This window comes from Oryctolagus cuniculus, chromosome 17 (assembly GCF_964237555.1).
Source record: "Oryctolagus cuniculus chromosome 17, mOryCun1.1, whole genome shotgun sequence".
NCBI classification, from domain to species: domain Eukaryota; kingdom Metazoa; phylum Chordata; class Mammalia; order Lagomorpha; family Leporidae; genus Oryctolagus; species Oryctolagus cuniculus.
The window spans coordinates 57,529,826-57,674,004 of NC_091448.1; the positions used below are offsets into that span (position 1 = coordinate 57,529,826).

The window sequence follows — 144,179 nt, forward strand, 5'->3', positions numbered from 1 at the left end:
ACTAGTCTCAATAGCGAAGTTCCATTGACATACCTGCTGTATACTTACAATAGATTATTACTCAGCCTTACAAAAGGAGGGAATTCTGGCACATACTACAATGTGGATGAGCTCTAACAGAACTATGCTGGGGCCAGCATTGTGGTACAGTGACTTAAGCCACCATTTGTGATGCTGGCAATATATAAGAGCACACTGGTTGCCGTCCTGGCCGCTCAGCTTCTGATCCAGCTCCCTGCTAATGAACCTGGGGGAAGCAGCAGAGGATAGCTCAAGCGCTTGGGTCCCTGCACCTGTGTGGGAGACCCAGAAGAAGCTCCTGGTTCCTGGTTTCAGCCTGGCCCAGCTCTGGCTATTGTGACTATTTGGGGGAGTGAACCAGCAAATGGAAGATCTCTTTCTCTGTCTCTCTGTCACTTTGTCTTTCAAATAAATAAAAATAAATCTTAAAAATGTTATGCTACGAGAAATAAGCCAATGACAGAAGGACAATTATCACATGATTCCTCTTCCATGAGATACCTGCAGTAGTCAAATTCATAGAAACAAAAGAGAATGGTGGTTTCCAAGGGCTGAGGGAGGGGGAGTGGGGAGTTAGTATTGAATAAGTACAGAGTTTCTGTTTGGCAGGATGAAAACATTCTGGAGTTGGATAGTGGTATTAGGTCTAAAACAACATTAAGAGTGCGTTGAATGCACTGAATTCTATATTTAAGGATTAAGATGGTAAGATCTAGTTTATAAATAGTTTAACAAAATTTTTTAAAAAGTCATTTTTTAAAAAGAATTCAAAAGACACAGCCTAAGTTAAGTAAATTTCTACAAATTAGTGTTAACTGGGTTTAATTGTAAGGACCATAGAATATTAGACACAAAGGGACAGATATTGCCTCTTCTGGTCATTCAATGGTAATATTTAAGCAACATATGACCCAGGAAAACCCTAGACTCAGAAGGCATCTGTATGCTTGATCAAGAGGCAGGACATGGGGCCAGCGCTGTGGCACAGTAGGTTAAACCTCTACCTGCAGTGACGGCATCCCATATGTGCTCCAGTATCGGCTGCTCCTTTTCTGATCCAGCTCTCCATTATGGTCTAGGAAAGCAGTAGAAGATGGTCCCAGTGCTTGGGCCCCTATACCCACATGGGAGACTCAATGAAGCTCCCAGATCCTGACTTCAGATTGGCACAGCTCTGGCCATTGTGGCCATCTGGGGAGTGAATTAATGGATGGAAGACATCTCTATGTCTTTCCCTCTCACTGTCTGTAACTCTACCTCTCAAATGAATAAATACAGATCTTAAAAAAAAAAAGAGGCAAGGCATATTGTCCTCATTTCCAAATGCCATAAATGGTGCATTCTCAGTAGAAGTGATTCAAAAATTAAGGTTCTTACTTCCTTCTTAGGCAAAAATAATGAATAGTACAGGAGGTGGGAAAAACCAGGACATAAAAATGCACAGAAAATAGCAAACATCAAAGGAATAACTCTGTTGGCTTTGACCAGATCAAAGTGATGATACACATAATGGTTAACACAAGAATGAATGAGTTTTCTCTGTAGCTATACTTTACTGTTCAAGGGGTAGCCTGTAAATTAAAGGGCCACAAATGAGTGCATTGAGATAGCCCAATTTAGAAACTGTTTTTAGGAACATTTTTTTAAAGCAAAACTGTTTTAATTGCCTGAAAAGATGTGGCATTAGAGTTCAGTAAGAAGAATCATGTCAGGACTTCAGAGAGAGCAGGGAGAAGCAAACACTTGAAGGGCACACGACTCTTCCAACATTGGCCAATGGGGATCCCGAAGTGGGTAGGGTGGGCAGCTAGCACTGGTTGTTATAAAAAAAAAAAACCACAAACCTTTTGGGGGCTGGCATTGTGGCACAGTGAGTCAAGCTGCACTTTGCGACACAGGCATTCTGAACTGAAGTGCTGATCTGAGTCCCAGCTGCTCTGGTTCTAATCCAGGGCCCTGTGAATGCACCTGGGAAAGCAGCAGAAGAGGGCCCCCATGCTTGGTCCTCTGCCACCCAGATGGGAGCCTTAGGTGGATTTACTGGCTCCTGGCTTTGGCCTGGCCCAGCCACAGCTGTTGTGGACACTTGAGAAGTAGACCAATGATGAAAGATCTCTGTGTCTCTCTCTTTCTCTCCCACTTCTTCCTCTCTGCCATGCTGCAGAGAAATAAATAAGTCTTTAAAAAATAAGTCTTTAAAAAAGTAAGGAAGCACACTTTGGTCACAATTTTTAGTTGCCTATTGGAAACATGTGAAGCAGTTGATTTCATGATAATCACTTTAAAGGACAGAAGGAAATAATTATAAGTGACAAGCCCACTTGTGAAATATTTCCAGATATGTCACCATTGGAATGAGTCTGACGACACAATGGATCTTCTTCATTTTCTTAATAAATGAGAAAATTAGGGTGCAGCGGTATTGAGTGGTTTGTGCAAGATTTTGCCATTCATGGCCAAATCGAAACTATTCCCAAAGCTATCCACAAAACATAGTTTCATCATTAGGTCACATGAACAGCAGGTGAATCTGCAGAGTACCATGGAAAAAAAGGGTGGAAACAAGGAAATTATGGGTTAGATCAGCCCTGATTTCCTCTTTCAAGGTATGTTCATGCATGAAGGGCCACGTAAGTAATAAATACGGGTTCTCATTATTCACCAGGAGGGCTGGATCCCCAGACTCAATCAGTAAGTGGAGAAAAGGAAGGAAGGCTGCTTACGTCAAAGACACAGTGTCAGGGACAGGCTGACCCAGCAGAGTTTTAGATATTTAGAAAACATCCTAGTGACAAGAGCATATGTAAGGGATGCAACAGTGAAGAATGATGGAGATCAGGTTGGAGAAGGTAGAACAAGAGCCGATGACATAATGAAAACATCCCAAGAATAAATGGAGACAACAAGCAGAGCCCAGATTAGTGGGAACCCTAGGAGCAGACCCTGAAGGAATGATGAGGGAAACAGACGGTGGACATCGTTACTGTGCAGGAGATTTGCAATGGGAGGAGGCTGGTCAAAACAGATCTGCTTCCAATTTTTTCTGTGTGTTCATTATATATGGCTCGGGGTAGTGGAATTTATCATCCCGTTGATACAGCACTTTTTATTAATGGCCTCATCAAATAGCAGGGGCCAAGGAGTCTGAAAAAGAGCTTATTATTTATGGCAAGATGGAAGACAAGCTGGCTACATCCAGTACGGAACCACTTTGCAGCTGAAATCAATGCTGTTTGATATTTTTGCATGGTAGTGGGGCAGAAAGGATACGAGAGCTACTTCCACCAGAATGTTTCAGACATATATGCTTGAGGGCTAGTGAAGAGGAGATTCTTCTCTAAAGAGATCTTTTCCTAAAATGGAAAGATGCACTCTAAGAGAAGATACAGAAAACCAAAGAGGATAGGAAAAAGGCCAAACATTTTAAAAACTAAGGAAGAATTTTGGGTTCACATGGTTACAAAAAAAGTGGAAAAAAACAATTAGGGGTACTATTGAAAAAAAACAGGAGAAATTTAAGATAACTTTTAACATGGTTTTTTTTTTTTTAAAAAAAAGATTTATTTTATTTATTTGAAAGAGAATTACAGAGAGAGGTAAAGACAGAGAGAAAGATCTTCCATCCGCTGGTTCACTCTTCAGATGGCCGCAACAGCCAGAGCTGTGCTGATCTGGAGCCAGGAGCTTCTTCCAGGTCTCCCAAGTGGGTGCAGGGGCCCAAGGACTTGGGTCATCTTCTACTGCTATCTCAGGCCATAGCAGAGAGCTGGATCAGAAGAGGAGCAGCTGGGACTAGAACCAGCGCCCATATGGGATGCCGGCGCTTCAGGCCAGGGCGTTAACCCACTGTGCCACAGTGCAGACCCCAACATGGGTATTTTAATACAGGAAAATACTGAAGGGTAAAAGTTCACTCAGAAGAGAAATGAAATGGACACATGAAGGTTGGAAAGCAAGATGCTGAAACAAACTTTTGAGGGGTGGTATGGGATTTATTGGAAGTGGGAAAGAGCTATAACAGACCCTGTATGCCTTTTTTAATGTTAAAAAAAAACAAATTCAAGTCATTTAAATCAAGGATAGGATGTAACTGTGTCTTTTGTTGTTATTAAAGATTTATCTATTTATTTGAGAGAGAAAGAAAGAGCGAGAGAAAGATCTTCTGTCCACTAGTTCACTCCCCAAATGGCCACAATGGCCAGTGCTGGGCCAGGCTGAAGGCATGAGCCAGCTTCTTCCGGGTCTCCCACATGGGTGCAGGGACCCAAGCACTTGAACCGTCTTCTGCTGCTTTCCTCAGGTTCATCAGCAGAGAGCTGGATCAGAAGTGGAGCAGCTGGGACTTGAACTGGCGCCCATAAGGGATGCTGATGTTGGAGACAGCGGCTTTACTCACTGCACCACAGTGTCGGCCCCTATAAACATGTTTTGAATCATTGAAGTGTAAAGTAAGCTTTACTATCCTGGACTATTTACTTGGACTTTTTATAACAAAGAATAATTGATCCCAGATTTCAGAGCAAGATCAAGTCGTCTTAAATAAGAATTAGGTTTGACTATAAGGTAGCAGTTGATGATACCTAATCAAGAATTCTTGTTCACTCTGAAAAATTAGAGGGAAACTACTCTAAAGTCTCCTTGCTTCCTCCTGTTCTCTGGATGACCAGCTGTTGCAGCCTGGAAATCAAGAAATCTGAGCTCAGATAAGGCTTTCTGGGAAAACAGGTGGAAGAAAAACACTGTTGCCCAGGCCAGAGAAAGACACCCTTTCTTACAGAAGTGGGTTACCAAGCTGCTGCTCCTGGTTCCTCAGGTCAGGGGTGATGGATGGGACATGGATGCCAGGTAAGAGCCCTTCCAACAACACCTCCCTCTCCAACAGAAATGTGCTTTGGGGCAGGTAGTTAGTCTGGCAGTTCAGATACCATTCCACATTGCAGTGCTTGGGTCTGATGCCTGGCCCTGGTTTCTCACTCCAGCTTCCCACCGATACAGACCCAGGGAGGCAGTAGGTGATGGCTCAAGTAATTGAATCCTTACCACTCATGTGGGAAACCTGGATCAAGTTCCAGGCTCCTGGCTTTGACCTTAGCATTTGAGGAGTTGAGTGATGGATGGAAGTTCTCTATATCTATTCTTTCTCTCCCTCCCTCTCTGTCTCCCCCACTCCGTGTGTGCGCACATTGTGCCTTTTCTCTCTGGTTCCAAAACTTATAAAGAGTAGCAACAACAAAAAGTATCCCCATACTTTTATATTCTGTTTCTTCCATCTTCCTTGCAGCCTTTTCCCCCCCAATATCAATACCTTGGGTAAAGCAAAACCTATTCAACCTTTATCCCTCTGTGTTTGTACATCAGGTTTCAGACTCCTTCTCCTAGAGCTGAAGCTAAGAGCTGTTGCCCTGGCCGGCGCCGCGGCTCACTAGGCTAATCCTCCACCTTGCGGCACCGGCACACCGGGTTCTAGTGTCGGTCAGGGCGCCGGATTCTGTCCCGGTTGCCCCTCTTCCAGGCCAGCTCTCTGCTGTGGCCCGGGAGTACAGTGGAGGATGGCCCAAGTGCTTGGGCCCTGCACCCCATGGGAGACCAGGAGAAGCACCTGGCTCCTGCCTTCGGATCAGTGCGGTGCGCCGGCAGCAGTGCACCGGCGGTGGCGGCCGTTGGAGGGTGAAACAATGGCAAAAAGGAAGACCTTTCTCTCTGTCTCTCTCACTGTCCACTCTGCCTGTCAAAAATAAAAAAAAAAAGAGCTGTTGCCCTTGGTGGACTGTGATGTCCTTCCTAGGAGTCTGAAGGAGGAAGTGGACACCGTGGATTTGGGTGCATTTGAAGAGAGGGAAGACTGGGATTGCAGCTTGTAGGCTGTGTGTGGTGGGATGAGGCATCAGAAAGTGGGGGAAGCGTGGGGGTTGGAGGAGGGAGGGGAAAGGACACGTTACTCCCATTGCTATGAAGGCAAGAGCCCAGGAAAGACAAATACTCTTGCTTTACTATAAGATGACTTAGGGAGAGACCTGGAGCACAGAGGCTCTGGTTTGCCAAAATGCAGACCTGACAATGCCCCAAATCCGCTTAGGCATAATCAAAGTTGGAGCAAGTTACAAATCCTGTCTTATCATGTGCCATCCAGACAGGGTGAATGGAGGATATTCTATCTAATTATAGCCAGTCTTTCAAATGCACTTGAAATATCGATACCTGGACATTGCGGGGGTGAAAAAGACTCATAAAAAAATGTGTGTTTCCCTTTTGTTGTTGCCTTTTATTTTGGCAGTGAAACTAGAGGAGAGAAATCTGTTGACCATTCAGCTGTTAAAAGGACACAACTGAAGTTGCAAACTGAACCAAAGAATTCAGGTGACAGCCTGAGACATTTTAATATTTCCTAATACCCCGCAAAGGATCAGTGTCTTGGAAGCAATTTCTACTTTCTGTTTTATTTCCTCCTGGCATAGCTAAAATCCATCAGTTTATTACTTTGTGTATACCACTGCGCTGTCTTCTAATTTTCCCAAACTCATCATTGCCCCAAGTTTTTAAGGGAAGTCCTGCCACTCTAACATTCTACTATGTAGCAAACAGGTTAGTGGTTTCCCCTTCCATGTTCCACTTCCATAACTGAGACCTTCAGTGCAAGTCTGCACGTTGATGAAGATTTGTCAAGGGCCACAAAATCTATAATAACACGGATGCTTCCTTAGCATGGCTGGAGGTTTGGGCTGTTATTTTTTTTTTTTTTTAACTTAAAAGGGAGGGAGGGAGAGAGAGAAAAACTCCCATCCACTCTAAATGCTCACAATTGCTTGGCTGGGCTGGGACTGAAGTCAGGAGCCAGGAACTCAACTCAGGTGTCCCAGATGGGTGACATGAACCAAATTATTTGTGCCATCACCATTGCCTCCCAGGGTATCTGTGTTAGCAAGAAGCTGGAGTCAGAAACTGGATTTTGGGATTTTGGGTGTTGAACCCAGGCATTCGACCCACGTTGTAATCGCTAGGCCTGAATGCCTGCCTGAGAGTTGAGATTTTTTAAAGCAAGAATTATACAATGCAATACAAGAATATTAGGGTCGTGTATGTCTACACAAAGGCTTCTGATGGACTGAATCTTGGTGATACTTCTCCTATGGTTAAGAACCATAAGCTTCCCTTTCTTCATTCTATGGACATTACACACACAGTCCCAGGGTTTCTGGGATAGATGGTGATAGGAATACACTTTTCTTTGCTATTACTCAGCCACTCAAAGGTGTTTGTAACAGCACATTCATCTGAATTCCGTTGTTTAACAGAAATGGAGACATTTACTTCTCTCTCTCGGCACTTTGGTCTTGTCAGGTTGCAAGAAATATCGTCATGGCATGGTGTGGAGGCAAATTGAAACTGCAAGACTTGAACTTTAAAGAGCCTTTAGAAATGTTTTATTGGACGGTTATTTTCCCACCTGAAGTTGACTGATGCCGCTGCACAGAAATGCAATTTTCCATTTGTTCCAAGCTGCTTCTGTATCCCCGCCGTAAAAACCCAGTCTTACTTCCCTTTAGGAGTCTTGTAGAGCACAGTATTAAACGCGGAGCTGCTGACTAGAATGGAGCTTGTTAAAGAGGGGAAGCAAGGCTTTCAGGAGAAGAGCTAGAGTGGTGAAAAAAGAATCGCAAGTCAGACAGCAGTTAGAACCTTGCTTCTAGATCTCATTCAGAAGCACTCTTGCTGTGACTGATCTGCTTAAGCCAAGAACCTAGACAGGACTAATATTTTCCTTGGATAATGCCTTGTGATGGGGGGGGGTGTCCCCTGCACATAGTAGGGTGTTTGTGACCTTGGCATCTACCCATGAGATGCCAGTAGCACCCTACATTCCTTAACCCTAAGACAACCAAAAACGTCTGCAAAGATTGGTGTGGGATGCAAAATCACCTTGTGTTGAGAACTGCCATCTTATGCCTTACTTTCCTTATCTGTAAAGTGGAACTAATGAGAACACAAACTGTCTATTGGCTTATTTCAGGATGATGCATCCAAATGGGTGAGTTGCTCCATAGGAACCATTATTTCCTAGACACATTTGTTCAGTCATGTGTTCAGGTTGAGCTGTCTTCATGGGTAGCAGGAGAGTCAACAGGTCTCTGCCCACAGAATGCATTGAGGGCAGGTAGGGAAAATGCATTCTGTTTTCAACAGCAAAATCAAGAGTTAAGACTTTATAGACACATCTGGAGCTGGCGTAGTAGCACAGCAGGTTAAGCCTCTGCCTGTGATGCCAACATCCCACGTGGGCACCAGTTTGAGTCCCAGCTGTTCTACTTCCGATCCAGCTCCCTGCTAATGCACCTGGAAAAGCACCAGAAGATGAACTAAGTTCTTGGGCCCCTGCCACCCATGTGGGAGACCAAGATGGAGTTTCAGGTTCCTCTCTTTGGTCTGGCTCAGCTCTGGCCGTCATTGTGGCCGTTTGGGGAGTGAATCAACTGAAGGAAGCTCTCACTCTTTCTCTATAACTCTGCCTTTCAAATACATAAAGAAAAAATTTATAGATACACATATAGATTATATATACACACACATATATATACATATAGATATTTATAGATAGATATTTTGAACTCTGTTTAAAGAAGGGATGCAACTGCTGAGTTGGGGGTTGATCCAAATTACCATTGAGGTTTATTAGCTTTGAACAAGACAATGAGAGTGGCTGTAATCCTTACAGACTAATGAGTATCCATTCTCTAGAAGCTTGTTAATGTCTAGGTTTCACAATAAAATTAATTTGCCTTACAAGTGACCAAGTCACTTGGGGTTTTTATACACTGCAGATGTGACCTCAAATGCAAAGAGCTCAGCAAGAGGCTGAGGATGGCTCTGGATGTTTTCCTGGGAAGACAAGAAGGGAAGGGGGCAGCAGGCATGGTCCTGGGAAGACAGTTTAAAGGAAGGATGCTGAGATGGTCCAAGATCAGAGCCCATTGTTTGGTGTGGAGAAATGGACAAAAGAAATAGGAGACCTAGTCCAGGCACAGCGGGAGTTAGTACCACTTAGGGACAGAAATGGAATATTCCTGTTCTGGCACAAACTGAGAGAATACTGCCCTTAGACCTCTAGGCATTTTGCTGGAATCTATAACTTATAACTTCAATCACTCTTACAAAATCTTAGAAGTCTGAAGGTTTTCCTGAAGTGCTCTATAGCAATTCATTTTTTTTCACATAATATGAACAAAAATATCTATGCATAAGAAGAGATGCTGTGCTCACAATTTTCTTGTTTTTATTATTTCTTACACACACACACACACAAAGTTGCTGAATGTAATTGTGAGATGCAACTGTTGTTTTGTGCAAAGGCCACTTTTGCATAATGACAAGCAAATACAAAAACAAAATCAGAAGTCCACACAAAATGAGTTAAACGATGGGGAGAGTTTAGAATGAGTATCTTGTTGCTGCGAGTGATGATTCAAGTGGAACAAAAACAGGCTGTAGCATTGGAAAATTGAGGGCACAGAAGCAAAGGAGATCAATTGGAAAAAGATGACCTGGATTTGGGGTTTTATGTAACTCCTTTGTAAACAGGATATAAACAAATACATTCAAACACCTGCAAGGATGATAAATTTCTAGAAACTTAAAAAAGACTTTTTCCTTTATTTGAATTGTTCAGCTTCTTAAGAAATATTTACACCACCTGCTACACCTATGGTAAAGGCACAATCATACCGGGGTCAGCACTGTGACACAGCAGGTTAAAGCCCCGGTCTGCAGCGCTGCCATCTCATATGGGCACTGGTTCGAGTTCCGCCTGTTCCAATTCTGATCCAGCTCCCTGCTAATGCACCTGGGAAAGCAGTGGAGGATGGCCCAAGTCCTTGGCCTCTGCACCTGCATGGGGAACCTGGAAGAAGCTCCTGGCTCCTGGCTTCAGATCAGCTCAGCTCCAGCCTTTGCGGCCATTTGGGGAGTGAACCAGTGGATGGAAGACCTCTCTCTCTGTCTCTACCTCTCTAACTCTTTCAAATAAATTAAAATAAATCTAAAAAGTGCACAATCGTACTGTACATTTTAAGACAACTTCCTTTTTTCTGATTGACAACATTGGAGAAGAAATGGAATATTATTTTAGAATACTAGAGTGTCTGTTTCTTTAAATTTTGGTAGATAAAGAAGCTTCTATAAAATAAGAGACATTTTCCTCTTGGGTTTAAACCTGTAATAAAATGTTGCTGACAGACTAATTATAAATGTTTTATATATTTCGTGCATATGTGCTCCTCTCTAAACCAATTTAATTCCCATTAATGCTAATCTTGTTAATACCCACTCAGAGAGGAAAGGAATACTCTTAATAAACTATTGATTTATTTGAGCGATTTAAATGGGGGATGAGCAGGAAGAAATAGAAGGGGAAAAAGCCACCATTTTAACCACATATGTGTTTCTCAGAACATTTTCCAAATATTAATGAACACTGCTATAATTGGGAAAAATAGGAAATGAGGAAAAAATAAAGTGACAAAGTGACAGTCCTCCATCCATGAAAAATATAAGCATTGTAAACCAATTAATTGATTTTTTTTAGTACTAACTCTGAGTTTAGAAGTGAGATATTGCCAAGAAAAGTCGACTTCCTTTCTTAGAAAAGAAAAATTATTTTCATACTTGTGCTTTTTAAGTGGAAGTGGGAGTTTCTTTTGTAACAAAAAAAGAGTCAAAATCAGCAGATGGGTCAGTTTTGGTCCTCCAATACCTTGTCTCATTCCCAGTTTGGCTGTCTGGCTGTCTTTCATACAAGAATCTCTCAGGGGCCAGCGCTGTGGTTAGTGGGTAAAGCTGCTGCCTGCAGTGTCAGCATCTTGTATGGACGCTGGTTTGAGTCCCGGCTGCTCCACTTCAAATCCAGCTCTCTGCTGTGGCCTGGGAAATCAGTGGAAGATGGCCCAAGTCCTTGGGCCCCTGCACTCTAATGGGAGACCCGGAGAAAGCTCCTGGCTCCTGGGTTCAGATCAGTGCAGCTCTGACTGTTGCAGCCAACTGGGGAGTGAACCAGCAGATGGAAGACCTCTCTCTCTCTCTCTCCTTCGCTCACTGTGTAACTCTTCCAAATAAATAAATAAATCTTAAAAAAAAAAAAATCCTCTCTCAAATGTAATGAAGTTTCCATCGGTCAAGATTTCCACACCTCAAGGAACTTGAATCAGCCAGAAGTCAAGAGTGGCTCATAAAAGCGGCTGGGTCCAGATGTTCGCAGTTTCAGGGACCACACTTGCAAATGAGACTGGGTGCCAGAAGGTGCCGAAAGGTTAAAACCCAAGAGAACCCTCTCTGCCTCCTCCTGGATCATCTAGAGACTGGTCACCTGTTCTAAAGCTGCAGATTTATTTTTCCTTTCTCCCTGGAACAAGTGCCGTGAGACAGGGCTAAAGTGGAAGAAGGGGTTTTATCCAGGATCTGCCTTCCAGCCTTAAGATAAGTCGTTTAACTTTCCTGACACTCAGTTTTCCTTCTCTGTGAATTGGGTTTATCTGTGGACTCCCTGTGCTCTTCATCCTCCACAGTAGTAAAAAGGCTCAAACACCATAACTAAAAGCATGAGAAAAGCTGTGAGCTGACGGGCAACAGGTATTACTCCCTGGGGAAGGATGTCAGAAAAAGCGGCACAGCCAGAGGCGAGAAAAACCTCAGACAGATAGCTTTTGTCTCAGGGGCTCATATTCTAAAAAAAAAACCCAAAAAACAAAAAACAAAAAGAGAGATGTTTACCCTAAGGCTTTGCTTAAAACGTTTAATGCCACTGATGCTTATAAGTTACGACTGAGTGTATGAACACAAAGTAAAAAACTGGACATCGGAGGATTTAGATCCGTGAGGGTTTTCTCGTCTCTCTCCAAACGTTGGGTGTTGGTTCCAGATTCAGATGGGGCAGGGGTGTGGGAACAAACTCTTTAACATTCATTTAAAAAAAAAAATAATAAGGACACAAGTATTTTCAGCGCAAATATTAAATTGCCTTAATCTACCAACTGATAAAAAAATATATTATATTTTGATTTTTTTTTAGCATTTCTGTTTAAATTACAGCCTCAATCCCAGCCGAAGTCGTGGCCGGTCATCTGGTAGAACTTGCGGTTGAAGGGCCGGTAGAAGTCACGCAGCCGGCGCAGCGCCTCGCTGTCGATGTCCGGGTGCGGCCGGCCCTTGGTCTTGCCCAGGCAGTGCGGCTTGGGGCTGCCCTCGGGCTTCTTGAGGCAGGGGAAGCCCTTGGTCTTGTTGAAGTAGAAGTGCTTGTCCGTGATGATGCGCTTGAGGCCCAGGAAGTCCTGCACGCGGCCCAGCTCGCCGGCCGGGTCGCGGATGAGCCGCTCGCCGCTCACGAAGAGCAGCTGGCGCAGCGGGAAGTGGCGCAGCCAGTGCTCCAGGTGCTTGGCGTAGATGCCGATCTGGATGGCGCTCCACGACGTGTCGATGAGGCCCGCGCTCCTGTTCTTGAACGTCAGGCTCTCGAAGCTGGGGATGTCGGGCCGCTTGGACAGCGTCTGCGTGTAGTCCGAGATGGCCCGGGTCACCGGGTCGCGCACCACCACGATGAGCTTGGTGTCCTTGGACATGGCCGAGATGCGCGCGGGCGCCTCGCGCGTCACGAAGTAGCTGGGCGTCTTCTCCATGGTGATCTGTCCGTCCAGGGTCCTCGGCATCAGGTCCCTGGGCAAAGCACGAGGAGGAGAAAAAAGGGACGTTAGCGCCTGCAGAATGAGCGACTTCCCCTTATTTCCCTGGAGAGCGGCGCCACTGCGGAGCCGGACTGAGCGAGTCACAGCCCCAGCTGTCTGACCCTGGAGGAGTCGCATAGTCCTCAGGCCCCTCGGGTGTTGATAACATCACCGATCTCACAGGAGTGATGATTACATGAGCTAACGGACCTCAACAGCTTAGATATAGGCCTGGACGGGAGCAAGTAACATGCTTGTTCTTTTAAAAATGCTTTATTGTCATTATTATTATTATCATATTATTATTATTATTATCAATTCACAATGCTGTAAGAAAACAGCCTTGGTCAAATCCTTTGGGTGAAGGAGAATATTGCCATAAACACACTTATACTGCTATAAGAGGGTTTTTTAAAAATTCTGAACTTTTCCTTCTTAAAGCAATGACACTTAGCATAATATTGCACATTACATCAAATACTTGCCTTCATAATTCCTGGGTGTTCTCATTACAGGTAAGATTTATTAAATAATCCCTTTTATATCTAATGGTTTGAAATGCCATCATTATCATATTCTAACTATCTTTCTTCCTCTCTACATTGGCTCAATTGTAAGTTATTGCCACCTTACAATATATTTTCACATATACCCAAGCAAATTTTGACAAAGTTGTTTTGTGTGTTCTTGATGTTGCTTGTTTGTTTATTTTTTCTAATCAATGGTAACATTTCCTTGTCATGTTAAAAAAGTCCCACTGAAGTTGTTTTTAAGATGCTTATTTCTGTTTATTTGAAAGGCAGAGTGACACACAGAGAGAAACAGAGAAATCCTCCATCTGCTGGTTCTTTTCCCAAATGCACACAACAGAAAAGGCTGGGCCAAGACAAAGTCAGAAACCTGGAATTCCATCCCGGTCTTCCATGTGGGCAGCAGGGATCCACTGAGCCACCACCGCTTGCTGCCTCCCAGGAAGCTGGATTGAAGGGGAGTAGCCAGGACTCTCCTAGGAGATGCTGGTTTTGTACGCGGGGTCACAAGGAACAGCTTAACCTGCTGTGTCAGTCTCGACCCCTCCCAGTGAAGGGTCCATAGAGCAGATTGTTACTGGATTCAAGTGTGCTTTCTCACTGAGAACTGAGGAACTTCCTGGCCAGCCACATACTGGGGTCAGGAGCCACACAGCCTATCTGCTCTTCTAACTTACGTGTACTGGCATTATACGCATATTTGAAAAATGTATACATATATATATATATATAATCTGATATTAAGGTGTTATCTTTCTAATTCCAAGTCTTTTAAGAAATAGATGCTTGCTCAAATCAATACTAGATTAAATGAATTTTTGGAACTTAATGTCATGACTACATTTTGTCCTTTGATGTAATGATAAGAAGAATCAAACTTATATGTTTCTATTGAACTCACCTTTATTCCTGGAATAAACTTCATTGAATGTTGGTGTATTATTCTTTTATTATATGCTAAGCTTGATTTGTTACTTGTCATTTTTTTTGAATTTTTCATCTATATTCATTTGTGAGATGTCCCTGAAGTTATTCTTCTAATAGCTTAATCAATAATTAGAATATGGGGGCTGGTGCTGTGGTGCAGAGGGTTAACACCCTGGCCTGAAGCGCCGGCATTCCATGTGGGTGCCAGTTCTAGTCCCGGCTGCTCTACTTCTGATCCAGCTCTCTGCTATGGCCTGAGAATGCAGTAGAAGATGGCTCAAGTCCTTGGGCCCCTGCACCCACGTTGGAAACCCGGAAGAAGCTCCTGGCTCCTGGCTTCTGATCAGCACAGCTCCGGCTGTTGTGGCCAACTGGGGAGTGCCAGCGGATGGAAGATCTTTGTCTCTACCTCTCTCTGTAACTCTTTCAAATAAATAAAATAAATTTTTAAAAATAATTAGAATATGAATTATTCCACAAATAAAGGGTTTCCTATTTTCTATATGCTTGAGAAGTTTAAGTAACACGATTTTCTGTTCTCGAAAATTTGTTGGGAGTTATCTACAAAGCCTATCTAATATTGGTACTTGTTGAGATGAGAGTAGGAAGCAAACACCTTTTCATTTTCTGGTCTGAGTATTGCCTTATTATAATATTCTGCCTTGTGTTGATTTTAAAAAGTAGTCAATACTTTTCTAAAACTCACCCATTGAGTAGCTACAGATATACTATGATTCTCAACAATAATTTTGTGTTTTCTGCCTTTCTTTCTGCCTTCTTGAGTAGATTCTCCTTTCTAATCCACTGATTTCCAATTCAGCTTTAAAAAAAGCTACTATATATATTATTTTAATATGTATTTCAGGGTCAAAGAGGGACAGGCAGGCATGCAGAGAGCTGCTATGAGCAGCTGGGCCTGGCCAAAGTTAGGAGAAGGCACAGTCCTATGCAGCTGGCAGGGACCCAGTGACCAGGGCCATCAACTGCAGCCTTCCAGGAGCTGAGCAGGAAATCAAACCCAAGCACTCCCACACTGGATATGGACGTTCCAACCAATGTCTTAGTCACTAGGACAAAGGCCAGCCCCCGCCCCTATGTTAGCTTCTCTAATATCTCCTTCCATTTATTCGTTTTCAAAGCTATGCTTTCATATTCTTCACATTTATTTAGCTAGATGCTTATTTCATCTATTTTCAATCTCTCCCTCCAGCAATAAAATCATTTTGAGGCTAGTTTTCCTCTGTGGTCCAATTTTCTATAAGCCTTGTAATGTTCTGCTGTCTTTATCATGACTTCACGCATATTTAATAATCATATTAGGCAGTTTTGATTTCCATTTTGATACAGTCATTAACTAGGACTGTATTGATTTTGAGGCCAAATGATTGACTTCTTTGTTTTGTTCCTGATTTTATACCTGTGATAAAAGGGTATACTTGGGTTGTGTTTGCCTTTGTTGACTGCAAAATTTTGTCCCAACCACACAGTTTGCTAATATATTGTGAAAAACTTTAAACATACACAAAAGGAGAGAAAGTATAAAATGAAATTCATATACCTTACATATAGCTTCAAAAGTGGAAATTGATGGCTAATTTCATTATAAATCTTCCCGCTTCTGCTCCCCTACCATAACTGGAATTTTTTTCTTTTTAAATTTATTTGAGAGTCAGATGGACATAGGGAGAAAGAAAAAGAGAGAGAGCGCCCATCTTCTGGTTCACTCCCCAGATACCTATAGTGGTCCAGCCTTACCAGGCCAAATCTATGAGTCAAAAACTCAAACCAGGTCTCCCACATGGGTAGCAGGAACCCAACCACATGACCCATCATTGTTGCTTCCCAGACATTTGGTTTCTATTGCTGGATTTAAAAAAAATTTTAAAGAAATTTGCAATTTCTTTTTCAAAGAAATTTTTAATGTACCTCATTACCCATCTATTAAGTTTACCTTGAGGCAAGGGTAAGAGTAAATAAAGACCAGATAGCTTGGCGTTCACCCAAAACAGACATATATCGTCCACACGCAATGCCAATTCCAATGCCTATGCAATGCCAATTCCACTGAGTGACATGAGCTCACATCATTCGTCTTTGTGGGGCCCCCTTCACAGGACTGAGATGTTGGCTAGCCAGCCCAATCTGCTCTGGAACTACAGGTGTCCCTAGTGTAAGACGAGTGAGGACATCTGTCCAGAGACTGTTGGAATGCCTCAGTGAAAGAAACTTGATCAAATGCATGAAAAGTCTAAGTCTGTAAAAGCAAACATCGGAGAAGAAGGAGTATTTGTTGATTATTTTTAAGTCAGCATTCCTGTCTCCTTTCCCTTGACTTCTTATTTCTTTACCTCTAACTTTGGCCACAATCTAAAACAGAGTGCCTGGTTGGCCTGTCTCTGGGGAGAGGAAAGCTCCAGAAGTCTTTTTCAGGGATTGGAGTCACAGATTGTATTACGTCACAGGAAACAACCACAAAGACCTCTGGGAAAAAAGCAAACAAAAACAAAAGCATTTTCAATAATCTCAACAGAGTAGGGGAAGGAGCTATCTCAAAGAGGGGGAGTTTAATGAGGAAAGAGGTAAAATAGAGTTTCAAAAGTAAACCACATTAAGTAGACAAATACTGTTATTTCCAGGGTGAGAAAAATTGACTGGTTATCATGGGCTTGGGTGAGGAGTAGGGCTTAGCTATTGGCTATCTGTAAGCTACTTTTTGCAAAGAAGAAGATGTCATTGCCCAAACAAATCCTCAATGACGATTTCATTGCAAAGAAGAACTTCTTGGTAACAGGACTCACAACAGGATTCTTTAAAAATTCTTTAATTTATTCATTTTTTCACAGCAATTTGGATTTTAATGTTTGAAAATGTGCTCACCCATCACATAAAATAAGTCGCCTGTGTAAACCAGAATGCTGCATTTCAACGTGCTTTGCAACACAGAAATGATGCTTAATGCTTTCTTACTTGAGTAAGGTACATGTGTTTACTCTACTTGAGTAATGAGGAGTCTTCAGTAAGTTTACGAAAATGTGCATTATGAAAATGCTATGTGTGGGTTAAAAAATTTTGGTGCCCAAATCAACATCTTTCAATTCCATTTTCCATGAACTTTTCAAAATCCCCACCATATTCCATAGTATGAAAGGTCTATAGAACTGCCAGACGGATTATGGGAGCCCAAAGGTGTGTGCAATGGGAAGACAGTGAGATTTGCCTGATGACGGAACAGGTGGGTGCAGGACTGACACAGTGGACTGTATTATGGGAGGGACAATGTCCAAGAAGGACTTGTGGACTGTTCCAACAGCTCTGCCCAATTGTGAGCAGGACTTGGAGACACTTAGAGTATCAATGGGATGGGGAAAGGTGGATACACCAAAATTATAAGGAAAAACTACAGAAACTTATTTGTTTCGAACTGAGAATAAGAGGATAAGAAGAAAGTCACAGGCAAAGTCTTTAAAGAGCTCAACAGGAATTCCCAACAGTCAATGGAGGCATCTACGGATGTATAAGTGAATGCAGAAACTGTTGCCAATCCACACAAAGGAATATTGCTCAGCCTGAAAAAAGGAAGGAAATTCTGACACATGCTACAAATGGATGAACCTTGAGGACATTCTGCTAAGTGAAACAAGCCAGTCACAGAAAGACAGATGCTGCATGATTCTACTTATACGGGGTAGTCAAGATCACAGAGACAGAAAAAGAATGGTGGTTGATGGGGACTATTCAGGGAGGGGATGTGGAGTTTTTTTTTTTATTTATTTATTTATTGTGTGCAGAGTTTTAGTTTTGTAAGATTAAAAGAGTTCTGCAGATTAATTGTACAACACTTAACACTATTGAACCTAAAATGGCCAAGATGGTAAATTTTATGTTGTGTTTATGTTAGCAAAACAAACAAAAGAGCTCAAGAAAACACAAGGAATTCAGTGGCATTGATAGAACTGCTAGACAGTCTTTGGCTTTACGGGTAATTAGACATTAGAGAAGATTCTGAAGGAGCTGTGGTTTTGCCTCCTCTTGCTAGACTGAAGGGAAATAGAATCATTTACAAGATTTTTGTGGAGCTCATCTGAAATCAGAAAATGAAGTCTGCAGCCTGTTCCTTCCAACTGCTGGCTGGGTGACCGCAAGCTACTAATTTAATGTCTCTAAGCTCCATTTACTTAGCTCACTGGAAAACTCAAGCCAAAGCTTCAGGAAGTCTCGACTATGGGGAATATACCTAAGCACTGTTCCTAAGAAAGTGATGCCCAGCATTCCTCATTCACCACTGCCTGGGGAACCCCCCCTCAGCTCAGGTAAAGGAGGGTGCAGAGGAGAGCTGAGAGCCCCTTCTGACTTTCAAAGCAGCTGTCTGGCTTGAAGACCATCAGCTGGCCACGTTCCCGGCCAATTCAGAAACTGGCTCACTATGGGGGTGAGAGATGAGCTCGTTTTTTGAGGGGGTTCTATTTCCATCCATGACATGGGGCAGTGGGGCCAAGAGAGGAAACTTCTTGGTAACACGTCCATGGGATCAGACCCTGCTGGGCTGGGGGATTCATTTTGGATCAGATCCGTCACACAGGCCTTACAGAGCCTGACCAGCTTCCTCTGTGATGTGAGAAATGATAGAGCCGAGCAGGAACCAAGCTCTCACCCAAGTCAGTGACTGACACTAGGAGCTGTGTCTCCATGGCTGTGTCTTGCTGACTTCTGAAAGGCAGGATTTAAAAAGTGGCCATTACTGTAGCACTGGTGGCACCATGACCGTTATCTGGGGCACCACCCAGAGGAGCCTGCCATGGCACTCATAACACATCATTGTGCATGCAATCTGTGTAAGAGGGCATAAGAAAGGAACTCACCTCCTCTGAGTCACCCTTCTTGTCAGCTGAAGTCAGCTTCCCTGAATGCATAGCACTCCTCACACTGTCTCCTTGCTCTCCCCGCTTCCCTCAGAAACTGTTCCTGGCTCCTTGGAAGCACTTCTTCCTTACAAAGAATGTCCTTTGCAATTGCAGTTTTAATAAATGGTATTTGGGGGTCAGTGCCATAGCTCACTTGGTTAATCTTCCGCCTGCGGTGCCGGCATCCCATATGGGTGCCGGGTTCTAGTCCCGGTTGCCCCTCTTCCAGTCCAGCTCTCTGCTGTGGCCCGGGAGTGCAGTGGAGGATGGCCCAGGTGCTTGGGCCCTGCACCCCATGGGAGACCAGGAGAAGCACCTGGCTCCTGGCTTTGGATCGGTGCAGTGCGCTGGCCGTGGCGGCCATTTGGGGCTGAACCAACGGAAGGAAGACCTTTCTCTCTGTCTCTCTCTCTCTCTCTCTCACTGTCTAACTCTGCCTGTCAAAATAAAAAAAAAAAATTAAAAAAATGGTATTTAGTCAACTGGTTATTCATATGGAGAAGTCAGTTTGGCTTCTGCCTGTTACTGTACGCCAAAGTCAATTCCAGATTTCTTGCAGATAAAATAATGAATTGTAAATCAATGAAACTTTTGGGAGGATATCCAGGAAAACATTTCAACCATTTTCAGGGAGGGAAATGATTTTTAAGTTCTTAAAGGAATAACCACCACTCCCCCCAAAATAATGGTTTGGATTATATTAAAAATAGGGACTACTGTTCATCAAATGATACCATTAGGTGAATAAAAAAGGCAAGTCAAAGAATGGGATAAAATATTTTAAAAACCTGTATCTGACAAAATAATAATATCCAAAGTACATTAAAGAAACTGTGTAAATCAACAAGCTGAAGAAAACTAGATAGTACAAAGGAAAAATGAGGGAAAAGACTTGAGTTGGTACTTCATACAAAGATATACCCATGTGTTCAAAACGTCATGGAGAAGTGAACTTTGTTAGCTGTCAGAGAAACGCAAATTAAAATTTCAGTACCAGACTGTGACACATCCACCTGAAGGGTAAGAATAAAAATGATGGAGAATTCTGAGTACAGATGAGGATGTGGAGAAACTGGCACTCTGTGGCTTGGAGAGCAAATTGCACGACGACTTGGAAAACTGTCACTATCATACATACACCACGGGTCAGCAATTTCCCTCCCAGGACTACGCTCAGTAGACATTGTATACACTTACACAGTAACACATGCTCACGCGTGTTCACAGACAATCCTATTAGTGCCAAATGCAGGCTACCCAAATGTCCATCAACAACAGGATAGATACCACAATGAGCTATTACACAGCAATCAGAATGAATGGCTTCTAATTTGTGCATGAGCCTCACAGACACTGTTAACAAACCTAGCCAGACACAAAAACGTATACACTGGGCCGGCGCCGCAGCTCACTAGGCTAATCCTCCGCCTTGCGGCGCCGGCACACCGGGTTCTAGTCCCGGTTGGGGCGCCGGATTCTGTCCCGGTTGCCCCTCTTCCAGGCCAGCTCTCTGCTGTGGCCAGGGAGTGCAGTGGAGGATGGCCCAAATGCTTGGGCCCTGCACCCCATGGGAGACCAGGAGAAGCACCCGGCTCCTGCCATCAGATCAGCGCGGTGCGCTGGCCGCAGCGGCCATTGGAGGGTGAACCAATGGCAAAAGGAAGACCTTTCTCTCTGTCTCTCTCTCTCACTGTCCACTCTGCCTGTCAAAAAAGAAAAAAAGAAAAGAAAAAAAAAGTATACACTGGATGATTCCTTGATAAAAATGCCTTAAAGAGGCAACACCTCACACATTCCAGTAGATGTCAAAACAGCAGTTACCCTTAGGAAACAGAAGGCAAGGGCCTCTGGACTGATGGAAATATCCCTGTTCATTATCCTGTGCTGGTTACACAAATGTATCCACCACAGGAGAGTGTTGAGCTCTATCCCAGGATTTGTATCCTTTTCTGTATTTGTTACATTTAAATGTAGTACAACTACAAACACCAAATGGACCAATTTCCTATAATGCTCCAAGAAAACACACAATGTTTTAAAAAGGGGGCACTGGCCAAAGCAAGGATGTCTTCAATGTGTGGAAATTCAGGGAAGAGGGAGGAGCTGCCCCCGCTAAGAATCGGGTCCTTCCATGACCACTAACTGCCCCTCACCCCAGGCAAATGATGACTGAACTTCAAAAAAAGACTCATGGAAAACGGAATTGAAAGATAACTTTATTTTTGCACAAAAACTTCTTGAAACATTTTTCAGCATGTGTATTTTCCATGAACTTTTTGAAGATCCCTCGTAGGCACGGATTTCAATCATTTTGGATCCAATGATTTGTCTTATTTGTCTTTTAGTTCTGTTTTTCATGTACTTTTTTGAAGTCTCCACATATTTTCAGTTTGTAGAAATTCAGATGACAAAGGAAAAAGAGTGGAGCTCCAGGACCTAGGAAGCATGGGGTCTTTCCATGACCAACGCCCCTCACCCCACGCATATTGTGGGAATAGTAGCTGTTTCACGTCACTCTGCACATCTGTCACTCATTCTCATGATGCTCTGAGCACAGCGTGTCATTGTGTCACAGAAGATGTGTCCTGTTTGCCAACCATGCCAGCAATGGTTCCTTCATGTCATCTGTACACAGGCCTAAGCGAGACAATTGTGAGCCCCAGTTTTTCTGATGAGAAAGCTGAACTTCAGACAGGCTAAGCAGCACACAAATGTTCTTGTGTTCAGAATATGAGCACTTGGGGAGTGAACTAAAGAATGGAAGATCGATCTCTCTCTCTCATCTCCCCCTGCCCCATCTGTGTAATTCTGCCTTTCAAATAGTAAATAAAATCTTTTTTTTTGTTTTGTTTTGTTTTGACAGGCAGAGTGGACAGTGAGAGAGAGAGACAGAGAGAAAGGTCTTCCTTTGCCGTTGGTTCACCCTCCAATGGCCACCGCGGCTGGCGCGCTGCGGCCAGCGCACCACGCTGATCCGATGGCAGGAGCCAGGTACTTATCCTGGTCTCCCATGGGGTGCAGGGCCCAAGCACTTGGGCCATCCTCCACTGCACTCCCTGGCCACAGCAGAGGGCTGGCCTGGAAGAGGGGCAACCGGGACAGAATCAGGCGCCCAACTGGGACTAGAACCCGGTGTGCCGGCGCCGCAAGGTGGAGGATTAGCCTAAATAAAATCTTTAACACACACAGATACCACACACACACACAAATATCTGGGCAGACAGGAATTCAAATTCAGGGGACTTAGGAAGAACACACTGACAACAGGAGCAAATACATACTCTTTTTCAACAGTTACCGCAGATCAAGAACTGATGCATGATTTCTTGAGTCTCACAACAAGGAAATGTCAGCATTATCATCCTAATTTCACAAGTGAGGACATCAGCTCAGGGAGATAATGTGACTTGAAAATCTAGGTCCGGGCAGCTTTAAAATGCACATCTTTTCCATTTTCTAGGACATCTAAATAACACCAGTGTGGCTCCTGCATTGTTACTGGCCATCTGCGAAACTGCCACACATTTGGACAGTAAATGCATTCTTTCCCTATTCATCTCAGAGTGCAAATTACCCCTCCCAGAATCACGCACATGGGTGACACACGTAAAGTGTTTTTCCAAGACTCTTTTCTGCAAGGCAAGACCACGCTGTAGGGGGGAGTCCCTGAGCTGTAATGCAAAAGCAATTTGCCTTCAGAAGTAAATTAATCCAGTTCCTATATACATGCTTTAAAAAAAAAAGTCTGTGCAACCAACAGAACCTTGTGTCTGTTTTTGGAAGCCTCCGGCAGCAGAAAATGCAAGAAAAACATGCAAACAAGCTCTTTTCATGGCCACGATGTGAAGGCAGTTCCTGTGGGTCCCCCATGGCGCGCGCCTGGGAGCAGAGGAAATGACTGGGAACTCTCCGTGCTGTCAGCCTGTGGGTCCCTTGGGCCTGGCCCCATTCACATCCATATTTCTTTTCCTGCCGTTGTGATGTGGGACCCCACTCCGAACGTGACTTGTAAGGCTGGGAGGAAAACTCCCTTTAGATGTTGTGTGAGTTGGCTTCTGTCGGGCAGGAAGATGTATGTCTCTGAACTGCCTCCCACCCTGGCCGAATCTGGCTGTGCAATTCTAAGAATCAAGCTGCCATCAAGATAAGCAAAATGTCAGACTCCGGGGCTGGGCTACTTGCAGTGCCACTGATAGCACATGCCTTTCAAACTCTGGATGACTAAGTAAAGAGAGAGAAAGAAACGGTTTTTGCTCTCATCTGGCTTGGTCATACCACATGCACCAAAGCTTGTTTTAAGAAACCAGTACAACGTCGCTGAGATTCCAGGGAAGAAGAGAAATGGCAAAGAGTCTTCATCACTAACTACGAAAAACCTGATGAAAGGACGAAGAAGAAAGACATCGGTGGCCAGGGCAGATGGAGGAGTTGTCCTGAAAAGCATAGAGTCCAGTAATAATGCATCCTGTTCCTGCTGGACCTGAGCATCCCCAGGCCATCATCCTACCTGCTGACCCTCCTGCTAGCCCAAGGTTAATCCATTAGGAAGCTCATGCATCCATAAGATTTAAAATATCATTTCTATACATTGTATATATTGTCCCAAACTGTATTTTCAGATATTTATTTATCTGAGAGAGAGAGAGAGAGAGAGAGAGAGAGAAAGAGAGAGAGAAACTCCCATTAGCTGATGTACACCCCAAATGCCTACAATGGGAAAGACTGGGCTGGGGCTGAAAGCAGGAGGTGGGAACTCAATTGAAGTTTCTCATGTGAGTGTTTGCAGCTCAGTGACTTGAGCCATTGTCCCAAGCCCTTAGAAGTAAGTTTGTGGGGTTGATTTTATACCGTAGCAGGTTAAGTTGCCACTTGCCTTGCTGGCATCCCAAGTCAGAGTCCTGGCTCAAGTCCCAGCTGCTCTGCTGCTGATCCAGCTCCATGCTAATGTGCCTGGGAAGGCAGGGGAGGATGGGCTAAGTACTTGGGCCCCTGCCACCCATTTGGGAGACCCGGATGGAGTTCTAGGCTCCTGGCTTTGTCCTGGCCCGGGCCTGGCTGTTGTGGCCATACAGAGAAGGAAGATAATTCTCTTTCTTCCCCTATCTGAGTCTTTGATGCTCTGCCTTTCAAATAAATATATAAAAGAGAAGGGAGTGAGTGTGTGTGTGTGTGGGGGGGCTTTAGATAGAGCAAGAGAGCAAAAGAAAGATGGGTGGGGAGGAGGAGGATTGATTGATTACAGGGAGACAGAGAAGATGAGGCCAAGAAGATAGGAGAAGAAGAGAAGAATCTGCCAGAGACAGGAACGTGTGAGGACTGTGTTGTTCAAAGCCGCACCAAGGAAAGCCAGAACTGTGAGAACCTTTGACATCTCCCCAGATAGCTCTGATAACTGGCTAGCCCCAGGTTCTGCAGCCCAGTGGACAGGAAATTGTCTTAGATTCTGGTCTAACGATCCTTTCTTTACTATTTTTTCTACGTGACATCTATTCTGCATGAATTCTGGAAATACAAGGTGCCCAAGATTTGTTGGCCACCTTGAAATTTTGAGTCCCTGGCAAATAACACCCAAAGGTGCAGTGGGAGCTTCCCCCACCCCCACCCCCACCACAGTGCTTCTGAATTAGGCCTGTCCTATTAAGCACAAGTCTCACTTAGAGGGAGAACTGACTTTGGGCCGGCCCACCAGGTTCATAACCAGGTTACGAAGTGCACAATCTAGAAGTGGAGAATGGAATTCTTAATCATGTGAGGAGACCCTGGGCCAAGAGCAAGTGCCTCTCCCAGCTCAGCCACAGCAAATCCCGTCTTGGCTCATCTTGGCGCCTGACAGGGCTTTTATAAATGATTGGTTTCAGAGTGGTGCTATCAGCTTTTGTGCAACGGAGGACAGCTGGGGCCATCCAGGGCTCCCTCCTCTGCCCGGAATTATCTGGCGTTTGCATATGTGTGCCTGGAGATAAGAGGGGAAAACACGTTTCTCTCCCTTGAAATCAATGATCTAAGTACAGAGGAACAGGACGTCGGCATGACGAGGACAAATCTGAGCAGCAGAAGGATCTTTGCTATGTTTTGCAGATGGAGGTTTTTTTTTTTTTTTTTTTTTTTTTTTGTTCATTCCCCTTTTTTCTGTTTCTTTTATTCTGTTTATTAGATTCTGGACACATAGTAGATGCTAAATTGATATGTGTTTTTGTTAGAAACAGGAAGAGTGGCCTGAAGCATTGATGCTGGCAGTGGCCTGGAGCACTGGGTATTTTTTTTTTTTTTAATTTGTTTGAACAGCAGGATTAGAGACAGAGAGAAAGAGGGAGACAGTGAGAGATCTTCTGCTTGCTGATTCACTTCCCAAATGGCAGCAATACCAAGGCTTGGCTAAGTGAGAGCCAGGAGCCAAGAGCTTCTTCTGGTTCTCCCATGTGGGTACAGGGGCCCAAGCACTTGGGCCATCCTCTGCTGCTTTCCCAGGCACTTTAGCAGGGCACTGGATCAGAAGTAGAGCAGCTGGGACTTGAACTGGCACCCAGATAGGATGCTGGTGTTGCAGTTAGTGGCTTAACTTCTTATGCCACAACACCAACAACAGGGTATTCTTAAACTTTGCCATCAGTACCCCGTGTGACTATCTCAGTTTCCTTGATTGTGAACAGTACAAAATGTGACATTTCACTTCACTGAGCTCAAAACAGGACTTCCAAAAGGATCTCACTCTTAAACCTGCACAATAATAGCATCCGCATGAAATGAGTCACGTGCACAAAGCAGACTTCAGGAAAGCAATCCAAGGGTGTACATTCTACAGGGTTCACCCGTGCAGCAGAACCATGCATCACTATGAAGGAGTGAAACCGATGACCCAACAGGGATTCAGACCAGAAGGGCTCAGGCTTTAAGTCCCATACAATTTAGGAAGTCCTCCCAAATGGCATACTCCACACACCCCCCCCCACACACACACACACTCATTATATAAACTGCCACTCAAGTTCTAGCACACCCACTCTCAGGCCTGACACTGCTCAGGTTCTTCTCAAAGCCTCTTGTCCTGGCATCTTCAAAACACAAGAACTAAATGCTGGGGACCTGCAGGGGTGGTGCTGCCACCAGCAGCACTGGAGACGGATCAGAGGGAGGCAAGCAGTATGGTAAGAGAAATAACAGACTACATAACTTACCAGGGCTATGTAAGTTACTCCATCACAGAGCATGACAGAGCTTCTTGATATGAAACCATCCTGTCTGGAGATGCCGAGTGTTCATTTCTTTGCATCTCCTCCCACTCCAGTTCATAGTCTTGGAACTCAGACATGATTGTGGTACTTATGGTAGTTGTATGTGGAGGCAGAGAAATGTTTCATTATCACAACCAAATGATGCTCCTTGGAAACTTACGGAACAGGTTAACCACGATGTGAATTCTTTTTATTGGCAGGTAGATGGATGCTGAAAGCAAGACAAGCCTGGGTGGACGTGGTGGTGCCATGGTGAAGTCACCACCTGCAATGCCCACCTCTCACATCAGAGGGCCTGTTACAAGTCTCAGCTACCTTGCTTCAGATCCAGCTTCCTGCTGATGCACAACTTAGAAAGCATCAGAGGGAGGCTTGAGAATGTGGGTCCCTGCCACCTGCACAGAGAATCGGCTTGAGTTCCAGGTTCCTGCCTTTGGCCTGGCCCCATCCTGGCTGTTGTGGGCATTTGGGGAGTGAATCGGCAGATGGGAGATCTCCATCTGTCTGTTTCTCTCTCTCTGTCTCTGTGACTTTTAAATGGAATAAAAGTAAATAAATTTTAAAAGGAAAGCTAGACTTGTGAACAGTTCTAATTCCATGGGCATGTTCACTAATATTTAACTATCATTTTAAAAATTAACAGTCATCTTAAATAATTGCATTTTGAGATTTTATATCCACTATAATTTGCATATTGTCTGGATTTTGGCACATACAATGGAATGCTTTAGGAGGAATAATTTTTAAAAATATAGAAAGGGACAGTTATTGTGACACGGCAGGTTAAGCCAAAACTGGAAATCAGCATCCCGTATCAAGGTGCTGGTTTCAACTCCAGCTACTCTGCTTCCAATCCAGCTTCCTGCTAATGGGCCTGGGAAGGCAGCAGAAGATGGCCCAGGTGCTTGGATCCCTGCCACCCATGTGGGAGACGATGGAGTTCCTGGCTCCTGGCTTTGGCCTGGCCCAGACCTGGCTGCTGCAGTCATTTGAGAAATGAACCATGGGATGAAAATGCTCTCTTTCTGTCTCTGTCTCTCCCTCTCTCTGTGTCATTTTGCCCTTCCAGTAAATAATAAATCGTTTTTAAAACTATGAAAATAGCTTCTTACATTTTACATTTGTGATTTACATTTTTAGTCAAAATATATGTAAATTTGTACATGTGCACTTCAAAAATATTTTATACCAGGGATCACCCAACTATGGCCATAGGCTAAATCCAACTTTTTACAAAAAATTGCACGATTCCATCTATACGATGCATTCAGAATAAGCAAACTGTAGCACCAGAAAGTAGATTATCCCTTGCCAAGGTCTGAAGGGGAGGGAGAATTAGAGTGACTGCTTGACAGGTATGGAGTTTCCTTTGGAGGCAAAGAAAGATTCTGGGAGTTGACAGTGACAGTTATCTATTTTTTTAATAAAGTTTTATTGAAACAGTACACCCATTTGCTTCCATATTGTCTATGGCAGCTTTTGAACTATAACAGCAAGATTGAATCGAACAGTAACAGAAGCCATATGGCCTGCAAAGTCTAAAACAGTTAATGTCTGGACCTTTTCAGAAAACATTCGTCAACTCCTGCTTTAGATCATTATTGTCAAGAGGACAGAATGAACACAAAATTTTTATTATAATTAGAATTTTGCTGAAATCAAAGAATGAGAAATGAACTGTACTCTATAAGTACATAATAGTTTATGATTTGTGTATGTGTTTATTTTATTTCTCATCCAAATATCGCTGGGCCATCAACAGAAGACCCAAATGAGCAATAATAATTAAATTGAGTCATCTTTGGTGTTTTGCCAACTCCAGGACATATAAAAACAATAGAGTTAAGCCCATTTTTCTGTTTCATTGTTAGGAAGGAATATATGTCAAAATAGAAGAATAGAATATATTTCATTTAACAGTGTATTAGCGTGATTTATAACTTTTTAAATGTTTGGACATGTGGTATGTGGGCTTTCATTTGTCATCTTGTCCGGGAGCCTGCGGAAAGTGCACCAGGACCCAGAGAAGTCGTTACACAGAAAAGCAAGGCCCCCAGCTCCTAAGATGCCGGGGGGCCACCGGGAACTGAGCCTTCCAAATGCGCCATTCAGATGCCCTCGGCAGTGGGCCCACAGTGGAGGTGTCACGTGCACCATCCGTCTCGGGGACCCAACAGGAAGTCCTCTCCTTCCCACACAGGAAAGGAAAACGTGCAAGATTCTGGAGTGGGACCAGGGAAAAAGCAGCTGCTTTCCAAATGAGCTTTGTCAAAATTAAACTGAAAAAAGCCTTTAAAATCACAGAAGTCAAAAGGGCTCATTACAGAAAGCCTCAGAGACAATCCAGAGAAGCACCAATACTCAAAAAACACAATCACCCACACTCTGAGGTTCCTTTTAAAAATCAAGTGTATGCACCCAGACCTCCCTCTCCGCAGATCTTCAGAACATATTCAGATGACTTCTGCACGAGAAACACGCTTCTGTCTATGAAGTACATATCCACTGCATTTTTAATGGCTGCACATCATTCCATTTTATGACTGCCATCGAGTGTTCAGTGAATCTCACACCATGAGACACTTAGGTTGCTTCCAAAGTGAAACATTTTCATTTACATATTTAATTATTTCTTTAAAGCAGAAAGGCAGGCAAGTGTATTTTTAATGGTTTTTGAATTGTTATTGCAAACTCACCTGCTACAAAGGTATTCATATTTTGCCTTTAAATGCTTATATATTATTTAAAATTTTTTAGTTCTATTTCACTACAGTACATATTTTCTCATGCACTCATTAATACCATGTATTATGTACAGCTGCTGCCAATAAAGAATCACCTTTTCAATATTTAATACTTAGAGTGAGTATTTTTCCAGGTATTTATTAGGAATATGACTTTTAGAAGACATACCTCTGTCACATATTTTTGTCTTTTATTTTCAGCTATGTTATTTTTATTGGATCTTAAATATTTTCTTTATGTTAAGGATGTGTATCTGTTGTCTTTTATATAGCAAATATACTAGTCTATAATTTCTCACTTCCTTTTTGTTTATGGTGCTTTAAGAATCATTTTATGTTGTAAAATTTATCACTTCTTTCCTTTATGACTTTCTTTTCCTTAATAACTTTCTAAGATCTTTCTTAAATAAATAAATCTTTGATTTTAATGTTATTCATCTCGAAATTCACTTTAAATCACCAAAGTCATCAAATTCTAAATACTTTTCTTTGTAAATAATGAAAAAGCCCATTTACTAAATTCCTATCTTTCTTTTTGTACATGAAGTCTTTATATCCTGTTCTGTTTATCTGTCCATTAGTAGAGCCATGTTAATTATTGTAATTTTATAGATCTGAAATCTAATATGAAATTTCCTCTCTGTTCTATTCTTGAATATGTTTTTGGCCTTATTTTATTCAAAATGGACCGAACATTATAAAATAGTTTATTAAGCCCTTTCCCCCCACCCCTTCCATGGCAATTTGTAGTGCACAACATATAAGGACTAATTTAGGAAGAACTGAATTATTACTATATTGAGGCAGTCAATTTTGGAAGGCGATACAGCTTTAAATAAATTTTCTTTTTGTTCCTCATGAAAACTTTTATTGTATTTAACATTAGAATGAGCATTTTTAAAATTGATGTGTTGGAGTACAACTTCTTGAAATCCTCTACGTGCACAGTTTTGTTTTAAAGATTTCCTAAACTTATTTGAAAGGTAGAGTGATAGACAAAGAGTGAGACAGAGAGAGACAGACATCTTCCATTTGCTGCTCTACTCCCTATATACCTACAACATTTAGTGCTGAATCAGGCTGAAGCTAGGAGTCAGGAGTTTCCTCTGGGTCTCCCACATGGGTGGCAAAGATCTAAGTACTAAGCCCACAGTCTGCTGCCTCCCAGATGCATACGCAGGATGCTGAATGAGAACTGGAGGTGGAAGTCAATCCCAGGCACTCGATATGGGACACTGGTGTCCCTTGCAGTGGCTTAATACACTGTGCCACAAAGCACACCTCTATGCACACAAATTTGTGAACTCAGCAATGAGAATATAAAGCAGTTTCATTATTTCAACACCATGTGGTCACTTCATCACATTAGTCTCTCCTTACTTCTCACCCCTGGCAAATACTGATCTGTGTCACTGTAGGCTTGTCTCCTTGAGTATGTCATGTAAATGGAATCATCTAATATACAGCCTTCTCGTTTGGCATAATTACATTGAGACGTGTTCAAACTATAGACGCACGAGCAACTTTAATGCATCTCAGTGTCATCTGTTGGAGATCACTTGGGTTCATTCCAGTTTTCAATAGTTATGGAAAGAACTGCTACAAACATTAGGTACAAGTCATGTGTGGGTGCACATTTTTCTCTAGACTAAATTAGAGGGAGTAGGATCACTGTGATAGGGGCTGGCGCTGTGGTGCAGTGGGTTAAAGTCTTGGCCTGAAGCACTGGCATCCCATAGGGGCACCAGTTCTAGTCCCACTGCTCCACTTTTTTTTTTTTTTTTTTTTTTTTTTTTTTTTTTTGACAGGCAGAGTGGACAGTGAGAGAGAGAGACAGAGAGCAAGGTCTTCCTTTGCCGTTGGTTCACCCTCCAGTGGCCGCCGCGGCCGGCGCACCGCGCTGATCCGATGGCAGGAGCCAGGTACTTATCCTGGTCTCCCATGGGGTGCAGGGCCCAAGCACCTGGGCCATCCTCCACTGCACTCCCTGGCCACAGCAGAGAGCTGGCCTGGAAGAGGGGCAACCAGGACAGAATCCGGCGCCCCGACTGGGACTAGAACCCGGTGTGCCGGCGCCACAAGGCGGAGGATTAGCCCAATGAGCCGCGGCGCCAGCCAGCTGCTCCACTTCTGATCCAGCTCTCTGCTGTGGCCTGGGAAAGCAGTAGAAGATGGCCCAAGTCCTTGGGCCCCTGCATCCGCCTGGGAGACCCGGAAGAAGCTCCTGGCTCCTGACTTCAGATCAGCGCAGCTCCGGCTGTTGCAGCCATTTGGGGAGGGAATGAGTGGATGAAAGACCTCTCTCTCTCTCTGTCTCTACCTCGCTCTATAACTCTTTCAAATAAATAAAAATAAAATCTTTAAAAAAAGGACCATTGTGATAAATGTATGTCTAACTTGATAAGAAACTGCCAAACTGATTTAAGGAATGGTTGTATCATTTGTCAGTTTATTTATTAAGTCATTCTAGTAGATATGTAGAGGTATCACAGAGTACTTTTAATTTATTGATTCCTAATGACAAACAATGTTCAACACCTTTTTATGTGCTTGGTTCTGCTGAAATAATTAAAATTTTAAAAAACTTTTAAATTAAAATTTAAAGTTTTAAAAATTTAATTTTTTTAAAAAAGAATTTTTTTAACTGTTGAGTTCTTTATATATTGTAAATAGAGTCTTCTTTGGGGAAATGGGATTTGGATTTCCCAGTCTGTAGGTTGATATTTCATTGTTTTAGCAGTAACTCTGGTTGAACAAAAGTCTTAAATTTTGATGAAATCTAATTTATTGGTGTATTTTCTGGATGATGCTTTTGCACACAAGTATGAATTGCTTAGCTTGAGGTCACTAAGCCTAGGTGAAGCTTTTTACAGTCAAGTCATGCACAACTCTTGTTGAAATTATTCCAAAATTTTTCTACTTTTATTGCTTTTTATAATGGCATCTTGAGGTTTCATTATCTAAACATACCCCTTAAATTTTTTGGATGTATATACTCGACTTTCTAAATATCTATCTAAATATACCTTAAATTTTTTTGGATGTATATACTCGATTTTCTGTTCAGTGACTTTATGAAACTTTTTAAAAGTAAATCACAATGATGTATTTATATAGAATTATAGTTAAGTAATGTGAGCTGAGCCGTGAGACACCTCTTTGGTAGATGTTTCTATCTGCCATTCATTTTCAGTGACCCAAATAATGTGAGTCTCAAAAGTACTTCAGGGGACATCAAAATATGTAAAATGTAGGTTAAGGCATAGATTGGGGGGCTGGCACTCTGGTGTAGCAGGTAAAGCCACGTCCTGCAATGCCAGCATCCCCCATGGGTGCCAGTTCAAGTCCCAGTTGCCCCACTTCCGATCCAGCTCTCTACGGTGGGCTGGGAAAGCAGTAGAAGATGCCTGAAGTCCTTGGGCCCCTGCACCCACGTCAGAGACCTGGAAGAAGCTCCTGCCTCCTGGCTTCAGATCATCCCAGTTCTGGCCATTGCTTATATTCGGAGAGTAAAGCAGTGAATGGAAGACTTTTTCTCTCTCTCTCTCTCCCCTCTCTTCCCCCCTTTCTCTCCCCCCCCTCTTTCTCTCCTCTTCTGCCTCTCTGAAACTCTGCCTTTCAAATAAATCGTAAAAGACACAGATAGGATGGAATCTATATTCTAGCCATTTGCATACTTATTACATGGGAATAAGGAAGGAAGGGCTATGATGGGCAGCTTGTGAGAGCTGGTCTCAGCTAAAATTCCCAAAATCTGTCATTAGTATAACTAAGTCTGGCATTGGGCAATGGTCCTATCAACTTAAGGTACAGGTTCTTAACCTGAGTACCAAACATAGGTATCAGGAAGCAGTGAGTTCATAGTAAGAGGATACAAAAGTAGAAAAATGAGCATATATGCATTTTTCTAAGGAAAAGTCTAAAATTTCATCTTACTACCCTAAAAAGATCATCTATTTCAAAAAGGCATATTCACATCCTCCCCTCATTTCAAACATGTCTAATGCAGTGCACATGTTCAACACATATGTATTGAATGAAGGAACAAATAAATATTTACTAAATTATGATTACATGATTAACATCAGGTTTGGCCATAAGTGCAAGATTTTTATTTCCCGAACATTTATTGAGTGTCAACTTTGGCCCAAGCATCCTGTTTGAAAATGGAGCCCCACGAATAAAAAGACAGCATTCCTTTCCTCCAAGAGTTTTACCATCTGGTAGGCAGATAGACGTAGTAACAAATGTACTAAAATAGGAGAATTACTATAATGGGAGCGATTATTGTGTTCAGAGAAGGAGTACTGAACCTGCCTGAGGTATTTAGAGATATATAGAAGTGCTTGAGTGAAGGCAAGAACAAAAATGAGTCTAGAGCTGTAAGTCACCTTCAGATAGTTTGACTGCACATACAGTGAACTCAAGATAATGTACAGTGGGTGCGATATGAAGACTAGAAGGTAATCACCAGGTATGTGCTGTGTAACTGCATTTTATCACGGGTTTCATTATAGCTTAAACGTCAGGGCCAATTGTGAGAAGGAGGATTGCAGGAAAAAAAAAAAAAAACCCTGTGTTTGAAAACACAGAGGTGTAGGCAGTTAGAGAATATTCGGGGAATTACAAGTGCCTTTTTGGAAAGTTAAAGTATGAGGGTCCTGCAGTTTAAATTAAATGGAGAGATGCCAATGTAAAGACACAAACATTTACATCGAAGAGTGTCCACTGCAGCACTGTTAACTGAGTTCTCAAAACAGCAAACAACTTGACCATTATAGTATTAACTTCATACATAGTAAAACAGAATCTGATCTATCATATGACATTTTTATAATGCTAAAAAGACGGAGTTACATCTGTTTCCAAGAACCCAGAAAGAGCCGAAAAATAGTACTAGATTGAAAAATAAGCCATAAAATTATAGGCTATTATCTCATATTTTTAAAAAACAGGCAATAAAAAATGTGTTAGAATGTGCTTCGGTGAGTGTTAGGTTGAGTGTGTTAATAGCCCCCATTCTCCTCTTCCTCTCTTCTCCCTTGCCCTTTGCTTGCTGCGGACTTTGCAGCTTTTTCATCATGAGTGGAATTTATTTTCTCATTCCTTGATACTTAGTTCATCTGTGTGACTTGTGTGGCCAATGGCTCACGAGCAGTTGTGATACAAGAAGAGGTTTGAAAACCCCTTTGTATAACCATCAGGCTCTCATGCCCTGCCATCCCTGTAAGGACACGTCTGCCCTAGCCTTCTGGAACATGAAAGACAAGTGCAGCAAACTTGAGTCACCCCTGTGATCCCAGCAAAAGCCTCTGTAGATCAGCCTTTAGTCAACTGATTCCCCAGCCAAGATCAGCAGAGCCATCTGGTTGACCCACGGCTGACCACAGACACATGAGTAAGACCAGCCTGGCTCAGCCAAACCTTGTACACTTGTAAAATAAGCAATTATTCTTGCATGTCTCTGAGGTTTTGGAGTAATATTCTACAGCATTCCTTTAGCCATAGGTAACTGATATGCTGTATTTGCGTATAATACAAGCTTATTAAAATATGGACAGATGCATCCAAACTGTTAACAATGGCTATCGCTAGGGATTGAAATAGTTGGTCAGCATGGTACATAGCATCACTGACAGATTAACATACCCTCTAAGAAACAGAAGAGCTGCTTCTGCTCTGTTCCATTTTCTTTCCTTAACTTGTTCTTAAAACGTCAAATCAGATTAGATAAGAAACTAGGTCTTAATCCTGTAGCTACCGAGGCTCTTAACCTTAAATCTGAATGGCTGCACTGATGACAATGTTTGCCAAATTTTGGGGAAATATTTTCTTGTCTTCTTGTCTACAACACCCACTGAACATCAGTGAACTGGCCAGTTAAGTTCTATTTCAGCACATTTTTTCCTATGTAAAAATGCAAGTAGCTTCTCTTCTACAGATGATGATGTTGGTGATGGTGATGATGATGTGTTTATTTTTAGGCACTGCAACAACACACTGCCACAGAACCTACTACACTCTTTAAAGTTGATCTAACCTGCCCTCTCAGATGATTGCAATAATTGAGTTTTTCTATAAATGACTGGAGACTGATGTGCAAGTAAGTAGTTATTCATTCATTTGTACAGTTTCTGACAGCAGATTTTGTCATTGTTTTTAACCTTTACCGAGTTTAGAAAATAATTATAAATTGTTATTGATTTGGCTGGTTTGTTTATCAAAGTTTCAACAAATACTTTTAACTGCATGCAAGGTATTGAACAGACTGTAGATATCCAAACTATTTGATGACCACCTCCTACCGAGAAGCACAGGACTTACAGGAAGCAGTAGGATGGGAAAATGGCAGGAAAACGGGCCAGGCTGGAGGACCAGAAGCATCTGGCTCCATTTTTGATAACTATATGACCTAGGGTGTCCTAATTTCTATTCTCAGTTTCCTCGTTATTTAATGGAAATTTATGAAGGTACTCTTGCTACAGAAATCAAATTCAGCCACCATCTCCCTATCTCTACCCAAACATTCTGGCAAAGGAAAATGAAAACTTGGGATGCTATTGCTTGTGATATCCTCTGTATCTCTTATAACCAGAAGGTTCTGACTTAATGTTTACTTCCTCTTTGCTGGTATGTTTCTACTTTCTAAGATCAGTTTGATGAAGATGTCAAACAAGGTCTGATGTGCTTTATTTGGGATAGTTCCATTATCATCTCATCTTCTTTTTTTTTATTTTTTTTTATTTTTTTGACAGGCAGAGTGGACAGTGAGAGAGAGAGAGAGAGAGACAGAAACAAAGGTCTTCCTTTCGTTAGTTCACCCCCCAAAATGGCCACTAGGGCCGGCGCGCTGCACTGGTCTGAAGCCAGGAGCCAGGTGCTTCCTCCTGGTCTCCCATGCGGGTGCAGGGCCCAAGCACTTGAGCCATCCTCCCCTGCACTCCCGGGCCACAGCAGAGAGCTGGACTGGAGGAGGAGGAGCAACCAGGACAGAATCCGGCGCCCCGACTGGGACTAGAACCCGGGGTGCCGGCGTTGCAGGCGGAGGATTAGCCTATTGAGCCCTGGTGCCAGCCTCATCTCATCTTCTTAAATATATAGTATAGTTGAGGGTAAACAATTCTTTAGATATCCTATCAGTCCCACCACATATTCATTCATTATAAGATCCTGGCTAAGATGCATAGAGCAATCAAATAGGAACAAAAACCTAAACCCTACCCTCAAGACCACAGTGACCTCTGAAATGTTCTCCAACCAATGTACATCTGTAGAACCACTCCACAGAGATTATAAATAACAATGCTGAAGAATATGCACATACTTACAATTAGATTTTTAAAACATACATTGCTTGCCGGCGCCGCGGCTCACTAGGCTAATCCTCCGCCTTGCGGCGCCGGCACACCGGGTTCTAGTCCCGGTCGGGGCGCTGGATTCTGTCCTGGTTGCCCGTCTTCCAGGCCAGCTCTCTGCTGTGGCCCGGGAGTGCAGTGGAGGATGGCCCAAGTGCTTGGGCCCTGCACACCATGGGAGACCAGGAGAAGCACCTGGCTCCTGCCATCGGATCAGTGTGGTGCGCCGGCCGCGGTGGCCATTGGAGGGTGAACCAACGGCAAAGAAAGACCTTTCTCTCTGTCTCTTTCTCTCACTGTCCACTCTGCCTGTCAAAAAAAAAAAAAAAAAAAAAAAAAAAAAAAACCACACATTGCTTGTTCATAAGAAAGCTAGAGGAACATCCCTCTAGGTCAAGTTGGATACTCCCAGTGATGGTCTCCAACCAAATCAATTTCCCAGGCTTTGTCCCAAATGCTTTATCATTGACAAGTATTCAGAGGGGCTGCTGTGCTGCCTTGGCTGTCCAGCAACAGCTGCCCCCACCCCACCCCTGAGCTCATACTCCTGCGCATCAATCACTCTTGCCCCCAGCTGGCTCGGTCTACACACTGCATTGGAAGTCCCGCCCTCCCCCTGCCCCGCCTTAGTGTCCTGCTTTTGGAATCTTTGCTAATATCCTCCATTATTTTTGGAGGGTCACAAAAACTGCCCGTGCTTCCCAGCCTCAATAGACAGGATGTTCTCTGCTTTCAGACGGCTCAGCCCTTCCAAAATGTAGGCTAGATCTTGGGAAAAGGAGCAATTAGCCTGATGGGGGATAAACTGCCATTTCAGCACTTTTCTCACTACCGGGTTTTGAAGCAATAGAGGCCCCCGCAGGTCAGAAAGAAGTTGGGTGCTGCTGACTCTCAATGCCCCACTAAGCTCAAATACCAACTCCTGGCACTGGGAGCTCATTAGTTCTAACCCAACACTGCTAATCACCCGGAGTGATGAATCCGCTTTCATGGACACTTAGAGAGGCCTTCATTAACATTTTAACCTCAGTGTGCCCTTTATGGCCTCAAAGTGCTAGATCTCATAGGTGGGGACATAAACTTGAAGAAAGAAGACGCCAAGTTTGACCAGGTAAATGGGTCTACATTGTGGAGTCCTCATAAAGACAAAACTCACTCTTAATATTCCTCTTGGAAGAACCTTGGCCTGCCATTGTAAGCAATATCCCTCTCTCCTTGGTAGCTCCAGCATCCAGAGAAGTGTGTTCCCAACCCATGCACAGATCTCACCGCTCTGTGTACCACCTCAACCTGCTGACAGTGCAGTATGGATGACTGTCTGGTGTGGGGCTGTTCTGTGCCCTGTGGGATTTAAGAAGCAGCTCCAGACTGACCCCATAAATGGCAGGAGCATCAGCCCTCTCCTGTATGCCCCCACCAGGGTGTGACAACAGTCAGAAATGTCCCTCTGACATGAACAAATGTCTCCTGGGGGCAGATTCCCTCCTCGGTTGAGAAGAATCCCTACAGAAGATTGCAACTGACTTTAAAAAGAAAAAATACAAATAAAATGGTATAGAGGTTAGGATATTGCTTGGGACATCGGCATCATGGATCAGAGTGCTTGAGTTTGAGTCCTGGCTAAGCTCCTGATTCTGCCTTCTTGTTTATGTGCATGCTGGTAGGCAGCAGGTGCCACCCACGTGGGAGATGAGGATGGAGTTCCTGGCTGCTGGCTTCAGCCTGCCACAGTCCTGGCTGTTGAGGGTATTTGGGGAGTGAACAAGCTGATGGGAGTTCCCCCCTCTACCCCACCTCCAACTGCCATTCAAATAAATAAAAACAATAATAGAATACAATAAAGCAGAATGAGTAAAAATACCAGACAACTTAGCATAGGATAAAATATTGTTTCATGGGGCGTAGCAGGTAAAGCTGCTGCCTTCAGTGCCAGCATCCCGTATGGGCACCGGTTCATATCCTGGCTGCTCTGCTTCCGATCCAGCTCTCTGCTGTGACCTGGGAAGGCAGTGGAGGATGGCCCAAGTGCTTGGGCCCTGCACCCCATGGGAGACCAGGAGAAGCACCTGGCTCCTGCCTTCGGATCAGCACAGTGCGCCAGCCACAGCACGCCAGCCATGGCGGCCACTGGAGGGTGAACCAACGGCAAAAGGAAGACCTTTCGCTCTGTCTCTCTCTCTCACTATCCACTCTGCCTGTTAAAAAAAAAAAAAAAAAAAAAAAAAAAAAGATCTTTTGCTCTACTCTACTTCCAGCTTTTGGATTTGAATGCTCACTTTACCATTTTCATTCTTTCTAGTTTAAGATTGAAATACATAGAATATCAGTTAATTCTGCTTATATAATATTCTACAGACTGTACAGATATGATAGGTATTCTGTGCTGCCATTCAGTTCTTCTACAAATGACCTTGAAATGAACATTTTTTAAAATTTTATTTGACAGGTAGAGTTATAGACAGTGAGAGAGAGAGACAGAGAAAAGGTCTTCCTTCCATTGGTTCACTCCCCTAATGGCCGCTACGGCCGGCGCTGCCCCGATCCGAAGCCAGGAGCCAGGTACTTCCTCCCAGTTTTCCAAACAGGTGCAGGGACCCAAGCACTTGGGCCATCCTCTGCTGCCCTCCCAGGCCACAGCAGATAGCTGGACTGGAAGAGGAGCAACCGGGACTAGTACCCGGCGCCCCAACCAGGATTAGAACCTGGGGTGCCGGTGCCACAGGCAGAGGATTAGCCAAGTGAACCACGGTGTCGGCCTGAAATGCACATTTGATTCCTCTTTAATGTAAGGGTTTTAAAGAAAGTAGTTTTTAACTTTGTGTTGATTATAATAATTTTATTTTGCCTTTACTACTTTTCTCTGATAGTGAGAGCATGCATTTGATATTATTTAAACTTTCAAAAAAAAAAAAAACTCACTATGCTTTTGGTGGCCAAGTATATAAACACCTAATGCAAATTCCAGACATTTGGGAAAAAAAGTACTTTGTTTGTAAAATAAGTAGCCTTTTTTGGGTACCAGCAATAGGGTATCATTAAGTTAATCCACTGCTTGCAGTTTGGCATCCCATGTGGGAGCATCAGTTAGAATCGTGCTGTTTCACTTCCCATAGAGCTCCCGGCTAATGCACCTGGAAGGGCAGCAGAAGATGGCCCAGTACTTGGGCTCCTGCCACCCACATTGGAGACCCAGAAGGGATTCCAGGCTCCTGCCTTGAGCCTGCTGCAGACCCAGCTATTGTGACCATTTAGGGAGTGGATCAGGTATCGAATATCTCTCTTTCTCTCTCTCTCTCCTCTCTCTCTCGCTCTGCTTTTCAAACAAATAAATCCTAAGGTAGCTTTCTAAAGGTTATTTGCTAAATCAAAATCAAGCATATTTTTGAGAGTTCCATGTGTTTATTCAGTTTTCCAACTGTTTTGTCAAAGATTCAAATGGGCATTTTAGAATATTCCACCAGAATTAGAATATTTTTTTAAAAATCCCTGTTTGGAGCCAGGACTGTGGCTTAAGTAGGTTAAGCCTCCTCCTGCAGTGCCAGCATCCCACATGGGTACCAGTTCAAGTCCTGGTTCCTTCACTTCTGATCCAGCTCTCTGCTATGGCCTGGAAAAGCAGCAGAAGATGGCCCAAGTCCTTGGGTCCCTGCACCCACATGGGAGACCTGGAAGAAGTTCCTGGCTCCTGGCTTCAGATTGGTGCAGCTCCAGCAATTGTGGCCATCTGGGGAGTGAACCAGCAGATGGAAGACCTCTCTCTCTCTCTCTCTGCCTTTGCCTCTCTATAACTCTGCTTTTCAAATAAAAATAAATAAACCTTTAAAAAATCCATGTTCTTTCTGTGGATTTTAGATGATTAAGCCTTGGGTTCTATTATGTTTGTGCCTGCTCACCTTGCCGGTGCCACAGGTGTCTATATTTGTCCATATTTAGGCTGAAACAGTAGCTGTTTTTCTGAGTTACTGTTCAAATCTATCAGCACCAAAGGAAGGGGGAAGAGAAATGTTACTTTTTCTCCTGTGATTTAATTTGTCAATTTCTTTATAAAGATTTATTTATTTATTTGAAAAGCAGAGTTACAAAGACAGAGAGAGAGAGAAGAATAGATATGGAGAGAGATCTTCCATCTGTTAGTCCACTCCCCAAATGGTTACAGCAGTTGGGACTGGACCAGATCTAAATCAGGAACCTGGAACTCCATCTGGGTCACCTACATGGGCACAGGAGCCTGTGCCTGGTCCATCGTGTGCTGCCTTCCCAGGCACATTAGCAGGGAGCTGGATCAGAAGTGGAGCAGCTGGGACTCAAACCAGTGCTCATTTGGGATACCAGCATTGCAGGCAGAGGCTTAACCTACTGTGCCACAACACCAGCCCCAGAACTGAGTTAGTTCTGGCAAGAGTGGATTGTTATAAAGGGAGGCCACCCCACATGCTTGGTTCCTTTCTGCTTCTCTGCTACACTGTGACACACACCATCCAGACCCTCCAGCCACCAGCATCATGAGCCAAATAAATCTCTTTCTTTCTAAAGTAGCCAGACTCAGATATTTTGTTAGAGCAGCCCAAAATGGACTAAGACAGCCCATGACTGCTTTGCAATCCCTGAAGGGAGAAGCAGCACTGGACTCACCCTACTGGAAGGTACTAGACAGACCAGGGACGCCAAGTAAGAGGCAGTCACGGAGATCATTTCCTAAGGGAGCCTGTTCAGGGCCGCCACATACTGCACTGCTGGCTGAGCACTATCCTAGAGACAGGGGACTCTACAGCCAGAGACACCCTGCACAGCTGCACGGGCCAGGCTCACACACTCACCCGTGTCCGGTGCTCTGGCCCCAAGAGCTGAGGCTGGCTGTCCCAAGCCTGAAACCAGACAGGCTAGGTCTGCCCCTCCCTTCCACGCCTCATGTTCATGTCTGAAAAGGATTTCTTTCTCTCTTGCCTGGGCTTTCAAGACACAACACAGAAGCCTGCAGTGACCACAAAATGATACTTCAGGGAGCAGCGAGGGAGAGGGCACCAAGCATGAAAAAGAAAAAGAGAGAGAATGCTCAAGGGGCACAGCGTTGATTCTGTCTAATTATACTTTTCAAATTCCCCTAATTGCTCTGTTTAATTATTGATGTGGAAAGTGTTTCCTTTGAGGGAGGGAGTTGAGTCATCAAGAGCCCGCAGGACCGAACAGACAGACATCACCTGCTTTGGGTTGGGTAATTAAGGCATTATCAGTCATTGCTGGAGTGGGCAGGCCCCCTGTGGGGCACCCAGGCCCCCCTGCCACCAGCACAGACATCCTTCACCTCACTGCACAGCACCCAGAGCCCAGAGGGAAGCGCAGTCTTTGGAGATGCACCGGAGACGCCCACCCGCTGCTGCAGCTGACCTGGCTCTGTGGGTTTCAGCTCTTCCTCACCATCTGTAATTGTTTGGGCAGTTTGCAGCTCTCAGTAATAATTCTCTCATTTTCTTACCTGATATCTTTCAACTCTCATTTCTGTTGGCCCCAGGAAAAGGCAATGGCTCCTGGGGTGGGCAGGTAAATGGATACTGATACCAGTCCCTGGAATGTGGAAGTAGGAATGGGAATGGTTGGATATATCTCTCAAGATTCCGATTTGGGATCAAAACCCAGAGTGAGAAACTCGTTCTCTGCTTCCTCACCTGTAAAAGGTAGAGGCTGTGCCATGATCTCTAATGTCCCTTCTCTGTCTGACATTCTGGGAATAAAACTCTGAAACCAGAGCAGGCATTCAGCATAGCAGCTAAGTCATCACTGGGGATGATGTCCTGGTCCCACATCAGAGTGCCTGATTTGAGTCCTGGCTTCTCTGCTTCCAATCCAGCTTCTTGCTAATCCACTTCCTGGGAGACAGAAGGTGATGGCTCAAGTACTTAGGTCCCTGTCACCTACGTGGAAGACTTGGATTGAATTTGGGGCTCTGGCGTTAGCTTGGCCTAATACTGGCTGTCAACAGGCATTTGGGGAGTGAATCAGCAGATGGAAGACTTCTTTCTGTCTCTCTGCTTTTCAAATAAAATGAAAATAAATACATATTTTTTTAAAATTCTGGCACAAAAAAGATGGCAAATGTGGAAGCCACTGAGATGTGCTAGCTACTCAGCTCCCTCTTCAAGAAAGGACTTGCTGGGCAGGCGCTGTGGTATAACAGGTAAAGCTGCCACCTGCAACACTGGCATCTCATGTGGGTACCAGTTCGTGTCCTGGCTGTTCCATTTCCAACCCAACTCCCTGCTAACAGCAGTGGAAGGTAGCCCAAGTGCTTGGGCCCCTGCTACTCATGTGGGAGACCCAGATGAAGTTCCTAGCTCCTGGCTTTGGTCTGGCTCATCTCTGGTCATTGTGGCCATCTGGGAAGTAAACCAGCAGACTAAGATTTTTCTGCCTCTCCTCTCTCTGTAACTATGACTTTCAAATAAAAAGGAAGAAATGAAGGGAGGGAGGAAGGAGAGAGAAAGAGAGAGAGAAGAAAGAAAGAAAGAAAGAAAGAGAGAGAGAAAGAGAGAGAGAAGAAAGAAAGAGAGAGAAAGAGAGAGAGAAAGAGAGAGAGAGAGAAAGAGAGAGAGAGAGAAAGAGAGAGAGAAAGAGAGAGAGAGAGAAAGAGAGAGAGAGAAAGAGAGAGAGAGAAAGAGAGAGAGAGAGAGAAAGAAGAGAGCTTGTTGTCCAGCTAGTTGCTAGGTGAGGTGTGCTCAGCTAAAGGTTCAGCTGTCTATCTCAGCAGCCCAGCATGTACTCTGCTCTGGACAAGCCTTGTTCAATGACAGAGCGAGGTGGTCGCACCAATGCGTCGCCCAGAGACTCCATGGACTTCACATCTTTGGTTCAGAGCTCCCACTGAGCTGGCAGAGCCTGTAGGGTCTGTCAGAGCCCCTCCCTTTTCCATTACAAATGTCTCTCCCTGAGACACCTTTAGTACATCTATTAGGCACAGGGACACCAACATGATCCCTGTATAGGAGAAGCAGAATGGAAAGTTCACATGGAAAGAAACCCGCCATTTGTGAATCAAAAGTCCAGCTCAGTAACACTGGAGGGGAAGCCCCACCCCCATTCTCAGGGAATGTTCTGTCCAATGACACTCCTGGGAGGGAGGGGATCCCACACTCAGGAAACTTTCAGCCCAGTGACATTCCAGAGACAGAAGCAAGGGAGGAAAACCAGTGGGAAAAGGACCACCCAGTACCTGCACAAACCCCAACACCTACAGACCACTTGGTTTTCTGCTGAGCTGCCTACTGGGTCTGTGAGGTGTATTCCTTCATTAAGCTTTGCTAGCTTGCTTACCACCATCCTCTGTCTGAAATCTTTCTTACGGGGAGACAAGGGCCTACGATGACCATTCCAGCCTTACCAAGAATGCTATCCTTGGTTGGCCTACCTCCCCAGGAGACATTAGGGACTGTCCCAGCAGCTCAGCTGTCCAGCCTACTTGTCTCGGGTGAAAGCCCTCGCAGTCCCTTTTGGTGACTACCCTTTCTTCATGTTTAGAAAAACAAAAACAAAAAAAGGAGTAGATTTGGGAAGCACCTGGCTTCAACTTTCAGCCATACTGATACTACCACTAACTCCATCTTAGGCTTTGCTTCCTGGAAGACATAAATGGCGACAGAGACTATTGCCAACCAAATGGCATGCCACTCAGAAGAGGGTGCAATGAACCCCACCACCACCTGGGGAGCTGATAAAAGCGAAGTCACGATGATGCAAGGGGCATTGGAGCTGACCTTTGGAGAATGATTGGCAGCTTAACGGGAAAGAAAAGGAGAAAGTAGACATTTCAAATAGTGGGTGGGACACATGCACAAAGGCACAAGGACATGCAAATGCCGGATGTGGGGACCCGGATACTGCAAGGAACCATTGTGGATGTAAGCAGCATGGGGGTAAGGGGTGGGCGGAGGAGATAAAGGGGGAAATATGCGGCCCCAGATACACGGCTGTCACAAATGCCCTAAATATCCACTCCTGTAGACTCTGATAATGGGAAATGGTAGCCCAGGGAGAACAATGAGCAATAAATACAGAGAATTCCACTGCATAGTTCTTTTGACAGCCCTAAAAAAGATATTTTGGTTCTATGTAGGTGGTTTCCTTAAATGAACAGCACCTGCTATTTGTTAGAGAGGGAATGAATTGCTTGCCCCATGTTACAGTAAAATCAATCATATCATAACAACAATCTATCATGTAAAATTCAGTCTCTAGGCCCACGTTTTCAGGAAAGAACTCGGCATTCCATATTCCTATTGCTGTTTACTTATTCAGGAGAAGAAAAAGGACTGTTTTGGGGTCTGAAAATAGCTTTCACTATCAAAAACCATCCATCCTAAAGAAGTTTTCATTGTATAAATCATGTTTCACCTTATTTGAAATCCATGCACACAAAGGGCCTTTAAAGTTCATGGGAAATGTGTATTATGGAAAAAAAAAGAACTATACACAGATTTTGAAAAATTTTTGCTCCAAAATGAACTTATCTCTTAATTCCATTTTCCATATATGTTTTTGCCTATGACAAATCATATTTGATGCTGCACAGAGAACCCTAAAAACACAGCCCTTAAATGTTCACTGTAAAAACATCCAGTTAGGTTTGTCGAATTTCATTTCCCGTTGATATTTGGTCACAACGTCCATTTCCTTCATAATTCCCATAAACCATGGAAGTAAAATTACAGGGAATACATCTTGTAGGCTCACACTGAGGAATTCAAAAACATTTCACATCAATATTTGGCAGCAGTCAAAAAAAGAACCACCTTCTTGTTTCACAAAGCTTTACACTTGAACTTGAAGTTGTTGCCTCTAGACTCCATAACAAAGTTGAGGAAGGGAGTTTGTTCCCAGTTAGCTGCATGGATGGTCTTTCCAATGTAGTCACGCTGTGGAGATTCCTGTTAACAGAGGGATCTGGGAATATTCAAATTACTGTATCTAAGGAGAAAAGCCCACAGTTGGAAACACACTTTTGAAGTTACAAGTGAGTTCAAGCCTCATGTGTCTGCTGGACAATCATCTGCAGAAACAGTTTCCTATACTGCAAAATTAACAAACATCCCTCTAAAACTGTCTTAGTGTTTTTTGACTACAGCACAGTACTCACGGGTTCATTTAAAGTTTCAGCGATGAGATTAAAATTGCACCTTGCTGAATAATGGTGCAAACACATCCATCAGTTAGAGAAAATGCAAGCCAGTGAGACAGGGACACAACTAGGCTGAACGCAAACACAGAGCTTCCTGAGAAACGTTTCAGAATCATCCCATGAGGTGATGGGGCAAAGCAGATGGTTCTAGAATGCTCTCTGCATTCAATCAACATGGATTACATCATGGATGAAAAACTCACAGATTTTTTTAAGAATGAGTTCTAATCATGCAAACATATTAAACAAAACTATAATCCATCTTCTTCCCTCCTTTCCTTCCCTTGTTTCTCCCTCCTTCCCTCCTTTCTCCTTTTTTTCCTTACTTCCTTTTTTTTTACACACACACACACACACACACACACACATCCCAGGAAGTCAGTCAGTAACTAAGAAAATGCGTTGTGACCAAGGCTTGATCACAGAGAAAAGAAATACCCTGGTTGGGGCCAGCACTGTGGTATAGTGGATTAAAGCCCCTGTCTGCAGTGCCAGCATCCGATATAACTGCCAGTTCAAGTCTTGGCTACTCCACTTCCGATCCAGCTCTCTGCTATGGCCTGGGAAAGCAGCAAAGGATGGCCCAAGTCCTTGGGCCCCTGTACCTACGTGGGAGACCTGAAAGAAGCTCCTGGCTTCCAATGGGCTCAGCACAGACCATTGTGGCCATTTGGGGAGTGAACCAGTGGATGGAAGACCTCTCTGTCTCTACCTCTCTCTCTGTAACTCTGTCTTTCAAATAAACAAAATATATCCTTTAAAAAAAAAAAAAAACAAACCTTGCTTCTCATTGCTCTGAATAGATATAACATAAGGTTCCCAAGGGACTCTCTTGCTTGGACATGTATAACCCTAGCTAAAATATAGTTCTAATTTTCAGCTTTACATGAAGTTAAGAGAACAATGCAGAGGTTGGTATTCTAATCACTTTTAAATGCAAAGAGGGTTTACAAATGATAAGCTCCATAGAGATGGCTTCATGAGGTCAGAGGTCAAATGATAAAAGTCACAACAACAATGGAGTTCACACACCCCATTGCGAATCCCAAAAGCCAACAAGGCACCGATGTGATCATCCCCTCTTTCTTGACGGCAAAGCCAGAGTGACTTGTCCAAAGTCTCCTTGATGATATGGAGAAACTGTGGAACCTGCACTCACAACAGGCAGATTGCAAAGGCAGAACTGTTATAAAGGCAGTGTGGCATGCCAACTTTGAAAAACCATAAACAATCTGTTTGCCTATGGGACAAAGTAATTATTCTCAATGCTTTTTTTCTTAAGGACTTTGTGGGTCTTAAGGGAATCTATCACAACCCAAACTTTTATATTCTTGAAGCATGGCCTGTCTCTACTTAATTCTTGCCATGGCCACTCACAAACATTGTCAACAACTCAACCTCTGAGTTTGTGTGTGTGGCTTTTCCTTTCATGGGCACAAGACAGGCATTTTCTTACCTCTCCTCACTGCTTTTACTGCATCGGTTCAAGGTCCTCCTCTCCTCCCTGGTCCACCCCTCTTAGGGTTGACCAGGGAGGGTCTGGATCACCCTACCCTGGCCAGGAGCCAACCCAGTGGCCTTTAGATTCTGATCCACAGAATCAAGATGCCATGGAGTGCCTGCATTGGGTTGAGCCAGGCCACTGTTCCTGAGGTCCCAATATTGTCATCTGGGATTCAAGAGAAGCCATCTATTGTGTGACCCTGAACTTCCTGACAGATCCAACACAACACTTAGGGGATCTAGCCTACAATGATGGCTGTGTAATTTCACCACGAATGCTATTTGGAGTGAATTCAAAAGCAAAGCACGAATTGCATTTGTTCAAAGGACGGCCTACTCTAGACATGCTCATTAGCACATAGTTCACACTTCAATATCAAGAACTCAGCTGGATTTTTCATCCACGTTTCTTATAGTAGCATTTCCTGAGTGATGGCCAGCCCTGCCTACTACTTTCCCTCTCACCGGAGAAGGAGTTTGCAAACGGCAGCTCTATTTGTTGGGGTGGGGTGGCGTGCTGACCTTAACCACACCCCACTATCAGTGAGAGGAAAACTAAATAGGTTCCATCCCCTTTAAAAATGCTTCAGACAGGAAAGACCCCCTTGGATGTCATAAACTTGAATGGGAAAAAAATGTACATTCTCTTCCCCACCCCCTCTGCCTTTGCAGCATCTTTGTTTGAGCAGTCTCAAAAAACATGTAAATCTTGGCCCAGACTAAGCAAATCACCTTAAAAAAGGAAGGTTAGAGAACTGTTTATTATTTGAAATGTCTCTCTCCAGACCTTATTTTTGATAAATTGGCTTCAGCTTCATTACTTGATGATATATCTCCCTTGACATTTAATTATACTTACTCCAAACACATTAAGTGAATCAGTCTGAACAGCTTCTTATTAATATGCAAATTTCTCCTTTGAAAACCCATGAATCTGTGAAAAATCTCTTTAGGCTTCCATTAAACCCACTCAGGAAGTTGTATACCTCACACAGACACTTGCCTCATTCACTGACTCAATGATTCAGCATTTACTAATTGTCTGAGTTAACTATTCTGACCACATCAAGGCGACGTGGTAGGAAAGAGAGGCAGGACAAGGGACCAAATGGGATTCAGAAGCTGAACCCTTAAAAGATGAATGATCAGAAAGCCAGGCTTGAATTAGCGGCTGGTAATTAGGGCTGAAAACCAAGGCTCTTTGCAAGCACAATCAGCCAGATGAGTCGAAACCTCTCACTTGGAGAGGGAGAAGCTGCAGAGTTCGCTGGTGACTTCTCTGGCGATTGCTGTTAAGGCTGGAGCAGGGGCTCCTGCATGGTGAGCTGGCTGTCTCGTAGTTTCACAAGTACTGGCTGCACACGTGTTCATTCATGGTCACACTTGCAAACTATCTGACTGTCATCATGCAGCTTAAAGGACCATACATGGATTTTATTAGGAAAAGAAGACAAGGAAGATAGGGAGCTGACCAGGAGGAAGCTCTGATGTGAACTGGACAAGCCAGTGGTCCCACGGCTGCTGGGCATCAGCAGCAGGTTCCGAAGAAGAAGCCAGATGTCTAGAAATAAGGAAGAGGAGCCTCAAGCATTCATGGAGCAATCCGAAGACTTGGTGACTACAGGATGCAGGCAATGGGATGAGGAAATGAGTTTCCCTCCAGGCCTGAGGGGACTCAAAATCAAAGTGGAGCAAAGCAGAAATTAATGCAGAAATGGAATCTGGATAGTAAACATGTACATGAGAGTCAAGGAGTTCTCCAGTGTCTGTTGATGGACACAGAAGATGGAAAAAGACAGCTGCTTTCCACGGTGCCCCCAGACAGAAGGCTGAAGTTAGGGACGGGGGGCAGCAAGAGACAGAAACATAAGAAAATAGCATTGCAGGAGCTGACTGCTGGTGGTGACTCTTCCTCCCTGTTGAACACTGCCAAGAAATGTTTTCAATTAGTAGCAATATGGTTGCATATTTGAGTACACACATACATACACACACACACAAGGACACACAGCCCTACGTGTAATATGTGCTTGAATCTAGGATGAAAATGGAAGCAACAGAACAGGTTATTCCTGGTGACACACAGGTCTTATCCTGGGTAGCCCCGTGCTCTCAAGACCTCAGTCTCGTCATCTTACCAACAAAGTGCAAGAGCAGCTGCTCCAGACTTTTCCTAAAGGCTGTTGTAGACACTGCACTGTGTAACGGAAGTGGGGCTTTCGGGAGGAGAGAGAGAGACTGCAAATTCTAAAGAATTTTAGATGTGTAAGATTAGGATGCACAGTAATATCTATGCACGTTAGGCATTTTTACTTACACATTAGATTCATGAATGACCTCCACGTGCTAAGCAGAAATTAATCCCCTTGCTAAGGAGACTAGAAAAGCAGCTAATATTGAATATTTGCTATACTGCAGATGCTACTTAAAGTGATTTTTTAAAAAATCAAATTCCTTTCATTTGGTTATTTAGTTGAAAGGCAGAGAGGACAGACATAGCCCCCATTTGCTGTTTTACTGCCCAAATACCCACAATGGCCAGAAGTTCAAAGCCAACAGCTGGGAACACAATCCTGGCCTCCCCACATGGGTGCAGGAAGCCAGTCACTCACTCGAGCCATCATCACCGTCTCCCAGGCTCTGCGTCAGCAGGAAGCTGGAATTAGGAGTCTGAACTGTGCCTAGAAGCCAGGTACCCTGATAGAAGATGTGGGCATCCTGACTGTGAGGCCAAACACCCACCTTGAAGGTGATTCGTATAGGATATCTCATTTTATTCTTCAAGAAACTCTGAGAAAAAAGTCACTCTACTAAGCTCTGTTTGGATGGGGAAAGGACTACAACTCTTACCTGGCTTGAAATGAGTTCCCAGAGCACTAAAGGGAAGATAAAGATACAAAATAAGAACACAAAATGAATTCTTATCATCTGAAAAGATAATGATTTTTAAGGGAATTCTGTAGATATCTGTCATTAGAGGTTGGTCACATTTGCTGCAAAGAGCTTAAATAAAAATAATATAAAATAGGAAGAATTAGATTGTACCAGGATAGAAAGATGTTACTTTCAAGGAAACAACTTCCTAAAGCTTTAGAGGAAGTCTACAAATCAATCAAACAGGATGAAAAATAATAATAATAACCACCAAGCCAAACCAAACCATACCAAACCCAAAACCATCTCAAGGGCTATTTATTGTGGTCGAAGATGATAGCTTAGAGTATAAAGTTCTTTTCTTGCTTTTTCCAAATTCCTGCCTTAGTGAGGACTAAGCATGTTAAGGATCATCAGTTCCAGTGAGCCTGCCTGACAGCCTTTTTGCAGATGTCTGGAAACAAACTACAGAAAGAAATCAGGATCAACCTGGAGTTTTTCAGAAAGCCAGCAGCAAAGACCTATTTGGGACCTTCTTTGTTCTCAGTTGCACAGACTCTGATGCAGCAGCAGGAATGAGGGTCTGGTTATGCACGGACAGAGGCACAGCTTCTTCTTGATCAGGCTGGGGTGGACAAACGCCCAATCCCATGAATGGGAGCCAGCTCCAGGCTGCGCCACTTAGTAACTGTGCTCACTTGAGTCTTTGTTTCTACAGACGGATTTCCCATCTACCTTACAGTGCTGCTGAGAGACTTAAAGAAGATACATGATTTAAGGCGCTGGAAACAAGTCCTTAAAAATGGCAAAGATGCTGATTAACCCACTTCCTGAGTCTAGGATACATTAAACTGTACTTCACAGCCTTGAAGGGATGTGAACACAGTAGCCTCCCCACAAATACAAGGGATTTCAAAACGTTTGTGGGAAATGGATTTAAAAGACAAATTTACTTTGGTATAAAAATGTTTAAATCCACAGAATTTTTTCATCATTTGCATTTTTGTGAACTTTATGAAGACCCCCTCATAGGCATAGATTTCAAAGTTTCTGCACCAAAATAAAACATTTTATTCACTTTCCATTTATTTAAAAATTTCATTTTATCCTTACATTTTTAATTTATTTATTTACTTTCCATCAACTTCATAAAAAATTTCATTTTCCATCAACTTTAAAAAATTTACTTGTTCATTCATTTTTTATTTATCTGAAAGATGGGGAGAGACAGAGAGAGAGAGAGAGAGAGAGAATCTTCCATCCACTGATTCATTCCTCAAATGCCTACAATAGCTAGGGCTAGGGCTAGGTGAGGCAGAAGCCAGGAGCCCAGAACTCAATCCAGGTCTCCCACTTGGGTGGCAGGGACCAAAGTCCTTGAGCCATCATCTGCTGTCTCCCAGGGTGTGCATTCACAAGAAGCTGGAACTGGAAACAGAGCTTTGATATGAGATGTAGACATCCCAAGTGGTGTCTTCCCAGCCTTCCATCAATTTTTTCAAATGCCCTCACATAGTCCGTTCCTGCTATTCTCTCCGTTCCTGCTATTCTCAATAGATGAGATTTTTTGTTTTTGGTTTTTTTTTTTTTTTTTTTTTTTTTTTTTTTTGGACAGGCAGAGTAGACAGTGAGAGAGAGAGACAGAGAGAAAGGTCTTCCTTTTGCCGTTGGTTCACCCTCGAATGGCCTCCGCGGCCGGCGCACCACACTGATCCGATGGCAGGAGCCAGGTGCTTCTCCTGGTCTCCCATGGGGTGCAGGGCCCAAGCACTTGGGCCATCCTCCACTGCACTCCCTGGCCACAGCAGAGAGCTGGCCTGGAAGAGGGGCAACCGGGACAGAATCCAGTGCCCCAACGGGTCTAGAACTGGGTGTGCCGGTGCCGCAAGGCGGGGGATTAGCCTATTGAGCCACAGCGTTCTGCGTGGGTTCTGCGTGAGCCATGGGTTCTATAACTAGTACATTCCATAATTACCATATGCTGAACTGCTGTTTGCATTCTCAACTGTTGATACAGAACCTTGTTTTCTGTGTTTCTATGGAAGGAAGCCCAGTTCAGTACATATTGCTGATTCATTAACATTGAACTCCTGGCCAGCAGTACTAACTGTCTGGCACATACATTTTCTCTTAGTAAGGCACTTCAAGACAAAATTTTAGTACTGTTCTTGGGAGCCATTTGAAACAGTGAAATCGCCAAAAAAATGGCATAAAAATGTGAAGAGAGTATCAATAAATAGACTGCCAAAAACAGTGTACAGTACAAGAGCTGAAACAAGATAGAGCATTGCTTTCTTCAGTCCCAGCAACCGATCTCAAGAGAGTCCTGCCAATATTGATTCTGGAGTTAAAAATATGCAGGTTTTAGGGAGCAGACAAATTCACAAACACTGGTGTACAAATAATAAGGTTTAGCTGCATGAAAAACCTTCACAAAGTTCGTGGAAAATGTGTGGTGTGAAAAAAACTATGCAGGAATGGGAAAGTTGGTGATTCAAAAGAAAGCTCTTTTAATTCCATTTTCCATGAACTTTTGAATTATCCTCATATTTGTTAAATGGCAAAAAAATTAAATAAACAACTTGCAAAAATAGGCCAAGTATGAGGGGACACCTCTTCTCACAAACCAGCTTTCTATCTCTTACCAAAAAAAGAAAAAAAAAGTCAGCAAAAACACCCATTGGGTGCAAAATGGCAGAATGAGCCAGAACTGTGGTGCAGCAGGTTAAGCTACAGCCCGTGATGTCAGCATCCCATATCGGGAGTGCTGGTTTGAGACCAGGATCCTCTGCTTTTGATCCAGCTTCCTGCCAATGCACCTGGGAGACAGCAGATGATGGCCTGAGTTCTTGGGTCCCTGCCACTCATATAGGAGACCCAGATGGAGCCTCAGGCTCCTGGCTTTGGACTGGACCAATGTTGGCTGTTGCAGCCATCTGGGGAGTGAACCAGTAGACAGAAAACAGTTTCTCTCTGTCTCCATCCTTCCCTCCCTCTCTCCTACCCTCTCTCTCTCTCGCTCTCTTTTACTCTGCCTTTCAAATCAATCTCTTAAAAAATGGCAGATTGCTATAAAATTGCTAATAAAAGGCTGCTGGGGCTTTCCTGATCTACTGGCTACATTCTGGGTTATGAAAACTGGGTCTAGGGGGACCAGATCCACAGAACGATATTAGATTCTCCCATTAGGATTAGAAAAACTGAAACGTCAGCAAACTTCCCAGGTGATTCCAGAACCTTCCCTAAATGTCTTAGAGAATCAGAGTTACTCATTCTGGACACCTGGTGATGTTTCTCAGCCCTCGCAAGTCAAAGCTACACACTTGGTTTTAGCGATCCTTCTAGGATTCAAGCAAGAAACATTCAACTGCATCTCATCCTCACTGGTCATCTCCCAGAGTCAACTTCATCAGCCAAGCTTCAAAAATGGCATGGAGGTGTCAAGGTGTGTCTTCAAACAGATAAACGTATCAGCTCTACTTGCAATGCCAGTTGCAAGATGAATGAGCTTATATTAGTTTTCAAAATTTCTGTCTGGGGACAAAGAGACGTTGAAGTCACTTTAGAATAAAGAGGAAGGTCGGCCGGCGCCGTGGCTCAACATGCTAATCCTTCGCCTTGTGGCGCCGGCACACCGGGTTCTAGTCCCCATCGGGGCACCGGATTCTGTCCCGGTTGCCCCTCTTCCAGGCCAGCTCTCTGCTGTGGCCAGGGAGTGCAGTGGAGGATGGCCCAAGTCCTTGGGCCCTGCACCCCATGGGAGACCAGGAGAAGCACCTGGCTCCTGCCATCGGATCAGTGCGGTGCGCCGGCCACAGCGCACTGGCCAGGGTGAACCAACAGCAAAGGAAAACCTTTCTCTCTGTCTCTCTCTCTCACTGTCCACTCTACCTGTCAAAAAAAAAAAAAAGAATAAAGAGGAAGGTAAATATTTTCTAAGATTTATTTATTTATTTGAAAGTCAAGAGTTACAGAGAGAAAGGAAGAGACAGAAAGAGGAGAGAAATCTTCCATCCACTGGCTCACTCCTCAGATGGCTGCATTGACCAGGGCTGGGCAGGCTGAAGCAGGAGCCAGGAGCTACATCCAGGTCTCCCACGTGGGTAGCATGGGCCCAAGCACTTGGGCCATCCTCTGCTGCTTTTCCCAGGCCATTAGCAGGGAGCTGGATGGGAAGTGGAGCAGTCAGGATGGGAACCAGTACCCAAATGGGATGTTAGCGCTGCAGACAGTGGCTTAATCCGCTACACCACAGCGCCGGCCCTGAAGATTAATTTTTAATGTGTTGAATGGACTTGATTTCTTTTCATAGATTTGGGAAAATATATTCTTTTCTGTTAATGTAAATTTCATTCATTCTATAATGCGAAGGCCCCAGCTGTCTGCTCCCAACCTCCAACACCCAGGATAGCATGCGGCCATCCAACAACAGGAAGGGAAGGGGTTCTTTGGAATTAAGATTGAAATTTCAAAATATAATGAAGATTCAACCTCACCAATAACAGTGCCAAGTGCCCCCTTCAACATTTCTCTCCATCTGCTGGTCACTCCCCAAATGGCCACTACAGTGGGGGCAGGGCTAGGCTGAAACCAGAAGCCTAGAACAACATTCGTGTCTCCCATATAGCGGCAGAGGCCCAAGAATGTGGGCCAAACCTCCACTGCCTTCCCTGCGCACTAGCAGGGAGTTGGATCAGAAGTGGAGCAGCTAGGACTCAGACCGGTATACTTATAGGATGCCAACATCACAGACTGTGCCACAATGCCAGCCCCAATTTACAGTTTAACACATGAGAAGCTCCTTGTCACAAAACTGTGCAGCCAGGAGGAGTTTGATGGGCAAGAGGACCTGTGCAAGTCTATGCTCATACAGAAGGGCTCTGCAGTCTTTACTTTCTGCAAATTATGAACCTGGCCCTGCAAGGAGCTCATTCGTGTCCAAGGGAAAATTGCAGGGACCCCTGATCCGGTGCATCTCCCGTTTACACTAGCAGACCTGACACAGGGTCTCCTGTGCACTGGCTTTTGTGCAGTGTCAGCCTTGTGCCTCAGAACCCATCCACTGTCCCAGGTGGGCTGTGAGCCAATCTCTTACGCACTACCTGAATCAAACAGGTTGGACTCCCAGCATAGACTCTGCTATGCACAAACTCAGTCTATCTTTATGAAAAGATATCCATGCTCTTTGCCTGGATAAAGAGTAGCCTCCACCACGCCAACTGTGTCTTGCTGCATTTTTATGCGTATGTATTTTTATAAAGCGGCTCGAGGAACAAAGCAATCTTACATCATCTAAGAACAACAGTCTGACTGTTTGGCAGACTGCCCTCAACCCTTCTCTACACAGCTCCTCCACCTCTTCCAGGCTCCTGGGGCAGTTTCCCTCCTGTTCCCATTACTTTGCACAGAGGTGAATAAATCAGTGTGAAACTCTTATTATCTTATTTGCTCTCTGCTCCTGCCTCTTCTGTCCTCCCAATCTTGAATGGCTTGAGAAAAATTAATGCTCGTGTCTCTGGCAAATATATTGCACCTATAATTCAGATTTAAAACAAGCTTCCTAACAGTGGCCAAACCTTGAGCACAGGGTTCAGTTTCCACATGAGTAACTGAATCCTTCTATTCAATTTTTTTTCAGGTATTAAAGACAACTAATGCCACACTGAAAACTCTTAGAAAATTTTTACCAGACACCTGTCAACTGAGGTTAGAGCTACCTCTTGAATGGAATAGGGGACAGGGGAGCGTGGGAAATGCCCCCCGGGTAAGGCAGTTTCCTGCAGTTCATGGGTAGGTTATTCCAAGGTGCCTAACCACGTGAGAATTCTTTATTTCATCAGGCTGCGCTTCACATCATCAGTACTTCTGTAAGGTTAAAATCTGAGCTCTTGTGCTTTCTTAGGAGAATACATCACCGAATTTAGCTGGGTTTTCAACCAACAATAGGCAGTCTTCAGCTGATTGCCATGCCCTGCCAACATCTTAAAAGGTGCTTTCCATGAGGGAATTTCAATTTGGTCTGTCAGTCCTACATTTGCATATTTTAAATGACATGTCACTTGTATAGTGTCTTCTGATCCAACAGCACTGATGTATCTTACTGCGGATGGGTCATGGTTATATCCAGCGACCGTGTTTCATGGACTTAAGTTGACTGTGTTCCTGAATGAATAAGACATTCTATGTTTCCACAGAGTGATTTAACTATTTCTTTCAGAAAAAAAAGTACTTTATAGCTGACTGAAATGGTTCAATTACCAATGCCAGGACATCCAGAGTAGCCACAGGAGATGTGGGCTCACAATTTCATAAGTCACTGGGTTGTTTCTTGCTACTTTCACAGTGACACTGTTTTTCTAAAAATTCATTCTGTGTATCCAAAAATTGTCTAATTTCTCATGTATGGTACAGATAACTACCCGAGAGCTTCACCCCTTTAGAAAGCACCCATGTGCTTCCTCTTACTGTCTCATTTGTAATAGGAATTGAAAATCAAACATGAGCAAAACCCTATACAATGTGAAGTTTAAGGAACCGTGACCTATATTGGTGCTTTTCTCACCAGGCTGAGAACCACAGCAAGAGACTCAGATAAGGTCCTCCAGCCTCCACATTTCCTGGGGCAGGAAGGATGTCCTAGTATTTTATTTTTGTTTCTGATTTTCTACATGAATATTCTGGGAACTATCAGGGATGGCAAAGCAGAAAATCCTGCACGGAGGAAGGGAAGGAGTCAGGAATGAGTCTAGGAAACAGAATCTATCAGACATCTGATGTCTACTAATATAAAACAAAGCAGCAGCCCAAAACAGAATGCTTAACACAACGCGAAGCATTGATTTGCTCAGGATTCTGAAATTCAGGAAGGGCTGGGCAAGGCAGTTCTTCTGCTCCCTGGGATGTCTGCGGGAGTGACTCATTCAGCTTATTTGCCTGGGAGCTGAGCTGGGACTGGAATGACGGGGACAACTTCGGACATCTGGGTCTTCTGTTGTGGTAGCAGAAAATCTGGGGGCTGGCTGGGCCTCTTTCTCCCCAGCAGGATCACTGCACTCTCTATGTGTAATATGATGGCTTCATGGCTTCTAAATGGCCATGCCTAGAGATGGCACAATATCACTTCTGCTACAATCTACTAGCCAATGAAAGTCCCAAGGCCAGCTCAGTCTTCAAGGAAGAGGACATAATGATGAAAGAAGTGAAATGCATAGATATGGGTGGGAAGAATTGCTGGTGGATCTACCGAGATAAAGAACCAACCCAACCTTCAATGTTCTTGTAAACCTAGATCCCAGCACCGATGGAGTCACTACTGTCTGCTGGGGAGACAGTAGTCACCCTCCACAATTTCACTTCACAGATGAGAAGCACTGTAATTTCTCATTAAACCTTCATTTTGAGTTTATTGAGTTTCAAGTCAGTTTTATCGCCCTGAGTAAAACAGGAAACTTGGATCACATGCAAATCCTCAACACAACCAATGAAGCTCAAAGAGGCCAAATTGTCCTTTATTTGTGCTCCCTCCTCAATTCAAAAGAAACCTTGGTTTCCAATATTGCATGAAAAGGCAAATGCCAGCCAAATGTCCATTGATAAAATAATACATGATTCGTCATGGTACCTCACAGGGTCCATGGGATTCTTAGAGGTAATTCTGACTTTGGTCACTCTTTTTCACCCTGACTTTAGAAGCTCACTGCCAACTGTGTGAGATTTCACTCTGTTTGTCCCAAACTCAGCTCACAGGACTATCAGGTGAGGGCGTGTTCTGCCCAAATGAGCCTAAATACCCCCACAAAATAAATGTTAAGGAGATTTTGAATGCTCCCAACACCAGGCCATTAGCAGGGAGCTGGATTGGAAGTGGAACACCCATATGGGATGTTGCCATTGCAAGTGGTAGCTTTACTCACTATGCCACAGCACCAGCCCCAACACTGTGTGATTTGGAAGACTAAAAATGCATGCTCAATTGATAAAAATGTACTTCTTTTCCCCACAGTTTACTTTGAACAAAGAGTTTAAAATACTCCTGTGGTGGAGAAAATCCATTTCCTTTAGTCCCCACATTTATGTTGGAAGACCACATATCATTTTAAAAATATTTTTCTAAAACCTTAGGAGAAGTGTGACTTACTATTTAATGACTAGCTTTCATCCACACATTTCCATGTGGCTCACTGAGAGAAACTCACTGTAGAGTGAAATCAGTCTCCCAGAGAAAAAGCATTCAATCTATCTTCTTGGAAGATCTTGGCATTTGTTTCCCTTAGGGGGAGCTCAAAAGAGTGAAATAAAAAGGCCAGAGTCCCTGCACCTTCACATCTTTATTTAAGCAGAGAAACTCCAATTTTATCAGTTTTGTTCATTTTTGCTTCAGTGTAAAATTTCATTTGAACTCAGAATTCTACAGTCATCAACTATTTGAAAACTACTGCTCAAAGAAACACATGTGGATTTGTAAATCCTGCTGAATCTATTTATATATTGTGATATAATTCTCCTACTGATGCTGTAAAAGAAGTTCTTTTTAAGCTGAACGCTAAGATAAAAACTATGTAGACTGACCCAAGGGTCTCCTTGGAGGTTCTAGCCTGTGGTTTGAATGAGTTTTGAACAGAGGCCAAAGATTTCCTATCTCCTCAGCTAAAGAGACTAAGACTACAAAAGAAGCCAAGCCAGAAGGGAAAAACAAATTCCAGCCTTAAAGTTTCAAAGAATTTCTCCGATGTCAATTTTGACCCAAGTGCCAGAGTGATTCACCGGCCAGTGATGCTGAGTAATCTCACTTCGGACTTCTCAATCCATGTTCTATTAATGGATTTTCGCCACAGCTCAAAAGGTTAGGAATTAAAGACCCCATTTCCACCTCTTTTTATTAAATTATTCTAACCTCATCCTGGGTAATTCATCACTGTCTCCCTGAGTCTTGGTACACACGTTGGAAAGGCCAGTTCATATAATCACCGCCGCCACCTCCCTCCCCCAAACTTCCCAAACACATTCTCGGAAAACAAGCTCTCGGTCCAGTTTCTTTGGAATTTGAGAGGGCAGCTACTGCAATTTTAGATCCTGTGCTACAGCAAAGTCAGCTCCAAGACACACATTCTCCTTGAGAATCCACTTGCTTCAGTGGAATCACACCCTCTGCGTTAGTCTTGACCATTGTCAATGTTGGCTTTAGGTTGAGCCTTTGAAATTTCTGGCTGGAGGACTGTGTGCCAGTTGTGCCTACAGCATTCATTATGTGCCACACAAATCCTGAAGGCAACTGAAAGAAAGGCGATGGAGGGGGTCAGATGCTTCACACAGCCCCAGAAGCCTCCTCCACCTATCAATGGTGCTGGCTTCCTCTGTGCCTAGTAACATCATAGTTTGTACCAGTGCATCCTCTGTGATGTTCATGCAGGAGTAAACCCCCTTCTGATGGAATCCTCAGAATGTATCACCATCACTAAGCAAAGTATTTGGCTTTCTTCCTGCATCAAAGTTCCTAGCACTCCTAATCTCCTAAGGGATAAGTGTATTTTTGTATGCCAACTGGATGGCTGGTGGCTGGTCATTCAGAGTAGCCTCAGGATGGGGCTAGTTGGCACAGGAATCTATTGGGTGATTGGTGAGTTAAGATGTGCAATGCACCCTGCCACTGACAAAGCAGGAGGGGCTGAAGGTTGAGCTGATGACCCACGGCCAAAGATTTCACGATGTCATGAAGCCTTTATAAAGAGCAAACAATACTAGGTTCAGAGGACTTCTGCATGAAGGTGCAAAGTACCTGGAGGGTGGTTTCCTGGGGAGCAGAGATGCTCCACCTGAGCCTCTGCCTGTCTCCCATCTGGCTGTTCACCCACATCCTTTGTAAATGAAAAGAATGGATACAGGGTTGGCCGGCGCCTTGGCTCAACAGGCTAATCCTCCGCCTTGCGGTGCCGGCACATTGGGTTCTAGTCCCGGTCGGGGTGCTGGATTCTGTCCTGGTTGCCCCTCTTCCAGTCCAGCTCTCTGCTGTGGCCTGGGAGTGCAGTGGAGGATGGCCCAAGTGCTTGGGCCCCTGCACCCCATGGGAGACCAGGAGAAGCACCTGGCTCCTGGCTTCAGATCAGCGCACCAACCGCAGTGGCCATAGGAGGGTGAACCAATGGCAAAGGAAGACCTTTCTCTCTCTCTCTCTCTCTCTCTCTCACTGTCCACTCTGCCTGTCCAAAAAAAAAAAAAAAAAAAAGAATGGATACAGGGGTACAGGTAAGCAAGGTGATTCTCCAAGGCAAAAATTCACTTCAGTAAACTAACCAAATCCAAAAAGGAGGTCATGAGAACCCCCTATTTGTGGCCATACACTTAGAGGTACACACAATAACTGGCAGTCTTGGGGGCCAAGCCCTCAACCTATGGGATTAGACACAATCTCCATTGCAGTGCATAAGAGAACACTCAGCTGGTGTTGACTATAAATTTGGTATTGTGGTGATGTTAGTGATGCGTGAGAGAAGAGAGGAAAGAACAGCTCCGTTTTTCTGTTACCACTTTCTGAACAGATTAACACAGCATCACACAGCCTACATATCTGAAAATCTACTGAAGAAGAGAAGTTTCCAGGGGGCATTACCACTGCCTTTGAATATCTGAAGACAACGGCTACTCCATGAAGCATCATATTTGTTCTCTGTGCATCTAGAGTGAAGTCTAGAGCTGGCTGTAAATTATAGAGATTTCAGCTCTATTTATAATTACAAAGTTAGGTTATTCACAATAAGAATGAGATGGGCTGGTGCTGTGGCATAAGGGTAAAGCTACCACCTGCAATGCTGGTATCCCATATGGGTGCTGGTTCAAGTCCAGGTTGCTCCACTTCCAGTCCAGCTCTCTGCTATGGCCTGGAAAAGCAGAAGATGGCCTGAGTCCTTAGGCTCCTGCACCCACATGGGAGACCTGGAAGAAGTTCCTGGCTGCTGGCTTCAGATTGGCACAGCTCTGGCCATTGTGGCCATCTGGGGAGTGAACCAGTAGATGGAAGACCTCTCTCTCTCTCTCTCCCTCTCTCTCTCTCTCCCTCTCTCTGCCTCTGCCTTTCAAATAAATAAATCTTTTTCTTTTTTAAATTTATTTGACAGGTAGAGTTATAGACAGTGAGAGAGAGAGAGAGAGAGAGACAGAGAGAAAGGTCTTCCTTCCATTGGTTCACTCCCCAAATGGCCACCATGGCCGGCGCTGCGCCAATATGAAGCCAGGAGCCAGGTACTTCCTTCCGGTCTCCCACGTGGGTGCAGGGGCCCAAGCACTTGGGACATCCTCCACTGCCTTCCTGGGCCACAGCAGAGATCTGGACTGGAAGAGGAGCAACCGGGACTAGAGCCTGGCACCATTATATGGGATGCCGGTGCCGCAGGCGGAGGATTAACCAAGTGAGCCACAGTGCCTGCCCCCTCAAATAAATAATCTTTGAAAAATGAGAAGACACTATTTACCAACAGAGAGTGAGATTGTTTCACAAAAATAACCATTTATTAAGATGTTTAAGCATTGCATAGAATATTGGGCTACTATGGACACTATAATAATTTTAAAGTGGCCAAAGGAGATTTAAGGATTTATGATGTAAGGATTAAAGACATTCCTCATCAAAGGTGACCATTAACCAGATCAGGATCTCTGGAAAGTTGCATAAAATCTTTTAACCTCAGCTGCCAAAAATCATCGTTCAATGATTTTACATTCAATTTTGCAATAAACAAAAGAAATTATCTATCACTGATGCATTATATATTGAAAAGCCTCCTTATCATCATCATGGTCATGCTTTGTATCCCATCAAATGAGAATATTCCAAGGACAGAAAAAGAAAACATATATACATGCAGGCATGTGCCACATAGCATTTTGGTCAGTGACAGGCCATGTATGTGACACTGGTTCCGTGAAGATCTCATGGAGATGGAAAATGTCTAGCAGACAGGTCTAGCCATCATAATGTAACTGATGCTTTACCTCATGTTTGGGAAGGTGCTAGTGGAAACAGACCTACTGCACTGTGTAAGACTGTAGCACACACAATTATGTATAATACCTAATAGTGGATGATGGTAAGGAGTGACTTGGTTACTGAATTATGTGCTTACTATACTTTCATCCTTATTTTAGAGTGTATGTTTTCTCATTATAAAAATAAGGGCACTGTAAAACACTGGGCCTTTTGATGCTGGCTGCAGCCCATTTTGTGTTTTCTGTGTCTCTTGGTTGAATCAAGAGGCCACACTGAGTGAGTGACCTACACCAGGTGCACATGTGCTAAGTACACACTCTGATGTTTGCACAACAAAATCATTAAGGGAGCATTCTTGCAATATGTCCTGTCCTTCAGCTAGCATTACTTTGTATTTCTCTCTCTCTCTCTCTCTCTCTCTCTCTCTCTCTGTGTGTGTGTGTGTGTGTGTATGTGTGTTCCTTTCCAATTCACACAACGGAAATGTGTAAGTATTATTTTTTCTTACCTTGGGTTGTCATCAAGACAGCAACCCTATGGAATTTTAAAAACATCAGTTTTGGAAGTCTGGCAGTACATCAGAACACACCAAAGCTAGGCTCTCCCAACGGGAGAAATGCAATCCGAACAAGCCACAAGTGGAGACAGACAAACACTTATTGTTCAGATGGTAGGGTCTGGGATACCCTTTCCAATTCATGGGAAGGGGCTTCTTCTGTGGGTCGGCCTGGGCGCAGTCTGCTTGCTGCTCATTTTGTTTGACTCATCCCTTTACAAGCCCTGCACCACCTGCCACCGCCCAGCCCTCTACCCCAGCTCACTTCCGCTCATGCTGCTGAGAAATGAAATCTCAAGTCCACGACTCAGGTGAGCAATAAGGCGCAGATGGTGCCTCCACACACCCAGATCCTCTCCCCACACCCTGGAGCAAACATAACTATTATAAATGGAATGGAGATGGGATGAGCAAAGACTCAAATTTTCCAAGGGGATCTGCAGAGTTGCAGCATCCTCTAAAAGGAAATGCAGCCGCTGCCCTGGGCAACACAAAGAGCCCTCGATCGCTTATTGTTTACTGACATGGAGCTCCCATCTGATGAAGGAAATGATGATGCTAACTGGGCGGCTGCATCCCGGGGCTGACCCAAGGCAGGCAGTTCTCCCCATCCATCCATCCTCGGCACCCTTGTCAGATAATTGTTTATGAAAAGATGAATGCGGGTGGCCATCGCGGGTGAAGGAGGCTGATGTATGTGTTGTTAATGATTGAAATAATCAGTGTGGCAATAACTGGCAAGTGCGTTTGTCAAGTGGCGAGCAGGGGAGCATTAGCATTCCCCAGACACCATGCCTTTATCTCCAGGCTGGTGTCTGACAACTGCCCAGGATCACCCATGAATAAATACCGCGCCTGCCCCAGACATAATTAAGCTGCCAATGCAGATATACCTAAATAAAATGGATATCTTAATGACACCAGAGAGTGTTCCGGTCATGAAGGCTGTTGAGAAGGATGCACACAATGGAGACATCAGCGCTCGTTCCACAAGGGAGTCTGTCTCCGCATAACTCGCTGCGGCCTTGGCTGAACCCCACGATGGAGCTGGGCTTTGCTCCGTGCTGCCTCACCTTTAGGGACTTAGAGCACAGTGGGTCTCTGCATGGCTGAGGCTTTTGATATTTTCCATTGGGCCTCCCAGGCTATGGTCAGGTGACTGCTGAAATAATCCAGCAGAACGTGGGATACCAATGACTGTAGGTCCTGGAGCAGGGGATGAGGTTGCCTCACCTCTTCTGTGAAGCTGATACAGGGGAACCAGGTGGGAGTTAGGTAGAAGTAAATGAAGCTGCAGGCACTTTAGCCTGGCATTGTGACTCCACCCCTTCCCTGTCAATCCAGTATGCCCACTTTCCCATGGTGCACCTGTGTCTCATCTGGAAACAGGAAGGAGGAGACGCCGCAATGGCCAGGTGGAAGTTCCACGTGGAAGCATTACGAAACTCCCAGGAAGTCTTACACACACTAAACTCCACCCCGTTTATACATTCAATGAGCGCACCACTCCCTATCTCGTAAGAGAAACTGATAACATGGAAGCAGCCTTCTTTTTGCTCTTAGCTTCTGGACAATGCTTATGCATCCTCTTCTCTCATCATAGGCAAATCTCTGGCTTGCTCATGATGGGTATCTTCCCTGGTGGGATGGATGCATATTCTCTCTCTCTCTCGCTCTCACTCTTGTTCTCTCTCTTATAAATAAATCCTGCTTTCATTTGCGCATTGTATTTGTGCCTCTGCTTTGACTCTTATCTCCATGGGGGCAATAACTTGGAATAAAAATTAAGATACTTATACTCATAACAAAGTCATGGGGAAAAAAATCTCTATTGCACCTGTCTGTATTACCCAGAGCCCCCAGCATTGTTCTCAAAAAATACCAGTTGAATTGTGATTTCCAAGTCTCAGCAGCCTCTGGGGTTGCTTAACTATGGGAGTATGTATGCCCATTTCAATACTTCAATACTAATCATCCTTCTCCAACTTCATAAAAGAAGTCGTCAGTAAAGACTTCATGTCTGCCAAAGAGTTCCTCTCCTCATTGCCAAGGTGTGCACACTTTCATCTTGTTGGATCCTTTATCTTTATATGTCACTCCTAGAAAAAAAAATGCACCTGCTTTGCAAACATCCCTACTACCAACTCCAACTCTCTCTTGTTATGGAACACCCCCAAAACTATATGGAGGAATTCCAGAAGCATAGAAACAGGGTCTGCTTGCCCAGTGCACAGTAAGCCAGTTATTGACACCTTGGTGGTAGAAGAGTTAACTTTCAGTGTGTGAAGAGTAAGATGGCCATTGCTAAATTCCTGGACTCTAATGGTGCCCATGCCCAGATAGGGCAGGCACTGAGGTTGGCCAAGGAGACCACCCCAGCAGACTCTGTGTGGGAGAAGCTGTGTGTAGACAGGGGGGGAATCTATCTCATGGCTATACCCTCAGATAGGTTAAGCCATCAGAGGCCATCATTGTACACCAACAGCTTCACACAGCACCCACAAGCATTTCTTTGAGGATGATACTAGGCTTTCTCTCTTAGCTTAAAAAAACAAAGCTCTCTATTCTATTCCTCTAGGGTCCTCAAGACCCGTCCAGATCAAAATGCAATCTAAATTTTAAAACTCCATATTCCCAAATTCTAAATAACAATTCAAATCTCCCTATGTATCTTGGACTTGATTAGTCACCAATCCTACCGGTCCACATTTTGCTTTACAATATTTCCCGCAGAGATGCCCTGTCCAGCTGGTTGGCTCCTTTCTGACTCCAGTTCCAGAATTCTTCCTGGATACATGAACTCACACTAATTTCTCAAAATATCTTATTTTGGGTGGGAGGAGAGATTGGCACAGCAATGAGGGTGCTGCTTGGAACACCGTGTCCCACACTGGAGTGCACAGGTTTAAGTCTCGACTCTGCCTCCAATTCCAGCTCCAGGTAAATGCACACCCTTGGAGGTAGAAGATGATTGATCAGGTTTTGGGTTCCTGCCAGCCACATGGGAGACTGAGACTGAGCTCCATGGTCCCAGTTTATGCCTGGCCCAGCCCTGGCTCTTGCACTCATTTGGGGAGTGAATCAGTGATGGAAGATCTCTCTTTGTCTCTGCCTTTATGTCTTTTTGCCTTCCAAACAGTTTTTCAAATGAAAAAATAAAAATTTAAAAGGAAATTTTAAATATCATATTTTTAACCTCTTCATCCTCAAGTACCCTTGTCTCAACACATTCTCCTCTCCCAGGTACTTCCTTTAAAACTGTAAATAGGCTCTTGAGTTAAGTATGCACATATTTATTAAAATTTCCCTAAAATGATGTCCACACGAAATTTTATTCTTTTTAAAAAAGATTTATTTATTCATTTGAAAGGCAGAGCTAAAAAGAGGCAGAGGCAGTGAGAGAGAGAGAGAAGTCTTCCACCTGCTAGCTCACTCCCCAAATGGCCGCAACTGTAGGAACTGCGCCAATCTGAAGCCAGGAACCAGGAGCCTCCTCCGAGAGTCCACACAGGTGCAGGAGCCCAAACACCTGGATCATCCTCCACTGCCCTCCCAGGCCATAGCAGAGGGCTGGATTGAAGTGGAGCCGCCGGGACTCGAACCGGTGCCCATATGGGATGCCAGCTCTGCAGGCGGCTGCTTCACCCACTATGCCACAGCACCAGCCCCACAATTTTATTCTTTAATATGCATTACAGATAGACTCTAGAGCAATGAATGATCTGATAATTCTCTAGATAAGAGTCCTCAAGGAAAGTCAGATACCAACATAAGGCTGTGCTACCATCAACATTATCAGCAGCTTGTAGAGTGGCTCAAACCAAAATCACATATTCAAAAGAAAAAAGGACTTGGGGACTTCCTGTCTCATAAACAATCTTTGTGACCATTCAATGACAGGACTGTTTTTTTGCCCTGAGAGTGTCCATGGAGTGTCAGACCCATGCTCCAGAAAGGACAGCGACTCAGCCACTCTACCAGCTCTGCTACAAAGCCCATAGCTGAAGTCTGGTGGACTGAGCAGCTCAGAACCTTCTACCCAGCCCGGCAAAGTAGCAGGGACACGCACAGTGCTCAGGAAATAACTACCAGCAAAGACTCTACTGCTTCAACCTTGTAGCATTTGAGCAGTGTACAATGTATCAGGCTTATTAGGAAGATTTACAAAATGAGAAATGAAAGGGCTCACAAGGGGAATGGGGAAATTGTCAGAGTTTTACCAGGCACAGTCCTCAGCCGGCATCCTGCAGCTGCCCGGCCCTGCGTGGTATTGATAAATCTGCAGCACTGTCACAGGGCGGGAGCTCAAGGGCTCAGTCAGACCTCTGAGTGGCACTGAGCTGCTTACTGCCAACCTCGCCGAGGGCTGTGGACTTAGGAACCATCCAGTCCGCACCTGCACAGGAGCAATCGTGCTACAAGCATGCTCAGCCTTCCTTCCACTGACAGATAAGCCACCCCCTGAGGCATTAACAGGTGCCTCCTCTCCCCACCATCTTCCACTCACAATTCCTCCCTACCTCAGGACCTTCAAACTACACTCTAGCAACATGCCCCTTAACCATCTTCCCCCAAGCACACTGGCCCCGCTCAGTTCTACCCCTCACCCTTGTGCACAAAATTCCTGTTCCTTAAGCCCCTTGAGAATGGTGCTACTTAAAGTCAGACTCTGGCACCTGGTTGGTCTGCAAATAATTCAGAGGCAGCACGTCCTGGAATGCCCATTTGTCCCAGTGGATCTCATGCTACTTCCCTCCCCTGCGTTATCACCCACTCTGCCCACGCTGGTGGCCTGCACACCTGCCCATCTGAAAACCCCTGGCTCCCTGAGCAGCCTGAACTTTCTGCATTCCACATTGGGAAGCCTTCCCCAAACCCTTGGTCTTATAAACCGACCACAGAATTCACGCAGAGTGGGAATGAGAACAGCAGAGTGAGAAGTATAAAGTACCCCTATTCAGAGGGTGTCACGTACAATATAACCCACATCACTTGCACAGATTCTTACCTGGCAACGAAGAGACACAGTCCCATAGAAACAGCACAGGCGATTTGGCCTGGCTTTCAGCTAGGAGCAGGTGCTTTTGAAAATAGGGCTATGTGGGGGAGTGGGGTAGCACTGGGATACACTGGGTTAAGCCACAGATTGTGATGCTGGTATCCCATATCAGGAGTGCTTTGTTCAAGTCCCAGGAGTTCCACCTCTTTTTTTTAAGATTTATTTATTTTATTTGAAAGTCAGAAAGAAAGTTTCACAGAGAGAGGAGAGGCAGAGAGAGAAAGAGAGAGAGAGAGGGAGAGAGAGAGAGAGAAAGAGAGAGAGAGAGAGAGAGAGAAAGAGAGGTCTTCCATTGCTGGTTCACTCCCAGATGGCTGCAATGGCTGGAGCTGTGTCAATCCGAAGCCAGGAGCTTCTTCCGGGTCTTCCATGTGGGTGCAGGGGCCCAAGGACTTGGGTCATCTTCTACTGCTTTCCCAGACCATAGCAGAGAGCTGGATCGAAACTGGAGCAGCCGAGACTCGAACCAGCACCCATATGGGATGTCAGCACTGCAGGCGGCAGCTTTACCCACTATTCCACAGTGTCGGCTCCGGTGTTCCACTTCTGATCCAGCTCCCTGCTGATGTGCCTGCAAAGGCAGCAGAGGATGGCCCCAAGTGTAGTGCCTGGGCCACTGCCACTCACATGGGAGACCCAGATGGAATGCTTAGCTCCTGGTTTGGGCCTGTGCCAGCCCCAGTCATTGTAGTCATGATCCAGCAGGTAGAAGATCTCTCTCTCACTCTCTCTTTGTTTATGTGTGTGTGTGTGTCTGCCTTTCAAATTAATTGAATAAATCTTTAAATATAAGAGGCCAAAATTCACCTGTCACCTCCCTGGGTCCCACATCCTCAAAGCTCCTCAGAGTGGAAGCATCTCACATCAAAGCATGCTAAACTGGACTGAAGAAGTTTCTCAGGCTCATGTTTGAATACAGAAGAACTTGCTTCTATGCACAGTGCTATGGTTTTAACCTGTCCTCCAAAAGTTCATGTGTTGGAAACTCAATTCTGAAGTGCACGTGTCAATGGTATTTAGTGGTAGGACTCTGAGGAAGTGAGGAGGGTGAGATGAAGTGAGGAGGTTGGGGTCCCCACCATGACATCAGTGGGTTTTCAAAAAGAGGAAGAGAGCCCCGAGCTAGCAGCTTGTTCTGTCTCCCCATATGACGCTCTCTTCCATGTTAGGATGCAACCAGAAGACCTGCACTAGAATTAGGCTCCATGCTCCTCCTCTTGCCCAGCCACAGACCTGTGAGCCCAACACATCTCTATTCCTTATTGATTACCCAGTTATAGCCACAGAGAACCAGCTAAGACATGGAGTCAAGGACCTAACACCTAAATAGGACATGATCCTCCTACAAGACAACCCTGTGACAGCTTTTTATGGGAGAATGAAAACCAGAAACACATCTACATTGCACAGAAGATGCCAGAGCATCATTTCACACTCTGAGAGCAGCAATGAAGTTCCACGGTCACCAAAAACTACATGCAAAAGTCCATTCCATTCCTTCCATTGGTTCACCCCCCAAATGGTCACCACAGCCGGCACTGCACCAATATGAAGCCAGGAGCCAGGTGCCTCTCCTGGTCTCCCATGTGGGTGCAGGGCCCAAGCACTTGGGCCATCCTCCACTGCACTCCCGGGCCACAGCAAAGAGCTGGAATGGAAGAGGAGCAACCGGGACAGAATCTGGCGCCCCAACCAGGACTAGAACCCGGTGTGCCGGCGCCGCTAGGTGGAGGATTAGCCTAGTGAGCCACGGCGCCGGCCTGGAGAAGTGTTTTCTAAGTAGAACAGCACAAAATACGGTAGGAAAATATGGCTTCATGAATGTCCTCCTCCTCGCATCCTTCCCTCAATCCTATGCAAACAAAAAAGGAAGCTGACACTCCAGAAGTCCATCAGTGCTGGACACTCATGAAGGGTGCCATCCACGGTCTAGGTCCTTCTGCAGATCTAACACAGATGGAGCCAAGTTCAGGGATGGCACCTACAGCCCTAGCACCTTTCCCAAGACTGTAGTGTAGTGTGACGAACGGCAAGTAGGAGCTATACCAGAGGAAATGAAATTTACCCAGATTTAGGGACCGTTGGAAAGCAAGAAGTCACATAACAGAGATCATTCGGAAACTCAGCTGCAGTAATGGTGATATCGGGCAGGAAACAGGATGGCAAAAACCTTCCCCGAGTGAGCAGGTAATGGCCTTGGAAGGTGTCAGACACCATCAAATCAGACACACAAAGAGAGGGCTTAACTCAACCCAATTAAAACAAAGAACAGCAAACTCCAAATAAACATAAGCACAGGTAAATAGTAACCATGCAAATAGACAAATTAAAAAACCAAGCAGGGGTTAGGGTCAGTCCAGAAAAGTTCCCCTGGTGGGTGTCCTGAGACAGGGCTGCTCCCCCTTGCAGGGCTGAATCACTTAATTATAATGGATTTGTCAGGAGATGGATCTCCTGTTTAGCTGAGGTGAGTCATGTGCTCTGCCCTTGAAGCAAATTAAAGGCCTGAATAAAACCTTGCACAGTCAAGCATGAGTCAACAGATAGCAAGCAACATCAGTTCTAGAACGAGAAGCCACGAAATTAAAGGAAAGGAGCAAGCCCTAAATAGGAAGACATAACAAACGTACATTTTTAGAGAAAAATGGTCCATAACATATAAAACACGAAGCAAGTTTTAAGTCATTATCTGCCCAATATTCTCACAGAACCTAAATTTATGGACTTGATAACAGCAGAGGGAAATTGGAAACACTCAGAATAAACACAAGCTAAGAAGAAGCAACAGGAATGGTTAGCAAAAATGCAACAGGGGAGGGGGTGGGTGAAATCATTGAAGGAAATTAAAAATACAAAAGTAGAAAGGTTCATTGTCCTAGAGGTCAAACTGGAAGCCGTCTCCTGGTAGGCTGCAGAGCAAGGACTGCAGATGAGAACAGGAAGGAAGAAGGTCAGAGACAGAGATCAGAGAAGGAAACTTCTGATTCTGTGAGTTTGGAAACACAGCACAAGACCTTGAAGCAGACAGAAATGCTTCACCGTTCACAAAGTTACCGAAAAGCGACAAGCGTGCAGTACATCCCAACTTGAGTTTTAAGAATAAAGACAGACTCCTAATACGTTACCCAAAAGAAGTGGTCTAAGGCATTCATTTCAATGTTCAGAACCATAACACCAGAAATCAAGAGTCTGCAGAATTTTGAGGGGAAACAGGTAGGGCTCTGGAAAGCAGCGTTCCACCAAGACTTCACTTGTAAGAGAAGATCTAATAAAATGTAGCTGGGCATGCAAAAGATAGGAAAAGCACCCCTCCATGAGCAACACAGCCCCTCCTGGGATGCCCAGTACTCAAATGGGCATAGCTACCCTGTGCCAAGCTAGGGACTGGGTATTTCACACTAATGGACAATCCCTCCTCAGAACATCTAGGAAGGCAAACATTCATGTGGTTAAACTTTTTTAAACTATGCTTATAGCTAACAGCAAGACTTGAAAATTTTTATGTAAGATTTTATTATGTATGTTTATATTTTATAGGAATTATTATAGATGAAAGGTATAATAAAATACACAATTTCATATTTTACTTTACATAATTTTATATAATTGCCTTTATTATATATTTTTATATTTACTACAGAAGCTATTTATTTGTTCATAATATCTTAAGCAACTTATGATCTTTAAGGCATCCTCCCCCTTAGAAAATTCTGGAAGGGAATACAATGTCAACATCGTCAGGGACAAGCTGACAGCAACTCATAATTTCCATTTCTCATTCAGGGTCCAAAATGGAAGCACACACTATCCCTAAAGCAACTGAGGAGCTAAGAAACAATATGAAGAATTTTTTGGTAAAGGTTATTATGTAGTTAATGGCATTCATTTTGCAAACAATTAGGTTTTTAAAAACCAGTTGGGCCATCAATATTTTTTAAACAATTCTTTGATTCTTTTAATCTTATTATTTTATTTATCTTTTTATTTTTAACTGACACATAAAAAAGTCTACATAGCACTGGAATCCTATGTGATCTGCTGATACATTTATTCCTGATATAATGTCCAATTTGGGTAAGTATATCTATCCGATCAAACTTTTAACATTTTTGTATGCTGAAAATATTCAAATCCCATCTTTTAGGTTTCTGTCACACTGCTATATAAAACTTCAGAATTTCAGAAGAAAACTCCAGAACTTTGCATGCCTACTCAGCTGTAACTTAGTACTTGGTAATCAACTCTCCCCATCCTTCCCTCCCTCTAGTGTACTCACCCTGGTGACTACCATTCTACTCAACTTCTCTGCGATTCTGCATATGAGTGAGAAAAGTCTACACTTCTCTTTCTCTTTCTGTGCCTGGCTTTTTTCACTTCATGTAATGACTTCCAGTTTCACCCACGTTGTTGCAAATGACAAGATTTCAACCATTTTGTGACAGAACAGTATTCCTTGTGAATAGCACCATGGTTTAGTTTTTTTTTTTTTTTTTTAAATCCATTCATCAGTAGATAGAGACTTGGGTTGTTCCCATTTCTCAGTTATTGTGAACAGTGCTGCGATGACATAGGAGTGTAGATGTCTCAACAGACAGGTTTCTCTGGGATCCATATCCAGTAATGGCACTGCTGGGTCATATGGTAATTCCATTTATAGCTATCTGATGAACCTCCGTGCTGTCTTCCACAATGGCCACACTCATTCATATTCCCACTAACAGTATGCAAGGAAAGGTTCCCTTTTTTCCACCTCCTCGCCATAATTTGTTATCTTCCATTTTTAGGGGTGGGATGACATCTCATTCTTTTTGTTTGAAATCAGAGAGAGAGAGAGAGAGAGAGAGAGAGAGATCTTTCATCTGCTGGTCACTCCCCAAATGCCTGCAACAGCCAAGGCTGGTCCAGGCTGAAGCCAGGAGCCAGGACTCCATCTGGGTCTCTCACATGGGTGGCAGGGACCCAAGTAGTTGGGCCATCATCTGCTGCCTTCCCAGGCACACTGGAGCGAGCTGGATCTGAAGTGGATGCTCCAATATGGGAAGCCTGCTGCACCACAATGTTGGCCCCTCAATGTGGTTCTGAGTTGCTGATAATTAGCAATGGGAGCAGTTTTTTCCTGTACCTGTTGGCCATTTGTGTGTCATCTCTTGTGAAATGTCTGCTTAGATATACTGCCCATTTTTAGTTGGATAATTTTGTGCATTCATTGTTTTGCTTTAAATTGTTTGAGTTCCTTATATATTTGGTTATTCGCCCCTTGTCAGATGTATAACTTGAAAATATTTTCCCCATTATGAAGACTGTCTCTTCACTCTGTTGATCATTTTCTTTGCTTTGCAGAAGCTCTTTCCTTTAATGAAATTCCATTTTTCTATTTTTTTTTTGTTTCCTATATTCTTGGAGTCCAAACAAACAAAAAAATCTTTGCTCATTCCAATGTCTTGAAGTGTTTCTCCTACATTTTCTTCTATCAGTCTCAAATTTCAGGTCATACATTTATTACTCTACAAATTTTTATTTTGAAAACTTTCAAACTCATAGGAAAGTTCCAAGAGCAAGAATGTATTTCCATGCACTCTGCACAAAATCACCAATTTTATTTCCTGACACACCTGCCAATGTATGTGGACACGTACATGTGTGTGTTCTCCCACGCTCTAAACTGTAATCAAGTGGGCATCATCACTCTTGTCCACTTGTATGTGCACTTCAGGTGCAGCTGTACTTTTTCATTCCTCACCACCAAGTCATGCCTTGTCCTAGGAGGTAGCATTTTTCTTTGCTGTGGATTTTCTTGCAGGTGTTCACGGGGAGATCCCACCATGCAGAAGCATTGCAAATGCATTGGCTATGTTGTGTCTGACCGCCCAGCAGGCTGGAGACAGTGGGGGAATCCAGCAGGAGGTGGACACCAGCACCAAACGCCAGGCATTTGACTTGCACAAGCCTCCAAGGACAGAGCTGTGCATGTGGCCAGTGCCGATGGCCCAATCACAGTGATGCAGAGAGGAAGAACACACAGAGCAAGCTCAGGGCATGCGATGCTGGTGAATTCCATGCTGGCAATGGGCTCTCCCTGGGCAGCTGCTGGTGATCACCAGCTGCAGATGTCCTCTGCAGACAATTGAATCTTCAAGCAAAAACCAACTCAAAATACAACCCCCCCACCCACCCAATTCGGACAGACTTGATCCTGTTCCTTCTTTCTTCCTAGTGCTGTGACCACCCTGTCGTTTTTTGGAATTAGCAAGCAGTAACCTTGCCTCTGTCTCTACTAAGAAGGAACTCGGCAGCCTACAAGAGTTTACACAAAGCTCCAAATACTCGCCAGGAGATGAGTCAGACATAGCCTGGGCCAAGAGCAGACAGGGGCCACTCCTCCTCTGACAGCCGGAGGCCAAGGTGTCTGCCAGGGAACCGGACACCCCCGGTCCATACTGCCCACATTTCACATCCTGTCACCAGCATGGCTGCTGGGGCACACAGGAGGGACAGCGGGTAGGGGGGCAGTAACCAGATCCAATTCCGACATGGCAGCCCCCTCCCACTGGCTCTGATCCCCATTACATCCTGGGACTGAAAATGTCCAGCGTGAAAGACAGATTCAAAATCCGAAGAAACATTATCCTGATGGGAGTCCTCGAGCGTCCTCCACCCTCGGCCCCGCCAGCCCTGGCCAGGCCGACAGTTTATGGGCTGTAAGTCCTGTTTTTCTACAGTGATGGAAACCACTGGGCCCAACTCCATGCAGAGTCAAATATCAAGGCACCCAGCTGAGCTCCAGGAGCCCCAGGTCTATGAAGGCCATTGATGTGCCCTGTGACTGTAAACCATCTTACATTTACTACGACGGGACAGCATTTGAGTTCATAAAACAATGATTTTTGCCTGACTTTAGGTGCCTGGCTTCTTTTACGAGGGGGTTGTGTATCAGGACAGGATGCAGAGCCTGAAGCACAAAGGCAGCCAGCTGTCGTGTGTGCTCGTTTGGTTGGGATAAGGAATCCCATCAGACAGAAAGGAGTCTTGGGAAGATCATATATCCCATAGCCCCTCAGGGTGCATGGCCAGCAGGGAGAATCCGTACCTGTGGTTACCCTGTATGCTGCTAGCAGGGAGAATCCGTACCCTTGGTTACCCTGTATGCTGCCCCAGTCTATCTCTTTGCTCCCAGGCACAACAGAGGCAAATCAGGACAATGTCAGAGACTTCCAGTGGGTAGCAAAGCTGACCCCACAGGATGTGTGTGTGTGTGTGTGTGTGTGTGTGTGTGTGTGTCGGCATCTCTATAGCAGCTCCTAGGGCTGGAAATCCACAGGGTCTTTCAGCTCTGACTCCAGGAGTCACTAAGTGAATGCAGTCCCCTGAGGGCTGTATCCAGCAAAGCATCAGGCAAATGTTTTCCCCAAGGGACACAGGTCCTGGATGTCAACCTAAAGGCTGTTGTTCTCCTTCCTTTGGGCTATGGAAATTTATGCCCAAGGAACAAAATGCCTGCTCCAGGCTTTCTGGAATATCTATCTCTGCACCTCTAAAATACCATTAACGAGCTAGGAGAGGGTAACATAAAAAATACAAAATTGTGGGGCGTGGCTCAATAGGCTAATCCTCCACCTTGCCGCACCTGCACACCAGGTTCTAGTCCCAGTCGGGGCGCCAGATTCTGTCCCGGTTGCCCCTCTTCCAGGCCAGCTCTCTGCTGTGGCCAGGGAGTGCAGTGGAGGATGGCCCAGGTGCTTGGGTCCTTCACCCACATGGGAGACCAGGACAAGCACCTGGCTCCTGCCTTCGGATCAGCACAGTAAGCCGACCGCAGTGCGCCGGCCACGGCGGCCATTGCAGGGTGAACCAATGGCAAAGGAAGACCTTTCTCTCTGTCTCTCTCTCTCACTGTCATTCTGCCTGTCAAAAAAAATAAAAAATACAAAATTGCAACTGTGAGCATTTTTTAAGGACTTATTTAATTAGTTTGAAAGGTAAAGTGGTAGAGAGAAAAGGGGAGAATGAGAGAGAGAGAGAGAGAGAGAGAGAGAGAGAGAGAGAGAAATCTTCCATATGCTGGTTCATTCCCTAAATGGCCCCCATGGCCAGGGGTGGACCCGCCAAAGCCAATAACCTGGAACCTCTTTGGCTGCCTTCTCATGTGTATTTGTAAAAAGCTAGATCCCAAGTGGAGCAATTGGGACTTGAACCAATGCTCTGAGATGCTGGCATTGTAGGTGGCAGCTTAACCTGCTGTGTCACCATGCCACTCTACTGTTTCTTCCAAATTCATTATTGTTGAATGAATGGGCCAAAGTACTATAATACAATAAAACCCTCAGATTAGTCCCACAGACCAAAATGCTGAATTATCATTGCTCTGTAGGAAACTGAATAGCTTAGGCTAGTTTTGGGAAATGTTTACTATTAATCTAAGGAAGTAATTACACTTCCATCAGTAGCCACCTCATGACATGGGTTTACGGTATTTTTTTTCTGTATACTGAATTTCTTACGCCCGCACAGCCACATGCATTTTTACCCCTTAGTGCAGGAGATAACAGAAGTGAAATATCTTAAAGAAGATTGAAGGGGCCAGCATTGTCTTAAAGCTGGTTAAGCCACTGCTTGGGATGCCCACTTTCCATGTTGAAGGGCCAGGTTGCTCTGCTTCTGATCCAGTTCCCTGCTAATGTGCCTGGGAAGTAGCAGATGATAGCCCAAGTGCTTGAGTCCCCGACAGCTACATGGGAGACTCAGACGGAGTTCTTGGTTCCTGACTTTGGCTGGCCCAGTTCCAGCTGTTGAGTTCATCTGGGGAGGGAATCAACAGATCTCTCTTTCTCTCTTTCTCTCTTTCTCTTTCTCTCTCTCTCTCTCTCTCTCTCTCTCTCTCTCTCTCTCTTTCTCTCACCTGCCCCATCCTCCCGCCCCCACCTCTCTGCCTTTCAAGTAAATATTTTTTTAAAAAATGAAGATCGATGGCCGGTGCTCTGGCGTAGTGTGGGAAGCCTCCCCCTGAGGTTCCAGCATCCCATATGGGTGCCAGTTCGAATCTTGGCTACTCCACTTCTAATCCAGCTCTCTGCTGTGGCCTGGGAAAGCAGTGGAAGACTGCCAAAGTGATTGGGTCCCTGCACCCATGTGGGAGACCCAGAGGATGCTTCTGGCTCCTGGTTTCAGATTTGCCCAGCTCCAGCCGTTGCAGCCATTTGGGGAATGAACCCGTGGATGGAAGACCTTTCTATTGCTCCCTCTCTCTATAACTCTACCTCTCAAATAAGTAAATAAAATCTTTTTTAAAAATGAAAATTGAAGGCACTAAGGATTTTGTCAAACCATTTGGGTTCTTTTTGGTAAAGATTTATTTTTAGGAGGAAATTACCCAATTTGTATTAATTGGGTAATTAATAACCAATTAATACAAATTTTACTATAATCCCTTTGTTTTCATTTTGATTACTTACAAGTGTGGACTTATTTTCTCTCAAATTAATTGACACTTTCTATGCACTAAGTCTGTGTCTTTGTTCCTTTCTTTGTTGGAGTGATCAAGTCTCTTTCTACTGTGATGCGCCTCCAGTTTAGAAGTTACTCTTTCAGTGGTTACTTTTAAACTTTGGCAGGGGAATTAGCTTAAGAAATCTGATGCTGCCATCCCTCCTCCTGCTCTTTATCAATACAAGGGTTCCCTGCTCTCCACTTCAGCTTTCTCCCTTCCTAATTTTACTGCTGGCATAGTCGATATGAATCCAGCCAATGTATTAGTTTTATTAATTTTACAGCCATTGCTGTTAGGTGCATGATCAATTTCTCGGCTCACATTCTTTGATGCCGTGTGCTTTCCTACTGGATTTGGTCTTTCCAGCTCCAGCCTGTGATGCAGTAGATGTATGTAGTTCATGCTCTCGGCATTTATCTGAAAGCTCCCAGTATTCTCTCCACTCAAAGTCCTATTCCATGCATCTTGGACCTAGTCAGTCTGTTCTCTGTCCCTAAAACAGTCTTTTATAATCACCATATCTTTATTTTTTTAATTAAGTTCCTCAAATCTTTTCATCACTCATATTTTTCAGCTGTTTTGCACTACCATTTGGTATGCTTATCATACATCTGTGAATGATTCTTGTGTTTGTCTGCTATGTTCATCTACAGTTTATCCATTGAGTGAGTTTGTTTGTTTATTTATTTGACAGAGTTACATAGGGAAAGAAAGAGAGGCAGAGAGAGAGGTCTTCCATCTGCTGGTTCACTCCCAATTGGCTGCAATGGGCAGAGCTGTGCCGACTTGAAACCAGGATCCTGGAGCTTCTTCAGAGTCTCCCATGTGGGTGCAGGGACCCAAGGACTTGGGCCATCTTCTACTGCTTTCCCATAGCAGAGAGCTGGATCGGAAATGGAGCAGCCAGGTCTCTAACCGACACCCATATGGGATGCTGGCATTGCAGGCAGCAGCTTTACTTGCTATGCCACAGGGCTGGCCCCTCCATTGAGTTTTTAATTTCAACATTCTATCGTATCCAATTCCCCTTCTGTTTGGTTCCTTTCAAATCTTTTTGGTGCTGTCTTGCTTTTTCATTATGATTTTTCTGTTTAAAAACATTCTTTAATTGTTGGAAACCAGCAGCTGTCCCTCAGAGGATCCTGTCTCTGAGGTCTGTCTCTGGGTTTGTTGGGTTTACTGCTCTCCGTCCTGGAGGGCTGATTCCTTCCTCACATAATGGAAGTTTTGCACTGTGGGTTAATTCCAAGTGTGGGGAAGTCTCCTGGAGGCCAAGTTGTGAAGAATCACCCAGAACAGCTTCTGTTTTCCTCCTACTAAAGACACCAGAAGTTTCCGGGCTCCTGAAACCAATGAAGTTGATTTCTCTGTTCATGACTCTCACATTTTTCACAGGGAGTGTGAACTCTGCAGACAACTCAGCACACAGTTTCAGTTCCTCTGGGTTGGTTTTTCCCCCAAACTCTTCCGATAGGGCAGGCTTCCCTGTCACCTCTCCTGATGCGGAAGTGAGTTTCTCATCCATGAGTACTATGATTTGAAGATGATGCAGGTATTTGGACTTCAGGGTCGTGTTAACAGCACCAACAGGATGCAAACCTAATCCAATTTCAGTGTCTAGGAAGTGGGCCTGGTACAGGAGTGGGGAACATCTGGCCCACAGGCTGTCTAAGGCCCCCAAAACCATTTCAGTCTGGCCCTGCCAAGGCAACTGCAGATGGGACTCAAAATTCATTAATCGATGGCAGTTCTTATGTTGGTAACATTGTATAGCCCATGAATGATGCTATCAATATCCAAGTGGCCCTTGGCACAAAAAAGGTTCCCCATCTCTCTCTCTCTCTCTCTCTCTCTCTCTCTCTCTCTCTCTCTCCCCCAGCTCGCCACAGTGATCCTGTGCTTTGCCATTGCCTACCACCTTCTGCCCCTCTCAGACACCAATCTAACGGACTGTGAACTTCCAAAGTAGAGCCAAATGAAACTTTTCTCTTTATAAAGTCCGTGGCTTTGTGGATATGGCTGTAATAACAAAAAGTTGATGCAATGAGGCAAGAAACATGGGGCTTGGGGCCAGCATCATGGTATAGTGCATTAAGCCACTGCCTGTTAACACTAGCACCCCATATGAGTGACAATTTACATCCCAGCTATTCCACTTATGATCCAGCTCCCTGCTATGTGTCTGGGGAGGCAATGGAAAATGGTCCAAGTATCTGGGCCCCTGCCACTCATGTGAGAGATCTGGATGGAGTTCCTGGTTCCTGGCTTCAACCTGGCCCAGCCCTGGATATTGTGGCCATTTGGGAAGTGAACTACTGGGTAAAAATCTGTGTGTGTGTGTGTGTGTCCCTCTCTCTGTCATTCTGCCTTTCAAATAAATCTAAAAAAGGCAAAATAAAACATGGGGTTTGTTGAGCCACCTGGCTTTCCATAGGGGGCACCGTCTGTCTCTCAGGACACATACAGCTGTGGTCAAGTCCCTGGACCCCCGTGTCCAGTGCACAGGCCCTGCCTTCTGCTCATCTCCACTGGGCTTCTATAGCCTCAGCCCCCATTGGCTGTTCTAGCTGAATTTCCTTTCCTTGAACTTTGTCTGGCTGTACTTGTCTTTGTTGTGGCAGTTGTCACATTTCATGCATCACTCCTAGGTGTTTATGTTAGTCCATGAGGGAGGATGGGAGTCCATTGCTTCTTTACTCAGCACAGTCCATCTCGGTGCTAGAAATATTCATGAGATAATTAAAGGTTCTACTGAGGAGGCTGTGGTAGTGTCCATAACACACAGGGAAATTTCCAGCATCCACAGGCATTGCTGTGAGCTGTAGCAGACACCCAGAAGCACAAGCCCTCCAACAGAGATGGCTGTGCAATGCTATCAAACACACGAGGCTGAATGAATCAGACAATTCAGTGCTGTGCCCACAGGCTGTGCCCTGCCAGCCCCCTCTACTTCTATCTCCATATAATAGTAGTGAGTTTTTTTTTTTAAAAAGTGGTTACTTTTTTTTAAGGGGGGGATTTATTTTATTTTATTTATTTTAAAGGTAGAGTTCAAGAGAGAAGAAGAGAGGAAGATGCAGATCTTCCATCCACTGGTTCACTCCCCAAATAGCTGCAATGGCCAGGGCTGGGCCAGGCCAAAGCCAGGAGCCAGGAGCCAGAAGCTTCTTCCAGGTCTCCCACATAGATGTAGGGGCACAAAGATCTTGAGCCATCTTCTGTTGCTTTCCTAGGCACATTAGCAGGGAGCTGGATCCGAAGTGTAGCAGCCAGGACTCCTATCAGCTTTCATATGGGATGCCAGAGTTGTAGGCAGTGTCTTAACCTGTTACACCACAGTGCTGAACCCAGCAATGACTTTTTTTCTTTTTTTTTCTTTTTTGACAGGCAGAGTGGACAGTGAGAGAGAGAGAGAGACAGAGAGAAAGGTCTTCCTTTGCCGTTGGTTCACCCTCCAATGGCCGCCGCGGCCGGCGCACCGCGGCCAGCACACTGCGCTGATCCAAAGCCAGGAGCCAGGTACTTCTCCTGGTCTCCCATGTGGGTGCAGGGCCCAAGCACTTGGGCCATCCTCCACTGCACTCCCTGGCCACAGCAGAGAGCTGGCCTGGAAGAGGGGCAACCGGGACAGAATCCGGCACCCCGACCGGGACTAGAACCTGGTGTGCCGGTGCCGCAAGGCAGAGGATTAGCCTAGTGAGCCGTGGCGCTGGCCCAGCAATGACTTTTAAGATGTTCATTTTTCACAGCCTTCAGCCTCTGAAACTTAAGTGCAGATGATGTAGCCCCGAGGCAAAATTCTGACACATTCAATCAGTGGGCAGATTGGTGGAAAATAAAGGTAAAACAGAACCTCGGGATGGCACACCCAAAGAATCTCAACACTACCTCAGCTTTGGAGCTGGTGCGTCAGCAGCCCTGGTTGCAAGGTCCCTGGTTTTCACATTCTCCATTCATCTCCATCTAAAACAGGCCTTTAAGCATGCCACACTCCTCCCACCTTCCTGCTCACATAAGCTATGGCCTAGATGTGTAGGCTGGGAATTCTATTCTGAGAGTCACCACTAATCCTGCTTGGCGAGCGGCACTGCGCTGTAGATCAGAGGTAGCAGGTTAACCAACAGTTCTTCCAACCTCTGAAAATCCTAGCACAGCTCAAGAGCGATGCGATCTTCAAGAACCACTGACACTTGAAGTTTCTCAAGGCATTGGAGAAACTCGAGCTGTTACCCAGGGATGCAAAGCAAGCGAATGATCTTAGGATGTGGAGGACATAAATCAGCAGCCAGTGCTACCGCTGGTGGGTGCTTACGGTATTTCCATTTCTCTCCCCAAGTCTGGATGCTTCCCGTGCCCACTAACTACTGCACAGTGGTTGCTCAGCATCATAGAAACAGGAGAAGCCTGGGGTTACCAGCTGTCTGTAAACCCAGGAAGTCCATGCCACGCTCCTTCAGTCCCCCCACAAACTTGTGAGTACTGAGAACCAGAGCTGCAGCCGGCTTAGGAGGAGACAGGTGGGAGGTAGGGCAGCTCTGGGAAGTCGGGATGATGAGTCTAGGCGGTGCGTGGTGTCTCTAGAAGCAATAAAGTCAAGTTTCTTGTGAGATGTATGATTCTGAGGGGAATTTCACAAGGAAACTCCTCCCAAAATTCTTTATGTGACTGTGATACTAGAAGAACTATATAACCTCTGCCAGAGACTGCTTTGATACATGTGCCTTGTTTGGATCTACAAATGCTGTATTAAAAAAAATAAAAGAATTGAGCCTCCCTACTTTTGGATGTCCTATCATTAAGTGGATACATTTCCTAAAACATTTAAGGTATCAGTAGCTCCATCAAAAACTTAATTTCCACACAAACATGTACTAAAACTTTTTTTTTTTTTTTTTTGGACAGGCAGAGTAGACAGTGAGAGAGAGAGACAGAGAGAAAGGTCTTCCCTTGCCATTGGTTCACCCTCCAATGGCCACTGCGGCTGGCGCACCGCGCTGATCCAATGGCAGGAGCCAGGTGCTTCTCCTGGTCTCCCATGCGGGTGCAGGGCCCAAGCACTTGGGCTGTCCTCCACTGCACTCCCTGGCCACAGCAGAGAGCTGGCCTGGAAGAGGGGCAACCGGGACAGAATCCAACACCCCGACCGGGACTAGAACCCGGTGTGCTGGCGCCGCAAGGCGGAGGATTAGCCTAGTGAGCTGCGGCGCCGGCTATGTACTAAAACTTTTAAACTGATTTCTACGAGAAACCCTAACTTTTCTTTCTCATCTGTTTTTGAAAGTCTTCATGCAAAAAGTACCCACTGTAGTCAAAATACCACCAGCCCTTAATTCACAGATGCCTCTGCCTAGAATGTTTACCCTGCTGTTTACTGGTTTACCTAATTCCCATTGACTTTAAAAGCAGAGAGTCATAGAGAGAGACAGACAGACACAAAGAGAAAGAGAGATCTCCCATCGGCTGGTTCACTTCTCAAATGTCTACAACTGCTCAGGTAGGGCCAGGTTGAAGGCAGGAGCCAGGAATTGAATCCAGGTCTCCCATGTGGGTGGCAGAGATTGAAGCCATCACCTGATGCCTTCCAGGGTGTGCACTGGCAGGACGCTGCGGTCAGGAGCTGGAGGCAGGCATGGAATCCCTGCACGCAGATGTGGGACACCAGCATCTTGGCTACTACATCAAATGTGTGCCCTCATGTCCACTTTTTTAGGTTGCGGACTTCTTCAGGAAGCTCTCCCCCAGTATCCCAGCTCTCTCCCACTCCTCCAACTCTGAAATTCCCTAACACTTATGACCTCAAGCTTCCTGTTGCACACCCTACCTTATCCTGAGATTCTTCCCTGATCCCTCCATGAATTGCAGGCACCCACACAAAGGAAAAAGAACATCGGATAACAACGCTCGAGGGTAAAGAAATTAAGTTCCCGCACTGAATTTCATCATCTACCAAATTCACAACACATTGGAATTGAAACTGCCTCCATCGGGCGAAAAAGCTGGAGCATACCTTTGGAGATGCAGCCACGGAGACGGAAGCTTGGGTGTGCATCCGGTCGATTCTAGTTCCAACCAGGAAATTTTTGCTCTCTTTCTTCTAATTATGCTGACATATGTCAGGGAAAGAGTGGAAAACCCATTACTTCAGCTTATATGTTATACTTAGGATTATTCAGAGATTTTAGCACCTTCTGCGTTTGTCTCAGAGAGTCCCAGACAGCATGAGACCATGCCAAAGATTAGCAAGGAGTCTGCCCGTAGGAGCTAAGACGGACAGGAAATTGAATGGGGGAAAGAATGAACTGAAAATGGACTCATTGCAGGAGTGGCCAAAATGCCACCACATTTGGAAGCTTCCAGGGTATCCTGGTAACCATTCGGCTCCACTCCCTTCGGTTCCGGGAGGCAGATCAAGGGACACCCTTTTAAAAATTAGTCGTCATTCCTTCAGCAAGCAACTACTCTGTTTGTTTCTTACCAGAACTAACTGGTGTGGTCAATTGCAATTTTCGCATCTAGCATTGGTTGGTGAAGATGTTCAGAAGGTTGCCCTAACCAGCATGCTGTTAAGTCATAGAACCAAAGTTTCTGCACCGTGTGCTCTGGTTTGAATACAACTTGGCTCCACCAAAGTCATGCAGGTATTTAAATCTCAAAGTCATGAGTTAATGATGCTTAGAAGGTGAAAACTTCACCCGATTATGGTGTTTTAACAGAGGCTGGCATAATGGGTTAAGCCACCGCCTGCGATGCCAGCATCCCACATGGGAGCCTGTTCAAATCCTGGCTGCTCCACTTTCCCTGCTAACAGACTGGGGAAAGCAGCAGATGATGCAAGTGTTTGGGTCCCTGGCATCCACGTGGGAGAACCAGATAGCACTCATGGCTCCTGGCTTCAGCCTGGCCCAGCCCTGGCCATTGCAGCCATCTGGGGAGTGAACCAGTGAATGATTTACTTTGTCTCTGACTCTGTCCTTCCCTCCCTCTCTGTAACTCTGTCTTTCAAATAAATAAGTATTAAAAAAAAAAACAGGGTTGAGCCTAGTGAGAAATCTTTAGGTCATTAAGGTTGTGCCCTTGTAAGGTAGAAAGAGTTGGTTCTAAAAGCTCTGTCTGCCTCCAGGTGCCACCTTCTGACCCTCGCTTCTGCTCCTGCTTCACCATTCCCCTTTGCCGTCCTCACAGAGGCCAAATCATGGGGCCACCCAATCTGGGACTTGAAACTCCAAAACCCTGAGGTTGTGAGGAAGCCTCTCTTTGTTGCATAAGCAACTTGTCTCCAGTACTTCACTGTAATCACAAAAAGATGATGAATGTACCTTAAGCTGTTAACAGTTCTCACTTCCAGTGTGTCCATGGAGTGCCCATGCCTCCCCCACTGCCTTCCACTCTTCAGAGCTCTTAGAACCAGGGAGGGAAGCAGAAAAGTACCCTCCCCCTTCTTAGAAGGAGGAAGAATGAGTGTGTGGGTATTCTCACCATAGCAGTCATGTCTACTAGCTTTCCTTAGTCCATACTCATATAGCCCAGTACAGAATACATACAGAACACATACATACAGAATACACAGAAAACACATACATGCAGAATACATACAGAACAGCACATTTTAGACTGGGAGAGAACTGAGCATTCTCATCTTGAAAATGCAATAAACTCAGTCACAGAGAGATCAAGTGCCTCTTACAGGTTCATTAACAACAGGACTAGCACCCTCATTAGAAAGTGTTTCATGACCAAAATCAGTACAATTGGCTTTGCATCAAGTTCAGGCACAGGCCAACTTTTGTGTCTAATGAGTATTTTAAGGAAGTCAAGACATTTTGATAATGGCTTTTGCTGTACATCTGTAACAATGCATGTATCTATACATACATGCATACATAAAAGAAAATACAAACAAATGCTCATTGACTTAGGATGGGCTTACCTCCTGATAACTTCATCTTAAGCTGAAAATATCTTACTTGAAAAATGCACTGAATACGCCTAACCTACTGAACATCATAGCTTAGCCAAGCCCACCTTAAACATACTCAGAACACCTACAATAGCCTACAGTACAGCCATCTACATCAGGAGTACCAAATGCTGAATATCTCATAGACACACAGAGATGGGCAGGATGCAGAAACACAAAATGGCATTCAAAATATGTTGGCAGCACAGCACAGTGTGGAATGTCAGGTGTTTCCTCCTGTGATGACAGGGCTGGTGGAACTGCATCACGCTACCCAGGAAAGATCCAAATTCACAATTCACAGTTGCAAGTGTGGTTTAGACTGAGTGTGCATTGCTTTCACACCATCACAAAGTTGAGTCATTGCTAAGTCAGGAACTGTTTGCAAACACAAAGGAACTGTTCCGAAAAACCTTTCAACACACACATGTATACATAGGTGTGTGTGAGTATGTGTGTGTGTACATATATATATATAATATAAATATATATAGAAAGATTTCTCAGAATGACCTTTAATACAGAATCCAATCAAATGCACTCTCTCACACTACCAGTGGGAATTAGATGCAACTTTTCCAAAGGGCAATTTTGCAATATCTGTCAAAAGCCTGAAAAAATGTAGGCACAATAGTACTCAGACATTTTTCTCCTGAGAGGTTATCCTAAGAAAATAATCATAGGTAAGCATTAAAGATTTAGTTGTAAGGCTTGCTCTACAGTTGGAATACTGGAATCAGGTTAAACATTGAACCATAAGGTTGCTGAAGTGACTTAAGACACATTTAAACAACAGAATTCATGCAATCGCTAAAGAAAGGTTTTAAAAAATGAAGCTTTTACAGTGGTATTTGAGGACTTCGTCAATCTAGTCAGGACACTGCACTCCAGTGACTCCCCTCCCATGACACATCAAAAAAGATTTGGTAATGTTTAGGGGATGAGTAAATGAAAAAAAAAAACAACATTTAGATTCTCAGTGTAACACCAAACACATCCTATTAACAAAATCTTACCTGGATAAGAGGGATTATGGAGACTGTGTCAGCCTGAACAATTATTTGTGAAAATAACAATAGTCTGAATTTGAATTACAATTGGCCTTATGTACCCATGGTTTCTGATTCTGGTTTCAATCTACCATCAATTGAAAATATTCAGAAATATTCAGGGGCCGGTGTTGTGGCACAGTGATAAAGGTGCCTCTCACAATGCCAGCATCCCTTGTGGGTGCTGGTTTGGATTCAGGCTGCTCCACTTCTGATCCAGCTCTCTACTAATGGCCTGGGAAAAACAGCACAAGATGGCCCAAACACTTGGGTCCTTGCCACCCTCGTGGGAGAACTGTATGAAGCTCCTGGCTCTTGGCTTCCACCTGGCTCATATCCTGGCCATTGTGACCATCGGGGAATGAACTAGGGAATGGAAGCTCTCTCTCTCTCTCTCTCTCTCTCTCTCTTTCTGACTCTACCTTTCAAAGAAATGTAATAAATCTCAAAAAAAAAAAAAGAGAACATTCAAAGAAACTTTTCATCTGTATTGAGCATGAACAGACATTTTTTCTCGTCCTTACTCCCTGAACAACACTGTAAAACAACTACTTGCGTTGCATTCACATTGTCCTAGGTATGATATGGAATCTAGAAATGATTTAAAGGAAGATGCATTTGGGCTACATGCAAACACAACACCGTTTCATATAAAGCACTTGAGCATCTGTGCACGCTGGATGGGATGTGTGGTTAGCAAAAGTTTCTTACCAATATAAGTTTATCATTTAATTCCCTTGGCCACAATTTTTTTAAGTTCCCTTGTATCTTTTTAAATAGTCACATGTTTAGCATTATCTTTGTTTCAAACAAATGAAAGCACTCATATAATTGGATATATTTTTTCATTCAAATGAAAATTTTTTTTGTTGTTTCCATTTGATAAAGAAATGGAAACTCTATCAAAGTTCTACTAAATCAATATTTCTCCAAGTTTAAATGCACACAAGACTATCCAGAGTTCACAGCCTTTGGTCCTATGATTCTATTTCATGGTTTTTTTTTTGTTTTGTTTTTTTTTTTTTTAACTAGGCAGAGTTAGAGTGAGAGAGACATAGAGAAAGGTCTTCCTTCCATTGATTCAACCCCTAAATGGCCGCTACGGCCGGTGCACTGCGCTGATCCAAAGCCAGGAGCCGGGTGCTTCCTCCTGGTCTCCCATGTGAGTAGAGGGGCCCAAACACTTGGGCCATCCTCCACTGCCTTCCTGGGCCACAGCAGAGAGCTGGACTGGAAGAGGAGCCACCGGGACTAGAACCCAGTGCCCATATGGGATGCCGGCGCTGCAGGCGGAGGATTAGCCAAGTGAAGCACGGTGCTGGCCCCTTGTTTCGTTTTATTTCTTAAGCTTTTATGAGAGAGAGAGAGAGAGAGAGAGAGAGAGAGAGAGAGAGAGAGAAAGAAATCTTCCATTCACTGGTTCACTCCCCAAATGGCTACAATGGCTGGGGTTGGGTCAGACTGAAGCCAGAAGCTGGGAATTTTATCCAGGTCTCCCACATGGGTACTGGGGCCATCTTCTGTTGCTTTCCAGGCACATTAGCAGGCAGCTGGGTCAGAAAAGGAGCAGGCAGGATTCGAACCAGCTCCCATACAGGATGCTGGTGTTCCACACAGTGGCATAACTCACTGCACCACAACATTGGCCTCTGTGAGTCTATTTCTAGAAATACATCCTAAACAGCTCTTATTCAGTTATCAGAAACAGCATTACTAACAAAGAATTTCATCAAAAGCACCATTCATAATCGTCTCAAACTAGAAAGTACCTAAAGGTAAAATGAGAAGAAAATTATGATACATTCTTAAAAGGGGGTTTGGAAGTCGTAACGATATTTATAAAAAGCCTAACAGCATAGTTAGGGAATGTTTTTACTACCCTGCTAAATGATAAAAGTCATCATAAGAAATTTTACATATGGTGTAATCCTAATCAGATTAAAAACAAAACAAAATAGATATGTGATACATAGTAAAGATATATATCAAGCTGCTTGCAAGGGTTGTTATTTCTTGCCTTTTGCTACATTTTCTGCAAGGGGTGAGTACAAGCAGTCTGCTGGGGTAAAACGCTAGCATGGGCATTGCTGAAACAAAGCTGCAGAGAGTAAGAAAATCTACAGGGCTTCTGGAGACAACACTGAAAAGCTTGAGGTTAGAGTGAGCGGCGGGACCTAGGGTGAGACTGGCAGCAGGTGCGGCAGAGACACTGCCTGGCCGCGTCAGCCCCTCTGCCCAGCAACCTCAACCACAGCAGCACCAGTAGCCCAATGGTGACGGTGCGCCAAATCAGGAAAAGCAGACATGAACCATAGATTGCCACAAATTAATAAGTTCATTAGTGACATATTAAAATTAAGGGGGTGGGGCCGGCGTCGTGGCTCAATAGGCTAATCCTCCGCCTTGCGGCGCCGGCACACCGGGTTCTAGTCCCGGTCGGGGCGCCGGATTCTGTCCCTGTTGCCCCTCTTCCAGGCCAGCTCTCTGCTGTGGCCAGGGAGTGCAGTGGAGGATGGCCCAAGTGCTTGGGCCCTGCACCCCATGGGAGACCAGGAGAAGCACCTGGCTCCTGGCTTCGGATCAGCGCAGTGCGCGGACTGCAGCGCACCGGCCGCGGCGGCCATTGGAGGGTGAACCAACGGCAAGGGAAGACCTTTCTCTCTGTCTCTCTCTCTCACTGTCCACTCTGCCTGTCAAAAAAAAAAAAAAAAAAAAAAAAAATTAAGGGGGTGGGCATTTGGCTCAGTGATCAAGACACTGATTTGGACACCTGTATCCCATATTCAGCGTGCCTGGGTTCAAGTCCCAGCTCCACTCCCAATTGGAGCTTAATGCTAATGCAGACCCTGGGCCATGGTTCATGTTAATTGGGTCCCTGCTACTCACTTAGGATACCCAGCTGGGCCTGGCCCAGCCCCAGCCACTGCAGGCATTTGGAGAGTGAACCAGTGGACCGGAGCTCTGTCTGTATGTTTCTCTCTGTCTTCCTGCTTCTCAAATAAATAAGTATATTTGAAAATGTAGCATGAGAGTCTAAGAAAATGGATTGCAGTTTCTCATACATTTAAAGTTAAGAAACCTAGAGACATGGGGCCGGCGCTGTGGCGCAGTGGGTTAACACCCGGGCCTGAAGCGCCAGCATCCCATATAGGCACTGTTTAGAGATCCAGCTGCTCTACTTCCTACCCAGCTCTCTGCTGTGGCCTGGGAAAGCAGTGGAGGATAGCCCAAGTACTTGGGCCCTGCACCCGCATGGGAGACCCAGAAGAAGCTCCTGGCTTCAGATCAGCACAGCTCCAGCCATTGTGGGAGTGAACCATTGGATGGAAGACCTCTCTCTCTCTCTCTCTCTCTCTGCTTCTCCTCTCTCTGTGTAACTCTTTCATGTAAAATAAATAAATCTTAAAAAAAAAAAAAGAAGGAAACCTAGAGACAATGAGATAAATGTGATTTCCTCTGAAAAGTCCTAGAGTGTTCTTGAGGAAGTGGGCATTAGAAGTAGGAAGACCTTTCTCTCTGTCTCTCTCTCACTGTCCACTCTGCCTGTCAAAAAAATAAATTAAAAAAAAATAGAAGTATACCAGCTTGTGAATTACTGCAAAGCTATGGGAGGAAGACTCTAAAATCAAATTAGCAAAGCCTCACCTAGTGTCCCACAAATGTACATAATTGTTATTTATCACTTACATACACAAGTCAAATTTAACAATAAAATTTAAATTAAAATATAATATCAGACCAAAAGGTGTTCACAGCATATGTAGTGAATTGAGGCTGCTGGTGGATGCCGAGGCTTGGATGTGGGGGTCTGTGTACACCTGTGTGGCTGGGTTCACCTCTTCTTGTGAACAGAACTTCATACAAAGCACATGCAAAACTCACATCATGTGCAAGTGGTTTCCTGACATTTGAATCCATTGGAACAAATTCGTGTTTCAGTGCAGCGTTGAAGTAGGACTGACTGCATTTCCTAGGGCACCTCAGAAAGTTCATGAAAATCAGAATTTCAATTATGAGCTTATTTGGGGGGTAAAAAACTGAAATTTGTGCATAGTTTTTTTGTAATATGCATCTTCTAGATAGCATGACAAAAAGGTTTTTGTACCAAAATGAATTCATACTTATATTTTTCTTCAAATGTATTTTTATTTATTTATTTGAAAGGTAGAGAGACAGGAGACAGAGAGCTCTCCCATCCACTGGTTCTCTCTCCAAATGCTGAGAATAGTCAAGACTAGGGCAGGCAGAAGCCAGAAGCTGGGAACTCAATTCGAGTCTTACAGGTGGTCTCCAAGTCCTTCGGCCATCATCTGCTGCTGCCTCACGGGGTGCACATTTGCAGAAAGCTGTAATCATGAGTGGAGCTGGGTTCGCTGATCTGAGACTCAGGCATCCCATCCACGGAACCAAATGCCTCCTGATTTACATTTTTGATTCTTTTTCTCCATCAACTTTTTAAAGTACTCCCATATATGTAGATCATATATATATTTAGGTTCATAATATACAATTATACATGATATATACATTTACATACGTGATATGTATATAGAAAAACATTCCTAAAATAACTTTTAATATGAGCTAATAAAATAGTATTTCTACACTGTTGCAAAATACCTAGTCCCAGAAATAAAGAATAAATAGATCTGCAACTGCCTTGCAATGATTAAGTGAAGTAAGCAATGGACTGACCACGTATTTTAGTATTCAAATAAGTCCTATCAGCATTTTGTACACTTATCTTAAATGTACTATTTGATGACTGCAATAGCTATGGAACTGTTTGAACAAGCTCTGCTCTATCAGATAAGTATAAGACTCAATGACCCTGAGGTCATCACCAATATGAGTAATGAGATTTTATGATTGTGTGTGTCTCTCTTAATAATAAGATACTTTTATTTTTAGCTAAGAATAAACAAGTTCAGTTCCCAGAGGGTTGCGATTTAGCACAAACTCAACTAATTGAATATCATAAAAATAAATCCAACCACACTATCCTGAGCCTAAATACGTCTAATTTTTTTAAAGTTGTACATTCACTTTATATGTTGTTGTAGTTGTCTGTTAAGAAGATTACAAATTTTGAAACATCTCTCATTTCTGTGACTTTTATTTGAGCACATGCTATTAAATAATATGAATTATTTTCTCTGATAACAGAAGACACTTATTTCCTTGAACTACTTTCTTTACCATCTCTGGACTAAGGGAACAGAACCCAGAAACGCACGCCATTTTACTACTGAAATATCACACAGAGAACAGGATGAAGCTTGTCTCTCATTTTAAAATCACCTTGACTTCAACAAACAAACACAAAACGGGGGAGGGACTTTCCTGGGAAACATTTTATCTGAAAAAGCATTTCCTCTTTTCTTCCTGATGGATGTTCTAAAAGGGGAAACGGCTCTTTGGGCAAAGTGCAAGTACATCATCATTCAAATGTGAGTTCAACAGTTCACATTTCTAGAGGCCTTGGGGAGGAAGGAAAAGAACTTGCTGTTTTCAAGGAAAATGATTTTGCCTGTGCTTTCCAAACTGAGTTAGCATATTCCACACAACTCGTGTGCATACAGAAAGTCAGAGATCCAACTCTATGGGTCTAAGTTGCTTAGAGATCCAATTATTATTTTGTCTTTTTAAAACTCCTTGTTGTAAAGACCAGTAAATTTGTTCAAACCTTTAAAACAGCTCTAGCATATTATGATAATAGGGATACATGAGTCCAATGCCCAAATCCCTTTAATTGAGGTATTATTTATTAATATTTATAAATATTATTTATAGATGAAGTATATTATTATAAGTAAATTTATAAATAATTTATGAATGAGGTATTACTTATAAATCTGCTTGCAAGATTAGAGCCAGAATATAACTGATCCATTGACACAGTTTGCTTAACCACCAGAGTTGCACGTGGGAAGAAACGTTCAATGTCCAATAGATTTCTAAGCATGTCAGGACAATCACCATTTTGCATAGTATTTAATGAATGATTTTCATGCTTCCTTTCCTTGAGAAATCAATCATCTATTAGAAACCCTATTTGAAGTACTGTCATGTCTTTCCATAGCTGTGATAGAGTTATGCACAGATGCACAGAAAAACATTTGCACCAGATTATGTCGAAGGAGCCTGCAAAACAGTTTGTGAGATGCAGCCATTTGTTAACTGTGTAGAGGCAGATCATTTGGATTCCTGTGAAGATGGCACAGCTATTCACTCTCCTTCTTTGTGAATGGAAGCCAGGTGAACCAATTTATAGTGGAAACCAAAAAGGCAAAACATTAGGGTTTAAGAATTCACGAAAAAGTCATGGCCGTAATGACAGTATGAGACTTGGGAGACCTGGAGGAGCAGGTGCAAACATTTTCAACATCTGTGAATTTCAGGGTCTATGGACTCCTCCAGAGTTCTCCCCTGAAAATAACCAGGTTGACCACTAAGAAAACCTGAGAATTTAAATCAATTGCTCTGCATGGATTTATGAAAGCAAGCAGTTGCTCAGTGGTACTTCCTCTTTTTTGCCTTCAGTTTTTAGTTTTCTGCCTTCTCTTCTGCTGCGAATCTGTGGAGTTTCTGGTCTTGCCACGAAGCATTCTAAAGTTCTGTCACATAGCTGCAGAGGACCACATAGAAGCCGGCTTTATCTCAATCACCATATTAGAGAAGTAAAGGTTTCACGTATCTGTTTGTTTAAATGTAAGCCACCAGCCTTTTAACTCTTTGGATCTTGGCTCTCCCCAGGCTCTTCCTCCCTCTCTCTTCCTAAATCTGTTGCCATGTTGCTAAAGCACCCCCCCCCCCAACACTTTTGAGAGGCTGGAAGTGACACACATAGTGAAATGAATGAACTATTTTCAAGATTCCAAAATTAGATCTAAAAAGATGCTTTGGGGGCCGGTGCTGTGGCTCAGCGGGTTAAAGCCCTGGCCTGAAGCTCCGGCATCCCATATGGGCGTCGGTTCGAGTCCCAGCTGCTCCTCTTCTGATCCAGCTCTCTGCTATGGCCTGGGAAAGCAGTGGAAGATGGCCCAAGTTCTTGGGACCCTGCACCCACGTGGAAGACCTGGAAGAAGCTTCTGGCTCCTGGCTTTGGATCGGCGCAGCTCCAGCTGTTGCGGCCAATTAGGGAGTGAACCATCGGATGGAAGGCCTCTCTCTGCCTCTCCTTCTCTCTCTGTGTAACTCTGATTTCAAATAAATAAATAAATATTTTAAAAATATATGCTTTGGCGATAGTTGCTGAATCTTGCATACAAGCAACTCTGTCTACTAAAGTAATGTTGAGCTTGAAATACCCTCTAAGTCCTTTCTCTACAAGCCTCAATGAGTTGGAGAGAAATTAAAACACTATGCAGTGTTTTACTTGTTTTTGCCATGAGCAGCAAAATTGTGAGTCAGAACATAAACAAATTGATAAGTTTGGTTTTCTCACTCCTAGGGTTTTTTGCTTTGATTTATTTTTTGTTTTCTTGCCATCGCCAAAATTTCCAGAGAAGATAAATGAAGTTATCAAGAACCCAACAAAGTAGTTGGGTCTTGCCTGCTATTATGTACTCTTTAAAAAACAGATTTATTTATTTTTATTTGAAAGCAGAGAGATGGAGAGAGAGATCTTCCATTTCCTGGCTCACTCCCCAGATGGCCACAACCACCAGGGCTGGGTCAGATGGAAGGAAAAAAGTACTTTGGCCATCAACATGGCTTTCTCAGTTACATTAGAAGGGATCTAGATCAGAAACAAAGCATCAGGGGCTCACACTGGTGCTCCAATATCGGATGCAGGCATCACAGGTGGCAGCTCAACCCTCTGTATAATGCCAACCCCTGCTAGTTCATATTCATAGTGAAGAAATCCAGTATGTCACTAATGGAAGAATAGTCCCTGGCTGAGACATTTCAAAAAGATTTCGATGTTGAGGAGAGAAAATACAGAATATTTAAATTCCTTCATTCTATCATGGAGTTTTCAAGTGAGTGTTCAAAAAGATATAGACTGAAAGCGAGTCTATCTCTCTTCTCACTCTTGTAATGGAGTTGAGAATAGGTTGTTGTAATGGTTCCTTGAAAACATGCCACTACACTTCTATCAAAATTTTCAAGAAAATTAAACAAGCATCTCAGACTCTGCATGTGTTTAATAATGAATGTTGGAAATCACAGCACCCATCCAATAAATTGAAATTTGCAATTTCCAGGGGAAAAAAGGAAAAGAAAAAGTAAAAGCTAGCTGAAATCCCCTGAAAAACTTCTGATGAACTCAGTACGTGTAAGCAGACACAGCAGTGCAGAAGCCGGGACCTCTGCAGTAGCACAGAAACACACTACATGTATCTTAAACTCTGCTTCCCTCTCGGAAAATTTTATTTACATGTGTCTGAGACCCCATTGGTCAGCTCAAGTGCAGGAAAGAACAGGAGGCAGGACGGATTAGCAGCTTCATGGGTGAGGTTCACGTTTCCTGCCTCTTGTGACATATTTCCATTTACTCATCGCCTCACTGCTCTCTGGCTCCTGTCACACCACAAAAGCCTACCTGGTCTCTAAGTCACCAATGCTTCTGTCACTGACCGGGTCAACATTCCCAAACCTCTACGCAACCTTTTCATAGCATTCGATACCATTGACCTTGAAAACATCACCCCTCTCTTACTACCAACATTGTTTTATGAATGCTTTGACTATAGAAAACATTTGGAAGAAGTGTACAAGCAACACCCATATACTCACTAATCAATTCTGAATACACATTTTGTATACTTTCCTTGTCACACATCTATCCATCTTCCTGTACATCCTTTTTAATGTGTCTCAAAGTAAATGGTAGACATCAGTACAGTCCTTTTTTAAAATATTTACTTATTGTACAGGCAATATGTACTTATTGTACAGGGAAGGGGTAGGAGAGTGAACCATCCACTGGTTCACTCCTCCAACAGCTGAAATGGCCAGGGGTGGTCCAGGCTGAAGCCAGGAGCCTGAACCACATCCAGGTCTCCCACGTGGGTGGCAAGAGCCCAAGTACTGGGGCCATCCTCCACTGCTTTCCCAGGTACACAGAGCACAGAGCTGCCAGAACTCAATCAGCACTAGGATACGGGATGCCGGCATTGCAAGAGGCAACTTGACCCACTGTACCACAATGCCAGCCCCCAGGACATTCCCTTCTACACACTTCTGCCTGCATGGCACAAATTATAGAAACTCTCTCTTTGGGGTCAGGATATAAACATGTCTTTCTGGTCCTGTTCTCTTTCTCCTCCCTGCTTGTCTGTGTTATCTGTTACTGCTCTACCTGCATTGCAATCACAGTTACAATTGCTAGGAAGTATTCAAGTATTCTCTGATTGTCTCCTTTCCCTCATTGCTCAAATTCCACTAACACAACATCTGGCTAATCTTTTCCCCAATCTCGATAATCCCTGAGATTCCCAAGTGCAAGCCTCCCTCATTTTGCAACAATCACCCACCAGAGTAGGCATCCATATGCCCCTGAGGCCGAGATTTCCCAAGCGGAACCCCCCACCTTGAGAGCCATCAGCATTCACTGCCCTGGCCCAACCTTGAGAGATGCAGGCAGCTGAAAATGCAGCCTCTGCCCTCCCAGGCTCCTGAGCTCTTGAAAGGTAGCTGGTCCAATTGAGACTTGCTGCCAGGATAAAATACACATGAAATTTGGAGGATTTAGTATGAAAAAATGTAAAATATATCTAAAATGTAAAATATATCATTAACCATCTTTTATTTTGATTACATGTTAAAATTATAGTATTTTAGAGGCTGCCGCTGTGGCGTAGTGGATAAGGCTGCTAACTGCAGTGCCGGCATCCCACATGGACTCCGGTTCAAGTCCCGGCTGCTCCACTTCCTATCCAGCTCTCTGCTATGGCCTGGGAAAGTGGTAGAAGATGGCTCAAGTCCTTGGGCTCCTGCACCCGCATGGAGACCTGGAAGAAGCTCCTGGCTCCTGGCTTCGGATCAGCGCAGCTCCAAATGCTGCAGCCCTTTGGGGAGTGAACCATCGGATGGAAGACCTCTGCCTCTGCCTTTCTGTAACTCTGTCTTCCAAATAAATAAACAAATCTTTTTTAAAAAAAGAAATTATAGCATTTTAGACATATTACTTACATTATAATATCGTTAAAATTAATTTTGCCCCCTTATTCTTATTTTTTTTCAAGGTTGTTAGTAGAAAGCTTAAAATGACATGCATGGTTACTATTGCATTTTCACTGGACAGTGCTGACCATGAATCTTCATAAACATACTACTCCTCAAAGGGTGGCATCCAGCCTAGCAGTTAAGATGCCACTCTTGGGACACTCACATCTTGTACTGAAGTGCCTGGGCTCTATACCTGGGTTCTAGCTCCTGCCTTCAGCCTCCTTTCGATGCAGACTCTGGGAGGCAGTGCTAACAGCCCAAGCAGTTAGTTCTTAAAATCCACTTGGTAGACCTGGGTTAAGTTCCTGGCTCCCAGCGTCAGCCTTGCCCAGCCACAGCCATTGGGCGTATTTGGAGAGTGAACCAGAAGATAGGAGCGCTCTCTCTCACCCTCTCTCGTTCTCTAATAAATAAATGGAAATAAATACAAATTTAAAAATAATTCTCAAAAATCTCTCCCCAAACTTAGTTCCCCACCTGACATCTCATGCCTTGCCTGCACAGACAGAATTTTGAATTAAACCTCATTGGGAGGGTTTTTCAGGAGGGAGGCTGGGTGACAATGAGTGGGACCTCTCCTGTTGTTCCTTCCAAAATGCTTCACACAATGCCCAGGCATCCAAAAGGAGAAATGGAAAAGGGAGAACAGGCAAAGACCTACAAACCAAACTCACTCAAGTACAAGAGCAAGGAAACATCAAAGTAGATCATCAAGGGTTTTTTGTTCTTAATGTATTTATTCAAGAGGCAGAGAGACAGAGAGAAAGCTCCTATTCACTGACTTAACTCCCCAAGTGCTTGCAGTAGTCAGGGCTGGACAGCTGCCAAAGCCAGGAGCTAGGAACTCAGTCTCCCATGGGTAATAGGGATCCCATTTCTCTGCCTATCACCTGCTGCCTCCCAGGGTCTGCACTAATAGGAAGCTGCAGCCAAGAATGCAACCCACAGACTCTGATAGGACCTGCTCCCTATCATTAAGTTTTGTGTGTTTTTTTTTTTTTTTTTTTTTTTGCTTTTTAAAGAAATGACCAATGACTATTTTGATTACTGTGTATATGTTTCTTCCAAAATGGAATGTTTGAGTTGAGCAGATAATCACATTTCTAGGAAATGTCACCATCTCCAACAACTCTGCCTATTATAGAAACTTCCCTTGGACCACTGCCATGAAGTTCCGAGAGACAGAGAGAGAGAGAAAGAGAGATAATGACTCTAATACAGCTGTCCACAGAAGCTCTGTTATTTCTGAACTGGATCTTGAATGCAATGTTCACAGCCCACACTGGGTACTCCGCACTGTCTCTGTGCATGTTCACTGCGCTTGCCCACCTGAGAGTAACAAGAGAACTACTTGAAGCCTTTAACCCAGCCCAGAAGTCCGCAAGCTGCAGCCACTGGACTGAAGGTTTGTTCTGTTACGTAAAGCTTTAGTGGAACACAGCCACACCCATTCATTGACTTCCTGCCAGGGGCTGCTTTCCAGCTACGAGAGCAGGATTGAGGGTTCTGCTACTCAGTAGCATTATAGTCCACAAAGCCTAAACTATTTGCTATCATCTCATCTTTTCCAGAAAAAAAAAAAAAAAAAAAAAAAAAGCTGAGTCCTGGCCCAAAGGATCATTTATTTTTACTTTTTTTTTTATTCAATGAATTATATATCTAGCATGTACAGGTAAATGCAAGCCCAAGACTCTAGGCATAGAAGGTTGAGAATGACTGAAGTATAGAATCCAGGGTACTGAACACGCACACTTACCTTCTCAAAGGATCAAGAAGCACATTCATCTGAGTCCTTTTTTTTTTTTTAATGTTTATTTTCATCTACTTGAAAGACAGAGTGGCAGAGAAACAGAGAGAGACACAGAGAGCCTTCCACTCTCTGGTTCATTCCCCCAGATACGCACAGCAGCCAGGGCTGGACCAGGCTGAAGCCGGGAGAACTGCAGCTCCACCCAGATCTCCCATGTGGGAGGCAGGGACTCAAGTACTTGGGCCAGCATCTGCTGCCTCCCAGGGTGCTTTAGCAGGAAGCTGTATTGGAAGCAGAGTGTATGGGACTTGAACCGGCACTCTGATGTGCACTGCAGATGTCATAGTAGTGACTTAACCTGCTGTATACACAGTGCCCCTTCCCATCCTAGTCTTTTTAATCAGGACTTCAGAGTCCTCTACTCCATGTCTTAAAAAACTTTTTCTATTGAGATATACTATAGAAATATGTTTCATCTTCAGCCTTTTCTGCACACTTATCCACAGGTGTCAATGCAATTTGTCACAGTAATACTTGTCTCGCTTACTGCATGGGATCCACTCTCTCAGTTTATCTTATTACACATGGATTTTATACATAGTTCCATGTTTAAAAAAGTTTCTTATACACTAACGTTTTGTGATTCGCAGTTTGAAAAACTTCTGGTACACTCATGGGTTTCCCTGTATCCAAGTGTCACACCGCACCCAAGACACTTGTGCTAATATTTATTACCTGTTCATCAGAAATGTTTTTAATGTTTAAGGAAAGGGAAATGCTAGTTACTCTGTTTGGTCCTTACACATTGCATACAGGTAATGAAGTGCCACACTGTATCCCACAGAAATGTAGCATCTCAAAAACAAAACCAACTCTTGGCTCATGCTGAGTTCCTACAGTCTAACTCTGGTCTTGACCATAAATCATTAAGCGGTGAACAAGCAGCCGTCTCCCTTCAGCTAAGATTCACTTGTCCCATCCATGCAATTTTGTTATGTTTTAGTTTGGGGTTTGGCTTTCAATATGTGAATTATATTGTAATACATTTTTTAAAAATCAGTATTTCAAGGAGGTTAAAAATGTCCGTTATTAACAAGCCACTGCCACCCTTCGCCACAGGGCAAACACACCTGAAAATCCCAAGAATTTTCATCGCAAGCATCAGCTCCCTGGGTCCTCCCCACATTCAAATATAAAACAGATCCAGCATGTTTTCTTTCCATCATTAAACCCTAGCAGGGCATTCTGGTCGACCCTCTGGCTTTGGGCAAAGCCTTTATAACAGATACGCTTATAATCCCAGGGCCTCCTACACCAACAAGAAAGAGTAAGGCCCCATTAGAAAGAAAAACAAGCAGCCTTTCTTTCTTTTTTTTTTTAAAGCCAACCCACAAGATTTGATGAAAGAAACTACAAGAATAATTAGAGTCCACCAGGAAACTTTATTTAAAAAAAAAAAAAACAGATGCCAAGTTTTTGTTTACTTAAAATCTTCGCCTGCGAAATGAAACCACGGCATCACTGCAGTGTTTTCCTCTTGCCAGAATTTTTCAAAGCCCTGTGTTCCTGCAAACATGGCTCCAGTTAAGAAAGGTGACGAGGGGAACAGTTAACTCTGGGAATGTAACTTTAGTTGTAGCTTAATCCAGTCCCCTTTGTTAATAACCTAAACTTTATAGGAATCTGCAAAGATTTATGACCATAACCCACACATCATGTTTTTGACTTTGTCATTCAAACCAGGCTGGCCATGTTGATATTTCCTAGGGAAACGAGAGAGGCAATCCAAGTAAGAACTCGGAAAAAGGGAAGAGGAATTTTATTCCCATAATTTGATTGATTACTTCCTATTCTGAACACTCCAGAGAGAAAAAGCAAACTTTTTCCTGACTGCGCTCGGGTTTCTGCCACTAATCTTCCACAAGCAGGCAACAACCATAAAACACACAAGTGACTGACGAGGATCCAGCAGACCCCCAAACCGACGAGCATACCATGATATTGGGGAAAATATACAAGACGAAAGACAGAAATTTAGGGACGAATAGACTCTTGATTTGATTCAGTTCAACACTTTACTTCACCAGTTCTGGGAGGAGGAAAAAACAACAACAACAACAACAAATGCTTTGACTGGCTCCATTTGAGGAATATTGTTGTCGTTGTTGCAAACCCTCCAACACTAAATGCGTACAGTTCGGGGCATGTAATGGTTTCCCAACTGCATTGTCAGAATTAGAAACCCTGAGTGTCTGGCTTTTAGGTTAACCTTGGGCTGTTTCCTCACATGCAAAAGCCAAAATCTCCATCTGTAAGAAAGCATCTATCGCCAGCAAGTCCAAATCAACAGCCCCGTCTTATGTGGCTAACAGCCTGACCACTACAGGAAGTGCTTGGTGCTAATAATGAGTAGCCGACAGGAAATCAATTAGATGCAAGTTATTAACAACAACAATCATGAAGATAAAATAGCACTTGGGGTAGCGACTGGGCTTTGCTCTGATGGTGGGGATTAACGTAAGTGCAGAATTTTTTTTTGGTAAGTGTTCATCTGAAAGAAAAACAAAGAAAAGGATGAAAAGACAGACTTTGGCAGTGGCTCAGCAATGGTCAGGGAGAGCAGTCATTGGAGAGCTCCTTTGGGTGCAAAAGGGACCATAGGGTGGCTGAGAAGACAGCAGCCCATGGACACGGGTCACCAGCTCACACAAGGGCATTCATTCTATGACATTCTCTGACAGAATTGTCCATATATAGCTACTGCATGAAGGGCAGGCCATCAGAGTCCCTGAAAAGGGTGGGATTGAATGGCTGCCCCATTGGTACAGCACCCTGGACATGTTTGATTCTGGTCTTGGACCTTCAGTTAGAAAACATGCCAGTGCATCCAAAGACGTGGCCAAAAGTGAACATTTAGATTTAAGTATCCATGTTGGCCTGTTGGGCTCCAATTCCAGGAGCAGCATGCGTCCTCTGCTTACATTTCTGGCAATGTTTTAGTTTCCACATGCAGCAGTTTAGAAGGAAGAAGCTTGCTCATTTGATCCATTTGAGAAAGTTGCTCTCACAGGAGAGAGCATGGTGATGAGCAAGGTACAGGGGACAGGGAAACGTGACAGAGGGAAGTTGATAATGGGTACCAAATTACAGGCAGATAGGAGGAACAGGTTCTAGTGTGGGATGCAAAAACTTCCTATATATTTTACAAAGAACTGAAAGAGAACAGTTTGAGTGTTCCAAACACAAAGAAACAGCTAAGTGTTCATACAGAAACGCTAGCTGCCTTAATCATTACACATTGTCTTCCTGTATTGAAATGTGCCATGATTATGCATCAATTAAAAAATAAATTTTAGGGCCGGCACCATGGCTCAATAGGCTAATCCTCCACCTTGCAGCGCTGGCACACCAGGTTCTGGTCCCGGTCGGGGCGCCGGATTCTGCCCCGGTTGCCCCTCTTCCAGGCCAGCTCTCTGCTGTGGCCCGGGAGTGCAGTGGAGGATGGCCCAAGTGCTTGAGCCCTGCACCCCATGGGAGACCAGGATAAGTACCTGGCTCCTGCCTTCGGATCAGCGCGGTGCACCGGCCGCAGTGCGCCAGCCGTGGCAGCCATTGGAGGGTGAACCAACGGTAAAAGGAAGACCTTTCTCTCTGTCTCTCTCTCTCACTGTCCACTCTGCCTGTAAAAAATAAATAAATAAATAAATAAATAAATTTTAGAACACCAGAGTTTCTTAGTTGTGATTTTTTAACAAGTGGCGTAAAATCAATTAAATGTCCCAAGATTTCTGAAATGCTCAATAACAGGATGTTCTGTGATCAGATTATTTCTAGAAAACTGAAAGAGAGAAGGAAGTTGACAAAACAAGAGGTCGGCTTTAGATATTCCATAACACCCATGGGTAATCCAACAGTCCCTTGAAGCGGAACCTCCAGCATCATCCAGTACAGAGCGAGGAATCGACAGATTTGGTTTATACAGACTGAACATCTGCAATCCAAAAAATACAAAATGCTCCAAACTTTAAAGCTTCCTGAGGGCCCACACGATGTCTCAAAGGGGAAATTCAACATTGGACCTCATATGACTGGTTGCAGTCAAAGCACAGGCAGACTGAGACACAGGGGGTTCCCCAACAGTTAGTTAAGATAGTTAAGGTAATAACCCATACTTCTTAGCAGAGTACCTGGGTTTGCATCCTGGCTCCAGCTTCCTGCCAATGCAGACCTGGTAGCAGCAGGTGATGGCTCAAGTAGTTGGGTCCCTGCCACCCACATGGGAGACCTGGACTGCACTGCTGGCTCCTATCTGGCGCTGGCACTGGCCCAATCCCGAACTTTGCAGAGACCTGGACAGCAAACAAGCAGTGGGAGGCTCTCCCTTCTCTCTCTGTCTCTGTCTCTTTGTCACTCAAATAAATAAATAACCTTCAGGCAATGTGTCGAAGGTGTATAGGAAACATACATGAATTTTACGTGCAGACTTGGGTGCCATCCCAAGATAACTCATTACGTATATGCAAATATTCCAAAAATCTGAAAACTGAAACTCTGCTGGTTCCAAACGTTTAGAGGATACTCTACCTGTATTGCCTTACATCTAAAATAGAAGACTTCATCAAACATACACAGCATGGTTCAAACAGTTCACTATTTGAAAAAAGGTTCAAAATGCATGAAGAAAAACTATGTGGAGAAATTCCAAACAACACATAGGGAATGGTATTAAGTCACAGAAATTATTTTTATCTACCTAAGCAATTGCAGCCTGTCTCTTGCACGGAAGAGGCTTACAGATGAGATCCAATAAAGATAAGTGGATCAACGGTTAGTGCCTTTGAGTCTCCAGACGGAGTAGGGGTTGCTTTGTTTTGCTTAAGTAAAAATGTAATGTGGATAAGACTATTTTTACAGTTGTTAGAAATATCAAAGAGGAAATGTTTCCAGGGAGATTTTTATTACTCCATTCAGCCAGAAGCCCAGAGACACCACTGTGTGTTTAAGAACAAAGCAGGGACCGGCATGGGGCAAAAACGCTGAAGATGCCACCACTGGGGATGCCCACATTCAATGCTGGAGCGCCTGGGTCCTGAGTCCTGGCTATGCCTATGATCCGGCTTCCTGTTGATTTGTACCCTGGAAGACAGCAGGTGCTGGCTCATGCACTTGGGACACACCTTCCCATGTGGGAGACCAGACTGGATTGAATTCAGGGCCCTGAGCTTTGGCCTGGCCTGGTCCCATCTGATGCAGGCATTTGTGTACTGAACCAGGGGATAGAAGATTTCTCTTGGTCTCTCTTTTCCTCCCTTTCTCAAGTGTTTTAAAGATTAAGGGCTTGTGTTGTGGCACAGAAGGTTAAGCCACTGCCAATGACACTGGCATTCCGTATGAGCACCGGTTCCAGTCCTGGCTGCTCCACTTCTGATGCAGCTCCTTGCTAATGCACCTGGAAAAGCAGCAAAAGAGAGCTCATGTATTCAACCCTGCCACCCATGTGGGAGATTGGAGTGAAGCTCCTGGCTTTGGCTTGGCCCAGTTGTGGCCATTTTGGCCATTTGAGGAGTGAACCACTGAATGGAAGATCTCCTCACTCTCTGTGACTCGCCTTTCAAATAAAAAAAAAATCTGTTTTAAAAGATTATTAAAAAATAAAACAGAAACACCAGCATGTCGCCTAGACAGGAAGTCTGAGTTTGATAACACAAGACCCAGTAAGACAAACCAACATGGTTATAGGATGCTCCGGTACTGACCTGAAAGGGTTCTGGAGGGAGAACTTTCTCTCTTCCTTCCTCTGCTTTGCTCCTGTGGTCCGTCTCCTAAGCCACAGTGCCTAAATCAAAGTTGCAAACATTTGTCCAAGTAAACAGAAGATTTAAGCTGGCCTGGAAAACCTGGGCCACGTGGTCATTTTAGCCATAAGGAACTTCCACAGTCCTGGCCCCATCTCTTCACCTTATTCCCAGCCCCCCAAACTCAGACACCTACAACTTCTGTATTTGTTGGGGGGGGGGGAGCCATATGCCCCAGTCTCATTATCTTCTGAGCCTCACTTCAGCTCTTTACGTCCTCAAAGCACTGTCATTTATTCTGAAGGTTTCACTCTCTGCCATCGCAGGAGGGGGTCTTTCATATCTTCTTCACTTTGTACTTGCCAGCCACAGAAAACAGAGAGAAAAGTAAAACTCTGTGCCTGTTTTAGGGACAAGAGAGTAAGAAGACAGCCAGGAACCAATTTTCTGAAAGAACCCAGGGGAAAGATCAGCCTATCTGGAAGTATCAGGTGGAGGCTGGGGAAGAGGGGCAGGCAGGCCCATTACAAGGCCCTTCCCAAGGAAAATGCAGAAGGCACACAGCATCAAAGGGAACTGGCATGGAGGAAGCACCTTGGATGCCCCTTGGCACCTCCTGTCTTCACTTTGGGTTTCAGGATCATTTTAGGTATTAAAATGTCAAACACTAAGCCGGCGCCGTGGCTCAATAGGCTAATCCTCCACCTTGCGGCGCCGGCACACCGGGTTCTAGTCCTGGTCGGGGCGCCGGATTCTGTCCCGGTTGCCCCTCTTCCAGGCCAGCTCTCTGCTATGGCCAGGGAGTGCAGTGGAGGATGGCCCAGGTGCTTGGGCCCTGCACCCCATGGGAGACCAGGAAAAAGCACCTGGATCCTGGCTCCTGCCATCGGATCAGCGCGGTGCGCCGGCTGCAGCGGCGGCCATTGGAGGGTGAACCAACGGCAAGGGAAGACCTTTCTCTCTCTGTCTCTCTCTCTCTCACTGTCCACTCTGCCTATCAAAAAAAAAAAAAAAAAAAAATTAAAAAAAAAAAATGTCAAACACTAATTCAGAAAATCATCATACACTCTTCACCCAGACTCCCCCAAGGTTATTACGTTGCACAACCCTAGTAGAATACAATGATTGAAACCAAGACGTTAACTCGACAGGAGGCTAAAATGCAGGCATTATTCATATTCCATAAATGCCTTTTTTCCATAAATGCCTTTTTCCTGCATCAGGAGCCAAACACGCACAGTTTCTTCAACACATGCATTACCATGGACCTTCTGAAGACTTCTTGTGTTTTATTTACCTGTCAGTAATGAGGTACAGCTCATCTCCTCTGAGAGTGCGTAGATCTCACTTCATTTTGCACAATCTCAGCACTCTTGAAGGGTTTTTGGTGCAGTATTTTGCGGGATGTCCCTCGATTTGGGTTTGCGTAGCATTTTCTCATGGTTAGACCGAGTCAAGGGCTTGGGAAAAGAATACTCCGCAGGTGCGCAGTGCCAGCCTCACGGATTATGTCAGAGGAATGGGACTGATCTTTGGGTGCAATTGTTGTCTGCCAGGATTCTCCACTGTGATGCCCTATTTGTCCTTTGCCCTTCAGTCTTTGTTTTCTTTAATTTTAAGAGGCAGAGAAACAGAGAGAGAAAGAGAAAGATGCACATGCTCAGAGAGAGAGAGGAGAGAGAGAGAAATGTGCTACCATTACTGGTTCATTCCCCAGCCTGTAATGGTGGAGACAGGGCCTGGCTGAATCTGGGAGCTGAGAACCCAATCCAGGTCCGCCACATGGGTGGCAGGGACCCGACTATGTGAACCATCATCTACCGCTTTCCAGGGTCTGCACTGGCAGGAAGTTGGAGTCAGAGGCAGCCACTAAACCCAGGCACTCTGATGTGGGATACAAGTGAGTTGCCCATGAGGGCAAAGGACTCTCCCCTGCCAGCCTTCATTTTACCCTGCCCCCAAGCCTGGCCCCAACTCCAACCCTGGACTGCCGTCACAGAAAGCTGTGTCCTGGAGGAAATGCCGTGGCATTTGCTAGGAAGCTGTCCCTGCCCTCACGCAGTGGGTAGGCTCTGCAACAAGGCGTCTCAGGTGCATTAAGGGTTAAACAAGCTTTTGTGCGCTGCCTGTTAAGAATCCCAGGACCCTCCACCGGTGCCTGCACCACCAGGGAAGGAGTGAGGCTGTATTACCAATGTTCAAACAAAATCATCTGGAAGTATTTTCATCTGAAGCTGGATCTCAGAAACAGAGGCAAAACACACTAACAGAAGTAATCTGGGGCAGATGGCATTCCTTTCAGCCATACACACGTCTAATATAAATCTCCTAATCATTTATATCTTGGTGTTCGGCTTTATTGTAAAGTCAAGTCTCTTTTATTTCTCTCCAAAGAATAAACTCCCTACCTAAAAGACGCGAACGCTCCTTGCCTCAAGCAGCTGATGTGCAGCTCAGCTGTGCTAGGCTGTCACACTTGGCCCAAGTGCCATCTAAACAGGATGCATTCTTGTTTCCTTTTAAAACTGAGACTGCAAAGACGCTCTGAGCAGAAGGAGGTTTTCCAAGCTCTCTCTGCAGGCTTCCGTGAAGGCACCTCCTTCCACTAGGTGGCGCTAAAAGTCACAGTCAAGGTGGACCGATTTTGTAACCTTCGGAAGAATCCTGCTAATGGCAAGTGTTAAACTTCATCCTTAACACACATTTTCCGTTCTTTTTCCGTATTTACTGTCATCAGACAATTTCTGAAACAGGCAATCTCTGAACTTCTGGAGTTCAGTCTTAAAGTCTTCCTAGGGTAAACGTAAATTTTTAGGTGCATGAATGGCCATTAGCACATAAGCGATGTAAGATTTTAAGAATTGCAACGTTGGAGGCAAGGAACTGTGAACATGTTTCAATTCAGTAAACTCAGCATTCTCTCAATTCCTAAATTCTGGCTTCATATAAGTTTATGTATTACTCAAGGGTAAATCCATAGCCCCCACCGAGATTTTTAGTAGTATCAAATTAACAAACTTTTCAAAGCGCTGACAAGCATTTTAAGACAATTCTTGTAGACGTCACAACCAGGGAGCTAAAATATTATTCTGATGCAATGTCAGCTAACATATTTAAAGCACATATTAAAAATGAAACTGTATTTTCACAACTGTTAACTCATCACTTCAGGAGAAACAAATTTCCTAAAAGGTTGGAGTCTAAACTCACTGGGAAACACAGACCAAGAAACAATACTCTCTATCAGCCGAGCTACTATTAGATGGTTTAGGAAGCGCTCCCTCAAAGGAGCAATGCTAAGTACATCAAGTTCCCTTCTGGGCCCAGAGATTTGACTGATGGTAACCATAATTTGCAATGGCTCAGATGCATCCCGTGGAGACAGAAGGCTCTTTTTTGTTGTTTATGCGAAGGAGGTTTGTTTGCTCTGTGACACTCTTCTCCTCACGATGTGAGCATCTGGTCTATGTAAGGTTAGCCTGTGTTGTCATTAATGACACAGGCTTACTTTATTCCCATGACCCCTCCAAAAGACAGATTTGGCACTGAGTCTTTGCCGTCCAATCAACATACTTATTTATATGAGACAAGCATTTTGGCCACAGCACTGCCTTTTTTAATGGGAGGGCAGGAGATGACTTTACTCCAGTGGGTTTCCACCCAGCGATGTCTACGTATTTCACACAGAGTATACTGGCGCTTGACACATCTGATCGTTGTAAAGGAACACTCACTCACACACACAGTGTCCCAGGGCTGGCTCTACCAAGAGTGTTGCTGCTGCTACCGCTGCTGCTGCTGTGGCTGTTGTCTAAGGCCCAGACCATGAGCCAAGGCTTGGTCCATCCAAGATGTCCAGTACTGCTCAGAAGTTCCTACCGCTTAGTGACTTCCCTCGTGTTAATCCCACCACTTTCCTCACCTACTGGGTGTCTGATCTTGCACTCACACATGTATGTGTGAGGACATCACACACACACACACACACACACACACAGAACAAGGCCATTGGACCTGCTGGGCTGGTGTCATCTGTTGAGGTTAAGCCCAACAATGTTGACATCCAGCCAACAAATGACAGCACCGTGGCTCCTCCACCTCTTCCTGGGTGGGGAGTGTCCACTTCCTATGAGCTCCTGGGAACTCTATGCATGGAGGAAACCATCCCCTCTCCCTCCGTGGACTTGCCTGCTAGACTCAGAGTCCAGGGCACTTCTTCCCATTCTCGTTGCACCCTTGCAGCCTGCCCGAGGTTCATCCCTCTGCTCACAGGACAGAGAGTGCCTTTGGACTCCAGTCCACATGACCTTGCCTGGGTGGCCAGACTCTGCCTCTCCGTTGGCTCGAATTTCATTTCAACCCCTTCCTGCAGAAGGGGCTGGCTGCACAGGAGGGTGGGAAGCTGCACACGGAGGTTCTTTGCAGCTGCTCCCAGCTGCTACAAAATGCTGATTTCTCCGTTTCTCCTCTGTTCAGTTCGCCTCCCCACTGGACTTAAAAAACAAGGTCGTGATCGTTAGAGGCCAGAAAATTCCCGATTTTGAGGAAGTCAGGGGAATACTAAGTCCTCAACTGCAAGCTGAGACATCTTTGATTTTCCTGTGTGCTCCGGACTCAAATGATTCAAGCCTCCTACCGAAACTGTCCAGACTTAACTAAAGAAAAGGAACTAAAACGTAGGATATAAACATTCCTGTGTAGAGACTGGATAAGGAATACTTCCTATCTTGTATTAACATAAAAGACTAAAAGGTTACAGAAGCCAAATATTTATATACATATAAATTTACAGAGCTGACCTTCAGTTTCTGGGGGGATGGGTTCCTGGAACCCAAATGAGACACCAAAACCCATGGTTGCTCCAGTCCCTTAGACAAAACAGCATGGTATGCGCCTACAATCCTCCCATACACTTTTAATCAATTCTAGAGTACTCCCAACATAACACGAACACCAGGTAAACAGTTGCCATACTGTATTATTCAAAGAACAACGTTCGGGATGAATTGCATTCCCCAAACATTTTCGGTCCACATCTGATCCACTCCATGGATACAGAACCTGCGCTCAGGAAGACCAACTGCATATTTATACTTGTGTGTGTGTGTGTTTGTGTGCGTGTGTATGTGAAAATACATCATAAATAGCGGTCCTTTGTCTTGGGGAAGAAAGGGCAGGCCTTTTAGTTGATGCAGACGCCTCCTGGTCTCTGTAAGATGAGGCTCGGGGCTCAGAACTTACACAGCTTTGTTTGATTCCCGGGCCTCTCCCAGAACACCGGCTCTTCTTCCCACTCTTCCTGCCCTGGTGCCTGACTGAGACCTTCACCTGCTGTTGAACCACAAGAGAGGCCGCTGGTCTGGACTTCCAGGAAAGAGCTCAAGGTTTAGAAGCTGATGAAGCCAGTTTCCATTCACTCCCCTTCAGGAGCCCAGCACACACACACACACACACACACACACACACAGCCCACAGGGCCGACTCACTGCACAGGGTTGCCTTCCTGTAGCACGCAGGCCCCAGACACTTGTCGTCCTGATATCCTGTCTGCTAAATTAAGTAATGAGGAATGTTTTTTAAACCCCTCTGGCTGGAATTTCAGATCCAGAAAACTCCACTCAAGTCTCCTAAATTATCATTAGCTAACCTCCTGGCTTATAGAATGTCGCTTTCCCTTCATTTGTTTTAGAGGAAGGCTGCAAGGACGTTTTAAATCGGGATGAATAACGTCCTCCTTAGAGGTTTTGAATGACAAATTCACTTTCTTCACCTTTATTACAGATTTGTTCAAACAAAGGGATTTGTATCCCACTACTTTTGCACAAAGTTTACATAAAGCATTTTCTTTTCTTCTCAGTGCATGAAACTGATGGAGACATCTTAGCAAAATCCTCAAATTCATTCTCCAGGGCGTTTTCTGCAAACTTCCTAACATTCACAAAATTATCCCTCTGTGAGGACAGTAGGGGGCACTGCCACAACAAACTCATGGCAAACATCTCGCTGAGCCCCAAACCAAGGCTAGACGTGTTAGGATTCTCCCAGGTCACTAGGCAAATAAAAATACTACACAGAGGTTATTTTTCTTCCATAATTCATTTCAGCATGCAAATATCAAGCTGTTCTTTCTGTACACGGGTGTGTGTGTGCGTGTGTGCGTGTGCTCCTGTGTGGTCAGAAGTGTGTGCTAGAAATTCTCTACTACAAACTTTGGGCTGACTCACGAAGATCTCCCCAAACCGCCTGTTCTAAAATATTAGCTAAATAAAAGCAGCTAAAATGTACTGAATGGTTAAGTGGCATTCTGAATGGGAGAGGGTTTTTTTTTTTTTCTCCCCGAAAGTTCAGGCTTCAGCCTTTCTCACAACATCAAACTCCAAGTTCAGAGTCAAGATGAAAGAGAACTGTGGGAGACATTTCATTAACTGATCACCATAACCCAGACCCCATAGGTTGGATTTTTAAAAGAATAAATAAATAAATAAATAAATAATAATAAGGTTTTTCTGTGTAATTGAGTTAAACTGAATTTATGCATCCAATAAAAAAAAACAACATTGCAAATAATGAAACAAAGACATTGCTCCAACACTTGGAAAATTAGATTCACCAAACCATGAAGTCTACTGTGTGGTTATTTTTGTAACGACCATAAATTGCTTTACGGGGACTCTTCTGCTGAAATAAACAATCCAAGCAGGTTTACTTTTCAGCCCACATCCAGTCTCCAAAGGAGAGAGTGGCCTCCAAGTTTATGACTCTTTCTCGTTTCTTTCTTTTTTTTTAATGCTTGTGTTTCCAGTGGCCTTAAAGCCTTCCTTCCCTGTTCACGAGCTCAGGAGAAGTCCCACAGAAAATAAGATCCAGGTCTGTAGATGGACTGTGCCCCCAAATGCTCATTTTGGGAGCAAACGGCAGCACTGTTACTTCGTGGAAATCAAGCTGATATGGCCAGATGAATAGCAAAGGCTTCAGTACTAAATATTTCACCATATTTAACAGCACACCTCACAGCCCAGTGACGGCTTAGAACATTGCAGACAGTCAGCTTGAGCTGTGCTCGCTCACAGCACTGGAGGAGGCCAAAACCAATGCAAACTGCTACAGATAAGAGTTTTAGGGGTCTTTAATCACTCCTTTCTTGTGTCCTTGGTGGAAAAAAAACAGAGCTGCCTTTGTGCTAAAACAGAACGACTTGTTGTTTCCAGATTCAACAGGTCATTTTTATAAGAACTTCCCAGAGGATACGACATAAATGACAGAAACACAAGGGGGGTATTTTAAGTGGCTGATGACTTTAAATGATCTATATTCTATATTAAAGGAAGGCTGTTTGTTTTTCTTTCCAACAAATGGAAGGTTACTGTTTTAAAAGTGTGGAATGTTTGGATTTGATTTTTTAGGACCCAAACGTTTTCTCATGAGTTGAGTTACTGCAAATTCAGCTCCCGAAGTTGATCTGAGGGTGAGCCTGAACCAGCAAGTACATAAACTTGTCAAATCACGTCCACGTCTATTCTGAGGTTAATTTAGTGGCCTTTTGAAATACATCTAAATTGTGTTGTAACTTCTGTAATATTGTTTCTGTTAAAATAACAAAGGGAACGCATATTTCACCAACAAGATAAACTCCATAAAAATGGAAAATTCTAGCAACGTGATGTTTCCTTGGAGGAAAGAGATTTAAAAAAAAAAAAAAGCCAACATTTTATGCAAACAAAATCCAGGCGACACCAGGATTTATTAGAATTTTGGCACATTATATTATGAAAGGTGGCAGGAATTTGAGGCAAGTGGCCAACTGAAAACGAAGATCTAAATGAGACTTTTCTGCTAACCTGTAGCCTATACTCGCACGGTTTTCACTACTTTTTTCTTCTTCCTCCCTCCCTCCCTCCCTCCCTCCCTTCTCCCTTCATTATATCGCCTACCTCATTAGTAAAGAGCATTGTTTGAACATCTTCAGAAAGTTTCTGCTTTCGCGGAGACAGAAGCTATTTTTTTTTCCTACAGATTTTGAAAGCGTTTTACACAGCTCTCCTCTTCACTCCCAAACAAAAGCTACGACCACGGAAGCATTCCCTAAAACGCTGGGTCTGGTTGCTGGCGCTGGCTGGGACACTGCCTAGGCTCCCTGGCACGTGACACCTTTCCCAAGCTTCCGCGTGACTTACCGCTCAGGACAGACACCTGCCAGAGGGCAAGGTAAACCAACACCTGACAGTAACCGCAGGGAACTGCCCAAAAGATGGAGCAAGAGGTACCTTAGTAGCTACTGAATATGGTCCTAATTTAGGAGAGCGCATTTTTCTTTTTTCCTTTTTTTTTTCCCCTCTAGCTAAACAGACACTTTCACAGCGCGTGACAAAGGGATGAGACCCCAGACCCACTATTCTAGGCAAAGGAATTCCCCAGGACTAAAACCCCTCAGGCAAAAAACACTTCCTCCCCACGCCCTCCCCACTACACCCACTGCCCACGTCCAAGGGGAAGAAGGCACGCTGGGGGCAAACCCCTCAACTGAAGGGCAGCTACCGACGGCCCCCAGCCTCGCGCGTGAAGACGGAGGGAGGTGGCCCAGGGGTCACCCGGAGCTCGCCCCAGTCCCCCAGCCCCTGTGCCCAGCAGCCCCGCGCTCCGACCCCCCGCAGCCAGCAGCCCGCGGCCCGAGCCGGCGCACTCACCGGTACCAAGCGAGGCCCTTGTCGTAGCTGCGGTCGAAGAAGTGGGGCTCGGCGCCCACGGCACGCACGTCGGGGTGCACGCGCAGGAACTCCAGCAGCGCCCGCGTGCCGCCCTTCTTCACGCCGATGATGATGGCCTGCGGCAGCTGCTTGCTGCCCTCGTCCAGGAGCAAGGCCAGGGTCCCCGGCGTCGGGGCCTCGGCCACGCTGCTGCCGGCCCCGGAGCCTCCGGGACTCGCGGCCAGGCCGGGAGTCTCCTCTTCCCAGGCCGCGACGTCGCCGGGGTCGCGCGGCACGGGTGGCCGGGGCCTCCGCGCGCGCTGCAGCTGCAGGAGCCGCTTTCTGTGCGCCGCCGCCGGCCACCTCGTCAGCTCCCGCCGGCCTGCGGCCAGCACGCCGCGGCCCGGGGCCCCCGCCTCCTCGCCGCCGCCCGACAGCCCCGCGACGGGGCCCGACAGGCTGTGGCAGCGCTCGGCCAGGCAGTAGAAGACGTAGAGGGACGTGAGCAGGGAGCAGAGCGTCAGCAGGAACTTGCGGAAGATGTTGCGGGACAGCGGCTCGGCAGAGGTAGGCAGGGCGCCGGCCGGGCCCGGAGGGGCCATCCTAGCCGGAGGCGACGTCGGGCGGCGCGCGGGCCATGCTAGAACAGGATTCCGCCGGGTGCCACCGAATGCCCCGGACGGGCCTGCGCGCCGGGCGGCGGCCACATCGCCCGTGCGCCCCTGCGGCCGTGCGGTCTGCCCCCAGGAGGCGGCGGCCTGGGCCCCTCGAGGGGACGGAGCCCCGCACTGGGTCCAGAAGAGGGCACGGGGCGGGGGGGTGGGGAGGGGACGGCGGGGCCGTGCTTAGGAAACCATCGTCTTAGACGCGCCCAAGTCCTGGGCCTCGGGGCAGCAGCTCCCCGAAAGGTCGCCCGGGACGGGGCTCTCGGCGACGGAGGCGAAGGCGTGCGGCTCTCGGCCCCGGGGCCGCCCTCTCGGCGCGGGTCTCCGCTCAGCGCTCGCGCATCGCCGCCCTCGGTGTCGGTGGCGGCCCGCGCGACTCCGGGAGCCGCTGTGCCCCGTGCGCCCTGCACAGCGGGCGAGCGGCAGCGTCCCCGGCCCTTCTTCCTGGAGTCCTCTCAGGCCGGGAAGTAGGTCCTGTCCGCCTGGTAGCGAGGTCCAGCCCCCCTTCTCCAAGTCCCTCTGTGCGAACCGGAGCGAGAAAGCGGTGCGCTCCCCTCGGTGCGCGCGCAAGGCCGCCCCGCAGCTGCCCTGGGCCCCACCTGGGAGCCGCGCGGTGGAGCCGGCTGCGCGGGACCTGTCAGCGGCCGCGGCCCCTGCGCTCACAGCCGCCTCCAGGGCCGCCGCCGCCGCCACACGTGGGGCGCGGAGGGCAGCAAACTTGGCGGTGACGTCAGCGGCCCGGGCCGGACCAGCCCCCCGGCCGAGCGCGGCAGGGGCCGGGCCGGGCGGGGTGGGATGCAGCAGAGGTGGCGCGGGCTGTGCGGCGGGCGACGGCGGCCCAATGGCACTGGAGGAGAAGGGCGGGGGCGGCGGGGGCGACGCCCCTTCCCCCTGCGGCTGGCGCTCCGAGCGGGGCGGCCTCGCCCCACTCGGAGCGGGGCAGGGGGCTGCGGCGACTCGCGGGCTGCCTGCCTCTGACTGACAGCCAGGGATGGCCGGATCCCCGGGGGCCTGACTTCCACCCAGCCGGCCGCTCGCTCCACTGGGGACTGCGGACGTCTCCAGCTCGGCCCAGCGCTCGCAGCCCTGCGCAGCCTCCCGCCCCCAGCACTGCCTTTCCACCGGCCCGGAACCTCCTCTCGGGTCCCAAAACTTTTGCAAGTTGTGTCCGCTGCTGTTTCCAGCACGCCGCGCCCCTTGGGCGTGGGGCAAACTGAGTTTTCTCCCAGCGGCTCCAACTTCGCCTCCTCCGCTGCTGTCCACTATGAGCCACCCGGGAACGAAGCGTTTTCTCCCTCCCCACCCCCGACCCCGCCCCCAGCAATGCATATATTTTTGATTGTTTTCCTTTACGTTTGTTTAGGAATATCGACAGTGCCCCGGGAACTAGAAAGGTTCAGCCCCTTAAGAAATGACCCCACAAGGAAAGCAGAGTTAGAAAGTAAATTTAAAAAGAAAAAAATCCATGCGCCCAGCTGTGGGTGAAACGCCTTTATGTGCAATGGTGTCTGAGTGTGTGTGCTCCCGCGCAAAGGGGTTAAATGTCCTTTCCTACGCGGCGGTTTCCTTTTTCTCTGGCCTCCTCTGACCCTACATCCCCTTCATGGGCTCCCCTGAGAGAAGAGGTCAGCACGGAACAGAAACGGCCTTGCTGTTTAATGGAGGGAGGTGGCCCGTGCAACCTGCAGGAGGTGGTTTTTTGTTCCAGTCCTATTTGTTCCTTATTGCATGGCTTCCTGGTCTCTGCGGGGCGCCTCCCAATGTGAGGCAGGTTCCTACCAGCCCCTCCGAGTGGTGAGGCTGCTTTGGGGGACTCCAGGTGGGTGCTGCAGGGACAGTGGCCTTGATGCCGCACGGACAGTGGCCTTGATGCCGCAAAACTTACCAGGAATTCTGCTTCCCTGGTGCTGGGACTGTTGCCTGCTTTTCCAAGTTTTGTTTCACCTTGAAAGTAGAAGTTGGGCAAGTCCCCTCTGGGCTCCCAAAGGGGACTTGGACCGCATGGTTCTAACTCCGTATTTGTGCAGAGCTGCTGGCTTCCTGTCCTGCAGAACCCACACTCAGTGCAGAGCGCGGTTTTATGATTATGACCAAAGCAAACCCAGCAGATTCTACAACCAAGTAGCGCTTATTAGGTTGTGATGCCATAAAGCAGTGGACTTTTACAAGGATAAACAGCAAGTCCTGCCAAGCTTTAATGTCCTTTTGTGTCCTCAAATTGGATATTGACAAACCAGTTGAGGTTTAATACTAACTTAAGATTCAATAGATCTTAGAACTTTTTCCTAGGTCCCATTTGCAGAAGAGAGTTGGCAAACCAAATACCATTTATAAATTGTTCTGAAAGCTTGCGATGCCATCAATGCTTCCAGACGTGCCTTGGTTTGCTCATCTCGGAAAGGGTGCGCTTCCATCTCTTGTGGCCCAACATGATACAATATTGTGCTTTTGGGCTTCTCCATTCATAGCACAGGGGCTTTCTTTATGTGAGTATTACACACACTAGCGTAGGAACCATAGTTTTCACCATCCCATCACATCTAGGGCATCTCTGTATATTGGATATAATATGTGAGCCGCAAAAGCAAGCCACTATAGGCAGTTTAAAATTTCTTTTAAAGATTCACTTATGTATTTGAAAGGCAAACTGTAGAAAGGGAAAGAGAAAGATAACTTCCATCTGCAGATTCACTCCCCAAATGGCCACAATAGGCAAGGCTGGGCCAAGCCAAAGGCAGGAACCTGCAACTGCATCTGGATCTCCCACATGACTGCAGGGACCCTAGTATTTGTGCCATCTTCCACTGCTTTTCCAGGTGCATTAGCAGGGAGCTGGATGAGAAGTGGAGCAGCCAGGACTTGAATCGGAGCCCATATGGGATGCCGGCACTGCAGGCAGTGGCTTTGCTCTTTTTGCCTTTTTTTTTTTTTTTTATAAAAGATCTTTGCATAAAGGAGTATTAAAGACAAAGGTTAGTTGTAAGGCAATAACCCTGGGCTAGAAGCATCAGAGCTCTTACCATGTTTACATCTGATGGTGAGAGGGAAAACAGAGCTCATCAAAATCTGGAGGGAAAAAATCAACTGTTCAGAAAAGAGTCCTTGGATAGACACTTAGCATCCAAGGCAATCTCTTAGGTGAGGGAGCCAAGAAAAGGCTTGTTACTGGCCGGTGCCGCGGCTCAACAGGCTAATCCTCCGCCTGTTGGCGCCGGATTCTGCCCTGGTCGCCCCTCTTCAAGGCCAGCTCTCTGCTGTGGCCAGGGAGTGCAGTGGAGGATGGCCCAAGTGCTTGGGCCCTGCACCCCATGGGAGACCAGGATAAGTACCTTGCTCCTGCCATCGGATCAGCACGGTGCGCCGGCCGCAGCGTGCCAGCCGTGGCAGTCATTGGAGGGTGAACCAACGGCAAAAGGAAGACCTTTTTCTCTGTCTCTCTCTCTCTCACTGTCCACTCTGCCTGTCAAAAAAAAAAAAAAAAAAAAGGCTTGTTCCTGACAAGACAATAAAGGACAGGCCTGTGGCTTTGTGTGTGTGTGTGTGTGTGTGTGTATGTGTGTCTAATCACGGCAAAAACCAAGAAATGTGATTAAAGTTTCATGATAACATTAGGAACAGTCCGGCTACATAACCCATCATGACCCATCAGAAAAGCGCCTTTTTCCATCTATTCAGATGCATTATTAGAGCTAATAGCACTTGGAAGGTGGAGAAACGCCACTCAAGAGGCACAGCCGACTGTGTTGCAGCTTCTGTTTGCTTCTCCGTTTTGCTCAGTCATTCGTGATAAAGCATTTATCAGCTCCTTACAAGCCGTAGACTCCTCCTTGGCAAAGCTCCAGGTGAAACAAGTGAGGTTTATGGCCAGTGACTTGCAGCTTCTCTTTATGAACCCTTCTCTCCTTGGTGGCAGTGTCCTCTCCTGTGACACCACACAGTGTCCTCTGATCCATTGTCCTCTGTCCACCGATGATTGGCTCATCAATGTCTTGACAGCCCTGGACCTTATAAACCCATCACTGTGCAAACAATTGCTTATCTTTTCTCTCTGACTCTTCCACGTGGGATTTACATTTTTAAGGAAAGAATATTGTTTTTAAATGGCTCCCTCATACCTGCCCAAGTATCAAGAATTCATGCTGATTAAAAACAAAAAGAAGGGCCAGTGTTGAGGCACAGCAGGTTAAGCCATTGCTTGTGATGCCTGTATCAGAGTGCTGGTTCAAGTCCCAACCACTAGGCTTCCTTTTCTTTTTTTTTTAAGATTTGTTTATGGGGCTGGTGTTGCGGTACAATAAATAAAGCCATGGCCTGAGACATCAGCATCCCATGTGGGTACCAGTTTGTGTCCTGGCTGCTCCACTTCCAATCCAACTCCTTGCTAATGGCCTGAAGAAAATTCCTGGCTCCTGGCTCAGCCCTCCCTGTTGCAGCCACTTAGGGAGAGAACCAGCAGATGGAAGATCTCTTTCTGTCTGTCTCTCTCTGTAACTCTTTCAAATAAATGCATATTTTTTAAAAAAAATTTTTGTTGTTTATTTGAAAGTCAGACTTACAGAGCGGGAAAGACAGAGAGGTCTTCTATCTGCTGGTTCACTCCCCAGATGCAACAGACAGGGCTGGGCCAGGAGCCAGAGCCAAGAGCTTCATTTGGATCTCCCACATGGGTGAGAGGGGCCAAATCACTTGGGCCATCTTCCAATGCTTTCCAGGCTATTAGCGGGGAGCTGGACTGGAGTGGAGCAGCTGGGGTTTGAACAGGTGACCATATAGGATGCCAGCATTGCAGGCTGCAGCTTTACCTGCTACACCACAATGCCACTCCTCTACATAGCTTCTGGTTCAGCCTCTTACTAGTTCACCTGATAAGACAGGAAATTATGGCCCAAGCACTTGGGCCTGGGCCACCTATGCAGCTGGGTGAATGTGCCCACATCAGCTGCAATAAGCACGGAACTTTTCATGAAACTTTTATTAAACAAGTGGGATCAGGATCATAAAACATTTCTTTGAAGAATTGGAACAGGAAACAAAATATAGGACACCAGTACAATCCTGAAGACAAACACAATCAAAGCAATGGTTACCAAGAGGCAGAAGTATAGTACAGTCCAGCATAAGCAAAAGCAGAACAGTCCAGAGAAAAGATCATAGCAACTATTTTTTTTTTCTTTCTGGATGCTCAAGGCATTTCTTTTGACTTTCTGGAAGGTCAAAGAATTGTAACATCTGCTGATTTAAGAATGTTAGCCAAAGCTTTAGCAGAATCCCACTCAATAGGAGCCCTTCTCCCGGATAACAAGGATCTTGCTCATTCCTCTCATCAAATAAGGGCAATTTTCAGTGGGAAATCTTTAGGCATCAACCTTGCAGTTCTGATTTATCCCTGACATCTTTTTGTTTTCTAATTTAAAAAACAATTCTAAAGGGCTCCCATGTTTCTTCAATTAATAATACAAAAAAGACTGCACTGCCTTCGTTGATCTCCAAGACAGTCAGTTCTTTAGGGATGGCAAATGACTGGCGTCATTGCTTATAAGCGTGTCTTGAAATTGCTAGGACTTTTGTTGAAAAACAATGTATATTTTGTTTTTGTGTTTCAATTCCATTTTTCCATGAGTTTTTGTGAAATATCTTCATAACATATACAAGGCTATATGAAACAGTTCATGGGAAAATGGAGTTAAAAAATGTTTATCTTGATGCAAAAAATTTTGAAACCCATGTACAGGTTTTTCAGAAAATAAATTTTCATGAACTTCTGAAAACTTCTCATAAGCATGGGTTTCAAAATTTCAGCACCAAAATGGCAGGATGACAAGGCACAATGGATCTGGGACAACAAATAGACTGTGTCTCACAGGTGTAGAAATGTAGGTTTTAGGAGCTTAATGAGACAAACCATGCACTCTCTTTAAAATGCAAGCTTGTATTCTATTCAGTAAACTACCAGTCTTTATGGTTCCCATTCACTAGATTCATTTTCAGTTCCCAGATGTACCCTGTTTCCTCCTGTCTTGAGACATGTGGTGTTTCTCCACCTGCAATCTGTCCTTCAGATATCAGCTCAAATCCGTCTTCAAGGATGATGTCCTTGGCTGTTTCCTAGCACAGATTCTCAGAGAACGTTCATAATGATTCAGATGTTTGACTGTGTCTCTGCCTCCCCCTTAGACCGCAGACATCCCAAAGGGCTCCAATCCATTGCTCACTAACACATGTGGACCATCTACCATATGTCCTGATGCAAGTAGAGATACCCAGGAAAGATGCATAGTGAGCTGATTTGAGAAGAGCTGGAGATTGGGCTTTCCAGCTGGCCTGAGCACCATATACAAAGACCAAGAGACTGGAAAGGGCACGGTGTGTTGGCAGATGCTATGTTTCATTGGGAACGTAGTATGTGACTGGCCTGGGCAGTGTAATGAAAGGAACTACAGGTCCCATCAAATGAGAGTCAGAAGAAAGCAGGAGCCAGGTCCCAAGGACTTTGTATGCTTTTCTTAAGGATCTATACTTCTGTTAGACTTTTGTGGAGATTGACATTATGATATTAATTTTTTAGGAACCTTTCTTCTAAAGCAATGTCAAAGCAGGAGAGTGGTATTCCAGCCAAGCGACAATGGTGACAATCCCTTAATAGTTGGAAATTAGGAGGGAGATTTGGTGGAGTGATGAACTTCAAAATCAGTCTTGAAGAATTGACAGACGAATGGTATCTTGAACAGGGATAAACAATATGGCAGTCCCAAGAGGCAGTCAAAAATACTTGCTGAATGATTAATTAAGACCAAATCTTCTCTTATTTTTGCTTTAGAAAGTGTTCCTTTTGTCCACTAACTAAAGAACATTTCCCAGGGCCTGGCATTTTGGTTCAGCAGGGTAAGCCACTGCTTTTGACACTGGCATGCCATATTGTTGTGCCATTTAGGTCCTGCCTGCTCTGTTTCCAATCCAGCTCCCTGCTAATGAGCCTGGGAGGGCAGCAGATGATGGCCCAATTGGGCCCCTGTCATCCATGTGAGAGACTCACATGGAGTCCCTGGCTCCTTGCTCCAACCTGGCTCAGCTGTTGCATTTATTTAGGGAGTGAACCAGCAAATGGCTGATTCATTCTCATTCTCTCTCTCTCCCTCCATCCCTCCCTCTCTCATTCTGCTCTTAAAATAAGTAAATGAATCCTTTAAAAAATGAATGAAAAAGTTTCCCAGAATCAGAAGTTTGACTTTAACAGCCTTCCGCATTGCCCTATAGTGTCTGTTTTCTGAGTAATATACATTCCTTGCATTTTTTCTGATTTATACTCAATTTATGAGAATGAAGGTACCTGATGAGGAGCAGTGTCCCTTGTTTGTTAGCCTTAGCACTCGCTGATTCTGCTTCCATTGCTTCTCTCACTCAAGATTCTCACCAGGATTTTGCTGCCAGAAAGCATCTTAAAGACTGAAAAGAAAGACTGCAGTCGAAATGACTAAGGAGTCTCGAAGAGTTGCCCCTGTTTACCTGGAGGAGAATGTGGGGAAACAAAGGACTGTCCCATCTGGGGCCATGGTTAGACTGTGCAGATGGCATCCAGCAAACATCACTCTCATGGTAGATGCTCCCATCCCTTTTCTCTTATTATAACTGAGTGCCTGATACTAGGAGATTCATAAAGCGAAACATCCCTTCTTGAAGTTCTGGAAGCTCAGAGGCCCGAGGTCGACGTGGCACACTTGTGAGCCCCTTCCTGCTGGTGAGCAGGTGAGGACGTCCTGCAGAGTCCCAAGGCAGCTCAGGGACCACTTAGGAACTTAGGATGGACAGCCGAACTGGCTTTTAGAATAGGCCCTCTTGTGTGATAACCAGCCACTCCCTGTACAACCCAAGAATCTAGGAATGGATGAATCCATTCATAAAGGCAGAAGCTCCATGCCCCAGTCCCCTCCCAAAGGCTCCACCTCCAAATACCTGTAACATATAACTTTGGAGAGTGTACTCTCAACACAGTTATGGCTGCAGACATCCAAACCATAGCACTAATCCAAACCAATCACTGCAGTAATTCAAATGAACCTCCGCAGGTTCTTGATTTATCATGACAATTTTCGGTCAGAGTCAGCAAAATTTTTGAAAATTTGTATCTATTTATTTGAGAGAGAGAGCATGTGCTCCCATCAGGTGGTCACTCTCCAAATACCTGCAGCAGCCACCTGTGGGATCATCAAGGGGCTAGAGGAGAGAGACAGGTTAGGAGCTGGGAACTCAACCCAGGTCTCCCAGGTGGGAGGTCACCCAGGTGGGTGGCAGGAACTGAGTTACTGAAGTCTTTCCAGGATATGCATTAGCAAGAAGCTGGAGTCAGGAGGCAGGGCCAGGCACCATGATGAGGGACCCTGGTATCTTAATGGCTGTCTTAACCACTAGGTCAAGTGTGCCTCCTTCCCCCTAGCTAATTGTTTTGGAGAAGCAGCACCATGATCCAGTCTGCACTCTGCTGTGGCGTGAACTCACGGAAAAGACTTCACAGTCTTGGATGAGGTTTGCCCCAGACACAGGTGAGGCCAGGCGAAGAGGTGCTTTCTGCTCTCTGTGCAGACTAGACACAGGCAGCTCTTAGAGCGAGGGAGCATCTCTGCTTTCTGTCTGATCCTCTTCTCATAACAGCACCTGGATCTTTGGCTGCACAAACGACCTCCCTATACCCATGCCACGAAATCCCAGCAGAGCCAGCTGAACCCTGGGCCTTGGGTGCCAGAGGCATCCAGCTGTGTGTCCAGAGGGCTTAGTTCAGAAGAGGCTTGTGAGGCACGCCAGGCCCAGGGGCTCTGGTCCAGGACTTTCAGGAAAGGCGGGAGATGTGCCCTTTCTCCTAGGCTTCCCTAGGCTGCCAAGAGGAAAGCTTGAGCTGCTGGTGGCCATGCCCTCCTCTGGGGATGTGGACGTGTGTGAGATTCTGGGCAACGTGGTCTGAGACCCTGGATTAGTCTCTACCCCACAGCTGGTACTTACGCCCACTGACGAGTCCGTTGTCTCCAGTGTCATCGTCTTCCATGTTCGTTGGGATTTTAGAGCATCACCCCTCTCTCAGTTTCATCAGATTTGGGTTTCTATTCCACCATCCAGGTTTCCTTGCCTGCCTGGCCAGATACTTCCATTGGCAGGTTCAGTAAGGACCCAGCCTACACGGCTTTGTTCTCACCAGCTGGGACCCACCAGGAGCCACCTGCTCCCACCTGTCTGGACCCCCAGCACACCAGTCAGGCCTGAACTGTGGCCACCTAGCCTGACTCCAGAGAGCATAGCTCAAATGGAGTTAGCCGATTATGATTTTTTTAAAGATTTATTTATTTCACTTGAAAGTGAGAGTAACACAAGGAGAGAAGGAGAGGCAAAGAGAGAGAGAGGTCTTCCATCTGCTGGTTCATTCTTCAATTGGCTGCAACGGCTGGAGCTGTGCCGATCCAAAGCCAGGAGCCAGGAGCTTCTTCTGGGTCTCCCATGCAGGTGCAGGGGCCCAAGGACTTGAGCCATCTTCTGCTGCTTTCCCAGGCCATAGCAGAGAGCTGGATTGAAAGAAGGGCACGCAGGACTAGAACCGGCGCCCATATGGGATGCCAGCGCCACAGGCGGACGATTAACCTACTGCACCACAGCACCGGCCCCCTGAATTTATTTTAATCACAACAATATTAGGAGAAGAGAAGGCTGCTTCATCAGTGCTTAGGTTAGAAAACCTACCAGGATCCAAAACAATTTATTTATAGTAAGAAGCAACAAAAACACAAATGAATAATTAGGGTCCAGGATCTTTAGACCTCAAACTCAAAAGTGCCTGATTTCTTGTTATCCATCTCAGAAATAACAAATTACATGCTAGCAAATCACTTTGAGAACTACATGCCAGACAGGTTAGAAAAACTTGAAGTTGACCACCCAGTTGAGAAGCTACAGTGAGATGTGAGCCATGAAATTGTATAATCCCGAATGATGAGGTTAGCAGAAGGTGAAAACAGAAAAAGGAAAATCTACAGTGTCTTACAAATAAACATAAAGCTCTGTGATGGGGTAGATACGGCAGGTGAAGGGAAACCCAAAGGACAAAGTCACTGCACTTACCGGCACTGCATTGGTCTTCAGCACCTGGCCTGGTATGTGTCTGATGGTTGGTTTTGGCATCTCTCTTTTCAGTCAGCCATGTTGGTTTCCTGTTCTGGATTGATCTAAGGACATGCTAGTGGGATCGGAGAAGTGGACAGCACACAAGTGGCCAAGCAAGATTGAGGTTGGGTCAAATAGCTCTCAGAATTAAGGCTACATCACCTCTCTTCAAAGGAGACCACAGCGACTCTTGCTCACTCTCTAAATCATACACAGTCTCAGTAGTCTCACGTTAGGTGCAAAATGATTTTCTTCATCTCAGGTGAGAGGAGGACTAGCAAGGTACTGATTGCTACACTGTGAGTTATATAGAGTGAGTCCAAATAAAACAGAGGCCCCCAAGAATTCCCAGAGGAAGTAGAATTTAAGAAGGGCTTTGAAGGAGTAAGATTTTTGCAGATTGTGGTGAACAGGTGGCCGTGACAGATGGAGAAACAAATAAGCAGATTTATTACAAGAAAATAACAAGAAGTGTTTCTTACCAGCCTAACTGAGCAAACTCTCTGTAGTTTGCACAAGAAGAGATGATGAAGCAGGCAGAGGAAAGAAGGGGCTGACAGTCAGGGGAAGCTGGGCCTTCCGCTGAGAGCCAGGGTTGTTCCTCCCGGGTCTGTCTGATGAGTGGATACGTGGGTCTTACTTATTTCCAGTATTGGAGGAGCCTCTACTGTCCCTAAGCACATGAGTTAAAAAGTTTGCAGAAAGTGGAATTATAAGTTCATTTTGGCGCAAAACACGTTTTGAAATGCATAGATGGTTTTCTTCATAATATGTGTTTCCCATGAACTCCAGGAAGTCCCCTGGAATGCATGAATTTTGTTTTCCTTACACAAAAATAAATTTACCATTGATTCCATTTTCCACAAACATTTTGCAGTACCCTTGTACAACCCACATCCTCAGAAATATTCCCAGAAAAGTATTCTAGGATGAAAGGAATTTGGAAATGTATGGCCCCTCTTCAAACATGCCTGATCAACGGTAGTGCATTGTCGTCTCTGGAATGATTTTGCCATTAAAAAAAAAAAAAAAGGAAATTTTGCTGAACCTGATGTTTTCCAAGGCTTTTGGATCATGGGTTCTCTTTAGCTCTGCCCCTTGCAGGATCATCCATTGTCCTGAATCCCAGGCTTTGCCAGGCTTCTAGGAATATAGCCTTGGAATATAAATGTTTTCTGAACATATTGGGGCCTCAGCTGCACAGAGTGAGGGTGTGGTTTATTCTGAGCCCAGGTGGGGATATTTTGCCAAGTATCTGGGATTTCCTTTGTTCAGTTCTCTCTCCAGGGGTCCACCTCCCCCAGAGGGAAAAGGTTTTAAATAAGGTCTTGACAAATGGAGATTTTCATGAATTATTGATTTGGCCAAAAATAATTGGAAAGGTTTGGTAATTACAAAGGGATCCCCTCACGCTTCTTGCTTCTGACCTAAGCCAATTCTTTCATCTCCTCTGACACAGAAAGCAAATGGCTGTAGGTTTCGAAAGGTATCTTTTCAAGAAATGAATTAGCATGCAAAAGGCTCCAGAGATGCTTCTGAGTAGACAACACAGGATTTTATTTTTTTATTAATTGGCTATAATAAAAATTAAGCTGTATCAAGGGCAGGTGTTTAGCTTAGTGCTTAAGGTGAGATTAAGAAACACCTGCATCCTGTATAGGAAGGAATGCCTGGGTTCCATACCTGGGTCTGGCTCCTGCCTCCAGTTTCCTGCTAATGTAAACCCTGGGAAGCAGCTCACAGATGGCTCAATTAATTGGATTCTTGCCTCCATGTGGGAGACCTGGATTGCATTTTCAGTCACTGGTTTCAGCCCCAAGGCAGCCCCACAGCCCTGGCCCAGCCCCAGACATGACATTTTTTTTAAAGATTTATTTATTTTTTTATTTGAAAGTCAGAGTTACACAGAGAGAGAAGGAGAGGCAGAGAGAGGTCTTCCATCTGATGGTTCACTCCCCAGTTGGCCTCAATGGCCGGAGCTGTGCAGATCTAGAGTCAGGAGCCAGGAGCCTCTTCCAGGTCTCCCATGTGGGTGCAGGGGCCCTAGGACTTGGGTCATCTTCCACTGCTTTCCCAGGCCATAGCAGAGAGCTGGATGGGAAGTGGAGCAGCTGGGACTCAAACCAGCGCCCATATGGATGCCAGCACTGAAGGCGGCGGCTTTACCTGCTATGCCACAGCACCGGCCCCCATAACAGACATTTGAGGAGTGAATCAAAAGATAGAACTCTCTCCCTACCCAATACATACATAAATAGATCATTTTTCTAAAAGTAAGAATCAAAAGAAACGAAACCACTTAGTTGGAAAATGAGACATATTTAAATAATGTTGTATTAAAAGTTGACCCAATGGGGGTGACACAGCTATTTCATTGGTTCCCTTCTGTTTGTTTCCCGAAAGTAGAGGATACTGAGCTAACAGTCACCTTTGTTTTATCATCATATTGACAATTTCTTCCACTTCAAATGTGTCACAGTTTTCATAGTAGATAAAAATCAAGTTAATCTTCCGAGTGTGGCAAACGCCCAGCCTATGGGCCATGTAAGGTCCAAGAAATCGTTTGGTTTGGCCCTGCCAAGGCGGCCACAAGCAGAACTCGAAATTCCATGAATCTGTGGTAGGATCACCTTTAAGCTGATAATTCTGGATGGGCTGTGAATGATTGCTGAAGCTATCTATCTGCCCTTGGCAGTCAACTTTAGGTGGGCCAGGCTGTAGCAGACCTGGAAGGTGAGCAGCGTTTGCATCAGTGTCCTTGCTTCTCCATCTCTACAGACCTAGAAACTTCCCTGTGTAGCAGGGGAACAAGGTCGGGCAGAGGGAAAGCAAGAGAAGTAAAATGTTCCTGGTGCCTTCACAGAAGCCACTGCTGTCTCTGAGTCAGGTGTTACAGAAGAGACATCGGTCCCTAAAGCACAGCTCAGGGTATCTGAGAGCCAGGGAAACCTGCGCCTCCAACTCAAGGGAGGGGCATGTCTCAAGAGGTTCTCAGCCACAGAGTGGCCTAGGAGCAGCAACGGGGAAGGGCCGTGGCTGTGCTCAGAGGGCAGTACCTGAAGCAGCTCTGCAGGTGGCCCCCCAGGGGCCCGAAGGCATGAGGGAAGAGCACAGAAACAGCTGAGAAGCAGCCAGAGTCTGGAGCTCACATAGCTCCAGTGCCATGGACTGGGGACCAAGATCCAGGCAGGCAAAGGGAAGCTTGTCAGACACCCCAGGGATGGGGAACAGGGGCAGGAGCCCAAATGCCTCGTGGTGCCTTAGGACTCTCTGCCCACTGCGAGACGTAGGAACAGGAGTAGAGACATGGATGAAGGTCAGAGTGAAAGGATGGAGTAGGGCACAAACCCTGATGCTACCCAGAATGTACCAAGAAAATGGACCTTCAACGTGCAAATTCAGTTCAGGCTTCAGAAAGCACAAGGAAGTGGTTTTGTGCACACCCAGTTGCCCAGCTTGAGACTTTGTATGTATAGCACTCACTGGAGTAGTTTACTAAACGAGTTTGTCATGAGAACCTGTGAACACCTATTGATACCACCTTGCTTTTTCTTTTCCTTTTTAATTAATTATTTATTTAATAATTAATATTTTATTATTTATTATAATTACTTTATCATTCCATACTATTTTATTATTAAATAGTAATTTTATTATTCATTATTGATAATAATTTAACTTCACTATTTTTTCTACAGATTTTTTAGACCTACTGTTAAGCAACTAAAATCAAGAAATTAATTGCTGCTGATTTTTTTTTCAGTACATACTAGTTTAATCAAAATTAAATACAGTTTTAAAAGTCTGGATGGTTTGATCCCCCCACAAACAAAACATTTAATCAAGTTATGAAATATCCACAGGCTTTGAGGAATTGAGATGCTTTTAATACATATAGTCTCTTCATTGTTGTCTGGACTACCAAGTAAGAAAGAACAGAACAGATCACACATAAGCACACAGGTGCACCTGCACACAAACAGCTTCATATTTACTGCAAAAGGTTGGGATTGATTGTGTGTTAGGACGCACCTCACTGCACCTTCTGGTGACTGATTTTTATAGTAGAAAGGAAATGACGATTCCGGCTGAGCATGAGAATTCACTGGAGTTAGAATCATTGTTGCAGGTGCCTCTCTGGTTATTCACTGTTCCACTTAAGCAGATTTCACCTTCATCATGTGAACTCATAAAGTGTACAAAACACTTGGAGACGGAGGTGGTGGGAATAAGTAAAGTGTTAGAGATTATAGGCAACAGTGAACGACCTGAAAAATCACAAAAGGCTGGGTGTGCAGTTGGGAGGGAAGTAGGCAGTGGCTACTGCAGGTTGACCTCTGATTTTCTATTCTGGGTCAGATATGGTCAGCCTCTTCCAAGGTCCTTTGTAATGCGTCCTTTGCTATCTCCTCCTCCACTATATTTTTGCCAGTGAAGATGAAGATCCAGGTGAAGTCAACAGCATTCATGACATCCCAAGATCAAATGTCCATCTCTCTTTCCTCCTCTACCCGTTCCTTTCGAGTTGTACTGGAACCTGGGACAGAATGATTGCATCAGTTAGGTTTTTAAAATGAAAACACATATGGTACAACTATAAAATAATGGTTCCAATTATTAGTTCCAATTATTAGTTTTTGTAGAGTGATACAGCTTTTTCAGGTGTATTATTAAGCAGCTGAAAGTGTAAAAGTAAGGACTGCACATTGTACAGGAGTCACCTCTTATGGGCCGAGTTTCAAGACCCTCAGTGGATGCCTGAAACCAAGAATAGTACTAGGCACAGATACTGTGGTGCAGCGTGTGAAGCTGCTGCTTGCCACGCCAGCATCCCCTATCAGAGTGCTGGTTTCCATCTTGGCTGTTCCACTTCTGATCCAGCTCCCTACTAATGTGCATTGGAAAGGAGTGGAAAATGGCTCAAGTATCTGGGTCCCTGTCACCCACAGGGGCAAACTGATGGAGTGAGTGCTTGGCTCCTGGCTCCTGGCTTTAGCCTGGTCCAGCCCTGGCTTGGAAGTGGAGTAGCCGGGACACAAACCTGTGCCCACATGGGATGCCGGCATTGCAGGCAAAGGCTGTATCCATTATGCCACAACGTTGGTCCCATAAGTCAATCTTTTTAAAAAAGTAAGTTCACCTTTACAGATACTAATAGTGAAGACTTTGAATGTATTTCTTGAGAGGACAGAATTTCACCCACAACACACAAGATGAATGCAATGAGCCTAATAATGGTAGCTAGTATTTTGGAGCTCTTACTACCAGCCAGGCACTGTAATCATTGCAAATCTTGTCTCATTTAATACTCATATGACCCACTCAGAGTAGCTTTGGTGACCTGCATTTGACGAGTGGAAAAATGTAGGCTCAAGGAAGATGCGTAAATATACCCAAAGCTGCACAGCTGTTGAGTGGCAGGACCAGGCTGTCACACACATCGGCCTGATTTTAAAGCCAATGACCCTAACCCTTAGGCTGAGCATCTCCCTAGCACAACTTACCCTCAGCAGGTACTCTGATTTCGATTCAGACCTCAGGAAAACACTCTTGTCCAACTGCTGCTGCAGGTCCCCGCTGTGTCTTGTTCACATTCAGAGGACAAACAGAAATGTCCTTGGGTGTCACAACTCCACTTCTACTTTTGTCATTCTTAGGAAAGACCTGCAGGTTGTTTTCTTAGAGATTCAGCCCCTCCCATAGTTTTTAGAGAGCAGAGAGAGAAGGGAGGAGGGGATGAAGGAAGGAGGGGGGTGGAGAGAGAGAGGGAGAGAGAGGGAGAGTGAGAATGACTTTACCAATTACTTCCCTGAAGTTTCTGTTATTTCTAATCCAAAAAAAAGGAGCACTTTATTCACTTGATTGCTCCTCTCTTGAGTCCCCTGCCCTTTATCTGTTTGAACAGCATTAGCTGGGACTGCAAACAGAATGCTTAACTTTACTAATTAAGCACTAAAAGCCCAAGCTCACCTCTAAGCTTTTTATAGCTTGGCCTCTGACCTGGGTCTCACTCTCTTAAAGGACTTAGCATAACTCAAATCCCACACTGTGTAAGAATGTGACTTTTTAAGACCCATTTACACAAGACAAAATAACATTTGAAGACCTGGCTGTTTTCTGAATCGTAAAACAGTCCCTACCCCACAGGTATATGATTAGGTTTCTTTCTTCAGAGACACGAAAATTCAAGCCACTAAATATCCCAAGAAAGAGATACTTGCTGAGGATACGAAAGAGCAACTCTGGGGCCAGCGCTCTGGCGTAGAGGGTAAAAGCTGCCACCTGCAGTGCCGGCATCCCATATGGGCTCCGGTTCGAGTCCCAGCAGTTCCACTTCTGATCCAGCTCTCTGCTATGGCCTAGGAAAGCAGTGGAAGATGGCCCAAGTCCTTGGGCCCCTGGATCCACATGGGAGACCTGGAAGAAGCTGCTGGCTCCTGGCTTCAGATTGGCACAGCTCCAGCTGTTGCAGCCATCTGGGAGTAAACCAAGGGATGGAAGACCTCTTTCTACTTCTGTCTTTTTGCTCCACTGCTCTGTCACTTTAATCAGAACCACACATCATCATCCTGGTAGTTTTCACTGTCACCTTATGACTCCAAACCTTTAAACACCTGCCATGGACTCTTTGTGTCTCTTCAAAATTTCTAAGTTGAAGCTCTAATCCCCAGCACGTTGATATTTGAAAGTAGGGCCCTTAGGAAGTTAGGAGAAGGGAACCCTCATGCATGGAAAATTGCCCTTATTAAAAAGGAGACATGAGAGAGATGATCTCTGCCTCCGCCCGCCACCATGTGAGGATATGGGAAGAAGGCAGCCATCTGTAGACAAGGAAAAGAGCCCTTACCAGAACCCAAGGCAGAGAGCTCACCCTTGACCTTGGACTTGCTGCTGCCAGAACTATGAGAAATAAATGTTTGTCTCTGAGTCCAATCTGATCAAGACACCACCATTTCAAAATGTTCTAACTTCTTCCTCATGTATTATTTTGCTGGAAATTTTAATTTCATTAGGGCAATCACCCCAATATTATAATATTTACAATTTCATTGAAATCTCATTGCACTCATTGACCATTTTGGGGAGATTCACATATTTATGCTATAACCCCTTCTAAGAACTTGGTATGTCTTCCCCCTCATCTAGTTGTTCTATTTCATTATAGTGTTTCTGGGGCCGGCACAGTGGCATTTTGGGAAAAGCCACCTCCTGCAATGTTGGCATCCCACATGGGCACAGGTTTGTGTCCTGGCTGCTCCACTTCAGATCCAGCTGCCTGCTGATGCACCTGAGAAAGCAGCAGAGGATGGCCCAGGTGCAGGTACACCGGCCCATGTGGGAGACCCGGATGAAACTCCTGACTTTGACCTGGCCCAGCCCTGGGGCCACTGTGGCTATGTGGGGAGTCAACCAGTGGATGGAACATGTCTCTCTCTCTCTCTCCCTCTCTCTCTCTCTCTCTCTCTCTCTCTGTAACTCTGCCTTTCAAATACGTAAAATAAATCTTTATAAAAAAGAAAGAAAAGTGTTTGTCTTCATAAAATCCCTCCGTAATTTATTACTGTTATTCCTAAATGATTTAGATGTATGCCTGCCTTGTAAATGAATCTTTTCCCCACTTTTTCATTAATCTGCAAGTAAGCTATTAACTTTTTCGTATATAGCTTTTCAATAACTGATCCTTACCAGGCACTTCTATTAATTACATTACATAATCACTATCACAAAACACAGATGCCCAAAATTTTAAATCCATATTCAACTGGTTTCTTTTTCTTCCATGCTCCATTGGTCAGAGCTGTATGAATAATGCAAAAATACAATACCAATAAAATGACAATGTTCTTGTGTTGATATTGTTAGTGATGATTTTTCTATAGTTTGATCTTTAATATGACACTTATTTTGTTCACTATGGGCCTTTATCTTATTGAGGAATTAGCTAACCATTTCACATATTAAAAATGTAAATTTATTATAAATGAATATTATATTTCATTTAAAATCTTTTAAAATGACTGAGATATTTGCTGTTTTTGATTTGCTTTCTGTGATCCAGTAACTTGCCATATTACAACTTTTTTTAATGGTGAAGTTTTCAGCTACTTGGTAATGTGGGTTTATTTTATTCTGCTAATATGATTTTTTAACTAAGATTTTATTTGGGATACTTGCAACTGTATTCAGAAGACCAGTCTTTTGTTGTTTTCACTTTTTATCAGGCTTATTATTGTGATTAAGTCAGATTTCTAAACTGACATGAAAACTTTTTTTTTCTACTTTTAAGATTTTTGTCACAGTTGGTGATGTTATATTTTTTCTGTGCTCTGGAAAAGTATAAATCACTTGTAGATTCTAGTTTTTTTTAAAATATTTATTAATTTTTACTTGAAAGAGTTACACAGAGAGAGAAGGAGAGGCAGAGAGAGAGAGAGAGGCAGAGGTCTACCATCCGCTGGTTCACTCCCCAATTGGCGGCAACAGTGGAGCTCCGCGTATCTAAAGTGAGGAGCCAGGAGCTTCTTCCAGGTCTCCCATGTGGGTGTAGGGGCCAAGGACTTGGGCCATCTTCTACTGCTTTCCCAGGCCATAGCAGAGAGCTGGATCGGAAGTGGAGCAGGTGGGACTTGTACCAGCGCCCATATGAGATGACAGCGCTGCAAGCTGTGGCCCCACCCGCTATGACACAGCACTGGCCCAATTATAGGTTTTTGAGAATGAAACTACCCAGGTCTGGGGCCGTCGCCGTGGCTCACTTGGTTAATGCTCCGCCTGCAGCGCCGGCATCCCATATGGGTGCCGGGTTCTAGTCCCGGTTGCTCCTCTTCCAGTCCAGCTCTCTGCTGTGGCCCGAGAGGGCAGTGGAGGATGTCCCAAGTGCTTGGGCCCCTACACCCGCATGGAAGACCAGGAGGAAACTCCTGGCTCCTGGCTTCGGATCGAAGCATTGGCCGTGGTGGCCATTTGGGGAGTGAACCAATGGAAGGAAGACCTTTCTGTGTGTAACTCTGTCTTTCAAATAAATAAATCTAAAAAAAAAAAAAAAAAAAAGAAACTACCCAGGCCTGAAACCTTAATGGAGAAGCATACTCACAGATCATTAAAAACATTTTTTCATGACTGATAGATTCTGATTTTCTACCATTTTTTGAATTAGTAATTATTTCTTAAGATCATTCATGAGAAATCAGAACAAGATGGTGACCTGAGCACATTCATCCACATTCTCACCCACTCGAAGTGAATCCAACTCCTTGTAGAAACAAAAGGAGAAACAGTAAATAGATTAGAATTGTTATTACATGATGCATGGAACCCAGATGAAAGAACAGATTAGGAATACGGCATCAACTTCTGCCTAAAACTATAGAGGAGAAAACCATTGCAGAAATGAGAATGATCCCATATGCTCCCGTGCCGTGGTCTACAGGTGGGCTCAGACTATGGAGGGGCCATTCCTGCAATGATGACGACACAGGAAGTGACGCTCACTCTCGTTCCCACAGTGCCCCTCCCACCCACGTTGCTTGCTTGTGTGTTGAAGCAATAGGAAAGCTCTCAGAGGGTCTGGCCCATGGGGGCCAACGTAGCACCAGCTCCACAGAAAAGCAGAGGCAGGGGAAGGTGTTGTGGCACAGTGGGTTAAGCCATATTTGAGATGCCTGCATCCCATAATGGAATGCCAGCTCCAGTCCTGGCTGCTGGTTTCTCATTCATCTCTCTGCTAAGGTGCCTGGAAAAGCAATGGATGATGGCCCAAGTACTTGAGTCCCTACTGCCCATGTGAGAGACCCAGAAGTTTGTGTTTCCTGAATTCAGACTGGACCATTTGGGGAGTGAACCAGCAGATGAAAGATTGGAAGATCTCTCTCTCTCTCTCTCTTTCCCTCTCTCCCTCCTATTACCCTGCCTTTCAAATTAATAAATAAATATTTAAAGAAAGAAAAGTGGAGTTTGCTTGAACCATAAGAAATGGCCTGTTGTCGGTGACGAAACAGCCAACCATCAGTCACAACACGTGAATCATCAGGAATCAGTGGTGGTACTTAATGGGAGTAAAGAAGAAACAACACCTGGAGAGAGACTAGTCAACAGAGAAAACATCAACAGCACAAACACCTGCAATAAGTAAAAGTAGACCCCGTGAGCGTCAAAAGAACACACACTCCTGGGAAAGCATCAGGTGGACTTCCTCTTGGTGAATGAAATTTCTTCCCAGGAAGTCTCCCCCCAAAACCTAAAGAAATGGATGAAAAGGAAGAAACAATTCACATCACTCATTCCAAAAGTCATCTATTAACAAAGAAAACAGCAAAAGAAGAGAAACCTCATCCAATTAGAACAGAGCTGGGGAATGACGCTGGATTCTGTGCCCATGCTTGCCTTCAGAAGTTGTTCTGGGAACTTCACGTAATTCTGAGAATTTTTACTAATATGCCGAAATCCACAGAAAGGAAAACAGAGGGAGAATCTTTTTTTCTCTCTTCTGACCAATGAATAGTAGAAATTGCTGCTGGGGAGCAATGATGTGTGAAATGAATTACTGGGTGGCCCCAAAAACTGCAGAGTGAAAAATTGACAATTGAAAATGTTTTTGATAATGAGAGAAGAAGATGGGTGTTTGGTTAAGGCACATTAGAAGATGGTTAATGGTTAAGACACCCATGTCTCACTTTGGACTACCTGGGTCCAGCAACCCACTCCAGCTCCTGACTCCAGCTTGTTGACAATGTGGACCATGGTAGGTAGTGATGATGGCTTAACTAATTGTGTCCCTGCCACCCACTTGGGAGACCTGGATTGAGTTTCTGACTCCTGGTTTCAGTCCTTCAGCTACAGCAGACATTTGGAGTGAACCAGTAGATGGGAGCTTTCAATCTCTGTATCTCCAATAAATTAAAAAGTAACATGAACAGAAAAATAGAAAGTCTAAGAGTTATGAGAAAAGTATATGTGCAATAACTTTTAAGAAGACGAAGTTGCCACCTTTTATCAAAATAGAAATGACAAATCCTTCCAGGAATTTATGCTAAAGGAATACTTGCATAGATGCCCAAAGATGTATACAAAGAGATATTTGATGTCCATATTTGTAATAGCAGAATTGCTATCACTCTTGCTATCCAATAGTGAAGTGGTTAAATGATTAAAAGACAACCATTCCAGGGAACATTCAGAGGCTATCAAATTGGATGAGTTTATCTTCAACTCATTTGCTTGAGAATAAGTGATATGGACAGTAATGATCTCACAAGTAGATCCTGCCTGTATGAGAGAAGACATAAATATATGCACAAGTAAATGCAACCACGGAGGAAATGAAAGGGCCCTCAACTCTTTATAGTGGTTGTCTTCAAAAAGGAGAGTAAAAAAGAAAGAATATTGGAACAAGGGCATTCTTGCTTTGCTTATTTGTTTTCTATGATAATATACTGTTTCACATGTGTGATTGCTACAGAATAAACATTAAAATCAAGCAAAAAATCACTGGATTTATCAGGTTGTGTGTGGTGTTCAGCCATAAGCTTTATTTTTTAAAGATTTATTTAGCAGTTACAAGTTTCAAGACTATTATATCTGTTTATATCACAGTTCAAAGTCTTATTTAGTATCTTTGTATCTTAGCTTCTTATTAAGATTGTTAGAGCTATGCATATTTTAACAATTTTTTTTCAAACAAATAATCGAGAAAGACAACTACCATGTTCTATTTTCCAAGTAATCACTTTTGCTTGTAACTTTATTTCCTTCTTTTATAGATGCATTTTATTGTGCTATTCCAGAATCTTGAACCAAAATAGATCATATTGTATTTATTTCATTTTTTCTTTTTCAGTCTTTAAGTTTTTCTCTTGGTAGAACTTTGTCCACACCCCAAAGTCTTTTTCTGTGCTGTTTGTATCCAACTAACACTGATGATAATTCAGCATGAAGCTTATACTTTTAGAACATTTCATTTAATCATCATAACAATAGTAAAAGAGGTAGGGACTCTTTTGTGTTTGAGGGGCAGGGGTATTTCCATCATTAGTCCCTGTGGTTTGGAGAGCAAGGGTGCAGCGTGACTGGTGTGGTGAATTGATGTGTGAACCAGAGTGAACCATTCCTTAGCCAGCGATTGGTTCAGGACTAGGGCACTGACCCAGACTGGAATTCTTCATGAAACTTTTGTGGGAACTCTCAGAAAAAAAAAAAAAAGCATTCTTTCACACACATAAAATCTTTAGCTATAAAACCGAATGAAAACAGAACTTGGCCTCATTGTGGATAGGGTTTGCCTGAGATTGAAGACAAACACATGGATATTTGTGATTATTTACAGGAAAAGTGAGACAACTTCTTCATGATTATGATCTGAGCACCCAGTGTCAAATACACTTGAAGGCAGAGTCATCTCTTGATTTCATGCTTTTGGGATATTGAAATAGTTTTGAGATGGATTTATATTATTTAAAATTAAAACAATCCTTAGATATTAGAATCTCCAGGCTACAGAACCCTTAGCTGGTAGATCCAGAATATGAGCCTACATAATCTATGTCAAGAGCCCATGCCCATAATTATTAAACTCTATTGCTTTTATGTATTCATTTACTATTCATTCATTCATCCACTGTATATATGACATTAGAGAGAGAAGGGCTAGATCATTGGGTCTTTTAAGACAGGAAAGAGGGGTTTTGCCTCTCGTGGAGTCCCTCTCCAGACCACGTCAGCAGGAGGTTTTAAATAAGTCTTGCTTTTCTCTCTGCCTTGTCCATATGGAGATTCTTCCATATGAGACAAAGAACTGAAGACATCTGTCTGCTACCATTTCACCTGTAAAAATACCATATTATAAACATGTTAAGTAATAAAATATTTTAAATTATAAAAAAATAGAAATCCTTTAGTTGTGATAGAAAAACATTGAGGAATTTTGAATTAGAGTAATGATATAATTTACTTATTTAAAAGATTACTCTAGTGATACAAGGAGAGTAGATTCTGTGGCGACAGGAGAAGGAACAGGAAGACCCATGAGGAGACTACAGGAGTTTTCAAGGTGAGAAATCTTGCTGTCTTTTTTTTTTTTTTTTTTTTTTTTTTTGGACAGGCAGAGTTAGACAGTGAGAGAGAGAGAGGAGAGAAAGGTCTTCCTTACGTTGGTTCACCCCCAAAATGGCCGCTATGGCGGGCGTGCTGTGCCGATCGGAAACCAGGAACCAGGTGCCTCCTCCTGGTCTCCCATGCGGGTGCAGGGCCCAAGCACTTGGGCCATCCTCCACTGCACTCCCGGGTCACAGCAGAGAGCTGGACTGGAAGAGGAGCAACAGAATCAGGCACCCTAACCGGGACTAGAACCCAGAGTGCCGGCACTGCAGGTAGAGGATTAGCCTAGTGAGCCACGGCACCGGCCAATCTTGTTTTCTTGAATTAGGATGTTGTTGATGAAAGTTCTGCTAAGAGAAGTGTGGGGAGGGGGTGGTATTTGAAATGCATTTTGAAGGCAGAGCCAATGGATCTACTAAAGGATTTAATGTGGGGGCATAAGAGAAAAGAAAAATCAAGGTTGGCTCCTGAGTCTTTGGCTTATGCAACTCAGAGAATGAATGTGCCACTTATATATATTAATTAGGGAAGCACAGCTCAGAATGGTTAATGGATGGATGTCTTGGGAGCAGGAATTTAGAATAGAGTTCTGGTCATGCTAAGTTTGAGATGCCAAGTAGACATTCATGCAGAGATATAAACAGATAAAAATCTGGAGCTCAAAAGAGAATTGGAGACTAGAGACATAAAGGTTGGAACCACCAGCTTACCAAATGCACTTAAAACCATAAAACAAGTTTGATCTTGCCCTGAGAGACAGTATAAAGAAAAAAGTAAAAGGAACCAAGCTGAGACTTAGGATATTTCCAAACAAAAATCAGGATGAAGGGGGACATGTGTGTGTTGTGATTACAAAATACCCAAGACCTGGTTATTTATAGAGAAGAAAAAATTCATGTTCTCACAGTTTAGAGGGTGCAAAGTCCAAGGTGGAGGTGCTGGCAGGTTCCTGGGCTGGTTGAGGGCCTGGTCTCTACTTCCAGGATGGCACCTTGAACACTGTGTCCTCACACAACAGAAGGAGAGTCAAAAGGGCAAGTCAAACACATTATAAAGCTTGTTTTCTAAGGGTCTTAATCCCATTCACACAGGAGGAGCCTCTGTGGCCCAACCCCCTTTTAAAGGCCCTAACTCTTAACACTATCACACTGTCAACACCTGAAGTTTGGAGGAGGCCCATTCAAACTAAAGTGAGGAGTGAGCAAAGAAACACAAGAAGCTTCAGCTGCATTAAGAGGAAAATACATCTAGTGTGATGAGATGGAAAAAGAATGTGTTTCAAGGAGGATCAGCTGTGTCAAACGGTGCTGTGCCAAATCAGGAGTGAGAATTAGCCAGAGTTGGGCAAGATGCAATTTATGATTGAGATTGACAAAGATGGTTGTAGTAGATCAATGAAGTCTAGGGTGGATTTCAACTTTTCAGATAAAAAATATTGTACACATGTAGCAGGCTTCTTTCCTGTTGGGAATGATCTAATTGAGAGGAAGGTAATCACAGGTAATCTTTGATAAAGATCTGGCAGACAAGGAAGACCAGAGAAATAGGTTGGGAACTGGAAGGAAAGGTGGGGAAGGTTTTTTCCAAACTTGAAGTCAGTATTTTATACTAATGTTAATAACTGAGTCCATTGAAGAGAGAGATAATTGTAGGAACTATGTGGGTAGGTGAGAAGTAAGGTGATCTGCTACCCAAGTGGAGGAAACAGCCTTGGGCAGAACAAGGTAAGGCAGTGTCAATGGAGACAGGTACAGGTGCATCTGACATAAGGATGAGGCACGGCATTCTTTGAAGAATCTCGTAGTCTGCCACCAACCACTTTCTAGTGTTCTGATTCACTTAGATAAGCCTGTTTCAATCCTATATGTTTTTTTCCTTACCAGTTTTTTAGTGTTCATTTATGTTCACTCAACGCAGGCTGAGGAAACTGAGGGAGAGAATGTGTAGGAGGTTGTGTTCTCTGACAAGGGGGGAGTGAGTTTATCAGGGAATACAGAGCAGATGGCCCACTTGCCATTTGCAGTCATGAACTTAAAGTACCTCAAGTCAGTACAGCTGATTTTGCTTGACCTTGAGTGCAGGGCTGAAATTGATCAACATTTAGGACCGACCAAATTGAATTTTTTTAAAAATGAACACTATGAGGTGAAAGAATAAAAGGGAGAATGGAAGTGAGAGATTGTATGAAATAGAATTGAACCTGAGTGAGTTTCAAACAGTGAAGCATGGAAAACCCAACAGATACGAGGTGAGTGCCTGTAAATATAAGATGTGATGATTAGAAGGCCTTTGGAGATAGGGCAGCTATGGGAACTAATAACCTCTAAGGCAGTACTTTGAAAACAACTTTTGACCTTGATATATATTTTATTTGCCCCTATATATTATTTGACCTTGACCTTATATTTCAGCTCAATGCAGATATATGTATGTCTCTCTCTATATATAAAGATACTTCAAGAATTTGTAGAAAATCAAACTTAAAAATAGGTTACTTTTTGGTGCAAAAGAATTTTGGAAGGTCATGCATATGAGAGGTCTTCAAAAAGTTTGTGAAAATGCATATTATGAAAAGAGAAATCTGCATGGATTTCAAAGTCTTTTTGCACCAAAATAATTGTATCTTTTAATTCTGTTTTCTGGGGCCGGCATTGTAGTATAGCAGGTTAAGCTGCCACCTGCAATGCTGGCATCCCATGTAGGCACCTGTTCAAGTCCCAGCTGCTCCATTTCTGATCCAGCTCCCTGCTAATGTTCCTGGGAAAGCAGTGGAAGATGGCCCAAGTCCTTGGGTCCCTGCACCCATTTTGGAGACCTGGATGAAGCTCCTGACTCCTGGCTTCTGCCTGGCCCAGGGCTGACTATAGTGGCCATTTGGGAAGGGAACATTAGTTGGAAAATCTATCTCTTTCTCTCTCCTTCTCCCTGTCTCTCACTCTATAGCTCTTCCTTTCCAATAATAAATAAATAAATTCTTTTAAAAATTCCATTTTCTATGAGCTTTTTGAAGTATTCTTAGATATATTAATGATAAAGTTTCACAAAACAGTACTGAGACACACCAGGATGATACTGAAAATACTATGAACTTTTCAAGTCTGCTCTATTTTGCTAAAAACTGTGGCTTGTAACCTACTATATTAAATTCAAGTTCTATCTGTGAGTTATGGCTTGCAGAGTATAAAGCTCCAGTCCTAGGTATGACATGGAGAGGAATAGCAGAGATAGGGTAAAGGAAAGAGTTGCAGGAAATCAGGTCAAACAACAGAGAGATCAGGATTTGGGATGTGTCATCGACGTGGATTTTGAAGTGATGTATCGTTTTTGTAAATATAAGCTGTAGCCACCATCCACATCTTGCTATTTAAATGGAAATTTTTAAAAGCTTTGTTGGGATATAATTAACATACAATAAACTGTACATAGTTAAATGTATAATTGTTAGATTTGAGATACATACCTATTCATAATCATAACCCAGATACTAAACATATCCATCACCTTCTCCCCACACTGCCCTCTTCCACCTCCTTTCTGGTTTCTAGGCAACCTGGTCTGCTTCCTGTCACTGTACATTAATTTGAAACATCTGAACTTTTATGCAAATAGAATGATATATTGGGTGACCTCTATAGTGTGACTTTTTTTAGATAATTAAGATTCATCTATGTTGTTGCGTGTGTCAAAAATTTGTCTCTTTTTATTGCCAAGTAATGGACCAAACAGTTTGTTTATTTATCTGTTGTAGACAATTGGGCTGTTTTCAGTTTGGGGCAAATAAGTTGCTAGGAGCATTCACGCACAAGACTTTGGATTGGGGACCAGTGTTATGGCGCAGTGGGTCAAGCACAACTTATGACACTGGCATCCCATATCAGAGTGTCAGTTGGAGTCTAGGCTGCTCTGCTTATGATCTAGCTCCCTACTAATACACCTGGAAAAGCAGAGATGGTGGCCTAAGTATTTGGGTCCCTGTCACCAAAGTGGGAGGCCAGGATAGTGTTCCTAACTCCTGGCTTTAGCCTGGCCCAGCCCTGGCTGTGATGGTCATTTGGGGTAGAAGTAACAATTGTCTCTCTCCAACTCTCTCTCACTCCTTGTCACTCTGTCCTTCAAATTAATTAATTAACTTTTAAAAACTTTCCGGCTATATGCTTTCCTGTCTCTAGAAATGATTTCTAGGTCATTGTTTCTATTTTTTTAAGATTTTTAACTTATTTGAGAGGTAGAGTCCAGACAGAGAGAGGGAGAGACAGAGAGGAAGGCCTTCCATCTGCTCTTAGAAATGTCCGACTGAATTCAGAAAGTTGAACAGGTATAAATTGGGTGCACCTCTAGTCTCTTGGGCCTCTGTATACTCCTCTGCACCTGCAGTTGTCTGAGAGACAAAAGTGTGCCCAAGAAGACATTTAAAGCACATGTTCTCTATCAATTTAGCTAATACACATGGCTGCACAGGGCAGTAGTATTTTCCATATGCCCATAGCTTCTGATGCTTGGCTAACCTTGCCAGGTGTCCAATCAAAATGCTTGAATTGAGTAGCAGTTATCACCAAAGTGTGATGTCATTACTCATATAATTTTGAGCAGCTCAAGTTGAACTCTATTAAATTTACAACACCAAACCGACATAACAAAGGATTACCAACAGAAGGAAAATAGGTATAAAGTAAACCTTTATGTACATTTGAATCATGACTGAGTCACAGTCAATACTCAATCACTAAATGTAGGCACTTTAAATTTGGTGAAGTTATGATCTTTTAAAACATGCTTGCAATTTTTACAGAGATGAAACTCTGATCATATGCTCATGGTAGAAATGAACTTGGATGTACTGATACTCCTTGACTTACAACAGGGTTCCCTCCAGACAGACCTATCCGAAGTTGAATCCTAGCACAACAGCACAATGTACTGTAAAGCCTCGGTTGTTTCCCACATGACCATGGAGCTCACTGGAGCCTATGCACACTACCCAACAATGTGAAAAAGGATGGGACTGTACACAGCCAGCCCCGGAAAAGGTCAGCATTCAGAATGTGGTTTTCATGTGGTATATACACACAATGGAATACTATTCAGTCATGCAAAAGAATTGTTTCTGCCATTTGTAGCAAAATTGAATGGAACTGAAGGATATCACGTTAAGTGAAGTAAGCCAGACACAGGGAGACAAATACCACATGTTCTCCCTCATAAAAAAAAAAAAAATCTTTATCTGAACACAGAACAGTGATTGCTAGAGGCTGGGAGCAATGGGGGTGGGGGATAAAGGGAGTTTGTATAAAGAGTACCACATCAAAATTATATCCAAGGAATATGTTTTAGTGTTACACAGCATAGTGGGGTGATATAGTTCACGATAACCTAATATGTATTTTTATGAGCAAGTAGAGGAAAAGAGCTCCAAGGCTCCAAGCATAAAGTAATTCGAAAGAAAGGGAAATGTTGATTACCCTGATTTGATCAGCATGCACTATATACAAATATTGAAATGTCATATGGTGGCCCACAGATATGTACAATCATTGTTTAAAATTTTTTTTCAAAAAAACTCACCAAGTACAAATTCTCCTGAATGCTTATCCCTTCCACATCTTCATAAAGTCCAAAGGTTGTAAATTAAACCATCATAAGTAAGAGACCATATTTATCATATCTAACACCTATCTGTCCTTGGCAATAAATTGCTCTGAATGTATCTGGGTGGAAAAGAGGCTTGCAGATCAATCAACTGGATTCTTAAAAAAAAAAAGAGTAGGAGTAAATTCTTACAGTGAGGAAAATATGAAGAGGTATCGTCATTGCCTGTCAAAGTCAGGAAATTTTAAAATATTAATCTAGGGGCCAGTGCTGTGGCATAGCGGGTAGAGCCACCACCTGCAGTGCCGGCATCCCATATGGGCACCAGCTCAAGTCCCGGTTACTTTACTTCCAATCCAGCTTTCTGCTGTGGCCTGGGAAAGCAGTGGAAGATGGCTCAAGTGCTTCGGCCCCTGTGCCCACATGGGAGACCTGGAAGAAGCTCCTGGCTCCTGGCTTCAGATCTGCCCAGCTCCAAATGTTGGAGCCATTTGAGGTGTGAACCAGCAGATGGAAGACCTCTCTCTCTGCCTCTGCCTCTGCTTCTCTGTAACTCTGCCTTTCAATATATTTTTTTAAAAATATTAATTCAGAGGGGGGAATGTTGGTGTGTTTGTGGAAACAATTTTTGCAATAGAAATTGAAAATATATTTTTGAAATTTTAGACTCAGCAATAAAATATTGTCTCTTCTAAGTACAATGATTTAACAATTTACTTATTTTCATTAAATCTGAATAGTAGAAAATTAGAGAGAGAGAAAAGGAATCTTTCATCTGCTCATTCACTCCCCCAATGCCCATAAAAGCCGAGGCTTGACTTGGGTGAAGCCAGAGGCCCAGAACTCAATTTGGGCCTCCATGTGGGTGGCAGGGACCCAAGTACTTGAGCCATCACCTGCTGCCTCCCAGGAGGTGCATTAGCAGGAAGCTGGAATCAGAAGCAGAGCTGAGACACCGACCTAGAGACTCCCATGTGGGATGAGAACAACCTAAGCTTCACATTAACTCTTGTGTCAAACATTGGCCCTGGTATAATTATTTCAATACGGAAAAATGATCTATCCAAAAGGCTGGATTCAGACTGGGCAGTTGATGAAACTATTTGGTGAGCCTGGCCTGGGGAGAGAAAGGCTGACATGGCTACCTTTTGGCCAACTGAAAGAACCAGAAGTTCTTACTTAGCCTGGTGGTCTCCCCAGACTGGGTAGCACTTCCCTAAGCATCAGTTGAATCAGCACATCTCCTGGCCTTTTTTTTTTTTTTTTTAAACAAAAGGTGAATATCTCTTGTGCAAAATACTTGAGGCCGGAAGTGTTTCAGATTTCAGATTTTTTTTTAATTTTTGGAATATTTGCATATGCATAATGAGACATCTCTGGGATGGGACTCATATTTCATATACAGCTTACACACATAGCCTACAGGTAATGTTATACAATACTTTTAGTCAAAGTGTTCACATTGGACTATCAGACTCATGGTATCATGTGGGTACTCAAAACATTTTGGATTTTGGAGCATTTCGGATTTGGGATTTTCAGCTTATGGATACTCTACCATAGTTTCCAGAAGCATGATGCTTAAAGGAAGTTGGGGAGTAATTTAAAGGGAGTTATTAGGAATTATGTCATCCAGGGTCTTTTCAAGAGGAAGAATAGAAATGGAGGACACCCTAGGTGTGTCTGTAGTGGTATAATGTGGTTTGTGCATAGCCCGAATCTTGATGGCCACATACTTTTTCCACAGGAATGTAGCACTCTGGATAATTACAGGATTCTCTGTTCAGAAGTAGCTAGAGTTATGTTTGTTAAGTGTTTCCCAGGTGATAGATCAAGCATCTTACTTCATTTACTCTTTCCACATCTCATGTGACCCAAGTGTTATTGCCTCTTTTAAGTCAATGAGAAAACTGAGTTTAAACGTGTTTTGTTGGGCCACTGATGTGGCACTGTGGATAAAGTCCAGCCCAAACCACTATGGTGACAAAGAGGTGCCACCTCCACAGCTCATTATGGCCCAACCCACAAACTAGACTTGACATGACCAGTTAACTCCTTTGCTCTTTTTTAATATTAAAAATAAGGATGGGGACCAGTGATGTGGTGCAGCGGGTTAATCCAACACCTGTGATGCCAACATCCCATATGGGTGCCAGTTTGAGTCCCAGCTGCTCCACTTCTGATCCAGCCCCAGTCTTTAGTTCCCTGCCACCCACACAGGAGACCAGGATGAAGCTCATGACTCCTGG

At 44.5% G+C, this 144,179-nt stretch overlaps 1 protein-coding gene across 1 annotated transcript; it reads right to left on the reverse strand.

The window, feature by feature from the left end:
- Window positions 1-9,266: 9,266 nt before the first annotated feature.
- Window positions 9,267-113,190, reverse strand: HS3ST3A1 (heparan sulfate-glucosamine 3-sulfotransferase 3A1). Its single transcript, XM_002718879.5, has 2 exons — window positions 112,448-113,190; window positions 9,267-12,717 (listed from the first exon to the last, which is right to left on the reverse strand). The coding sequence occupies exons 1-2, from the start codon at window positions 113,047-113,049 to the stop codon at window positions 12,099-12,101; spliced, it is 1,221 nt and encodes a 406-aa protein (XP_002718925.1). The 5' UTR covers window positions 113,050-113,190; the 3' UTR covers window positions 9,267-12,098.
- Window positions 113,191-144,179: the final 30,989 nt, after the last annotated feature.

What these genes read in the sequence shown, in the direction of transcription:
- HS3ST3A1 (XM_002718879.5), bottom strand. Translation starts at nt 113,049, where the DNA reads ATGGCCCCTCCGGGCCCGGCCGGCGCCCTGCCTACCTCTGCCGAGCCG. An exon ending in AAGGGCCTCGCTTGGTACCG is followed by an intron (nt 12,718 to 112,447) that starts GTGAGTGCGCCG and finishes TGCTTTGCCCAG; the next exon opens with GGACCTGATGCCGAGGACCC.